General features: G+C 34.3%; 9 protein-coding genes, 1 long non-coding RNA gene, 2 other non-coding genes and 2 pseudogenes across 14 annotated transcripts; 7 read left to right on the forward strand and 7 right to left on the reverse strand.

Moving 5' to 3' along the window:
* Nucleotides 1–5989: 5989 nt before the first annotated feature.
* Nucleotides 5990–7812, reverse strand: LOC131174640 (proline-rich receptor-like protein kinase PERK2). The gene is made up of 3 exons (XM_058138397.1): nucleotides 7124–7812; nucleotides 6267–6375; nucleotides 5990–6040 (listed from the first exon to the last, which is right to left on the reverse strand). Exons 1-3 carry the CDS (start codon nucleotides 7810–7812, stop codon nucleotides 5990–5992), a joined length of 849 nt encoding a protein of 282 aa, XP_057994380.1.
* Nucleotides 7813–18246: 10434 nt separating this feature from the next.
* On the reverse strand, nucleotides 18247–19358 carry LOC110671527 (uncharacterized). The gene is made up of 2 exons (XM_058138398.1): nucleotides 18295–19358; nucleotides 18247–18250 (listed from the first exon to the last, which is right to left on the reverse strand). Exons 1-2 carry the CDS (start codon nucleotides 19356–19358, stop codon nucleotides 18247–18249), a joined length of 1068 nt encoding a protein of 355 aa, XP_057994381.1.
* A 738-nt stretch (nucleotides 19359–20096) lies between these two features.
* On the forward strand, nucleotides 20097–20203 carry LOC131175048 (small nucleolar RNA R71). Its single transcript, XR_009145208.1, has one exon. It is a non-coding gene; the product is annotated as a small nucleolar RNA R71 (small nucleolar RNA).
* Nucleotides 20204–22603: 2400 nt separating this feature from the next.
* On the forward strand, nucleotides 22604–26686 carry LOC110635987 (dof zinc finger protein DOF1.2). Its single transcript, XM_021785492.2, has 2 exons — nucleotides 22604–22664; nucleotides 25527–26686. The coding sequence occupies exons 1-2, from the start codon at nucleotides 22604–22606 to the stop codon at nucleotides 26597–26599; spliced, it is 1134 nt and encodes a 377-aa protein (XP_021641184.2). The 3' UTR covers nucleotides 26600–26686.
* Nucleotides 26687–48092: 21406 nt separating this feature from the next.
* LOC110635985 (LRR receptor-like serine/threonine-protein kinase RGI2) lies at nucleotides 48093–51876 on the forward strand. Its single transcript, XM_021785489.2, has 2 exons — nucleotides 48093–51202; nucleotides 51353–51876. The coding sequence occupies exons 1-2, from the start codon at nucleotides 48394–48396 to the stop codon at nucleotides 51796–51798; spliced, it is 3255 nt and encodes a 1084-aa protein (XP_021641181.1). The 5' UTR covers nucleotides 48093–48393; the 3' UTR covers nucleotides 51799–51876.
* On the reverse strand, nucleotides 51249–62191 carry LOC110635992 (uncharacterized). The gene is made up of 2 exons (XR_002491266.2): nucleotides 59597–62191; nucleotides 51249–51800 (listed from the first exon to the last, which is right to left on the reverse strand). It is a non-coding gene; the product is annotated as an uncharacterized LOC110635992 (long non-coding RNA).
* Nucleotides 62192–68054: 5863 nt separating this feature from the next.
* LOC110636011 (glycolipid transfer protein 3) lies at nucleotides 68055–70118 on the forward strand. Of its 2 annotated transcripts, none has more exons than XM_021785514.2 (6): nucleotides 68055–68467; nucleotides 68566–68621; nucleotides 68958–69025; nucleotides 69325–69460; nucleotides 69632–69775; nucleotides 69873–70118. In XM_021785514.2, exons 1-6 carry the CDS (start codon nucleotides 68308–68310, stop codon nucleotides 69906–69908), a joined length of 600 nt encoding a protein of 199 aa, XP_021641206.2. In that variant the 5' UTR covers nucleotides 68055–68307; the 3' UTR covers nucleotides 69909–70118. The 2 variants fall into 2 exon arrangements, with proteins under 2 accessions (XP_021641206.2, XP_021641205.2); XM_021785513.2 differs by having other exon boundaries at nucleotides 68056–68467; nucleotides 68895–69025.
* Nucleotides 70119–71327: 1209 nt separating this feature from the next.
* LOC110636010 (uncharacterized protein C57A10.07) lies at nucleotides 71328–75401 on the forward strand. Its single transcript, XM_021785512.2, has 3 exons — nucleotides 71328–72138; nucleotides 74424–74548; nucleotides 74898–75401. Exons 1-3 carry the CDS (start codon nucleotides 71535–71537, stop codon nucleotides 75216–75218), a joined length of 1050 nt encoding a protein of 349 aa, XP_021641204.2. The 5' UTR covers nucleotides 71328–71534; the 3' UTR covers nucleotides 75219–75401.
* Nucleotides 75402–77492: 2091 nt separating this feature from the next.
* Nucleotides 77493–78648, reverse strand: LOC110636021 (pathogen-related protein). The gene is made up of 3 exons (XM_021785533.2): nucleotides 78290–78648; nucleotides 77898–78199; nucleotides 77493–77824 (listed from the first exon to the last, which is right to left on the reverse strand). The coding sequence occupies exons 1-3, from the start codon at nucleotides 78561–78563 to the stop codon at nucleotides 77681–77683; spliced, it is 720 nt and encodes a 239-aa protein (XP_021641225.2). The 5' UTR covers nucleotides 78564–78648; the 3' UTR covers nucleotides 77493–77680.
* An 11764-nt stretch (nucleotides 78649–90412) lies between these two features.
* Nucleotides 90413–90499, reverse strand: LOC131175211 (small nucleolar RNA Z221/R21b). Its single transcript, XR_009145374.1, has one exon. It is a non-coding gene; the product is annotated as a small nucleolar RNA Z221/R21b (small nucleolar RNA).
* A 12793-nt stretch (nucleotides 90500–103292) lies between these two features.
* On the reverse strand, nucleotides 103293–109563 carry LOC110636008 (protein LAZ1 homolog 1). Of its 2 annotated transcripts, none has more exons than XM_021785510.2 (9): nucleotides 109213–109563; nucleotides 107960–108427; nucleotides 107757–107813; nucleotides 106116–106224; nucleotides 105836–106020; nucleotides 105662–105750; nucleotides 105148–105403; nucleotides 104173–104418; nucleotides 103293–104011 (listed from the first exon to the last, which is right to left on the reverse strand). In XM_021785510.2, exons 2-9 carry the CDS (start codon nucleotides 108173–108175, stop codon nucleotides 103715–103717), a joined length of 1455 nt encoding a protein of 484 aa, XP_021641202.2. In that variant the 5' UTR covers nucleotides 108176–108427; nucleotides 109213–109563; the 3' UTR covers nucleotides 103293–103714. The 2 variants fall into 2 exon arrangements, with proteins under 2 accessions (XP_021641202.2, XP_021641203.2); XM_021785511.2 differs by having other exon boundaries at nucleotides 107960–108439.
* A 2157-nt stretch (nucleotides 109564–111720) lies between these two features.
* LOC110636020 (uncharacterized) lies at nucleotides 111721–112949 on the forward strand. The gene is made up of 3 exons (XM_021785532.2): nucleotides 111721–111949; nucleotides 112051–112231; nucleotides 112335–112949. Exons 1-3 carry the CDS (start codon nucleotides 111821–111823, stop codon nucleotides 112769–112771), a joined length of 747 nt encoding a protein of 248 aa, XP_021641224.1. The 5' UTR covers nucleotides 111721–111820; the 3' UTR covers nucleotides 112772–112949.
* A 3279-nt stretch (nucleotides 112950–116228) lies between these two features.
* On the reverse strand, nucleotides 116229–126379 carry LOC110642574 (vacuolar protein sorting-associated protein 45 homolog; annotated as a pseudogene).
* Nucleotides 126380–143708: 17329 nt separating this feature from the next.
* The window catches only part of LOC131174641 (putative UDP-glucuronate:xylan alpha-glucuronosyltransferase 3), a 2424-nt pseudogene continuing 1953 nt past the window's right edge, over nucleotides 143709–144179 (forward strand).

Consider the following 144179-nt stretch of genomic DNA (forward strand, 5'->3'; position numbering starts at 1 on the left):
GTATTGAGTTAAAATACCAATTATTGCCGAGTGATAACCATGTGGTTACAGTTGAGGGGAAGTTTTTGAGAATTTCGTGTTGAAAAATATGAAATAAAAAAACAATATATAAATGATTGAGTTACAATATTAAATTGACTAGTCATCTTGATATGTAAAATAATTTAATCACTTATATAAATTTAAATTAAAATAAATTAATAAATAATTTATTCAATATTCTCTCTAAATTTAATAAGTTTTTTTTTTTAGGAAGACTCACAAATGCAATAATAATGGTTCCCATAATGAGTACGATCACATTGAACACGATTTTGGTGCTTAATTATGTCAATGGAGATTAGAGTAAAGCTAAACAACACAGGAAAGCTGAGGGCTTAAAGTAGTGTGCAGAAGGGTAAGCAAAACTCAGAAGAAAAGGAGCCGTGGAAAGAAGCCAAACCAGCCAACAATTCTCATCCTCATCATCATCCATGAAAGAGACACGAAACTCCCACATGATTGCAGTGTTTCTTGAACACAAAATCCTACGGCAGATTAATTGCAAAGTGAAAGCTGCCCATGCCATACCTCATAATTAAAGATACGAATGAATCACATACATTCATTTGGTTTCTGTAAATGTTGAGTTACGTGGTCACACCGACAAATGGGTCGTGTGTGTGTATATATATATATATAGTTGTTTAATTTTGTTTATAAGGAAAAATATTACTGTGCCTTGATTTGTGAATTTGAATGTGATGGTAAGTAATGTTATTGAAAACTTTACTTGAGAGGCTTAATTAATTTGTTATCGATTTGTTTTTTTTATAAAAAATAAGCTTATCGTTATCTCATATTGATTTGAGATAAGGTGTTAGTGCAATATATAAGATTAGGACAAATTTTATTTTTTTAAATTAATTTTTCAATAGAGTTAGAATCGGTCTATTTTCTTTTGACTATCTGCAGATGTATTTACCTATTCTATATTAATTTAAAATAAATTATTTATTCTATATATAAAACTTGAATAAACCTTCTACTTTATCATAATATTAAGTAAGAAAAATTATAAATTGCTAATCGATTTTACAATCAAACAATTTTTTATTTGTTTATGCCAGTTGGATCACTGAACAATGGTTGCTTCAACTTAATTAATTAGGCAGAATTACATGAATAAATAATTTCTTCACTTTTATAATAGATAAATATTTTTATTTCAATGTGTATATTTATATCTTCGGACGGACTGTTCACATGAAACCTAATTTAAAAAATATTTTGACCATGAAATTTAGGGATTATTAACGAAATTCAAGAATGACGAGTGGCCATTATCATCCGCAATATGAGATCCTCATTCTGTGGATGCTCAATTCAGAGTTTTGCTAATCAATCACCGTTTCATAAAGGGATCGAATGCATGCCACGTAAGACTTTTATGCACGTGAAGTGCAACATGCACGCCACGCTCTCTTGAGAATATTGACCTTGCATGTTTTTGGATGATATCCGGAAGTAAGGTACACTATATCATCATTGTCCAGTGTACAGTGCCCATGTCTTAAATCTTAATTGATTTAATTAAAGGGTATTTAATCTCTTAATCACATAGGGATCCAATTAAAGTGCTAAATTGTTGGATGGATTTATCGTATTTTGATGCCTCTAATGGCTTTTCTTAGCGAAGCATGCTTCAATTCAAAAATAAACTAGTCATTCTCTTATCAATCTTACTGTGAATCAGGCTCGTAATTTTGCAATTGTTGGTTAGCAAATAGAATAAGAATAGTCATAACACTCATATTATCACATTCAATAATTAAATTGGAAATACTTATCTCCTTTACTATTTTCAAACTAAGACTGCCTAAAGTCCAGCTTTGACAATAGTGAATTTGCCTAGATTAATTACGAAATCATTAATCAATCGCCCATAATAGTCTCGAATTAAACCACCTCCAAAGGCTTGGCCTGAATCAACAAGAAAAGAGCCATATGTATTTAACTTAAAATAATAGATTGGAAGGAGCTTTCAACGCATCATAATAGAAGCTTCATGAAGAACAAATACAAATGAACTCAAAGTTTGAGATGCACCACCAAAGCCTAAGCAATAGAGACCACTTCTTCAAACAAACCTCCCTCATCGACAGACTTATGCTTTAAAATCATCTCATTGAGCCATTTCCACAAACATCAATAGCCAACTCTGAACAACAAACCCTAAGAGCAATTATGAGCGGCCATCAATGAACTATCCAAGTTCAAAAGCATCCAATCTCCAATAGAAAAGTTAGCACCAAAGAAAATAGCCCAGCACGAAGGTAGACAGATAAATTTCCACAAACTTATAGCAATAGGGCATTCTCACAAGACATGTGCAAAAATCTCAACACCAGATAAATAGATAAAATAGAAAAGTGAAGAGCCAAAATGTCTCCTACATTTATCAAATTAGTTTAAGCACCAACCAAAGGAACATGCGAACCCTTTTTGGTCCCCACCAGTGCCAAACTTTCCCCAAAATAGGATTAGCCTCATTCCATTCTTATTTCTTTAAAATGGAATAGGTAGACTTAAAGAGAAATGACCTAAAGAAATGGCAATCCCAAAAATGAGGTCATCTTCTCGGTTGCTACTTGGAGGCAAAATTGCTGCTATTGAGGCACCAAATGACTAAACTTATTCCAGTCCTAAACACCAATTGGGTTCAAGTAATCCGCCACAACCAAATCTTTATCCGCAATGGAGGATACACAGTGGGGGCACTTGCCCCCACTGGCTCACTAAAATCTCTATAGATCTATATTGTATTTTTATTATTTCTCCCACTAAAATAAGAAGGCTTGCCCCATTATCCATTATCAGCTCATTAATATCATGGCCCATTGAAATGTGATGTGTAAGTTTGCCCCCCTAAATTATATCATGGATCTGCTGTTGTTTATCCGCAACTGGTACATTCACCCCCACAAGCTTTTGAAGACTTGGCAAGCCTGGAATCCAAACATCTGATCAAAACTTGACAATCAACCAATTTCGCAATGCCTAGAAAACATTACTTCGACCTTCTATCCAATTAGCACAAATATTGTGCCATAATAAATAGCATGACTTTGGCGTGGAAAGACCGAGAACTTTATTGTCAACTACTTTATATTTAGATTTAAGAATCCTTACCTAGAAAGTTGTCGGACCTCAATCATTATCCATCCCATTTTAAAAAATAAGCTCTATTATTTAAGTGCCAATAGATCTCGAAAACATGGCCCTCTATGCAACTTGGGTTGTTGAACAATGCTCCAGGGAACAAAGGCAAGTTTTCTTATAACACTCCACCCTAGTGGAATAAAGTTTTTAAGAGTGGAAGGGGAGGATAAAGGAAGAAAAGTAAAAGGAGTGGACTTCGGCACCTTCTACTGCCGAAATCCCTTTGTCTAGAGAGGTATAAATAAAACCTCTAGTTGATGAAAGGAGGGAGAAATCGATAAGTTTCTCTTCCCCCACCTCAGTTTCAGGCTTTTCTTTCATTTTCTAAGCCTCCTAACTTTACTAATCAAGATTTTTGTTCGTGTTGAACATGCACGAGGAAAAATTTAAAAATGTCCTTTGATACATGGCTTTGAACAAAGTTGAAAAAGACATAAGTCTTGGATACTATGAGAGTTTCTTAAAGTTTTGTGTGTTAGATGTTCAAGATCAGAGGTAATTTTACTGTTTTGTTTTAAAAGATTTAGTTTTTTTTTCCCTTATCTTGCATGAATGTTTTGGTAATCTTGACTCTTGCATGTCAGGGTTTAGGTTTGAATTTGGGGATTTTGAAATTCTATATCTAAACTTTAATGTTTGAATTGAAATTTGCACATGCAAATGTTTTAGCTATTTTAATGCTCTTCGAACAAGTTATTTGGTCTTGGATGATTTGGGCTTAGCTTTTGAACTAATTTTATGTGGATTGAGAAATTGATTTAGAAATGGTTCTTTAATAATGATTTTGGGTTTTGACAAATCCTTGATGCATGTTGAGGTTTGAGGCTGTCTCATGTTATTGTGACCTATCTATGTGTGTCTATATGCTTGGTTAATGTTTTGAAGCTATATGGTTTGAGTTTGATTGTTTGTTTTGAGTTGGGTTACTACAGAATCGAGATTAGGAATTCTAAATAGACTATAGGGTAATCCATAAACTAAAGTGTCTCAAATAATGATGGAAGTAAATAAATGGATTAATGATATCCCAATCCCATAGGTAATTCTCCTATTCCAATCTCCACTAATGTAACAAAATACCATCAAAAGATCAAAAGGACTTTCAAGGGTTGTAATGGGGCCAAGGGGGTGATAATGTGGCTAACAAGAAAAGGATAAAGGTAACAAAATATGAAAATAATCAAATTATTAAAAGATCAAGACACACAATTTTTTTTTTTTAAGAAGGATTTGGGAGAAGGAACTTTACAACTATTCACCAATGCTAGCATATAATTTTGAAGCTTTTGGAGGGACTATATAAATAATATTGACTTTGAATTACAATTGTCCCTTTCAATTCACCCCCAAACTCATTTCTTTGTGTACTTGGGTGGTGAATTACTTTACATACCATAATTGAATTTGCTAGCTTTTTTTTTTTTTAATCATTTTGAAAGTGTATCTATCACTCAAAGAATTATTCTCATGGAGGGTAGGTAAGTGTTTGGGTTTATGGCTAGGTAGTAATATGGGTTCCAAAGGAATAAGAGGGATAAATGTAGGCTCAAATTGGTTCCAAAGGGAAATTTTTAAGTGAGGTTGGCTAAGGCTAAAATATGGGTTTAAAATTCAAAGAATGCCTAGATCATTTCTTTTTCAAGTGCATGCTATGATTTCGCCTTGAAAGGTTTAGGAAGATTGTTCTAGGATTGGTGAGACATCAATTAGCTACTTCTCACCTTAGAGTTTTCTCTAGGCACTCAAAGTCAATGCAATTGATTGGGTGGCCCTTGGCTAAGAAGATATAAACTAAAGCAAGAATCTAATAACTTTGCACCTATCTAGAACTTTCAATCCATCAAACCCTTCTAAAAGTAAGCTTAATTGCTCTTCAAAGCAACTCTCAATCCTTTAAGGATAAGGTAAAAATTTATTTTTATGATATGCATGATCCTAAAATGAATGCATAAATCGAATTAAAACTAAGTGTAATCTATATGAAAACTATATGCAAATGTATGTATATAAGTATAGACATGTGTGTGGTATATGTATAAGTGTATGAATTATCTATATATGAATGAGTGAAATGCAATAAATGAATGAATGAAAATTTTAAAAATTTTGCAAAAATTTTGCCCTCACCCCCAAACTCAAATGAAACATTGTCCTCAATGTTTAAAATGAATGCAAAGATGGGCAAAATTGTGTGAACTAATCAATTAATGAGATATATACAATTGGGGATTAAATCAACATAAGCTCAAGCATTCCAAAATTAGCTCAAAATGATATTAACAATGAAGCTTTAGAGAGAAAAATGTGAAAAAGTATCCAAAATGTATGAATTTACATTGCTTAAGATGTTGCTTAACCTGTTGCGTAGGGTAAAGCGAAAGCATAAGCATTGGCAACATACCATAAGCATAAATGGTAAAAGGGTAAGTTGTTACCTCTAAATGATGTGAAACAGATGCGGCTCAAAGAAAATTTGTGCAACTCATCAATGTCAACAAAATTAGGATTGAAGAAAAAGATAAAGTGCAAAAATAATGTGCAAGGAAATGAAAAAGTGTAAAGAAATAAAATCTAACAGTTAAATCAAAAATTAAACCAAAAAGCATTCACAGAGTAACTATGTCCATAGCAGAAAATAAAATAAAATAAAGTAAACTAAAGGAAAGAAGTGCAAGTATAATCATAAAAACTAATTACCAAAGTATTACAACTATTTCTAAAGTTTGAAAATTAAAATAAACAGATTACAAAATAAACCTAGAATAGAAATTAAAATTATTGCTACTGATCAAGCTTTGCTGTCAAGGCTTTGTTGCTGCACCAGGGTCTGCTTCAAGCCCTGCAGTAGGTTCATTGTGATCTGAAGCTTCAGAAGCAGTTTCCAAATTTTCTGTGATGTCTTTCATTTCTTGAAACATGTCTTGGCCCCAATGATATAAATTGTTATAAGATTGGGCCAATTTGTTGTAGAGCTCCAACATTTGAAGTTGATGCTGCTTCTATTTCTTTTTAAGAGATAAAAATCTTTTTTTAAGTTTCTTTTCTAGCTTCTTCTTTTGGTTAACCTGCTGCTGACCCATGGTATCAATTTTGACTTCTAAGCTCTTCAAGGTAGCAAGGATTTCTGTGGTGTCAGGTGAGGCAACAGATGGTTGGATAGTGAAACTTGCTATTCTGGATTCCAAGGATCTTAAGAGGGATAAAATGTCTGCTGAAAACTGTGGGGTAGTGGTTGGTTGGGGTTCTGCTGGTGCAAAGGTAGTGGGGTCTACAGGACCAGTGGCTTCAGGATGCTACTGTAACACAGTATAGGTATGGCCTACTTTCTCATAAACATCCATGTGCAGCAACATTGTGCTGTCTATATATGATTCACTGTAAACCGGCAAAGAACTTATATAGACTAGCATCAAAGCTAAATGAGTTTGCTATAGCAGTTATATACCCCCCAAAAACTATACTACCTTTGGTATGCTTTGTGACAATTTGGTGCCAATGAGTAGCTATGAAATGGGCTGTGCTTACTGGTTTTCTCTCCTTCATGCACCACAAGAAAAATAAGTCTCCAAAGACCCACAATATCATTCGTGTCCCCTTCCTAAAACAAAGGTAAGAAATGAACCTATGGAGGTATTTCAACACATGATCAACTATCCTAGAGGCTTTTGCAGTCCTCTGTCTATAATAACCCCCAAAAGGTGCAATATCTTTCCAGAATTGAACAGGGTCATAAACAGTTTGCTGCCACTCAATATTTTTATACCCCGAATCCTGAAAACCAAAAATTGCATTCATAGCATCCATGTCTAACTCCCTATCAATTCCAGCACATCAAAAATATATCACATCCTTATGCTCAGGTACTGTTGGTTTGAAATTCAGCCTTAAAGAACTCAAAAATTCCAGGGTCAAATCCTTGTACACTGGTTCCCTAATCCTAGCAAATTTAGTCCAGCTGATAGCATCCAAATAGGCAAATACAGAGTCATAAATGCCTAATTCCTTTAAAATATGCTCATCCATATATTTGTTTGCCAAAATAGGTTTAGAAGCTAATTTCTCATAAGCATTTTTTATATCCATATCCTTAAAAGCCCAAGGTAATAGAGAGAGTACCTCCTCTATATTATCGGCAGATGACACAGGTGCTGCTGGAGAGCTTAAGGGCGACTGAGATACAGGTGTTTGGACCGCTGGTGGTGGAATTTGCGAGGAGGACCTAGTCCTTTTGCTGACTGGTTCAGAGGAAGGTTGAGGTGGAGAGTTTAGGTCGAAAGGAACAGAGGGTACTCTTTTCCATTTTCTGACAGGGGTTTTCTTGGGTCTACCTGCAGCCTTTTTAGTTTTACCTTTAGACTTCGTTTGAGTAGGCTCAGGTTCAGGCATTGGTTTTGGGAACTGAGTGTCGAAAATAGGTGTTTCATTTTGCGGTTCAGTTTGCGACGAGAGGGGAGTCGGCAGAATGAGAGTTGGTGTTTGGCTTGGGGGTAGTGGTGGTGACTGAGGCGGTGGTGACTGAGGTAGCGGCGGCGTTTGCAGTGGTAGCGACTGAGAGAGCGGCGGACTGGGGCTGGGGTTAGGGTTTGTGGGTAGGGAGGATGGAATACCCATTTTCGATTTGATAGAATGTCGTAATCTGCTGGGTTTGGGTTTGTGGGTAGACCACATTTTAGTTCTCACCATTTAATGAAAAGAAAGAAACTTTTCAGCTTCCCGTAAAAATTGCCGGAAAAAATGGTGTGGGAAGGGAGTTGGCGAGGCTTATCGGGAGTGAGGGCGAGGCTTTTATAAAAATGGTGAAAGTTTTAGGCTTTTTAAAATGTGGGGCAGACATTTGGTAATTTGGGCCATGCTTTGGGTTAAGCATAAGGTTCAGCAGAATTTGCTTAGGACTCTGCTTGACAAGCAACATCATCAGCAAGTTTCGGCAGGTTTTGGGAAAAATTGTAGTTTTACTTACCAAAAGCAGTCCAAATGCTATGGAATGCTATCATGACCCTCATCAATTACCAAATACATACAAACACCATAAAATTAAAGAATTTTAGCTCATCATCTCTCATAAACTTAGTAAGCATAGCACATGTTCATTTAGCTTTTTGCAATCATTGTTCATTTTAAGCACCCATTGTGACTACCTTTTTGCACACTTAATGAAATGGTCTCCTTTCTAAACTTATACCAAAAGCACATTTTTAGCAGCATTTGAGACAAGTTCCAAACATTCAAAAATTGCAGAAAAGACATAAGAATTGACTTCTTAAGAAGCATGAACAGTAGCATGAACAGTAACAAAAATCTGCAGACTGTAAAAACTAGCAGCAATTCAAATAAAAACATGTAAATTCCTAACATATTACAGAAATATATATACACTAAAAGGTAAAACTTAACAAACACTAATTTTTGCACCTCAATAAAGCTCACATCAGTCCCAAATATCAAAATTGATCCTCATTCAAGTTGCATTTCACAGAATTTACACAAGACACAAAATTAAACACGTGCTATCAAATAGATTGCAATATAAGCAATTTAGCACAAGTTTAAAGGTGTTATTGTTCACAGGTACTGGATAAAGTTCAGAATTTTGCTTATACTTGCTCTCTTTCAATTCTTTGTTTTTTTTGCTACAATTGTCAATTTGCCCAATCTTCATGAACGACCTACAAAAGATAAACAAATGTCACTTTTGAGTTTAATGAGGGTAAAAACTGAAAATGAAATGAAATGAAAAATTAATAAACTATAAAAGGATACGCTTGGGTTGCCTCCCAAGGAGCGCTTGTTTAAGGTCTTAAGTTTGACCTTCCACTTCAAAGCTCATGGTGGTTGGAATTGGAAAATATTACCTCCCTTCACAACAGGTGCTGAAATGAATTTATACTTCATGTTTTTCCCATTATATGTGAAAATACCTGTTGCTTTGTTCAGAATCCCAACTATATCTTGAAGAATATTCTTACAAACTTTAGATGAATCTCCTCTTTTGAGTGATTTTGATTGTAACAACCCTTAAAAAAAAAAAAAAAAAAAAAAAAAAAAAAATTTGATTGATGGGAATTGACGTGTGACAGTGGGTTTTCCCACTGTCACAGCAGCCATTTTTATAAAAAAAAAAAAATGTTTCAAAAATCGGGAGGAGGAAAACCCCCCCCCCCCATTTCTCTTCTTTCCCTCTCCTTCCCTTTCTTCTTCTTCTTCCTTTCTCCGGTGACCGGCCGGCGACGTCCCAAGCAGCTCCCCACCGGCCGGCGACCCTCCGGCGACCACCAGGACCACCAGAAACGGCGGCAAGAGAGGGAGAGGAGAGAGAAAACGCGCGCACAGTGGGCAGCAGCTTTCCGGCGCGATTCTGGCTTCGTCCGACGTCCGATCGAGGCGATTCCGGTGGCGTTGGAAAGCTTGTTCCGAGAGCTTTCTTTTGACACCAATTTTGAAGCAAATGGAGGTCGGATGAGTGAGATATGGAGGAGAGAAGTTTCGAATTTTTCAAGTTTTTTCGTCAGATCTACGACGATCCGACCGTTGGATCGACGATCCGAGACCACATATGGATTGAGGAAGAGGAGAGGAACATGGTGGTATGATCAGATTCGGCAAATGTCGCGTGGGCGGCGTCTTGTGATGGTGCCGTGATGGTCGGCGAGCTATGAAGATGGTTCAACTTCCAGAAGCTTCCTCATAAATTTTTGGAATTTTTGAGACACAGATAAACTTCGGGTAAGACAATTTTTATTATTTCTCTGTCTGTGGAGCATAAATACAGTGTTTCTTAAACAGGAAAAATTGGAGAAAAATTCTAAGAAAAATATATGATGAAAGTAAAATTATTTGGAGATATTCTATAGTGTTAGTTGAATTTTTGGGTGATCGTAGAATATTTTTGAGAAATATGGATGGATTTTAGTTATATTTTTAGCATGTGGGCATATAAGATTAATTGAAATTAAGATAATTAAATTTTATATAATTGGTTGAAGCTTGAGGATGGAGGTTTAAATATGTGAATATTTAATTGGGTTGAATTAGGAATATGTTAGCTGTTGGAAACTTATGGAATCGAGTAAAATTCTTGAATAAAATATTCATGGGTGATTAGAAAATTACAATTCATTTTGCAATAGCCTTATAATATTATTAAGGACCACGGGGCAAAATTTTAGAATTTTTAGAGCTTGTTTGAGTTAATTTTTGAAAAATGTCAATTATAGGGACTAAAACGTAATTTTTAAGATTTTGAGTATTATCTGATTTGGAGGGCCCAGAAGGGGCCATGTGACATTGATGAGATGTGATTGTGAAAATTGAGAATTTAGAAGTGTTATTTGAGCCTTTTTGCAGGTTGGGTAGGTCCCAGGTATAGGGGAAACTCTGCCGGATTTCCGGCATGAATTAGGCTGTCTATTGCCTCTTTAGAGTTTTATTTTGAGTTAGTACTAATAAATTTATAATTTAATTATTAGGTGATCGAGATCAACTATTTTCCTGCATCCAGCAGCCACAATAGTCGACGATTGTCTTCGTGAGTAAAATATTAATTTTAATTGTAATTTCGATATTATTATATGTTCAGCATGCCCATGCATCACTTATATGTATATATTTATGTAGTTAAACTCTAGGCATGATTTATGATGCATTGATAATTGTTAAAGTGCCATGATGTTGTTGTGGTAATTTGGAGCAGTGTGCGTGCGTTGGCGTGCGTGTGATGTGGTGTGGACTATGGATAGGACGGGGTAGTCACGGCAGGTAATTATTTGGGACCCGATCCTTCGAGGGGTAGTCACGGCTTGAGTAATTCTCTGGGACCCTCGATTTGGTTATTAAGTGGAAGTCCGAGCTTGAGTAATTCGCTGGCACCAGGTTGGATTTAAGAGAGCTGTATAGGGGATCAGCTCCCATATGTTATGATTGATACTACAGGGTGTGTGAGTGCTCCAAATTACCTTTTTGATGCTATGATGTGAATATGATGTTGATGTTGCATTTCACTCTACAGGGTGCATTAGTTTCAGATAGTTATAGAGATTATGGTTAAAATTGATATTTTACTCTCTGAGTCGAACGCTCACTCCTGTTCAATATTTTTCCAGGCCATAGGAGGAGTTATTTTACAGAACAACCTGTTTTCTTCCTCGCAGGTTTAACGTCAATTATTTAATTGTTTTACTATCTTTTTCTAAATTTAAAATCTAGAACTCCGCATGTGTTAGAAATAGTGTGGACCTTGGTAGAGGTTGTGTAAATTTAAATTTTTAAGATTAATAAATGAAGATTTGTATTGTATTTAAACAGTTTGTAAGTGAGGTACTTGAGGTTGAGCTGGCTCCACGATTTTAGTTTCTGAAAATTTGTGGGCTAAGTTGGCCCGAAATGAAATTATAACAGTTTGATTTAAATTATTTTATATGCATATTGGGCCTAAATTGTGGGCCTGGTTGTGGATTTGAGGAATAGTTAGGCTTACTACGGGCCTCGGGGGCTTTAAGCTGGCCTGTGTCCTAGTCTTGGTCCTACCATAGGTTGGGTCGTGACAAATGTGGTATCAGAGCTTAGGCTCTAGATTCATGGGAAATAATATAATTAGGAGTGTAAAAGGAGTCTTGTTAGGATGTTACATGCGGAGTATAGGATTCTGTTTCGTCTTTTCCTGTGATTCCTTGTTTCTAGATTCTACGTTATACCTCGGGAAATATAAGATTACCTCAGTTAGTGTCTTGATTTTCGTGGAGTACACAGAAATGTGAAATAGAGTTAGTAGACATGGGAGGTCTATCATGAGGATACGTACTCCAAGAAATGTTATATTTTTGTTAGTATGGGTTTAAATGGTGTGCCCATTTCGTGTAAGGCACGAGTACATAAAAGTGAGTCTTAAAAGTACAGTTGCCCTAGATAAGGATGAGGATACCACTGCTGGCAGTCATCAGTAGATGACCCAGTCAGAATAAGTTTGTGATAATAAAAGATTCAGGAGAGATAAGAAATTGGGAGACCTAGTTTGTCAGGACGTATCGTAGTAACTATACAATGTTCTCGATGTCTGCTCTGTAAGCTGCAGATTACAGTACCGACATGAGATTATTGTGTAGAGCTGCGTACTTCCCTGTAGTGCTTATGATGAGGATGTTTGCAGGCAGTCTCTGTTTTGGTACAGTAATACCAGAACAGAGTTCTATATCTGCAGAGGAGTTGGGAACTCCTGGTTAAGAGTCTAGAGCTAGAATATCGAAAGGTTACAGTTAGGTGGTAACTAGAGTCAATGACTCGGTTACCCTAGCATGAGCTAAAGTTGCATTAAGAGTTGCCATCAGACCAGAGGTTTCGGACTAGTTGCAAAGTAAAAGTGACACCTATAGAGTGAGACTATCTAGTCTTCGGTATGGAATTTTGGATGATTTTTGCAGAATGACAGACGTTTTGCTTAGAACTTAGTGAGAATAGGATACCTTGTGTGTATTAGCAAGGTGTAAAGTGCAACCCTACTACCTAGGGACGGTCAAAACTATGAATTGATGATTCACAGAGATATGATATGATAGGAGAGTCATTAATTTGACATGGTTTGGGCAAGGTGGTAAATGTAGTACCTTTGTTGCAGCAAGTTAGGGTGTAGTCCTATCTTTTCAGAAGGGATCGAAAGTTATTACTAATGATGGTGACCAACCAAATAGTGCCCCAGATGGGACTGTAGAGTGTGGTAGAGAGTAGTTGGCTCGGGTATCCCGCAGAGGATACAAGTTTCATTATAGGAATCATATATAATCAGATCACGATGGATGTAAATCCTTTGAATTGGATGACGGGTTTGGGTGCCCGGAATCTTAAGTTTTGGCAAATTGAGTAAACATGGAAAATAATAATAATAATAATAATAATAATAATAATAATAATAATAATAATAATAATAATAATAATAATAATAATAACAAATAAATAAAATTACTGCAGAATCAGTTCTCGAGGTAGTAAGGGTATTATGTAAGCTAAAGGATAAGAATAGAGATCATACAATAAAAGTATGACTATAATTTGCTGAGTTCCTTTCTAATTTCAAATTATTCAAAACAATAGTATAATCTAATTATAATAGTGTTAAGAGTAATAAATTAGCGAAAATAAATCACAGAAGGCCAATGGATAAAGAAAGTGCAGAATGAAAGTTTGGGCAATTGATTGCAGATGCAATATAATCTAAATGCTAGTGGAAGTACTAGCTAGAGTGGTCAAAGGACCAAATCTGAGTAGCACAGACATATGATAACGCGATAGAGACTCTGAAAGATATAGTTAGCAAGTACAGCTATTATGTTAGGAAGAAGAATGGAACCAGGGATAGAATAGTCAAGTTCTATTTTGGGTAAGACAAAGGAAATAAATGAAAGGACAACCTAAAGAGCGCATAATAAAAGGAACAAAGTTAAGATATAGGATAGGCTAAGTGTTATTCTTGGCAAGGAGAATGACAAGGATGGAAAACCCAAAATGGGACCACATTAGTGAGAAAAGTGATGGTGGTAAGGAATAACATAATAATGAGTAAATGCTAGAAGGTGTGCGATGGTATTGCGGACTACCTAATTAGGTAGAGAAAAAGAAGTTAGTAAATAGTAAGTTGAATAAAAGTCAGTCTACGGGATCAAATAGGTATGATGAGTGGAAAGAATTATAGATAATGACACATAAGTTTTAGGTTAGACTTTTGAGATAGTGAGAAGGTAGTTAGAGGTTCGTTATGAATGATAGGCAAACATTTTTAGTGTGATCAACAGAATCACTTTGCAGTGAAGTAATAACGATAGAACAACAGTAGGGGTAGAATGAAAAGTGACAAGTATGGAAGGTTATATAAGGAACAGAGACTGAGTCAAGGAGACCTAGTTATTTGAGAGTTTAGTAGGCACCAATTCATATACAATTTCGTGATATGAGAATGACAGTAAGTACGTACCTAGTGTTAAATATGAAATGACAATCAGAATAGTGACAGGAGTCAAAAGGAGTTAGCTACCAAGGCTTGCCACCGTTTTGAATTATGAGCTGGAGAGAATACTAATTGTGAATGAGTTACAGCGAATGAGATTGTTGCTAATAGGAAAAGATGAAGCTGAAGTTTGGAAAGCTATGGGCAGTATATGTGATTTTATTAAGGAGAATGAACATGTGAAGTATTTTGTTTAGGATTAAGGCATGGCACACATTTCTCACAGCCGTGTTAGTTCAGATGGAACTTATAGTTTCAAGGGCTCATATCCATCTAGGATGTGTAATTTCCTACTAAGAGAGGTAGGGAATGATAATGTTCTGATAGTTAAGTTGGTAAAAGGGGATGCAAAAAGAATTTTCTATGGTTAATTATAAGTGTTACAAAAGGTGAAGAATGTGCTGGTAAGAGAAAATCGTAAGGTTAGAATTCCCGAAGTAATAGAACTAGTAACTAAGAAATAAAATGAAAGTTAAAGTTGATGATAGGATGGACATCCTTGAAGGAAAAAGGTGTAAGGGTGAAATAGGGCTAAAATTAAGGAATAAGTACAGCAGGTTGAAAAGATATCAACAATACCAAAAAAATAGGAAAAGGAAAGTGGATAAGATGCAAAGGACAGAAAAAGAGCTCGATAGAGCCAGTTATAATGATGAGGATAAGGAGGAATAGGTATGCTAGGAACACACTAAGAGACGTTTAAAACAAGTTATTATGAGATGATAGATTAAAGGAGTAGTAGAGCCTCGATCTGAGTGCTAATGTGTCAGAAGTAGGCCACATACTAAGAAGCTATAGGAAGAAGTCTAGATATTTATATTCCAGAGAAGGAGTGAGAATTGATAAGTCGCATGGGTTGAGTTGTCAGAGAATATAAACACTTTTGTTACCTAGAAGGAGAGACCCAGTTTACTTTCCAATATTGATAAATGATACACTTGGCCCTTGGAGGAGACTCTACCTGACTAGTTACATAAGATGGATAGAGGATTGGTCTAAGTACCTTAGTAATGACACAAAAGAGATTAAGAATTTGAAGTAGCATGGGAGTGAGAAGATTTATAGGTGTTGACCACTGAGATCATAAGAAGAGTGAAGATCTCGAACAAGATGCCTAGATTAGGTGCTACAGGAAAGCTACTCATAGGATACCATGGAACAAGGAACATAAGTTATGTCATTGGGGAAAACAGAAATTATTAAAACAAAGGAATGATGACTGAAGTCACCAAGAGACATGTTGAGGCGTAATAAAAGTGAGGTAAGCACCAAAGTCGATTGAAGTTATGAGACATCAAGTCAAGAACAGTTAAGTGTAGCAAATACTTGAAATGTCAGAAAAATGGTCAATGAATAGTAGAATCAGAGAGCGGTAAATGTCATATATAATATACGAAGAGTTCGAAGAATAAATGTTTTACCAATATCTACATAGCTGGAGGAGTAATGATTGCACTTATTTCGATAATATTCTTTTCCATATCTCTTGTTTATTCGAAAATTCGAGGACGAATTTTTCTTAAGGGGGGAAGAATGTAACAACCCTTAAAAAAAAAAAAAAAAAAAAAATTGATTGATGGGAATTGGCGTGTGACAGTGGGTTTTCCCACTGTCACAGCAGCCATTTTTATAAAAAATAATAAAAAAAAAAAAGTTTCAAAAATTGGGAGGAGGAAAACCCCCCCCCCCCATTTCTCTTCTTTCCCTCTCCTTCCCTTTCTTCTTCTTCTTCCTTTCTCCGGTGACCGGCGACGTCCCAAGCAGCTCCCCACCGGCCGGCGACCCTCCGGCGACCACGGGACCACCGAAACGGCGGCAAGAGAGGGAGAGGAGAGAAAATGCGCGCCAATGGCGCGGCTTTCCGGCGCGATTCCGGCTTCGTCCGACGTCCGATCGAGGCGATTCCGGTGGCGTTGAAAAGCTTGTTCCGAGAGCTTTCTTTTGACACCAATTTTGAAGCAAATGGAGGTCGGATGAGTGAGATATGGAGGAGAGAAGTTTCGAATTTTTCAAGCTTTTTCGTCAGATCTACGACGATCCGACCGTTGGATCGACGATCCGAGACCACATATGGATTGAGGAAGAGGAGAGGAACATGGTGGTATGATCAGATTCGGCAAATGTCGCCGGCGACCGGCCGCCACCGTCTTGCGGTGGTGCCGGTGGTCCGCGAGCTATGAAGATGGTTCAACTTCCGAGCTTCCTCATAAATTTTTGGAATTTTGAGACACAGATAAACTTCGTAAGACAATTTTTATTATTTCTCATGCATGGAGCATAAATACAGTGTTTCTTAAACAGGAAAAATTGGAGAAAAATTCTAAGAAAAATATATGATGAAAGTAAAATTATTTGGAGATATTCTATGGTGTTAGTTGAATTTTTGGGTGATCGTAGAATTTTTGAGAAATATGGATGGATTTTAGTTATATTTTTAGCATGTGGGCATATAAGATTAATTGAAATTAAGATAATTAAATTTTATATAATTGGTTGAAGCTTGAGGATGGAGGTTTAAATATGTGAATATTTAATTGGGTTGAATTAGGAATATGTTAGCTGTTGGAAACTTATGGAATCGAGTAAAATTCTTGAATAAAATATTCATGGGTGATTAGAAAATTACAATTCATTTTGCAATAGCCTTATAATATTATTAAGGACCACGGGGCAAAATTTTAGAATTTTTAGAGCTTGTTTGAGTTGATTTTTGAAAAATGTCAATTATAGGGACTAAAACGTAATTTTTAAGATTTTGAGTATTATCTGATTTGGAGGGCCCAGGAGGGGCCATGTGACATTGATGAGATGTGATTGTGAAAATTGAGAATTTAGAAGTGTTATTTGAGCCTTTTTGCAGGTTGGGTAGGTCCCAGGTATAGGGAAACTCACGATTTCCGCATGAATTAAGTATCTATTGCCTCTTTAGAGTTTTATTTTGAGTTAGTACTAATAAATTTATAATTTAATTATTAGGTGATCGAGATCAACTATTTTCGACAATAGTCGACGGTGTACTGTGAGTAAAATATTAATTTTAATTGTAATTTCGATATTATTATATGTTCAGCATGCCCATGCATCACTTATATGTATATATTTATGTAGTTAAACTCTAGGCATGATTTATGATGCATTGATAATTGTTAAAGTGCCATGATGTTGTTGTGGTAATTTGGAGCAGTGTGCGTGCGTTGGCGTGCGTGTGATGTGGTGTGGACTATGGATAGGACGGGGTAGTCACGGCTTGAGTAATTCGCTGGGACCCGATCCTTCGAGGGGTAGTCACGGCTTGAGTAATTCGCTGGGACCCTCGATTTGGTTATTAAGTGGAAGTCCGAGCTTGAGTAATTCGCTGGCACCAGGTTGGATTTAAGAGAGTCAGATAGGATCAGCTCCCATATGTTATGATTGATACTACAGGGTGTGTGAGTGCTCCAAATTACCTTTTTGATGCTATGATGTGAATATGATGTTGATGTTGCATTTCACTCTACAGGGTGCATTAGTTTCAGATAGTTATAGAGATTATGGTTAAAATTGATATTTTACTCTCTGAGTCGAACGCTCACTCCTGTTCAATATTTTTCCAGGCCACAGGAGGAGTTATTTTACAGAACAACCTGTTTTCTTCCTCGCAGGTTTAACGTCAATTATTTAATTGTTTTACTATCTTTTTCTAAATTTAAAATCTAGAACTCCGCATGTGTTAGAAATAGTGTGGACCTTGGTAGAGGTTGTGTAAATTTAAATTTTTAAGATTAATAAATGAAGATTTGTATTGTATTTAAACAGTTTGTAAGTGAGGTAACAGGGTTGAGCGGGGCTCCCCTGATTTTAGTTTCTGAAAATTTGTGGGCTAAGTTGGCCCGAAATGAAATTATAACAGTTTGATTTAAATTATTTTATATGCATATTGGGCCTAAATTGTGGGCCTGGTTGTGGATTTGAGGAATAGTTAGGCTTACTATGGGCCTCGGGGGCTTTAAGCTGGCCCAGGTCCTAGTGCCGGTCCGGCCCATAGGTTGGGTCGTGACATTGATGGAGGCTTGAGCTTAACTTTTGAAACTTCATTGTTAATCAAATGAGATGGTGAAGCTGACTTTTTCTTTCGCACTTTATGTTGATTGCATTGCATTGGAATAGCTTGATTTTTCTCTAGTTTAGTAACTTCAGTTTCAGCATCATGCTCTATAACATCTACCCTATAACAAGAATTCATCACAGCTGGTTCCTTGGAATGTTGGAATAAATTAAACTCTATTTCCTCCTCCCCCACTGTCAACTTCAATTTCCCATTCTTTACATCTATATTAGCTCCTGCAGTGGCTAAAAATGGCCTTCCAAGTATGATGGGTGTTCTTACATCCTCCTCTATCTCTAGTACAATAAAATCCACTAGAATGAAAAACTTCCCAACTTTTAATGGTACATTCTCTAAAATCCCAACTGGATACTTTATAGATAAGTCAGCTAACTGTAAAGAAATAGTTGTGGGCTTTAGATCTCCAACCTTTAACTTCTCACATATGAAAAGTGGCATCAAGCTAACACTAGCCCCTAAGTCACATAATGCTCTCTCAATACTTGTTTCTCCAATGTGACATGGTATGGAAAAACTTCCAAGATCTTTCAGCTTAGGTGGGAGCTTGTTCTGCAATATAGCACTGCACTCCTCAGTAAGTGCAACAGTTTCATAATCTTCCAACCTTCTTTTATTTGATAAAATCTCCCTCAAAAACTTAGCATAAGAAGGCATTTGAGAAATGACATCGGTGAATGGAATGTTGATATATAACTTCTTCAAAACTTCAAGGAATTTCCCAAACTGCTTATCTAATTGTGCTTTATGAAACCTCTGAGGAAAGGGCAATGGTGGCTTGTACGGTGCAGGAGGCACATATTTCTCTTCTATTTTCTTTTTATCTTCTTTCTCTTTATTTGCTTCCTTACTAGCTTTAGCTTTAGTTGAAGTGGATTCACTCTCACACTCATCTTTCTTTTCTTTCAACTTTACTTCAATTTCGTGTTCTTCCCCCATTACCTTTTCACTTCTTAAAGTAACAGCATTGCACTGCTCCCTTGGATTCTCAGGTTGGCTAGGAAGCTTCCCAAAAGCTTTACTATTTGAAGTGCTAGCCTGTTGAGCTATTTGATTCTCTAACATCTTGTTATGTGTTGCCATTTGATCTAATTTAGATGCTAATTGAGAAATCATTTCTTGTTGACTCTAATGGCTCACTAATAAAGTCTCAATCATGGCTTCTAATCTAGCTGTCTTGTCTGGTTGTGCTTGTTGTGGTAGAGGTGGAGCAGGTGCATTTTGAGGTTTAGGAATTCCAGGAGGAGGACCTCTATTCTGCTGAAAATTCTGATTTTGTTGATATCTAGAAGGTTGCTGAAAATTCTGATTTTGCCCCTGTCTACCTCCCCAAGAGAATTGGGGTGGTTTCTCCATGCTGGATCATAAGTTGCAGAAAATGAGTTACCACTTGGTCTTTGATTGTAGTTCCCCACATAATCCACTTGCTCACTTGAAAAATCTTGATTAAGTGCAGAAAAATCTGCTGCACAATTGATATTTGCAGCTCCAACTTCTACTGAATTACTAGAACCTCCAGCTGAAGAATCTACTTTCATGCTTAGCTTGTCCAGTTTCCTTGTCAAAGCATCAAACTTAGCATTAATCATATTCATGGCATCAAGCTCGAACATACCAGCTGGTTTCTTGATCTCATTCCTCTCACAACTCCATTGGTAGTTGTTATAAGCAATTTTATCAAGAGCAGAAAAAGCTTCATCTTCAGATTTCTCCATAAGATCACCTCCAGAAGATGTATCAATTATACTTCTAATAGCTGGTGAAACTCCATTGTAAAAGTGTTGAACAAGCATCCACTTAGGAATCCCATGATGTGGACATCTCCTTTGCAAATCCTTGTACCTCTCCCATGCTTCATACAAGCTCTCATCATCTCTAGGTTTGAAAGAAGTCAGCTCATTTCTTAGCTTAGTTGTCTTGCTTGGTGGAAAATATTGAGCTAAAAATGCTTGAGAAAGTTCATCCCATGTTGTGATAGAACCCGGTGGCAAAGAATGTAACCACTCTCTAGCTCGGTCCTTCAGAGAAAAAGGAAATAATCTGAGTTGAATTGCATCATCAGAAACTCCATTTATCTTCAACATATCACTGATCTGAAGAAAGTGTGCTAGATGCACATGTGGACTTTCACTTGGATTTCCTCCAAATTGTGATTGTTGTACCATTTGACAAAGTGCAGGCTTCAGTTCAAAATTATTAGCTTCTACCCTTGGTCTTGTGATACTTGGCATGAAATCTCCAATGTTAGTATAGGCATGATCCTTCACAGAGCGGTTGTTATTGTTGTTGGCCATTTCTTCTTGTAATTCCTCTTGCTCTTGTGCTCTTTCTTGTTGTTGTTGAGCTTTAATTTCAGCTTTTCTCCTCTTAGATTCTGCTCTTAAAGCTTTTGCTGTCTTTTCTATTTCTGGGTCAAAGAATAGATTGATTTCTTCACTTTTTGTCCTTCTCATAAAATAAAGCACCTGAAAAACAGAATAAACAAATTCTCAAAGTAAAATGGTAAAAAGAAAATAAATAAAATGCCCAAATTAACCAAACAAACAATTGTTCAATATCAAACAAAAATCAAATCCCCGGCAACGGCGCCAAAAACTTGATGTGACTTATCCGCAAGTATACGGGTCGTCTCAAGTAATAAAGTGATGAATCAAGTATCGTTCCCACGAGGATTTGCTGTTTGATTACCAAACTATGAATGAAGCGATTATGGGCTAATGATTAATGAATAAATGGTAAATGTAAATGAGCAAGGTAAATTGATTAATCTAATTGAAATGGGTAAGGAGAAAACAAATAAATTCTAATTCTAGTTCGCAATTAAACTAAATTAACAATGGGTAATTTAAATGAAAGTCTAATTATGGTAAAAGTGATTCCAGAGTTGGGGTTTATGCATAAATTAATTGGGATTTGTCTTGGGCATTCCAATTTTAGGGAAAAATAGAGTTTGAAGGAAATTGATTCTAAATTCCCTTGATATCTTTTTCAAGCAAACCAAAGTGTGTTCTAAAATAACCAAACCTACTTTCGTATGTTATTTGATTACTTTAAAACCCATTAAGTTTTGTAACCAATAATTAATTCCTCTTAAAATCCTAGTTTATTTCTAAATCTAGGTTATTTTAAGTTCCAATCCTTGATTATCTATCAATGACTTTCACCTTTCGGTCCTTCAATCAAAGATTAATACAATACCCGATGGGTACCAACATTAGGCAAGTAAATCAAGCACATAAGGAAGGAATCAAAACTCATATTTATGTAAAATAAGGAAATACCCAGTCCAAATCCACAAATTAATCTAAAACATATTTCTCAACTCTGAAATCTAAAGAGTTTACTCACTCATAATGGTATTTACAAGAAATATTGATGGAAGAGTAAAAAAAAAACATGATAAGAGGACTGAAATAGAAAAACCCAGGTGAAAGAACCAAAGTCTCTGGTTTCTGGAGCTCCAAAACTGATGCAGCAGCTCCTCCTCCAAGAGAAAATGGCGTCTCCTCTCTCTCTATTAAATTTTCTTTCCTTTTTTTTTTCTTTTCTTCCTTTCCTCTTATGGCAAAAATAAGGAAATGATGAATTTATATCGTCCCAAAAGGTTGCCCTAAAAGTAAATAAGAGCCAAGGAGTGGGTAGGAAATGAGGTGTAAAATTATCCAAGTCAGCAGCATCTTTCACGTTCTGGGCAGTCTGCTTAGGGTTCGGCTTAACCCTAAGCAGCTTCTTAGCAAATTTCAGCTTCTAGTCGCACTGTCTACTTAAGGTTAAGCAGACCTTCAGCAAATCTCGGCAGACTTAGAGTGAAATGGACTTTTCTGCTCATGCTTGACTTGTGCTGCACCTTAAGCACTACCACTTTACCCTAAGCATGATCTTAAGCAAAGTCTCAAGCAAATTTCGGCTGGTTTGCTCTTTCAAGGCTTGATTTCTTTAACTTTCCTCTATACTTAAAGAACTCCAAATCTCTTCAAATCACTTCCTATTGCACTCATTGATCTTCGATTTGCCACAAAATCCTATCAAAAACAACAAAATTACAAAAATCAAATATAAAGTATCTAAAGTTAACAAATAAGCTAAAATAAAGCTAAAAACATAAAATATACTAAAATATAAGAGCAAAATGGATGCAAAACTATCCTAAAATGCCTATAAGGCCCCTAGTACATGACACATGTCATGTTTAAATAGGATGTCCTAAGGAGTATGTAAATAAGTCAAGCACATTGGTTATAGCAAGAGCAAATCATGAGGAACATCTACATGAGTTGGGCATATTGGTTTAAAAGGGAGTCACTGGTGAAATGATTGCCATATTTGCAAATGCTGAGATTTGCTGCATTCATGTGATTGATACATTCATGGGTATGTGATAAAAGGAAATTATAATTGTTTAAAGTAGTTTATGCTTACTGAGCCTCCCAGCTCACCCCCCCAATCCAACAGGTTTTGCAGGTAGCAGATGCACAAGAACCTGAGAGAACTTTGGCATGTTAAAAAGATAACTCAAGTAATAATGGTAGATTCATAAAGCTATGTTTATGTCATGTTTTGTAATTATGTAATGTCAAAGTATGAGATAGCTTAGTGGATGTTCGTTTTTATATAAGGTTAGTGTGGGCATGTATATCTAATGTATGTTCAAATGTGAATGTGCTTACTAGTAGGATTAGGTTACATGAGTAAGTAGGTTTTTTCCTTTAGAAATAAATGGAAGAGCATAATGTACTTTGAAAGCATAATTTTATAAGTATAGAAGGGGAATGCAGAGTTCCCTAATTATAAGTAGAAGTTATAGAGAAATGATAAAGTCAAAAGAGAAAAACAAACTTGTTAAGTTATCTCATTAAATAATTGAATTATGTTACATAAATGATATGACTTATGAGAGGAAATAGTGTCCTACTAATCACACTAAACATGTAATATATGTAATGGAAGTCTATTGGGGTTAGCAAAGGCCCTCTTATGTATTTCAATACTAAGGGTAGACTTAATGATGAAATAAAAGTAACGTTGAGTGTGATTAATAGGATGTAGTTAAAGTTAGGGGTGAGCAGATTTCGGTTCAAATCGAAAAACTGAACCGAATCAATTCGGTTTTAAAATTCAATCGGTTCGATTCGTTTTATATTATAAAAATTTTGGTTATTTTGGTTCGGTTCATTTTGGTTTTGAAAGGAAAAAAATCAATTAAACCGAACCGAATAGTAATTTTATATATTCGAATCGAATTGAATCAAATCGAATTGATTTTTAAATTGATTTATTTTTATCGAAAATTTATGAATTATATTTAATTTTTTATATTTAATTGTTTAATTTTATTGATTAATGGTTATTAGGTTCAAATCAAAATTAAAATTAGACCAAATAACTTGAAAATTAAGTCTAAATTAAAAAATCAATTAAAAATCAAAACCGATCCGTTTGAATGAAATTGAACAGAAATAGAGCGATTCGGTTTGATTTGATTTTTCATCTATTTTGGTTCGGTTCGATTTCTAAAATATGTAATTTGGTTTTTATAAATTAATTCGGTTTGGTTCAGTTCGGTTCGAACTGAATGCTCACCCCTAGTTAAAGTTAAGATGCTATAGTTATGTAAAAGAGATTCCTTAAGAGAACGCTTCTAAAGTTAATGTATGAAATGCCTTGAACAAGTGTAAAAGAAATAAGAAAGTAAAAGATAGTGAGTATGCTTTTCCTATGGAAACAATACTAAGTAATCCTTTGTTTGACAAAAGAAAGTTATGTGGCTCTTAGTAGTCTTACAAAGGGTGCAGAAAGAGTTTAACTTTGTTCAACTAAAGTAGAGTACAGAAGAAAATAATAAAGTAAAACAAGAACAAAAAATGAAATTTTAACATAATGTACTTTAAACGTTAAGCTCTTTCTGTTGAGTTGAGTCTTCGTAGAGGAAAGACTATTTCTTTGACTTTAGAAAAAGTTTCAAATCTTTTAAGTGGGCCCTTAGAAGGTTAAAGTCTACAGTTTTAGGCTTGTTATGGTTTCTAGCAGCCTTAAGCTGACTTATTCCCTAGCGCCAGTTACGATCTCCTGATTGAGTCATGACATTTCTCTTCAGATAAGCCCCAAGAAACTGCCTAATCATTTTCTCAAGATCATTGCAAACAAAAATGGGCATTTATCAGGTCTGTATTGCATAAATAATAATTAATACAATTTCATTCAAGCCAAGCCAGCATAAATAATAAAATAATAATTCAAGCCAAGCCTTTTGAGGTGATACAATGATTAATACAATTTCATTCTATTAAGATTGTTTTTCTTACATTCTCTTTCAATTTCAGTTCTTAACCAATTAAGCCTTATAGGGTATTTAGCACAAGGTCAATAAAAGTATTTGTTACCTTTATAACTTTAAGCTTCTTATTAATATTATTTGAATGCTTAATAGACTAAGTTAATATTTAATCTAATTATTTACTTTCTCTTTAGAAGTTAACTTTGAGAGAACTAGGTTAACAATTATCCTTTTTAGAGGTTAAAACTTACAGGAGTTTAGTATTTAATTTTTTAACTTTGTACTAAACGCATCTTTAATCAAAATAATTATCAGCAGTGGATGACTTTTATGTTTCTAATAATATTTTGAATACCATTAAGTAAAAAGTCTATTAATATATTTAAACTTTTTTAATTAGTTTAATTATATAGAAAAGTAATTTATTAACCACAGTAAACAAATCGAACAAGCTTTTTATCAAGCCAGTTTCATTATTATGCATGTGTTTTATTTTAGTAATTTTAAAAGTATTTATTTTTTAATATGATAAAGTATCAAATTTTAATTTCGATTTAAATTAATCAAAAAAAAATTATAACAAATTTTAATTCAATCTTCAATAAGTTGAATTAAAAAATGGTGAAAAAAAAACATTCATTTTGTAGTCCTAGATTTAACATACTATCAAATACCTCAAATCTAACGCTACCACGCAAAGGAAAATAACACAATGACAACTACGAAGCTTTGACTTACAAACCTCAAATCACGCTCATGAAACACCCAATGATGAAATGCCACGTGAGGCAAAAAGACCACGCTCAATCCAGCTGTTAAACACTAGAATTTTCTTATACTGTTTATTAGACAATTTGTCTCTTTTAATTATGCAGAATTTACTCATTATATTATAAAAATATATTTTTTTTTTTTATAAAAAGGAACACTATTTAATACTCAGCGTCTCTAATAATTAGCCGCTCGCAATTGCGTTCACACTTTCAAGCGCATAAAATCCTCCCACGTCCCACCACCTTTGGCTTTCTTGGTCCAGACGGCTCGCAACCGCCCACGTTATTTCAAACACCTTCCAGCCTCACACATTTCTACTCGCACACACACATGCTCATCTTCTTCCACTATATCTCTATTCCCTTTCTCTTTTTCAGAATCTCACGAAGCCATAATTAATATGTATATTAGTGACCAAATGCTGTTGCAGTGTCCTCCTAGGCCCTTGCCCATGGAGAGAAAATGGAAACCTCAGGTCGAAGTTGCTCCCAATTGTCCTCGTTGTGCCTCTTCCAACACCAAATTCTGTTATTACAATAACTACAGCTTGTCTCAGCCTAGGTACTTTTGTAAAGGTTGTCGACGGTATTGGACTAAAGGTGGCTCTCTAAGGAATGTTCCTGTCGGTGGTGGTTGTCGGAAAACTCGCAGAGCTAAGCCCGTTAGAGTCTCGCAGAATGATGGTAGAATTAATGGGTCGAGTGAAAAATCAATGGTTCAAGAAAGTGGAACCACTGGGTCGTCTTCTGAAATAGATCTTGCTGTTGTTTTCGCTAAGTTCTTGAATCAAGACTCGAGTTTTCATCCTGAATTTAAAGCTCAAGAATTGCCTAATGAGACCAGTACTGTAAAAAATTCTTCAACACCTGATAGTGCTGCGATTGAATGCGATGACAAGTTCACAGATCTGATACAAGAATCTGATTTATTACTTGAAGAGCTACCTCCAGTTCTTGTAAGAGATCACAAGCAACAAGAAGGTCAAGAAAGAATTCAGGAACTCATAGAAAGTCAAGATATGGATGCATTTGGATTGCAAACTTTGCTTGGAGAAGAAGTAGTGCAAGATGCTTTGTGGTCTGAAGCTGCGACCTTGCCAAACGTTACGTGGGAAACTGCACAACCACAACAGGAATTTTGGTCATTCTCAGTGGATGATCAGCTAAAGTTTTCTGCCAATCTTATGAGCGATAATGCTTGGAGTTCTTTTGATTTCTCTGGGTTTGAGGTTCCTTCAAGACCTTCACGTATACTATAAATTTACAGGATTTTTGTTATTGTCCTTCTTAAAGGAATTGAGCTTGATGTTTTACTGTTAATTTCCCAAGAAAAAAATTAAAAAGAATCATGGTGTAGATCATACATATAAAAAGCATAGTGCAATAAAATGATGTATACTGGAGAAGTTTTAAATAAATAAGATTAAATGGAGTGTGTGAAATAAATAATTGATTAAAAAATGTGTATTTTTTTAAAAAATGAGTTGCAATAAAAAGAATAAATAATTTAAAATTGAAATAGAAAACTTTTTTCATTAGGGTTGCAATAAAAAAAATATAACCTACATGAAAATAAAAAAATAATATATATATATATATATATATATATATATATAATGATAATTACAAAATGGACTTTTTTAATTATAAATAAAAAAAATTAATTGAATTTGATTTTAATTTTTTATAATTAGAATGATACGCATCCTCTTAGAGTTAAAGAAATTAAAACCCGCAAAATTTTTTTTTACCTTTTAAAATCGCTTACTTACCTTAATTCATATTTATAATTATATAGTTAAAGATGGAACTAGAAATTTATTTTTAAAGTTAAAAATAAATATTAAAAAGATTAAATAAAATTTTATTAAAAATATAAAATTAAATATAAAATATAAAATATTAAGAAATTAAAATTAAATAATATAAAAATACAAATATAATTTACATACAGATAACAAAAAATTAAAGGGATAAATAATAATAATAATAATAAAAACTAAAATTTTGGTAAATTTTAATTTTTAAAATTATAGGTAAATCGGGTCTCATCAAATATTTTTCTGGTCACCATATATATATATATATCAACGATCACATGACTATATCGCTTAGCGCACACCTATTATTATTTTTTTAAATTGGTGGATTAGTTTTAATCAAACCGCTGAACCGAATCATTGATTTTAATTCTTGATCTAAATTAAACTCTTAAATTGCCGACTGATTTTGATTTCAAATTTAATTGAGCCAATTTTGATCCGGTTTCAGACCCAACCCGAGCGGCTTTGATATCAACAGAGAGAGAGAGAGAGAGAGAGAGAGAGAGAATTGCTTTTATGGGCTTGTTTGGTAACCCTTAAGCCCGGATAAAGAAGACAACCGCAAATTGGATCTCATTAAACATTTTTAGAATATTATATCTACCATTAATTAAGAAGAACATAAAACAAGAAATCGATCAATAGCTCTCTCTCTCTCTCTCTCCAACATGGATGAGCTCAGTTAGTGGGGAATAGTTGAAATTTAAAAAGCACATCATTAGATGGTGCAGCGGAATGAAATGAGATTATTATTAAAGATTGCGGTACATGTTTAATTGGGATAAGAGTTGGAACAAGTCTAATCAGTGATGTTAAACTCATCACATGCTTTTGCTTATCGTTTCAAGTGTCCAATTCCAACCTAGTCCATCACTTATGTCACATTGACTGCCCACTTGCAACAAGTAATCTACATATATCTTTAAAATAAATTACTCAAATTGCTCAGAAGAGTTGAATATGAGTCTCTCCTGTATATCATATATATGTAGTTATGGCTGGGTTATGTCCACTGTTGTAAGTTTAGCTTAATTTTTAACTGGTATATATGTCTCCAAAAATATTTCCATTTGATGGTGGAAAGAGTCATTTATTTGTTTAATGCTTATGACCGGGCTTTTCACCAAAATTGAGTAGGCCTTGAATTCCAGTTGCAAGACTCAGGTTCAGGAATTGCAATCCGCTAGAAAGCAAACTAAAATTGGTGAATTTCACTAGGTGAAGTGTTGCTTTCTTTCCAACAAAATCTTGTTCCCTTCAACCCTCCAGCTGATAAAAAAAAAGGCAAATAGAAGACTTTTAATGGGTTCTGATCTTTTTTGAAATTTTAGTTGCCTTTTAGGTGGATTGGGCTATCAGATGGAAAGATTAGATTTGGGCTTGATCCCAATCAACTCCACTAAAATGTTGGTGATCCTTTGTTAGATTTGGTAGGTGCCACATCCAATCTGAATTTTGTGGGTTTTTCCCACCCAGAAGTCTAAATTCCAAGAGAGCAATAACTGTGCAAACACACTAGAAACACATTAACTCCCATGATCTGAATTTTAGACCAGAAGATGATGAAAACTCTAATCCAATTTGTACTTTGACAACAATTCTTTCCATGTTCTATAACTGTTGTATGTCTAGTCTTTTGACGTCATGGCAGAAGGTGGAGGTCACTAACTAGTTGCAACACCAACATCACCATTATGGTTTTGTTTGGGAAAGGAAAGATTTGGGGGGAAAAAATTACCAAAATGTTTGCAATTGCCTAATGATTTGAGACCCCATCCTTTCCCCTCAATAGAAGCAGATAACTGGCCCCTATTACTGTAGAAAAGTTTGATTCACAGTTTTAACTCTTAGTTCTAAACTCAATTATTGACCCATATAATTTCAAAGCTTTTATTTTGTAAGCTACTTCTCTTTATACATTATTATTATTATTATTATATACTCTTGATTCTTTTTCTTATTCATTTCAAAATAGATAGTCACTTAACTCATTAAATTAGTAACATAGTGTAGATTGCCAAAAAGCCTTCTCTCTTTAATTTTCTTAAGAGAGTTTTTCCTTTTAAAAAGCTTTCATTTCGTTGAGTACTCAAACTTGTCTTTCTCGGCTAACTTGACCGGTCCCTTGCCCTTTAGCCAGGGGGTTTTTTTTCTCCTCCCTCGGCTATACTTCCCTCCTCATATTTGAGTGAGACTGTGTACAATTTGTGTTTTATTTTGTTAGATTGCAGGTGGAGTGAACTATAGAGGGATATGGAGACTCGATACATATAGGTTTGTCACGATGAAGGAACCATGTTTCATGGCTTCGTTTCTTCTTGGCGCCACTCGTGTTCCGTTTCGAAGGTTTGAGCAGGGAAGCAGCTTGGAAGGTGGTTCCAAGAAAGGCGTCTCCAAGGACTTAGAGCTAGGGTTCACAAATCTTTTCTTGTTTTCTCGTGGCTAGAGGATATTGAGATGCCATGGTCGTTGCCCTTCTCTCTCCTTTATTGTTAGTGGCTATTTGAGCTTGGTGATTTTGCTAGAGATGGTGGTTCGACCTTGGGTTATGGGTTTCAGTGGTGTCCTTGGAGGATTTTGCTCGAAGCTTGCAAAGTTTTGACAGAAAAATCCCTATTCATTTGGTCTACGGCAACCCCTCCCAGTTGTTTCAGATGATGGTAACGCTATATCGTTCTAGGGAGGCTCTGTTTGAATCTCTTAAGATTAGGGTTAGGGTTGACTAGTTTAGTTTTAGGCTCTTTGGATTGGGCCTTAGACCTTTATTTAATGTATTTACTCTGGACTTCTGCATATAAAAAAAAAAGAAGTTATTGTACTATTCTAGATGGTCCTCAGCCCATTAGTTTGATGAATTTATTCCTTGTAATTATTTGAAAGGATTGTAAACTTTTTCCATATAATCTGATAGACAAAAAATAATAAAGTTATGGCTCTAAATTTAATTATTTTTATATTTATTTTTATTTTTCTAATACTTATTATTTTTCTTTTCAAGTATGAACATAAATAATATAACAATAATAATTTAAAAAAAAGAAAAAGAAAAAATAGTTTGTCCACTAGCCAAGTTCACCCAAATGAATCATTTGCTTGCTTCTTTTTCATTTGTTTCTCCTCATTATTTCTAACATTCTTTTCCTGCCTTCTTGTGTAGGGTCATCTCTAGATTTGGGGCTAAATTATGTGTGCCACACATATCTTACAAAGATTTAGTGGGTGAATGCATATTGGTGAAGCTGTTTTTGTTGTATTTCATTTACTGCTCATAATTTTATTATCACTAAATTAAAATTCTATAAATAAATTTCAATTTTTTTATTTTTTAAAAAATAAATATAAATTTATAATTTGCCAGTCCTCCTTTACTCAAATCTCAAGTCAATTGAATTTAATTATTATATTAATAAATAAATAAATATATAAGTTTGATGAGTGAAATTATGATGAGAATAATTGAGGCATCTTCCCCATTGATTCTCTCTCCATCAGTAGCATTCCCTCATATAGAGTGAAAATGAAGGGAAAATAAATGTTTAGAATTTGAATTTAGTTAATTAGCTAAATCTGATCTAATGTTTTTGGTTACCTTATAGCCTTTTCAATGCCTAAAAGAATGTTGTGGGGAATTAGTAAAGACAGTGACTTAACAAGCTCAGAAAATTACACCTTAACAGGCCAATTTCTCTAGCTTCCAACTTGTGGGTCCTAAATCAAGATAATAATGAGTATGATATCGACAAAAATCATATATCTAAACTTAAATTCAACTATTCGAATCTATCTCAAAATCTAATTAAAACTTATCATAAATTATCTCAACCTATTTAACTTTATTTTTTTTTAATAATTTACATAGAATATATTTTTTTATTAATAATTTATATTTTAAGATTTGATAATTCTATAATATATTTAAATTCTATTATTCAAAAGTTGAAATATAAAAATTTATAAATATTATAATATATATATTTTATAATTATTGATATAAATGATTCAGACAACGAATACTCAACGTACAAAATCAAAATCTAATGATATAGAAAGTCTGAATCAATTCCAAACCTAATTATGTATGATCTAAACACATCTCAATAGTTTGATACTCAAAATATTCAATCCGTTCTCATCCATAATTCAGAATGAGTACTGCTTCTTTTTTTTTTATTATTATTATTATTATTTAATTACATATAATATATTTATTTTGTAGAAAAAGTAAATTTGTCATTAATAAATTTTTATATAAAGAATTAGTCCAAAATTAATAAAAATTAAAATGATGAAAAAAACCCTCCTTATTGTGAATGGGATTTACAACTTAATTAAAACAGAGTATTTCACAAGCATCAAAGAGATAGAAAATATATAAGAAATTGAAAAGTGAAGTGATAAGCCAAGATATCTTCATAGTTACAGTATGTTAAACATGTATATGTGCACCATCATCATATATCTTTCATCTAGAATCACATGATTATGATGAGATAATCAATAATTAGATTGATCAACTTCAACTTGCACACCTTAATAGCAACTCTAGTGATTGAAGCCCTGAAATGATTTCACTAAGCCATTCATATATTTTTATATCATCTATACAAAACTCCTCGAACTTAATAACATATAAAGATAAATGATGGATCAATAGGCTTTCCCTATATGTGGCATAGCTTTTTTTTCAAGGTTATTATTATTATTATTATTTTTTATGATGAGAGCAAGATCATTTGATTTACTTCCATGATAAGGACTTTTCCCCCTCCTGAAAAACTTGAGTCTGAAAGCTTACCACAATTATAGTGTTGAAGAAAAAGGTTGTTGTGTCCACCTCCTTTTTGGTGTAGCATTGTCCCTTTCACAATTTGGATTGTAGTGCATCTTAACACCAAAGATGAACAATCATTGTATCAGAACCACTGAAAAAAAGATAAATTGTTATCAGAAATTTATTCTGTAGAAATATAGAAATATTAACGGTAACAGACATTAAAATATAATATTTTTTCCAAAACTAAAAGAGAAAATTATGAACTTTAATTAATGAATCATAATATGCATTGTTTTTAATACATTAAACATTTTTGTTATTTATGTGGCTTGAATTTTGAATATTTGTTTATGAATTTGAATTGTAACCCAACTTGAGTAGTTTTCCATTATTGGCCTATATTCGTAGTCCATCATTGATCTTGTTGGAGGTACGACGGGGCAATGCTCATAGTACGAACCAATATAAATATTGTATTTTCTACCTATTGTGGTGATATTGTAAGAAATTTGAAAAATACAATGGAATTAGGATTTGAGAATTTTATGTGTTATTTTTGTGGCTTGATTTTGGGTATGTGTTTATGGACTCGAATTGTAACTCAACTCGAAAAGTTTCACATTATCAGCTCGTGTCCAAAGCCCACCATTAATCTCGTTGGAGGTGCAAATGGGCAATACCCCAATAAGGACCCGTATAAATATTGTATTTTCTAATTATTGGTATTGTAAGAAATTCTAAAAACATAATAGGGTTAGGACTTAAGAGTTTTGTGTAATTATATCTTACTATTTTCATCATTTGAAACCTTTTTCTTGAGTATTATCTGTAATATAGACCTTACAATTGAACTATTTAATCTTGTCACGACTCATTTTCTGAGTTGGACTGGCATTAGAACTTGGGTCAGCATAAGGCCCCCAAAACTCGTAGTAAACTTAACTATTCCTAGCCCAACCATAAAGCTCATAACTGTAGTCCAAATTCAAAAAATCAAATGAATAGAGTCGACCATAAATTGGAATACCCACCGGGAAGTATTAACTCACCCAACCTGTAAACATAAAAATAACTCATTTTGGGAAGCTCAACTCACCCTCACAATCCTCAAAACAATAAATAATCAAATGGAAGCTCAGCTCCCTAATCGCTCCCTAATCAAAAGTGAATACTCATCTCATACATTCCAACATATCTATATAATAGGTTTACAATTTCAAAAGAAATAGATTACTATAATCCCAACAAGATTAGAACACTACTAGCACATACGAAGTTCTAGATTAGAAATCAAAGAAATAAAATACAAATAAGCTGCTGCTATGTAAACCTGCGAGAAAGGAAGCAGGTTATTCATAAAAAGAGTCCACCTGTCACCTGAGGAAAAATGGTTGAACAGGGGTGAGCGTTCGACTCATAGAGTAAGATATTAATTTAAAATACAATTTTTACAACTATTTAAAACTAATGCATTACCTAGATATGAAATGCAGCATAATCATATAGTATCAAACAGTTCAAGCAATATTCGCACAAAAGATAATTTGAAGCACGTACACACCCGTGTGTCTCAATAACATATATACATATGGGAGCTGATCCCATATGCAACTCTCTTAATTCAATACCTGCTAGTGAGATCAACTCAAGCTGGACTTTCTCTTAATAATCTAAGTGCGAGGGTCAGCGAGATCAACTCAAAGCTATACTCACCTCGACTTATCCACATATAAGGATATAGTCCCAGAGAGTCAAGCTCCAGCTGCAACTACTTGTCCTATCCATATCCATAAACACAGCACACGCACGCCGACACACGCTCACAACTTCAAATTACCTTAAGGCGATATCCATAACAGTTTTATCAAATAAAAATACAATACAAGGCGTGCCTAGTATTTAACTACATAAATATATTTATAAGTGAATGCATGTATATGCCTTGAATATATAATAATATTGAAATTATAAATAAAATCAATATCTACCTATAAATCTATCATAAATGATTTTATGAATTTATCTGTATTGACACAAAACAATAATTTAAAGAATAAAACATATCCTAATTTATACGGAAAATCCAACAGAGTTTCCCCTATATCTAAGACAAAGTCATTCAAACAACACTTCTAATGTAACACCCCCTTTTGCATAGCCTGGTAGATTTCATTGTTCCGGTGACCGGTGTCGGTCCGGACAATTAAGGAGATTAGAGCCACACTTAAGACAACTTGAGAAGCCATAAACACAAATAATTAGTAATGTTTAATTAGTTAACTATAAATAAGAAAAACATAACATAAGAAGTTAAACGAGCCGAGAGTCACAGCGATGAGTGACCTCCTTGGGAACGACTGCGAAGTCATTTTAAACTCAAATTTCGAACCGTAAAAAGTGACGCTGCGGTCCTTAGGACCCTTATGAACACAGTGGAAAAGAGAAAATCATGAAAAAGAACTGTTAAGCCAGTCAAATAATTAGGTCAGGGAGCCGAAAGAAATATGAAATTAATTGCAAACCGGGATGAACCGGCGAGGGGCAATTTGGTCAATTGACCCCGAGAGCTGACTTCAGACTTAACTGTGAAATAAAATCGAAGAAAAGAAAATTTCAGAGTCGAGAATTAAATTAAAAAAGTAATAGAAAAATAAATAGAAAAAAAAAATGGAAAAGTCAAAAGGTGATGACATCATGCATGACCTCATACATGATGCCATAAAAAAAATACTTAAAATATTTATTTAATTGGAATTTTTGAGTCTTCCATAAGGATAAATAAAAGAAAAGAAAAGAAAAAAAAATAATAATCAAAAGTCCTTCTTCTTCTCAAAGGACGTCTCCCATTTCTCTCTCCCTCTCCATTGTTAAAACTCCATGGAAGCTTATTCTCAAGCTTCATACACCACAATTTAACCATAAATTCCCCTAAAGTCCTTAACTAAATCTTACCCCTAGACCTAGATAAACACTTTGGGAGCAAGAAGGAACAGAAAACTTGGAGAATTGAAGAATTAGGAAATCTACAAATTGAGGTAAGTGCAATTTCAAGTTTAGATTTTTATTGAATTCATGAATTTAAGTTTATGTGTGATGAAATTGCATTAGAAATAAAGGAAATCATGCTTTAATAAGGGAAGAGAGAATGAGGCAACCATGGAACCTTAAGGTTTTGATGGTATTTAGTTAGGTTAAACATGAAATCTTGGTGAGTAGATGTTAGATATGTGAATTGTATAATTAGATTACATGAATTGTGAAGATTTGACAAACATAGGGTTTTGGACATTAGGGTTTGGAGACCAAAAATGTGAGAAACTTGTAAATGGTGTTTTTGACCTAATGTAAAGTGAGAAATGGTCATTTGTGACCTAATTAAATGTGTTAGAAGTGTTGGAATCAAAAGCCAATTTGGATTGGCTATGAAGCATGACAGAAAATCAACTTTGAGGGACCAAATATGAAATTTTACAAGTCCAATTGGTATGGGACCAATTGGGACTGAAAATAGGCACTAAATGACACAATTTTCATTTAGAAAGCATGCTCAAAAAGTGACCAAAACCTAGTGAATAAACTGCCCAAACTTGAAAATCTGCAGTATGAACAGTACACATGAACAGTAATCGTGTTTGGGTCATAACTCGAGCTAGGCAAGTCAAAATGACCTGAAATTTTACCAGTAGTTAGTTGAGATATAGACCTAAAACTTTCATGAAGAACACAAACCCAAATTATGCCATTTACCCATTCAAATTATTGAGCAAAGTTGAGTTATTGAATCTGCAAAACTGCAGAATTGCATATGAGCAGTAAAGTTTCAATGGCTATAACTCTCTCTAGAAAACTCCGATTTAGGTGATTTTTGAACCGATGGAAACCTAAGATTTAGTAGAACATTTCATATGAAGAAAGTCAGACCAAATTATGGACTTAACTTAATCAAATTGCTGAACGAAATTGGGATCAATAATCTGCCAGAACAAAACTCTGCAGCATGAACAGTAACCATAATTTGGGCATAACTTGAGCTACAAAACTCCAATTGGAGTGATTCAAAAAGGAGAATAAACTTAAGACAATAAGGAACATTTTCTATGAAGAAAGTTTTGCCAAATTCCAACAGTAAACTGACCAATGAAACAGTACAATTAGGGATACCAAAACTGAAAATTTGATAATTTTGCCTAAAAGACCTAAGTTTTGAGAAAATGACCAAAACCAACAAGTTTAATGGCCAAAATATGGTGTGTGGGTGAAGTTGGAGTTCCCATACCTATTAAGCCTTAAAAAGTCAACAATTTGACTTGAATAGTGTAGTGAATAGTAACCCGAAACACAAAAATTTCAAGAACGTCGAAATTAGCACGTTAGAGCTAGGTATAAGTGAAGTTAAATTTATTTTTGGATTTATGCTAAGTTATGGTACTGAAACACTGTGAAAACACTGTGAAATTGTGTGTTTCATTGGAAAGGAATACCGGGACAGAACTCGAGGAGTCGAGTCAAGGCCAACAGGCGACTCGTTTGAGGTTTGTGCACAACATATACTTTTTGTAATCATCTTTTGCATACTGTTTTGAATAATGTGAAATATTGGATTATGGCATTCTTATGATGTTTTGATTTAAATTGTTGAAAGTTATTATGTATATTGAAATGACAATGTTTAGCAAATTGTTAAGATAAGTTTTGAAACCACAGTGTCATGACCATATATTTGAACATCTCACTAGCACGACTAGTGGAGGTAATTAGTTTCGAGTTTTGATTCCTTCTCTGGAGAAGTGTTGATGTGTGCCAGTAGAAGAGGATGTGAATGGATATCCATATATTTGACCTAGCTATCCTTGTGATGTGATTTCTCTTTAGCCTCTGGCTATTGAGATTCTATTTGTTTCGAATGGCATGATCTAACTGTGGGATTTATGAAACGTGTTTTGATACTTCGAAATCAACTTGGTTTGCATTAAAATTTCATAATTCATGTTTTGTGTTTAATGCTCATGTTTAATCAAATTTTTGAATAAGTGTGATTTATATTTTGCATAAAGATTATTTTAGTATGTTGTGTACCACTGAGTCCTAGTACTCAGCGATAGCTTCTATTGCTGTCGCAGATACAGAGACTAGAGGAGCAGCAGATCGAGTCGAGGTGTGAGGAGTCATCAGCTTGAAGTCTTCGAGTATAATTTATACCCTAACTGTAAATATTTCTTTTGATGTATATATTGCACATAAATGTATGGACATGTAAATGGGTTTTGAGCAGCTCGTACAAAAATTTATATGAAATTTGTAATAAAGTTTAGTTGTATTTCTTTTGATGTAAAGTTTGTAAGAATGTATATAAATTATTTTGTCTCTAATGAAATATGAGTACAACTATTTTATTTAATTTGAATGAAATGGATTGCTAATATTTTGATGATCATTGGATAGTGGATTTGAAATTTGAAAGTTGATAAAATGTGTTGAGAAATTGATTGGGATTGAGTATGAAATTGAAGTAGTGGTTGAGAAAAATTTTTAGAAGTGCTTTTTACAGGTATTTGAAGAACGATTTTCTCAAAATACAGAGGAAACTCTGTCAAAATTTTTATAGAATTTGCGGAAAACTAAAATGGACCAAAAATATTAACTAGTTTTAATTTTAACTAAATGTTTTAAGTACTTACTAGAAAATACTCACCACTTGTCAAAAATAAGAAAATTATTTTAAAATCCCTTGTAGGGTACCTAATGAGTTATCGGTAGGTGAAGTTCGGTAGTTCATTAGGTATTCTACGGGATCACATTATGCCTTACAGAGGGGTAAGGTGTAACATGTTTTAGTGGTATCAGAGCAAATTTTTGAAGTATGTTTTAACTTGTGAATTTGTGTTTTTCTTTGTTAAGTACAACTGCTCAATGTCCATAATTGTTACATACAGTGCATTACATCATGAATATGAACTAACGGGGGGGGGGGAATCTCCATGTGTTATTTATTCAGGAGATACCCTAACTTCAGATTGAAATGGAAGAAGGGGATCGCTCAGTTGAGCAGTCTATTGAAGCTGAGGCACAAGGGGAAGCCCCAGCTTTACCGAATGTTAGTGGGTCAGTAGCACCAGCCCCGCAAATGCCGCAGTTCCCTGCACAGTTTGCACAGCAGATGGCGGCAATGTTTCAACAAATGGCTGGGGGTATGCCTGTTCAAGCTCCACCCCAACCACCTGTGGCACAACCACTGCCTCCAGCCAGACAGTATGATAAGTTATTGAAGTATGGGGCTGCAGAATTTAAGGGTACAGTGGACCCTTTGGAGGCAGAGCAATGGCTTGAAAGAATGGACAGAGTATTTAAGAAGCTGCACTGCCAAGATGAACTGAAGTTTGAATACTCTGTGTCGCTGCTGCAATGGGATGCGTATGATTGGTGGAAGACCATCCCCCACAGCTTGGTTGAACCACCAGTGCTGACCTGGGATGACTTCATCAGAGAGTTCAGACAGAAATACATCCCAGATGCATATGTTGATCAGAAACTACAAGAATTTTTGAGTTTGAAACAAGGAAATCGATCAGTGGCAAAGTATGAGAGGGAGTTCTCTCGCCTGAGTCACTATGCGGGGAGTCTCCTTACTAACAGCAAGGCAAGGTGCAAGAGATTTGAGACGGGTTTGAAGCCCAGCATAAGAATGTAAGTTGTGGGATTTCGCCACAGCAACTTCTCAGAGCTTATGTCTCAAGTACTTGAACTGGAGAGAATTGAATCAGAAGCAACCCCAGTGAAAGAAAAATCAGAAAAGCTGAGAAATCAGAAAAAGACAAGGGGGAAAAATCAGTTGAACAGAGTTCTGGTGCTACCTCTGGAAAGAGAAAGAAGTTTAGTGGACCCAGTAGGGGTCGAGGTGGAAGATTTGGTAGGGGCAGATTTTCCGGACAGAGACCCCCTAGGTCTGGTCAGCAGTCGAGCAGGGGTTCACATTCTGCCCGCCCCTGTGAGACTTGTGGCAAGATTCATGGGGGGGAGTGTTATTGGACCACTGGAGCCTGCTTTAACTGTGGTGGCAAGGGCCATATAGCTAAAGACTGTACTAGTGCTCCGAGATATAGTCCAGCTCCTACTACTGTCGAGGGATCTATTCAGAGTCCCGCCTCGTGAGGTTCACAATCGCCAAGGTGAGGAAGAGGTAGAGGTAGAGGCACAACTTCAGGCAGTCAGGGCACAGTTGGTCAGTCAGGACAAGGAAGTGCTTCAACCAGAATCTACACAATGAGACAGCGAGAAGAGGCTGAGACTTCTGATGTGGTAGCTGGTACATTCTCTATCTCTGATCAAGAAGTATTTGTGTTGTTTGATCCGGGTTCAACCCATTCATATGTTAGTACTAGCATAGTTAGTTCACTTGTTGTTCCATGTGTGCAAATGGATTTTAAAGTGCTAGTAACTAGTCCGTGAGGACAAGAGGTCCGGGTCAACAGAATTTATAGAGACTGTCCTTTGGTGATCCAAGGACATATTTTCCTGTCAGACTTGATTGAAATGCCCTTCAGAGAGTATGATATTATCTTGGGCATGGATTGGTTAGCCAGGCATCACGCCATGATTAATCAGAGATCAAGATCACTTTTGGTCTCCCTCTATACGGTGATGTGGTAATACACGGGGAGAGGCATTTACTGCTATCAAACATCATTTCGGCTACACTAGCCAGAATAATGATCAAAAAGGGGTGTGAAGCATACTTGGCACATGTGATAGACACCCAAGTGGGGAGCCCAGCGCTAAGGGACATCCCTACTGTATGTGACTTTCTGGATGTATTTCCTGATGAATTGCCAGGATTACCTCCAGAAAGAGAGGTGCAGTTTGAGATTGATGTTATGCCTGGTGTGGACCCAATCTCCATAACGCCATATAGAATGGCACCTGCAGAATTAAAAGAGTTGAAAGTACAATTGTAAGAGTTGCTTGACAAGGGCTTTATTCGCCCTAGTGTGTCACCTTGGGGAGCGCTAGTATTGTTTGTAAAGAAGAAGGATGGCACTCTCCGGTTATGCATTGATTATCGGCAGTTGAATAAGGTGACAATAAAGAACAGATATCCATTGCCCCGCATTGATGACTTGTTTGATCAGCTGAGGGGTGCAGCTGTGTTCTCCAAAATTGACTTGAGATCAGGTTATTATCAGCTGAAAGTACAAGAGCAGAGTATTGCCAAAACTGCCTTCAGAACCCGTTATGGCCATTATGAGTTTTTGGTTATGCCATTCGGGTTAACTAATGCTCCGGCTGCTTTTATGGATCTGATGAACACTATCTTCATACCATACTTCGACCAGTTTGTTGTGGTATTTATAGATGATATATTGGTCTATTCGAGGAATGCAGAAGAGCATGATAGACATCTGTGGATTGTACTGCAGACTTTGAGAGAGAAACAACTATATGCCAAATTGTCGAAGTGTGAATTTTAGCTGAAAGAAATATCTTTCTTGGGGCATGTAGTATCAGAAGAGGGCATCAAGGTAGATCCAAGTAAGATTGAAGCTGTCCTTAATTGGAGGCCACCCAGAAATGTCACAGAAATTCGTAGTTTTCTGGGTTTAGCCGTATACTACCGTCGATTTGTGAAGGGATTCTCCATGTTGGCATCTCCATTGACCAAGCTGCTTAGAAAAGATGTGAAATTTCAGTGGACGGACAAATGCCAGCAGAGTTTTGATGAATTGAAGAGATGTTTGACTGAAGCTCCAGTCTTGACTTTACCTACTCCGGGTAAAGAATATACAGTATATAGTGATGCTTCTCATAATGGGTTAGGCTATGTATTGATGCAAGATCGAAATGTCATTGCCTATGCATCATACCAGCTAAAATCGCATGAGAGAAATTATCCAACACATGATTTGGAGCTTGCAGCTATTGTGTTTGCTCTTAAAATCTAGAGACATTATTTGTATAGAGAGAAGTGTTACATTTACACAGATCATAAGAGTTTGAAGTATTTGGGCATCCAGAAAGAGCTGAATTTGAGACAGAGGAAATGGTTAGAGTTGATAAAAGACTATGATTGTCTGATAGACTATCAACCAGGAAAAGCTAATGTTGTGGCTGACGCCTTAAGTCGCAAGACTATGACAAGTCTACGAGTTACTCCTTTGTCCTTGGTACACGAGTTGAGATCATTGCATGCCAGCTTAGAGATTAATGATGATGGGCAGACAGCAGTTGCATGGCATGTACAGCCAGTGTTGATTGATCAGATCAGAAGGGCTACTCAGAATGATCAGAAATATCAGAAGCTGATGGAAGAAGTCCGACAGGGTAAGAAACCAGAATTCTCAATCAGAGATGATGGTTTACTGCTACACCAGGGCAGAATGTGTGTTCCTAATGATGTTGATTTGAGGCAGATCATTTTGAAGGAAGCACATGAGTCTCCTGTTGCCATGCACCATGGTGGCACAAAAATGTATAGAGGGCTAAAGGAGCATTACTGGTGGATGGGTATGAAAAGAGATGTGGCAGAGTTTATTTCTAAATGCCTAACTTGTCAGCAAGTGAAGACAGAGTATCAAGTATCCACTGGGTTGTTACATCCACTACCAGTACCAGAATGGAAATGGGAAAGAATAACGATGGATTTTATGATGGGACTTCCGAGGACACAGAAGAGTTATGATGCAGTATGGGTCATTGTCGACAGACTAACTAAGTCTGCTCATTTTCTGCCAGTCCGGATGGATTATAGTTTGGAAAGATTGGCCAAGTTATACATCGATGAGATTGTGAGACTGCATGGAGTGCCAGTATCCATCGTGTCAGACAGAGATCCTAGGTTCACTTCTAGATTCTGGGGTAGTCTTCAGAGAGCCCTAGGAACTAGATTGAACTTCAGTACTGCATTCCATCCACAAACAGATGGCCAGTCTGAGAGGGTAATTCAGATCTTGGAGGACATGCTACGGGCTTGTGTGATTGAGTTTGAGGGCAGTTGGGATACACACTTGCCTTTGATTGAGTTTGCTTACAACAACAGCTACCAATCAAGCATTGGGATGCCTCCATATGAAGCTTTGTATGGCAGGAAATGTAGAACCCCGTTATGTTGGGATGACGTGGGTGAAAGAAAGATGATTGGACCCGAAATTGTTCAACAAACTGAAGAGAAAATCAGGGTGATCAGAGACCGACTTAAGACTGTATCAGACCATCAGAAGTCCTACATTGATTTGAAAAGAAGGGATATTGAGTATGTAGTGAGAGAGAAAGTATTCCTCAAGGTTTCTCCTTGGAAGAGAATTATGAGATTCCGCAGAAAGGGGAAACTGAGTCCTCGTTTCATTGGGCCATATGAGGTTCTGGAAAGAGTAGGTCCTTTGGCATATCGGTTGGCACTACCTCCAGAGTTGGAGAAGATACATAATGTCTTCCATGTGTCTATGTTGAGTAGGTATCGATCAGACCCATCTCATGTACTACCAGTAGAGGAAATTGAAGTGAATCCAGACCTCACATATGAAAAAGAACCCATAGAGATTCTGGCTTATGAGGTGAAGTAGCTACGAAACAAGCAGATACCGTTGGTAAAAGTGCTGTGGAACCATCATTCGGGCCAGGAGGCTACTTGGGAACGAGAAGAGGACATGAGGAGACAGCACCCATAGCTATTCAGAGATTGATACCAGGTAAAATTTCGAGACGAAATTTATTTAAGGGGGGGAGAATTGTAATACCCCCGTTTGCATAGCTTGGTAGATTTCACTGTTCCGGTGACCGGTGTCGGTCCGGATAATTAAGGAGATTAGAGCCACACTTAAGACAACTTGAGAAACCATAAACACAAATAATTAGTAATGTTTAATTAGTTAACTATAAATAAGAAAAACAGAACATAAGAAGTTAAACGAGCAGAGAGTCACAGCGATGAGTGACCTCCTTGGGAATGACTGCGAAGTCGTTTTAAACTCAAATTTCGAACCGTAAAAAGTGACGCTGCGGTACTTAAGACCCTTATGAACACAGTGAAAAAGAGAAAATAATGAAAAAGAACTGTTAAGCCAGTTAAATAATTAGGTCAGCGAGCCGAAAGAAATATGGAATTAATTGCAAACCGGGATGAACCGGCGAAGGGCAATTTGGTCAATTGACCCCGAGAGCTAACTCCTGACTTAACTGTGAAATAAAATCGAAGAAAAGAAAATTTCAGAGTCGAGAATTAAATTAAAGAAGTAATAGAAAAATAAATAGAAAAAAAAAAAGAAAATGGAAAAGTCAAAAGGTGATGACATCATGCATGACCTCATACATGATGCCATAAAAAAAAATACTTAAAATATTTATTTAATTGGAATTTTTGAGTCTTCCATAAGGATAAATAAAAGAAAAGAAAAGAAAAAATAATAATAATCAAAAGTCCTTCTTCTTCTCAAAGGACGTCTCCCATTTCTCTCTCCCTCTCCATTGTTAAAACTCCATGGAAGCTTATTCTCAAGCTTCATACACCACAATTTAACCATAAATTCCCCTAAAGTCCTTAACTAAATCTTACCCTTAGACCTAGATAAACACTTTGGGAGCAAGAAGGAACAGAAAACTTGGAGAATTGAAGAATTAGGAAATCTACAAATTGAGGTAAGTGCAATTTCAAGTTTAGATTTTTATTGAATTCATGAATTTAAGTTTATGTGTGATGAAATTGCATTAGAAATAAAGGAAATCATGCTTAAATAAGGGAAGAGAGAATGAGGCAACCATGGAACCTTAAGGTTTTGATGGTATTTAGTTAGGTTAAACATGAAATCTTGGTGAGTAGATGTTAGATATGTGAATTGTATAATTAGATTACATGAATTGTGAAGATTGGACAAACTTAGGGTTTTGGACATTAGGGTTTGGAGACCAAAAATGTGAGAAACTTGTAAATGGTGTTTTTGACCTAATGTAAAGTGAGAAATGATTATTTGTGACCTAATTAAATGTGTTAGAAGTGTTGGAATCAAAAGCTAATTCGGATTGGCTATGAAGCATGACAGAAAATCAACTTTGAGGGACCAAATATGAAATTTTACAAGTCCAATTGGTATGGGACCAATTGGGACTGAAAATAGGCACTAAATGACACAATTTCATTTAGGAAGCATGCCCAAAAAGTGACCAAAACCTAGTGAATAAACTGACCAAACTTGAAAATCTGCAGTATGAACAGTACACATAAACAGTAATCGTGTTTGGGTCATAACTCGAGCTAGGCAAGTCAAAATGACCTGAAATTTTACCAGTAGTTAGTTGAGATATGGAACTAAAACTTTCATGAAGAATATAAACCCAAATTATGCCATTTACCCAATCAAATTATTGAGCAAAGTTGAGTTATTGAATCTGCAAAACTGCAGAATTGCATATGAGCAGTAAAGTTTCAATGGCTATAACTCTCTCTAGAAAACTCCGATTTAGGTGATTCTTGAACCGATGGAAACCTAAGGTATAGTAGAACATTTCATATGAAGAAAGTCAGACCAAATTATGGACTTAACTTAATCAAATTTCTGAACGAAGTTGGGATCAATAATCTGCCAGAACAAAACTCTGCAGCATGAACAGTAACCGTAATTTGGGCATAACTTGAGCTACAAAACTCCAATTGGAGTGATTCAAAAAGGAGAATAAACTTAAGACAATAAGGAACATTTTCTATGAAGAAAGTTTTGCCAAATTCCAACAGTAAACTGACCAATGAAACAGTACAAGTAGGGATACCAAAACTGAAAATTTGATAATTTTGCCTAAAAGACCTAAGTTTTGAGAAAATGACTAAAACCAACAAGTTTAATGGCCAAAATGTGGTATGTGGGTGAAGTTGGAGTTCCCATACCTATTAAGCCTTAAAAAGTCAACAATTTGACTTGAATAGTATAGTGAATAGTAACCCGAAACACAAAAATTTCAAGAACTTCGAATTAGCACGTTAGAGCTAGGTATAAGTGAAGTTAAATTTATTTTTGGATTTATGCTAAGTTATGGTACTGAAACACTGTGAAATTGTGTGTTTCAGTGGAAAGGAATACCGGGACAGAACTCGAGGAGTCGAGTCAAGGCCAACAGGCGACTCGTTTGAGGTTTGTGCACAACGTATACTTTTTGTAATCATCTTTTGCATACTGTTTTGAATAATGTGAAATATTGGATTATGGCATTCTTATGATGTTTTGATTTAAATTGTTGAAAGTTATTATGTATATTGAAATGACAATGTTTAGCAAATTATTAGGATAAGTTTTGAAACCACAGTGTCATGACCATATATTTGAACATCTCACTAGCACGACTAGTGGGGGTAATTAGTTTCGAATTTTGATTCCTTCTCTGGAGAAGTGTTGAGGTGTGCCAGTAGAAGAGGATGTGAATGGATATCCATATATTTGAGCTAGCTAGCCTTGTGATGTGATTTCTCTTTAACCTCTGGCTATTGAGATTCTATTTGTTTCGAATGGCATGATCTAACTGTGGGATTTATGAAACGTGTTTTGATACTTCGAAATGAACTTGGTTTGCATTAAAACCTCATAATTCATGTTTTGTGTTTAATGCTCATGTTTAATCAAATTTTTGAATAAGTGTGATTTATATTTTGCATAAAGATTATTTTAGTATGTTGTGTACCACTGAGTCCTAGTACTCAGCGATAGCTTCTATTGCTGTCGCAGATACAGAGACTAGAGGAGCAGCAGATTGAGCTGCTGAGGTGTGAGGAGTCATCAGCATGAAGTCTTCGGGTATAATTTATACCCTAACTGTAAATATTTCTTTTGATGTATATATTGCACATAAATGTATGGACATGTAAATGGGTTTTGAGCAGCTCGTACAAAAATTTATATGAAATTTGTAATAAAATTTAGTTGTATTTCTTTTGATATAAAGTTTGTAAGAATGTATATAAATTATTTTGTCTCTAATGAAATATGAGTACAACTATTTTATTTAATTTGAATGAAATGGATTGCTAATATTTTGATGATCATTGGATAGTGGATTTGAAATTTGAAAGTTGATAAAATGTGTTGAGAAATTGATTGGGATTGAGTATGAAATTGAAGTAGTGGTTGAGAAAAATTTTTAGAAGTGCTTTTTACAGGTATTTGAAGAACGATTTTCTCAAAATACAGAGGAAACTCTATCAAAATTTTTATAGAATTTGCGAAAAACTAAAATGGACCAAAAATATTAACTAGTTTTAATTTTAACTAAATGTTTTAAGTACTTACTAGAAAATACTCACCACTTATCAAAAATAAGAAAATTGTTTTAAAATCCCTTGTAGGGTACCTAATAAGTTATCGGTAGGTGAAGTTCGGTAGTTCATTAGATATTCTACGGGATCATGTTATGCCTTACAGAGGGGTAAGGTGTGACATCTAAAACCAAAGTCCTCCTACCCACATTCCAACTACATCATATAGCCCTTCCTGGGCCCACCAATCCAGATAATTCTCAAGTAACTACACAATTCAACTATAAGGCTTAAAACTAATATTTTTCAAGAATTATCCAAATCAACTTTAAAAATTCTATAAACATGCTCTGCAGTCCTTAACGATGCTATTAAACTATTACAAAAGGAATTATAATTTTTTAGCTGCCTACGAATATTTTATAAATTTTTATCCTAAACCCGAGATTAAGTAAATAGGGCAATTTAGAGTTCGGGATTACCTACGCTAATTTTGACACTTGAAACACATCCAGAGTGCCTAAAAATAGTAGGAAGCACTGTAATATTGACTCAATTCTGAAGTGGGTTCGGCAGGTCCCTTGTCCGGCTTGAAAATGCCATGCCAATCACTGGTGAAAATTTCACAAAACAAGAACACCTATGCAAAGTCCACAATACCAGGAGTTAGAATATAATTTTTATTTAATTAAACAAACTCATTAAAGGCTCAAAAAAACAATGTAAATCTCATGGGATCCACTGGAGTTTCGGTGTCAGAAAAATTTAAAATTTATGTCATTGCGAAGCTCTTACCGAGTGGAGCGTGCTGGTGGTCTTGGAATCTCCGTAGAGTTTATGGTTTGTGAGAAATCTAGCCTAAAAAATGAAATGAGCTAAAACTTTACATGCTTGATTCGCAAAAATCACTCAACGAAAATTAGTGTTATAGGTGTCTATGGAAAGCTCTCGGAGAGTAGAATGCAAAGGGGATTGGACCTGGTCCAATTAGTGGCCGTATCGGCCGGTTTGGTCTAGGTAGGTGAAGAGGCATGCGGCAAAAAGGAAGGGTGTATTGAGCTTTTTCAGGCCAGCTGGAGGGGCGACCAGCAGTGGAAAGGATGGCCAGGGGTGCATCGGCATGTGAGGGAGGGAGGGAGGGGGATGGTCGGCCGGCAGTGGGGGAGAGATGAGAGAGAGAAAAATGAAGAGAGAAGGAAGGTGGTCGGGTTGCGTGAAGGGGGAGGGAAAAAGAAAAAGAAGACCGATCCGATTTCACTAGTCCGATTCAACTCTGTTAGTTCGATTCAACGTACCTGAAAATCAATTTTTACTCTGCTCTTGGACTCAAAACGAGACCCGAAAATTTCAAAAAAATTATAAAAAACTCAAAAAAATTTATGGAGTCTAAATATATTTTTAAGCTTGTCACGTGGTCTTTAAATTAATTTTTAAAAATTAATAAATTAATTATCTCGAAAAATAAAAATTCGATGTTGAAAATTCAGAAAATTCAAATTAATTACCATAATATTTAATACATTAAAATATTATAATTTACACATATAATAATTATTTAAAAATTCAGAGTGCTATAAATCTTATGTCCTTTTTTTTTTCTTCTCTCCATACTGTAATTGTGTGACTATTTGTTTTACATCTGTGTGCCTATTATGACAATATTGGTGAGTATAAGATAAATAATTTACCACTTCCACATAGTCTTATCTACACAGAAATGTCTTGTTCAAGTTACACGATATTTTTGCAATTGCTTTCCAGCGAAAAATTCCAAACACGATTACATGATACAATAACATCATTTTCAGAAATGATACTCTTCTGTTTGGAATGTTTTCATAATATTTTAGTTTAGCATCTTATCCAAATCCAGCACCATAGAACCAAATTTAACATTTTTGTATAATACTATGGCATAAGTACTTCACTCAAGAAACTGCACTCTGTAAAACTCGTATACAGAACAGGAGGTAATAGAATAGAATTTTGGGATAAATTAGAGGAAGATAACTTTTCACATCCCCAATTACCCGTTAAAAAAAAAAAAGTCATGGTATGCACGAGAAAAGGGGAAGGATTTCATGTTTACAGAAAGTATTCTGTCAGTAAATATGGATTAAACCAAGGGTATTTCAGTATCTGAATCTCATAAAAAGAAAACTAATAGAAATTTGGGAGGCTGGATGTGCTATAATTAAATGAGATAGCACAGTAGCAGACAGTACCAACCTCATGATGTCAAGCAATGCAATCACTATTTTTCTCTTGTTTCTCAACATATCTCTTTTTCCGGCCATCTCTGCACTGAACCAAGAAGGTCATTCTCTACTTTCATGGCTTTCAACCTTCAATTCTTCTTCTTCATATACTTTTTTCTCTTCATGGGATCCAAGCCACCAAAATCCATGCAAATGGAAGTATGTCAAATGTTCTAGGAATGGGTTTGTCACAGACATAACAATCACCTCCATCAAACTTCCCACCGGCTTCCCTACCCAGCTCCTCTCCTTTAACCATCTCGTTACTCTTGTCCTTTCCCACGGAAACCTAACAGGAGAAATTCCACCTTCCATAGGAAACCTGTCCTCACTGATCACATTGGACCTCAGTTTCAATGCTTTATCAGGAAAAATCCCAGTAGAAATTGGAAAACTGTCTCAATTGCAGTCACTTTCATTGGATTCGAATTTGCTTCATGGTGAGATTCCAGGGGAAATAGGAAACTGTTCAGCGCTTAGACAGCTTGAACTGTTTGATAACCAGCTCTCTGGAAAGCTTCCTGCAGAAATAGGCCAGTTGTTAGCCCTGGAGATTTTTCGCGCTGGTGGGAACCCAGGAATTCATGGTGAAATACCAATGCAGATATCAAACTGCAAAGTGCTACTCTATTTGGGTCTTGCAGACACGGGGATTTCAGGACAGATTCCGAGTAGCATAGGGCAAATGAAGTATCTCAAGACTCTATCAGTTTATACAGCTAATCTCACTGGTAACATCCCACCAGAAATTGGTAATTGCTCAGCCTTAGAAGATCTCTTCCTTTATGAAAACCAACTCTCAGACAACATTCCCGATGAACTGGCTTCATTACAAAATCTCAAGAGGCTGTTGTTGTGGCAGAACAATCTAACTGGGAGCATTCCAGCAGCTCTGGGAAACTGCTCAGTTTTGAAAATCATTGATCTCTCGATGAATTCTCTAACCGGTGGGGTTCCTGTGTCTCTGGTCACGATAGTAGCATTGGAGGAGCTTCTTTTGTCTTATAATTATATTTCGGGAGAAATCCCAGCTTTTGTTGGGAATTTTTCTGCTCTGAAGCAGCTTGAACTGGATAATAACAAATTCTCTGGTGAGATTCCAGCTGCCATTGGTCAACTAAAGGAGCTTTCGTTGTTCTATGCCTGGCAGAACCAGCTCCATGGAAGCATACCCTCTGAGCTAGCCAACTGTGAGAAACTTCAAGCACTAGATCTTTCTCACAACATCCTCAATGGGTCAGTTCCACATTCTCTCTTTCATCTCAACAACTTAACCCAATTGCTGCTGTTATCAAATGGACTTTCAGGTGAAATTCCATCTGATATTGGCAACTGCATTGGTTTGATCCGTTTGCGACTGGGATCAAACAACTTTACTGGTCAAATTCCACCAGAAATAGGGTTCTTACATAACTTGAGCTTCCTCGAATTATCTGATAATCATTTTATTGGAGAAATTCCTCTTGAAATTGGAAATTGCACTCAGCTAGAAATGGTTGACTTGCATGGAAATAGGCTTCAAGGAATCATTCCGAGAACTCTTGAATTCCTTGTTAATCTAAATGTTTTAGACCTTTCAATGAACAGTATATCAGGCACCATCCCTGAAAACTTGGGCAAGCTTACATCTTTAAACAAACTGGTAATCAGTGAAAACTACATCACTGGTTTGATTCCCAAGTCACTTGGCCTCTGTCGGGATCTGCAGTTGCTAGATATGAGCAGGAACAGACTATCTGGTTCAATCCCAGGACAGATTGGTCACTTGCAGGGGCTAGACATCCTCTTGAATTTGAGTAGGAACTATCTAACGGGTCCGATTCCAGACAGCTTTGCAAACCTCTCAAAACTTGCCAACTTAGATCTCTCTCACAACAAGCTCACAGGAACACTCACAGTACTTGGTAGTCTTGACAATCTCGTCTCTCTGGATGTCTCATACAACAAATTTTCAGGTTTCCTTCCTGATACTAAGTTCTTCCATGATATCCCTGCCATTGCATATGCCGGAAATCCAGAGCTCTGCATTAACAGAAACAAGTGCCCCTTAAGTGGAAATCGCCATGTCAAGAACACCCGACATCTAGTCATGTGTACTCTTCTCAGTTTAACAGTAACGTTGTTGGTTGTGCTCGTGGGACTGCTTCTCTTTACCAGAATTCGCCGAGCTGCATTTGCAAGGAATAATGAAGAAAATATATTGGAATGGGATTTCACCCCATTTCAAAAGCTTAACTTCTCTGTCAACGATATAGTAACCAGACTCTCAGATTCAAACGTCATTGGAAAAGGCTGTTCAGGGATTGTTTATCGTGTTGAGACTCCATTGAAACAGGTTATTGCAGTCAAAAAGCTCTGGCCAGTGAAGAATGGTGAATTTCCAGAGAGGGACTGGTTTTCTGCTGAAGTTAGAACTCTTGGATCAATAAGACATAAAAATATAGTAAGGCTCCTAGGATGTTGTAACAATGGAAAAACCAGATTGCTTTTGTTTGACTATATCAGCAATGGAAGTTTGGCTGGATTACTCCACGAGAAGAAGCTGTTCTTGGATTGGGATGCAAGATACAAGATCATACTAGGGGCAGCTCATGGTCTGGCTTATCTTCACCATGATTGTACTCCTCCAATTGTACATCGTGATATCAAGGCAAATAATATCTTGGTAGGGCCACAGTTTGAAGCTTTTCTAGCAGATTTTGGACTTGCGAAGCTTGTTGATGCTGCAGAGTGTTCTATAGCTTCTAACACCATTGCCGGTTCTTATGGATACATTGCTCCGGGTAAGTACAAGCACTTCAGTACTTTCAAAATACAACTGAACACAACTTTCACAAATTTTAAGTTCAAAATTTTCAAAATTGTCAAATCCCAAAACACAACATACTTATAATAATGTGATGTAGAGAGCTAACTTCATTTGCAAATTGCAGAATATGGATACAGTTTCAGAATCACAGAGAAGAGTGATGTGTTCAGCTATGGTGTAGTTCTTCTGGAAGTGTTAACAGGGAAAGAACCAACTGACAACAGGATTCCTGAAGGTGCCCACATTTTAGCTTGGGTCAACAAAGAACTCCGGGAAAGAAAAAGAGAATTCACAACAATTCTAGACCAGCAGCTACTTCTTCGATCAGGCACTCAGCTTCAAGAAATGCTTCAGGTGCTTGGGGTGGCGCTACTCTGTGTGAACCCTTCCCCAGGGGAACGACCCACAATGAAAGATGTAACAGCAATGCTGAAGGAGATCAGACACCAAAATGAGGATTACGAAAAACAGCATTGCAACAGCAAAGCAGGATCCACCAATCCAAAAGCAGCAGTTCACTCTTCTAGTTTCTCCAGATCATCTGAACCCCTAATTAGATCACCTTCTTGAATCTAAAATTCCACAAAATATTGCACATCAGTTCATTGATTATTTTTCAAGCAACAAAATAATTTGCATAGATTGATATACGTCGTCGTCGTAGTAGTAGTAGTAGTAGTAGTAGTAGTAGGACTTAAGATTCTGTTTTTTCTACACTAATTCAAGTTTGGTTCATCTAGCTTGGGGATGCGCTCCAAGGATCTAACTGTGATTTGCATTCAAAGCAGAGAAAAGGTGCAGCATGCATATATTCTCACATGCCAGTTCTGCCAAAGTTAAATCCTATAGTTTAAAAATAATGGAAAATGAAAATGTGCTGCATCCTTATAAGAAGTTCAAAATGTAAGACAAGGTACTGTATACTCGCATAAATTCTTTATCCCCTTTCCTACAGTTCAGAACATTCGCAACTGCTAAGATTTGCATATGCCCCACAAAAAATGAGACCAAAATGCCATCTACCTGCTAGCCTGTATTCTACATGATACATATATAAACCTAAGCAAACCCGCCTGTCAAAATAACTATTATCGACTAAAATTCATAAGATAGGCCTTACTCCTACATAAATAGGCTCCTCTACCATAATCCTCTAGCATCGTTGTATCTCATTCCTAACTATATCAAGATAGTGCATAAGCTTGTTTCTAAGAAACTAAAATGTCTAACAACTGTCATTTTAGCAATCCAGCAAGCTGCTTCCATCAATAGTGCTGGATACAGAAAGTCAACAATAATTAAAAGTGCTACAGTACAAACATATCAATGAACAGGGCCTGTTATCAAACGCAGTTGTCAAACTGGGGACCAGGAGAAAAAGACGTTTAGCTTTTGAGCCTATTGTTTGTCCATAGGGAGCTGGGCCAATGAAAAGCCATTGTAGTGACACCAATATTTTTTTGGGATAAGCCAAAATAAATCATGAAATTATGGAGATGCAGAAGGACCATCATTCCCTACAAGAACACCCAACATCAATCTTAGTAAACATAAAGAAATCTCATGCTCCATGTTCTTGAAAGGATACCTTGCTTCTGGTCACATGATATCAAACCATCTCAGGCCCACAGATAGTTTTAGGAATCCTATCAACCTCTAATGGCCAAGAACACAAGCAACCATCAATACAAGATATCAGTTTTATGGAACTTCTCACTCAAGAAATTTGAACCTCAACAATTAAGCGTAACATGAAGTTAATAATATCTATATATCCTCCTAAATTCTAGTAATATTCAAGGAAAAGCTCAACAAACATGGTTGGCAGTTGGCACTACCCTTTTTCCTGTTTCTGATGTTCAAATCACGGCTTTCATAATGCAGTTATTTCATAATTAATTACTTAGAAAAAGGGCTTGCTACTATTAGAGATATAGTGGCCCTATTCCTTTATTACGCTACAGCATATTTGGGTCATAAATTATTCTTTCAATCAAAATATATTTTTGACGTCTAAAAGCGTAAAAAAGTTGGCATCTGACTTTCAACCTTTGTTCCATCATAATAGAGTCTTGATAAGCAGCTTTCTTTTCCCTTCTTTTTTTTTTCTCCTTTTGTTTGGCATGCCAATGCTATAATAGTTTATGAAACTTTTTTTTCCACATTCAGAAGCTTAAATCCCCAAGAAAATAATATTTATTGACACATCAGAGGCAAAGCCACCCCACCAATATCAAATAGAAGAGCCATAATACCCAAAGAAGGATGAGTCAAAACAAGAGTTCTACTAGGCAACCCCACTTCATAATTTGATATCCAGTTTGCACACTAATCTCCATCCCCGTAATAATAGTTTAAAGAAACCAAACTTCCACGAAGAACTGATTAAACAATATTATTCACCTGATTCAAATGTAGTTGAAGAAATTCATATTGCATCAAAACAATTTCCAAAGAGTTAGAGAAAACAAAATAGAATTTTGTCCGTCAACAAGCAACAGTGCACGGAAATAGGAATGCTATATGCTGTGCACAACGTGATTTACACAAAATGACAGTATTGATCAAATTAACCTTTTACTGTGAAAGAGTTCAAAATCAAGAATATGGAGATGCTATTTCAGAGGTTCAATAAAATGAGAAAGTTAAATAACATACAATTTATGGAACCCTCAAATACTCAAACCCCAGAACTAAAACAAACCAACCTGATCAAGAGAATCAAGTTGAGGGCAAGCACAATTTAGGGCCCCATTGATAAATCACCAAAAGTTACGCGCGACTTAAAAAACTGCAGTATCCATACCTCATCAATTTGATTGCTCAAACCCTAGTTAAAGCACCCTCTGAAAGCAACACTGGCACATATGACCACGTGTATGTACATGTACAATTTTTACATTTGACATCATTCTTCATGACACAAGTACTAATACCAACTCCTTAACCTCTTATCCACATAAACTATTAATACTGTAAAATTATTTGGCATTTTCTAGTGTAGCACAGGGGAAAAAAGCTATGTAATCTCCTCATGTTTTCTTGTGTGTGTTACCTTGTTCAACATTTATATCGATGGAGGACTCAGTTAAAAATATATTTTCAATTTGTTCAGAATTGTAAGAGTATTCATGGAAAGGAAATTGAAAAGCAATTTTCACATTAATGGCATCTTCTGAAACATACCATGCAATCCACTATTGGCTTTACCTTCGGCCTAATGAGGCTTTGGCACTCGGTAATAATGAATACATAAAGTGCTCTTAATTTTTTTTTTTTTTATTTATTCTAGTTGATTTTGTAAGTACTCTAAAAGTATAACTGCAAAAATCTCACATCAATTTCTCTCTTACAGATAATTTCATCTATTAATGTGGCTCTGCAGAAAGTACATGGTATCATTACAACACAACATCATGCAACAAAAAAACTAAAAGAATGGAGAAAAGGTTACACTTTCCATTTTCTTAATTGAATTATTTACATAGCCAAAAGAACACTTTTTTCTCCTCTGTTAATCTTTTTTTTGTTTGGAAAATATGATGCAGATAGCACAAATTTGTAAAAAATTACATTCACATGAATATTATATTTTCAAAGAATATGGTACATATGTATACAAACAAAACATTTCCTCTAAAAGAGAAAAAAAAAATACATGATAAATTACCCCATTCTCCTGTTCCTGGAGAATCCCAAGTAATTAACATAACACCTCTGAGATAACAAGTGATGAATCAGAACAATAGAACACATGAAAAATAAATTAGGAATAAAATTCACATTTCAGGAATATCAAAATGGTTATCAACTATTGCAAGTACATCTGGTAAATCTCAAAACAAAATTCAGAGTTTACAGTTTAGACTAGAACACTATCATCTTGAGATCAAGCACTGAAGATTATAGCCCTGCTCACAATAGAATAAAATTTAGATATGTCAATGCCATAGTCATTTGCTAAGTTATGGAGTTTAGACTAGAACACTATCATCTTGAGATCAAGCACCGAAGATTATAGCCCTGCTCACGATAGAATAAAATTTAGATATGTCAATGCCATAGTCATTGGCTAAGTTATGCATGTCCCCACAGGATAATGAAGCAAACCCATGAGAAAGAAATGGATTTAGATACGTCCATGTAGAAATTTGAAAGCTTCACTATATCCCTCTTCAAGTGCTTAATAAACGGACAGTGATTGCAGATAAACATAACCTGCACCTCCACATCCTCATAAGTAAAAATTGCTTGAATTTTTTATGTGATGAAACGATATAGAAATTTCTTGTTTGGAAGAAGCCAAATAGAGAAATTGCCTAACCAGAACTGAAATGGCTGCCATAGAAGTCATGCAAGTCCCAGGCCCAGTTGTAATATGTCAGTCCTAAGTAACATGTTCTTCCAGATATGTATGGTCTTACAGAAGAGGATAATACACAAATCATGTGTATGCATGCTGTTTAATAAATGACTATAGGAAAATGAAAAAAAAAAAAAATCATTTCATTCTTACATAAGAGCATAGTATCTAAATATCTAATCATGAGTATGTATGTCATTTAACAATTCCCTAAAGAAAACCTATCCAAAAAAATAAAAATTGCAAAAATCATACTGTCTCCTCTATAACTCCGCCTGTAGTTTGCGCTTAGCCGGTCCCAAGCCCGGATAAAGGAGGAGGGTTGCGGTAGGTGACAACTAGCGTAAAAATTTCGTTACACCTATGATATGGATTCAAATGATATAAACGTTGGGGCGTATTGAGACATATGCAAGGGTATAGGGTGTTCACCGAAAGCGACGCGCCATGCTAGCGCCCGGGTGTAGTGTTAAGTGAGCAAAGATTCCCACATCATGGACGGGTATGGGTAAAGAAATTAGTTCATAGGATAGATAGTAGAACAGATAGTGGAACAAAACACAAGGTAGACATAGAAAACAATAGAAGATATCATAGAAGGAGACCAATTAGGAAGGAGCAGGATAGGAGGAGGATCAGGGTTGATACTTGGAATGTTAGATCACTTACAGGAAAATTAATGGAGCTTGTGGATACCTTGAAAAGGAGAAGGGTGAATATTGCTTGCATTCAGGAGACTAAATAGGTAGGAGAGAAAAGTAAAGAAGTGGGTAATTCAGGGTACAAACTGTGATTTACCGGAAAGGAAAGAAACAAGAACGGAGTGAGCATAATCATAGACAGGACATTGAAAGACACAGTAATAGCTGTGAAAAGAGTAGGAGATAGAATTATACTAGTAAAGCTAGTACTAGAAGGAGAAACAATAAATATAATTAGTGCTTATGCCCCACAAATAGGACTAGACAGTGAGAGTAAACAAAAGTTTTGGGAAGATATGGATGATTTAATGCAAAGCATACCAAATGAAGAGAATATTTTCATTGGTGAAGATTTGAATGGACATGTAGGAAGTGATAGACAAGGTTATGAGAATGTTCATGGAGGTTTTGGTTTTGGCAGTCGAAATGAGAAGGGAAAAAACATCTTGGATTTTGCTATGGCATACAACCTAATACTAGCAAATACCTACTTTATAAAAAGAGAGTCACACTTAGTGACTTTCAAAAGTGGGCAACATAGAAACCAAATCGACTTCCTCTTAACCAGGAAGACAAATAGAGCTCTATGCAAGGATTGCAAGGTCATTCTAGGAGAGGCTTTAACAAGTCAACATCGATTGGTGGTCTTAGATGTCAAGTTTAGGAACAATTCAAGTAAGGTCAGAAGAAATAATGTAACTCGAACAAAGTGGTGAGAGTTCAAAGGAGTAAAGCAAGTGAAGTTCAAAAATGAGCTTCTCGAGTCCGAAGTATGGAAGCTGGATATGGAGGCCAATGATATGTGGATACAAATGGCATCAAGGATTAGAGAAGTAGCTAGAAAAGTACTTGGAGAGTCTAAAGGACATAGACCACCCTCAAAAGAGAGATGGTGGTGGAATGAGGAAGTACAAAAGGCAGTGAAGAGAAAAAGGGAATGGTATAAGAAATTACCTAAATGTAATAATAATGAGGCATATGAACAGTACAAGATAGCAAAGAAAGAGGCAAAAAAGGCAGTTAGTCAAGCAAGAGCACAGGCCTTTAAAAAGTTATATGAGAAACTTGGAACTAAAAAATGGGAGAAAGATATTTATAGATTAACAAGGAGGAGAGAAAGAAAATGTCAAGATCTCAATCAAGTTAGGTGCATTAAGGATAAAGAAGGAAAAGTGTTAGTAAAAGATGAGAACATTAAAGAAAGATGGAGAAATTATTTTAATGATCTTTTTAATAATAGTCAAAATGGTAATAGCGTGAATATAGACTATAGAACAATAGAAAAGAATGTGAATTATACTAGAAGGATTAGATCTTTAGAAGTAAAGGAAGCACTTAAGAGAATGAAAGTGGGTAAAGCCTGTGGACCCGATGAAATACCTATTGAAGTGTGGAAGTGTTTGGGAGATATGGGAGTGGCATGGTTAACTAAATTATTTAATAAGATTCTAAACTCAAAGAAAATGCCTAATGAATGGAGGAATATTTTAGTACCTATTTTTAAAAATAAGGGAGATATACAGAGTTGCTCAAACTATAGGAGAATTAAACTCATGAGCCATACTATGAAGTTGTGGGATAGAGTTGTGGAGCATCGACTACGTCAGGATACTTCTACTCTCTCAATCAATTTGGTTTCATGCCCGGTCGTATGGAAGTGATCTTTCTCATTAGAAACTTGATGGAGAAATATAGAAATGTGAAAAAAGATCTACACATGATTTTTATTGATTTGTAGAAGGCTTATGATAGTGTTCCAAGAGATGTCTTATAGAATGTATTAGAACAAAAGAGGGTATCTATTAGGTACATACAAGTGTTGAAAGATATGTACGAAGGAGCAACTACTATTGTGTACACAGTGGGAGAGGACACAAGAGATTTTCCGATCTCAATTGGATTACACTAAGGATCGGCCATAAGCCCTTACCTTTTTGCATTAGTTTTAGATGAATTGACGAAACATATACAAGAGAGTATTCTTTTGTGCATGATGTTTGCGGATGATATTGTTCTAATAGATGAGACACGAGAAGGAGTCAATAGAAAGCTAGAACTTCGGAGAAATACTCTAGAGTCAAAGGGTTTTAAGTTAAGTAGAACGAAGACAGAATATATGCATTGCAAGTTCAGTGAAGGCCAAACTGGTGATAGGGAAGGAGTTAGTTTGAATGCAGTGGTACTGTCCCAAATCACTTTAAATATCTAGGCTCAGTCCTTCAAGTAGATGGGGGATGTAAGGAGGATGTTAGTCATAGGATTAAAGCCAGATGGTTGAAGTGAAGACATGCCACGGGAGTTTTATGTGATCGTAAGATTCCCAATTACCGTACAGCCATACGACCGGCTATGTTATATGATAGTGAGTGTTGGGCACTGAAAGAGTCGTATGCGTCTAAGATAAGAGTTGAAAAGATAAGAATGTTAAGGTGGATGAGTGGCCATACTAGACTAGATAAAGTCCATAATGAGAGTATTAGAGAAAAGATAGGAGTGGTGCCAATTGAAGATAAGTTAAGAGAAGGGAGATTGAGGTGGTTTGGTCATGTGAAGCGTAGACATACGTAGGCTCCAGTTAGACAAGTAGAGCACATTAGGTTAGAGGATAGAAAGAAAAGAAGGGATAGACCTAAATTGACTTGGAGAAGAGTAGTACAACATGATCTAGAAATATTACACATTTCTGAGGATTTAACCCAAAATCGTTTAGAGTGGAGAAAGCGAAATCCATATAGCCTACCCCAAATTTTTGAGATAAAGACTTAGTTGAGTTGAATTGAGTTGAGTTGAGATATTGTCTCCTCTATGAATGCGCTAAGATTGGAAGTGTCATACTTGAAAGTCACTATTAAACAAATCAGACATAAGGTTGTAGGAAAGAACAATAAAACTCAAAATAATCACAAGAAATCATTGAAAATGGATACCCCACAAGTGTTCTTGGTGATCAAAAAGTTTCCACGGAGTTGAAGGGAAAATTCTACAAGACCATGATTCAACAAGCTATAATGCAAGACAGTGAATGTATGGCTGTTAAAAAACAACATTTCCATAAAATGACCATCCAGCGATGAAGATGCTAATGGGAATGAGGCAGGAAAAAGAAAAGGAAACACCAAAAGCCAAACCCAAACCAATAAAACTGCACCAAAAATTCAATTAACCATCAAATTCACTTCAGTTTTAGTCATTCTACTAAAAATGGTTAATTGATCTAAACCAATACTATACATACACATATTAACTATATAAAAAATCTGGACTAACAATATTAAATTAATTATTGCAAATATTTAATTCTCACTTCATTTCAGAGTTATGAAAGGCGCGCCTAAGACAAGAGGTGATGGAAGCTAGCAGCAGAGCATCTGGATCACCAAAAGGCAGGCGACATGTGGATGTGCCTTATGCATGCAAACCCAATTAGCCCTAATAAAGCCATGAAGCAAGTTGGGAGAGCCAATGACTGCAAAGAAGAAGAAGCAGAAGAAGAAGAAGAAGAAGAAGAAGAAGAAGAAGAAGAAGAAATTGATCGAAAAGATTCATGTTGGCCAATAAGGGTAAGCCTCGACAGTAACCATTATTGGTCTCTTAGTATTGAACAAAGAAGAAGAAGAAGACTACTTGTAGAAAATGAAAAAAATATGAAAAATTTTATTGATTTAAGATTGAGATGACAAGAAAATCTAATAAATGAATTAAACGCCATACATGTAAATTTTGCATTTTAATAAATTAATTATTAAAATAGTGTTGGAATAATTTATTTTGCAAAATAAATATGTATTTCACCAAAAATGAAAAAAAAAATAATAATTTTTCTTAGTCATGACTCATGAAGCTAAAGTAATATTACATGTCAAAACAAAAGGGGGAAAAAAAAGTAAATGTGCATATCATATGATTTATTATTCCATATGAACAAATAATTCAGCAAGTGCATATATTTATTATTTTTCATTTTCTTATAATGCAATTTGTTATATAAATTATATATATCTATTTTTTTTTGGATAAATTTTCCATATTTTTATAAGAAATTTTTGTCTAGACCCAATCTATTATGGATTCAAAACATAAATATATGGAACTCATATATTTGATAGGTTTTTCCCCATATATTTTACATCATGAATTTATAATAGACCAGTCTAGATAAGAAAAATCTTATTTTTACACTTTATCTCACTCAAGCACGCATCTTGGGTCTTGCGTCTAGGGTCTTACGTCTAAGTTCCAGGACCCTCTAGTGCTTTAGTGCACCTTTAATAACTATGCCTCATCTAAAGAGGACCATCATTAGCTGATCAAATCTAACACCTCACCACATGCTTAAATAGGTAAGGAGACAAAACACCTTGTCATGTGTTCCTGATGTGGGACAAGAAAAAGAATATCTTAAGAAATACCAGCTTCAATTCAACTTTTCAAGAGATCTCATCATATACCATTCTTTTTAGGGTACTTTGCTTCACTCTGTACCTAGATTAGCTAATGAGTAATTACAAGTTAGAAAATGCTCAAGTATGAAAGAATAATCTAAATATATGTGAAATATTGTTGGTTTTCTATAGCATTTACTTGCGAACTCTTATGAGTGTAGGGCAGCAGGCACGTGTGAACTAATGCCTAGGAAGCTTAGAGTATATACCAGAAGGAGATTCAAGGAAGCTGTAACAGATGGGCCAGTGGAGTATTCTGGAAAGAGGAATGCTGCTGAGCTGGATAACAGAATGGGTGCTGTTACATTGGCTGAAGAATCTATAAACAACTGACCTAGAGAACTAGGAAGGCATGTTTGAGTATTCTCTTATGTAATTCGGCTTTTGCTGGGACTAAAGGATTCCGAGTATTCCCTGATTAAATACACTGGTTATTGTAATAGGATTGTGCTGTATTCCTGTTTCATTAATGAAAATTGCCTTCCTCTCTTCTTAATTCTTGTTTAATTCTTTGATTTAAGCTCTTTACTCTATCACAAGCTCTTCTAGGTTTGTGATGCAGTGCATCATTTGTTTTTTGTGCCTCCCTAAAATGATAATTGATGTGGGAAAATTAATCCCATATTGAAGGTGATAGAGCCTTAAAAGATTCAAAAGTTTTATAAGCCTTCTTAATGTTTAGTAGTGATTAATGGAAAATAATAATGTTAATAGAAGACATTAACAAATGGAGCTCCTAGAGATGGAGGATTGAAACACCTTGAATGTGTGTATTCCCCTTCAAGGGTAGGAAAAAGAAGGAACCCACAGGAAGTTTTGATACTCTTCCATCATCAATGTGGAGATAGACACAAAACTTCAGAAGTAAGCCTTTCTGCTTCATCAATTTCTATTATGATTGACCGGTTTCACTCTTAAATGCATGGCTTATGCCATAAAACCATCTCCGCTTGGTGTTTGACATATTTAATGGCATGACAAGTATGCCACCATGTTTGTTGAGCTTCCATTTTAAGTGATAATTCACAAGCATTAGCAATCAAAGAGTGTTAAGAAAACTCATATATTTCCATGTCATGCCCGTGAGTCTAGCCTAAACTAGTGATCCACAAACAAAATTAGCACGCACTCACTCACATGTAAAATAACTAACCCCCCAAAAAAAATTATGAATCTTGAACACTACAACATTTGAAACCCTTAAAACAATGAATTACACTAGACTTGTCCTAATTTCTAATAGCAGTTACTGGGATAAGCTCAGGTGAGTTTTTCACTGGAAACTGCAAATAGAAAGAAGCAAAAAAGTTTCCAAATTACAATATCCTTTCTTTTGCTCTATTTACTCAGCATTTCATATATCCTATAGCAATATGAACAATAAGCAATGTAAAAGAGAAACATGCAAATAGTTACATAGAAAGCCACAAAACAATCTATGATAATGCAAATATGGAGGGAACTCACCAGCAAAGTAGGATATGATTCAACATTTCCAGTATCCAATTCTCCCAATTAGAGGCTCTGGCAGCCATAATTCACAACATCATTACGCAATTAACCCCATAATCGCAAATGGCACTCAAATTTACCAAATTATGATTTAAAAAAAAAAAGTCTCGAATTCCCTTGACCACAATTCCACATAAGAATGCGTAAACACCTCAAAATGGGGCGCTCTGAAGCCTAAGGAGACACGTTGTCGTGACTCAGTCCTAGCAGCTCGAACTATGAGCTTCTTGTGCTTCCTGTACCAGAGCTGCAGAGAATTGAAACCCATCATCGAGTTCGAGGATGCCCGTATAGACACAAGCGTTGTACTGGGTATTGCTAACATGCACTGGAGAGGCAGTATTCGTGTGCCTCCTGCTATGGACGCCACACTCATCAGAGCAGTGGCAGCCTTGGTTGGGTCCCTACTGAAATTCTGAAGATGTCACGGGCTCGTTGCCCGTTGTCTCCCTTCTGGGCCGCTGGCTATGACAAGGGTAAAATAGTCCTTTCAACAAATGTAGAAGTTACAATTGCATTTTGGTTGATCGGTTGAGGATATTTTTGGAATTCCGGTCTAAAACGGGCCTCATTAGGTCATGGGCTTCACCGTCGAGAGTCTCCCAAATTTAAAAATAAAATTCTATAAAAAAAATTAAAAATAAAATTATACTTCTATAATCTATCTATCTATTCATCTATAATCTATTTATATCTATCTATTTATAATTTATACGTAGAAATATAAATAGAATAAAATACCCTCATAAATTTATATTATTTATAATATACATTAATTATTATGACATATATTGAAAATTATTTTTGTTGTTATTATGACATATATTGAAAATTATTTTCGTTATCTTCCTAACAAGAGATTTAAGTTAGAGTTATTATATAGTATTTATAAAATTATAAATAAAATAATCATGGGATACAATTGTGAACGAATTAAAATACTTTTATAAATTTAAATTTATTTTTGTAAATTAAAATTATTTTATAAATTCTCTTCACCACAATTTTTTCTCTAAGTGATTAATATAAATTAATAATTAATTATAATTAAATCTATCATATTTTAATTAAAGTTCAACTATTAATTTTAATTATATTTTAATTTTAATTTAAATAATATGGCTATGAACAATTTTTTTTTCCATTTTTTTTATAATTATCTTTATTGTCTTCAAGCAATCATAATATAAGAATTAAAGTTGATCAAAATACAATTGGATTTTAAATATTTTAATTTTAATTTATAGCGATATATGTAGTTAAAGTAAACATGTAATTTTTATTAGGAAAAAAAAATTGAAAGTTAGACATTAAAGGAGAGAGAACATAGTTATTCATGTAAAAAAAAGAAAATTATTATTGCTAAATCATAATAAGGTGATATAATTAATCACATTCACATAGAGTTTTATTTCATTATAAATAAAAATAATAAATTCAAAAAATATCTCATTTAAAATGATAAGACGCGCATGCAATATAAGTTAAGAGTGATATTTAGGTAAAATTCTTTTCAATAATGATAATTCTAAGATTCGAACTCTTAATCTTATAAGTAAAATTCATCTAAGGATTAGCTTCACGCAACTGTCCAACCACTTATTGTTAAAAGACTAATTCTTATTTAAATATATAAAAAAATATTTTAAACCTTTATGATAATATTTTAATTTGACAAACTTAAATTGTTTCAAAAATTATTATTGATTTATATATATATTACTTCATAATTATAAATCATAAATATGAAAATTAAAGTTATTTATATTTATTTATTTATCTATCAGAATGAGAGATTATAAAAATTATGTCTAAGCTGCTTAAATATATTTTTTTAAGTAAAATATAAAATTAGTTGTCATTAGGTGAAATTTACGTCTTATTAATTGAATATCTATTTTACAGTATAAGAGGTTCAAAATTAAAATTTTGATAATTTAAATAAAATATTTAAAAAAAATTATTGATCATAATATCACTATCTTGGGTAGAATAATTAGGGTGACAAAAAAATATCAAAACTAAAATTTGAATCGAATTGGTTAATCAAGTTTTTAGTTTTAGAAAACTTACTTTTAATTAAATTTAAAAAATTGAAATACATATTGTAATTTATTATATATAAATGTTATTGATAAATTAATATTTTATAACACTTTTTATTTTTTTAATTATATTTATTTTTATTTATAAATCACTATAAATTTATAATTATAATATTAATATTTTATATGATTAGTTCAAAAGTTAAAGTTAAAGTTAAAATTAAAATTAAAACTAAATATCATAAATAATAATTTATTTATTAAAAAAATATAAAAAACTAATTCAACTGAATCAATAAAATAATCAACCATTTTATAGTTGATCGATAAATCAATATTATAATTTAATTTAAAAATTAAGTAAAAAGCTCAAATTAAGTTAAAAGCTCTTACAAGCCTCTGATGACTACCGTTAAAGTTAAATAACTTCTTATTGATTTAATTAATTCTTTTAAATCTTGATAATTATTTTTAGAGTGAAATAAGTTCTTATCAATTTAGTTTATTATTTTAAGCATCTGACAATTACTTTTATAATTAAATAAGCCCCTATTAATTTAATTGATCTACTTAAGCCCTTATGAATCAAAAATTCATTTTTACAAAGTCTCACTTGATGTTATGTATGCTCGGTTAAACGGAGTTCAGCATGCATACAGCACCTAAAACTCCTCTTCTGCATCCAATACGGGACATTGCTGAAAAGCATAGAATTCAACATGAGGCATTGCCAACAATTACTAAATTCAACATGAGGCATTACTGAAAAGCACTGAATTCAATGTTGGACATGATGAATTACAATAATAGTGTACAATATTTATATTTCCAATTATTTATCTTCTATTGATAGGATTAAGTTAGAGAGAGAGAAAGTGAGAGAGCAATATAAAATTTAGCTCTTAAATTATGTAATAAAAATGAACGTCAACTAAACGTTCATCTATCATTTGTAAGTGATATGAAATACATTAGGCCTCTTTGACTCAAATTTTCATGTTTTGATTGCAAAAGTAATTATCAGTTGTATAAATAGATCAACTAAATTGATAAGAACTTATTTGACTGTAATAGTAATTGTTAATGAGCTTAAATGAATCAATTAAATTAATGAGAGCTTATTTGACTATAAGAGTAATTGTAAAGAGCTTGAAGAGCTCTGTTTGGATGGAAGTGAGGGAAGGGTAAATAAGAACAGTGAAGAGTAAGTAATTATTATACCCCTGTTTTGAAAGGGGTGAGCTAGTGAAGGGTAAGGGTATGGCTTACTCTCTCTTAGCCCTCAAATCCCAATTTTTCTTATATCCTAAATTGGGGTGTAAGCAGGGGAAGGTGAGAGATGCAAAATTATTTTATTTTTTATTTTTTTATTGTGTCCTTAATTTTTTATTAAAAATCAAATTATATATATTTATAAACATAAAGAATATACATTACCTCTCTTTACCTTTTCATTAATTCACCTCTTCTCAAATAAGAGATTTTTTCTATTGTAGCCTTACCCTCTCTTACCCTTCCATTAATTACCTTTCTCTCACTCCATCCAAACAAAGCGTAAATAGATCAACTAAATTGATAAAGACTTATTTAACTGTAGGAGTAATTGTAAAGGGCTTGAAGAGCCTTTTTATCTAAAAAATCTTCTATAAATTTTAGATTTTTTTTTAAAATAATTATTTTACCCTTTTAATATTTTAATTTTATATAAATTTTATTCATATTTTTTATATTATTTAATTTTAATTTATTAATATTTTATATTTTTCATTTTAATTTTTATATTTTTAATAAAATTTCATTTAATTTCTTTTTAATATTTATTTTTAGCTCTTCAAAATCTCTTTTCTACTGAGCTAAGCTAGACCATCAGATTTTGTATTTAATAAAAGCGAAAAGAGTATAACAATTTTCTACATTGAAAAGAGAAAAAGAGAGAAAGATAGCATGAAATATTTTTAAAAGAAAGTTTTGAAATTCTGGTGGAAGAGATTTTAGATTAAATTAAGATTAAAATGAGAGGAGTTAGAGAGAATAGGAGACTAATCTAATTAAATAAGTCTAATAATCTCATTTGGTTTTATTTAAATTATTTTATATATGTATATAAATTGTAATTATAATATATTATTATTTAATAATACTATTCAGTGCCCCAAATATTATTTAGTTTCGCTTTTTTTATTAAATTATACGAAATTAACAAATTTAAATTTAATTATTCATAAAATAATATACAAATTATATCACAAACTACACTAAATAGTTTTTAACTCCATTAATTATTCAACTCATTATTAAAAAAAAAAAAAAACTCATCACCCATCAAAATCAAATTCCATATTTTGAATGAATTTTCCTCTATTTTTTATAATGGAAATCAATGAGATATGAACTCATTTAAAAAAAAAAAAATTCAAATTAGATTAGATTATATTAATCAAGGCATCTCAAATGTAAGTATATGTACTTATCAAAGAGTGGTATGTTTCATCCCAGCATGGCATATGACTGCATATCTACCAAAGAATGTATATAAAGAATATATATTGCCACTATACATCTACTATAAAACCTCAGTTTTCTGACAATCATTGCTTTCTTACATTGCCAACTTCATAATCCAAGCACCCATCTCTATTTTATGAGGAAAATTTTTGTTATCTCAAAATTCTTGTTCAAATAATGAGCAAATAAATGTTAAAAATGACAGGGTAACAATTAAAACTGTTGAATACAACACCCTTACAATCCTTTTCTCTTACATGATTAATTACAAATAATTTTTGATGCGATTTAAAATTGTATTTAATAACCCTTTTTTTTTTAAAAAAAAAGTTTAGGGGTAGAAGGGTATTCATATTAGGAGAGTTTATAGATTACTAGATATTTATAGTAAAGTTTACGTATCACAAATTTATAAGCAACTCTAACAGCAATCAATGAAATTCGAACTTAAAATAAGTACATTAGTGTCTGAATTATTAACAGCTGAGTCCATCCTCGTGGATGATCACACTTAATAATTTTTTGAATAACAAAATAAAGGTAAACATATATCAATTTTTTCAAAAATATTATACATAGAATTTACATTAAAACTAATGACCTTAAGTAATCTTACAATATGATTCTGTTAATTAAGTAATCTTATGATATGATTCTGTAAGAGATCCCCTTTGAAAGTAAAAAGTGTTGGACAGCCAGCTAAGATTGCCCAAGTTAGAAATTCAATCCCAAATGTTGTTAATTAAGTGGTCATTTATAATTATTTTTTATTTAATTTTAATTCAAATTTAAATTCAAGATTTTATAATTTTGAATGATTTATTAAATTTTTTTTTTAATAAGGAATTGGGATGTGGAGATTCAAACCTGATTCTGAAAATATTGAACAATTATTATCATAATTATTATTGTTATTTTTAGAAATGAAGGATGATGTGTTGGTAGTAGGAAATTGATCTAGAAACAGACCAAAATTACAAGTTGCGAACAAGATATATAGGACTTCATTAAAGTATTAACAGCTATATAATCAAGTTTCTTTAACCTTATCTCCACGGCCAACATGATTAAAAATATTCCTCTGCAGTGAAAGGGAAATTAATTATTAATTATTATTATTGAAATGCAAGGACCCACAATTTACATCATAGAAACCCAAGCAATGATCTAAAATGGATGGCTGAGATCCTTCAGATGTATACATACAAATACAATATCAAACATTTGTTTAACAATTAGATGGATGGCTGTTAGATAACTCCCAGGTCAAATATAATGTCACAATCTATGCCTTACAGAAGAAATATGAATATAAAAAAATATCTGATGTCATGTATAAAAATTAAAACTGCAAGTTCAACCACAGAAGTTACCCAATCAGATTCTCATTTCTTAGTAGATGAGTGGGCTGCCAAATTTCTCTCAGGGGAGTGCAAGTATAATCTCCAAGCAATTAAAGAAACCCAGTTGGGAATATATATAGAAACTAAGAAGAACCAAGAATCTTGGAGATGAAGAGGAGGAGAGAAATGGAGAAAGGGTCAGAGATACAATCTGCCATTGAAGAGCTTTCCTTGCTGATCAAACTCAAAACTAGTGATAACCATGATGCTGCTCTCATACCCACAAGGCCTTTTTTATATGTCTGCAATTTGGTTATTCAAGTTCTTGGTCAGTTTAGTTCTTGTTCTTCCCTTTTTATCTCTATATCTTCTTCACTTTAAGAATATCAGCTTGACTTTCTGGGTTTTGTGCTTGTCCTTCTGAAGATAAGATAGGCCCAACAATGGCAGTTTTGAGACAAGACATCAACCAGAATGTTCAGGTAAGAATGAAGAAGAAGAAGAAAAACAGAATCCAAAGTTGTTTCTTCTCATTTATCTTCTTAAACTTTTGACTTTCTATCATGACAAGAACACTACCCATGACATTTCAACAACCTTAGCTCTCTTGTCTTCATTGTTTCAATCAGTCTGGTCATTTCTGTCATTGTTTGAAATTTGTCATTTTCTTGCTAATTAATAGAACATTGGCCCTTTTTTTTTTCCTTCCCCAACCCCCCCCCCACCCCTTCCCTTTTTTTTTGTCTTTTCCACAGAGAATAGAGATGCAATGTGATTCTGATCCTTCTTTATACTCAAACTTGGTTGAGATTTTGAAGAAAGAATCCGATGAAGCCAATGCAAGAAAGGGAGCAAGCTGTAGTAAAGCCTTCGTTTGGCTCACCAGGTAAGCACATTAGAACATGGGTTCAACTTAGTTTAGTCCGTCATTAACATTAATAGAAATTAAATAACCAAGTAATAGATTACCGCGTATGCTTATTTAATGGCCGACAATGATGTACTTGTGTGCTTGGCTTTTTTCAATTATTGGTTCTTACAATATTAATATTCTATCTGTTTCTGCTAAAGCATATTTAGGATGTCATTCTCTCCTGTTTAATAGTCTATCATCATCAGATTATGGAAATTTCAATAGTTGATCACTATTAATTCGAGAAAAACGAAACTCAATTCGCTCCCCAGATCCTTGGATTTTACAGTTGCTTTATTACAAAGATTAGTGAAGGATCCTGATCAGGAAATGGAGGAAGCTGTAAAAGATTCTTACAATATTACTCTGAAGCCATGGCATGGATGGATTTCATCTGCTGCTTATAGAGTAACTCTCCCTACTTCCTTCTATCTACTTCCGGCAATTCTTTTTTTCTCTGATGGTGTTAGTTTGAACTTGAATTAGGATTGAATTTAAGTTATTTAACTGGAATTTTCAAGTCTTGACCAGGTGAATCCTTAATTACTGAAATCTTGAACTAACAGATAGTGGTTGCAGGTAGCTCTTAAATTAATTCCTGATACGAAGGCCTTCATTAATCTCCTCAAGCGAAAAGATGAAAACAATGACACACTTGCAGAGGATATGGAAACCTTCATTTCACTACTAGTGCCTATTCTAGAAGAGATTCACTCCATTCTGGTGAGCTCAAGTTCATATCGCTGACGTTACATGGTCACTGTCTTTCTGTTTCTTGGTTGTCTGCTTAGATCTCTCAAATCTCATATCAATTTTGCAGATATTTTACAGGTTGGATAAGTTGAAGTCTACCTGAGGAGATAACACAGAATCAAAGCGCATGTACATAACCTATAATTTCCTCCAGTTCCTTTACTGTAAATATGAATTTTGTGAATAGCTACATGGAAAATTTGTTGTAACATGAACTAATTACGACAAATTTTCCATTTATCCGAACATCTTGCATGTATTCAAAAATCTGTAACCACATCCTCTGCTCTAAATAAATTGCATTTTCCTGAGACTTGGCAGGCTGATCAAGTAATAATGCCGCAAGTTATATTTGTTACAATGTTGTTCAGAGGCCTAATGAAGTGAAACCAGCCAATGGCACTCATTATTCTCAAGAAAAGAAAAATCTTGGAGTTCTTTCTAACGAGGACAAGAAAGGTTATATGGAGAAAATGCTATTTCTGTGTTTTATGTTACAGAAGTTGGTTTGCGAAAGGTTTAATGTACATGTCCAATTGTAGCAGCCTCATGTTAGAACACTCATGATACTTGGGCTAAAGAACATTTTCCTGAGATTCCCCCGTACTTTACTTGGAACATGCAATTGAAAGTACAAAAGTGAAGGCAGCTAAAAATTTATCCTCTTGATAAGTGTAACGTCGGGCCATCCTAATGGATTGATGCAGCCCTGTGGTGAACTTGGGTTGGCTATTGGTTCCCAAAGCCAACCATGTTGCTCATCTTCATAGGATTATCTCCTAGAATGTAATTTACCTGAAAAATAAGAATAGAGGAACAGTAAGACCATTTCCAGTGCTAGAACCTGCCATGCAACATTGTTTCACTTGATGTACTTGCCTGAGACATAGTGAAATTTCGCAACATTTCCAGGGAAATAATCATTACTGCTGTAAAAGAATTCAAATTTGAGTCATCATTGTTCAGAGGGGCTTTATTTTAATCCCATCTACATAAATGGGTAGGGACATCAAATGGTATAAACAATGAAATTTTAAGTATAACAATTGCAGGACTGTGGGCTTATTTGGGCTTTACATGGGCCCCTTGGACGAAGCAATCTGAGATCAACAGTGCTTCTACACAGGCAACGGAAAACTTCTGGTCGTCTTCTCCACCATCTCTCAAAGCCTAGAAAAACAAAACAATGTATATGCGATCATTTTCTGAAACAAATCTCTCAAGAATCTGAATCTTGTCAGCATTTCATGATCTGATTATTTCCAAGCACTGGAACTCTCTGCATTAAACACCCAACTATTTCATCAAACTTTCTGTGGTGAGCTTGTCTATCACTCTCTATTCGTGCTTGTTTTTTTCCAAATCCGTTCTGATTTTCCTACCATTGATTTCTCTGCTCGAATATGTTCCTGGCTTTGTATGATTCCCTTTACCAACCTATAAAATTTATCCGTTGATCAATTGAAATTAGGCTGTGTGTGTGTGTGTGTGTGTGTGTGTGTGTGTGTGTGTGTGTGTGTAGCAGTGCTTGGGTTAAGCAATTGAATCACAATTATATGATCCCCCTGCATAGTATCTTCAAATTCTCATATGGGTTTGTGTATAAATTGATTAAAGTTGGCTAGCTCTCTACGCTTTGCATCTGGTTATTTTCCTGATCTCATTGCGTTAGCCTTATCTGTCCAAATTCGTATCAGGGTTTTCTCGATTTCCTTAAATATCACAGCTCATGAGCTGGATTTGCTTTATGATGAACATATATGCAAATAGTCCTAAATCTTTCAATGCATATCCAAGAGGTGAATTCGATTTAGAATCAGGAACCATCAAAAGACTCAGAAAGTCAAAAAAATCCTCACTTCACCCCTTAAAAATGCTCAAATCTTTGGCTAACCGGCTTCACTATTATTACAAGCTGCACCCACTTCTTGTATTTATCATTTCCTTGTCTTTGGGGATCACTATTCTTGTTGTTTTGTCTCTGTATGAGAGCCGGTATCGAGCAATGAATAGTCACCCGAAATTGGTTATGAGTTCGAATGCTTATCCTTTCGCTAAGCTTAAAAATCTTATAATGGTTGCTGGGCATTCGGTGTATACCAGCAGTAAATGTGAGAAAGTTGATAGGGAGGACTCTTGGTTTTTGGAGTCCTATCAGAGAAATCCTGGACAGGCTGCTACTTTTGTGACTCATATACAAGAGGGAATTGAAATTGCAGCAAAGGATGATGGGGCTTTGCTTTTGTTTAGTGGTGGTGAGACTCGAAAAGATGCTGGTCCGCGTAGTGAAGCACAGAGTTATTGGACTGTTGCTGAATCAAAAGGATGGTTTGGTGAGTTTTATGCTTCTCTCGCCTGTTTTGTTGTTTTTATCATGTCTTACTTTGTGTAGAAATGATTTATAGAATTGGGACTACAAATCCACTTTTGATTCTTTTAAGATGAAAACTGATTAACAATGGAAAGGTTATCATATTTGTTGATTCCTTTTCCTTGGGATTATTTTTTACTCATTATACCTAAAGACAGTTCACAGTTGTTAGTTTTATTGTCTTGCAACTATGAATCTATTCGTCAGTGACATTGAAATTCTATCAAGATTTCTTTTTCATTTCTTAGTTTAGTTTACTGGTCAGTGATGCATTAGCATCTCATAAAGGAATTTAAGAAACCAATCTCCAAGTTGAAACATGCAGTTTTTCTTTTCCTAGCAGTAAATCAGGTTTCCAATTTTCATATGTTAGGCAATCGCTGAAAGGGATATGGAAAAAGGAAATTAAAGAAGATGTAATAAAACAAAAGGTAGCCCCCTATAGGTGATGCTTAATTAACCCCGGAATCATAATTGACAACTCTTTATCTATTGTATAATTTAATCAGTAATGCTTATCAGAAAAATATAAGAATATTCAATTGGATATGCATGTTAGTAGAAAGATAACATTGATTGAAGTGAATCCTGGGGAACAATGCTATGATGCTCTTTTGATGAAAAGGATTCTTCCGCTTCGCACCATATTTGCATCTGCTACTCTACTTTACATGCCAGTTGCCTAACTTTGAAACTTTGTCACTAGAACATATCTAATATGGTCAAACTTATTTAAGAGGTTGCAGGAACATTTAATTATATCAACTTACTTTTTCCCACATATTGTAGCTTATGAGAACTCCGCCTAAGTAATTTGTGCTTAGCTGGTCCCAAGCCCGGATAAAGGTCGCGGTAGGTGACAATCAACGTAAAAATTTTGTCACACCTCATGATATGGATTCAAATGATATTAGCTGTAAGCCCTTAACTTTTTACATTAGTTTTAGATGAATCGACGAAACATATACAAGAGAGTATCCTTTGGTGCATGATGTTTGTAGATGATATAGTTCTGATAGATGAGACGCGAGTAGGAGTCAATAGAAAGTTAAAGTTTTGAAGAAATACTTTAGAGTCAAAAGGTTTTAAGTTAAGTAGAACGAAGAAAGAATACATGCATTGTAAGTTCAGTGAAGGCCGAACTGGTGATAGGGAAGGAGTTAGTTTGGATGGAGTGGTATTGCCCCAAAGTAATCACTTTAAATATCTCGGCTCAAACCTTCAAGTAGATAGGGGATGTGAGGAGGATGTTGATCATAGGATTAAAGCCGGATGGTTGAAGTGGAGAAGTGCCACGAGAGTTTTATGTGATCGCAAGATTCCCAATAAGTTGAAAGGAAAATTTCACCGTACAGTCATACGACCGGCCATGTTATATGGTAGTGAGTGTTGGGTACTGAAAGAGTCGTATGTGTCTAAGATAAGAGTTGCGGAGACGAGAATGTTAAGGTGGATGAGTGGTCATACTAGACTAGATAAAGTCCATAATGAGAGTATTAGAAAAAAGGTAGGAGTGGTGCCAATTGAGGATAAGTTGAGAGAGGGAGATTGAGGTGGTTTAGTTATGTGAAGCATAACACACAGAGGCTCTAGCTAGACAAGTAGAGCATATTAGAGGGGATAAAAAGAAAAAAAGGGGTAGATCTAAATTGACTTGGAGGAGAGTAGTACAACATGATCTAAAAGCATTACACATTTTCGAGAATTTAACTCAAAATCGTTTAGAGTGGAAAAAGAGAATCCATATAGCCAACTCCATATTCTTGGGATAAAGGTTGAGTTGAGTTAAGTTGAGTATTGTAGCTTATGAGAGTCTATGCTGTTATTCATTATCAGCTAACATTTTCTTACTAAGAATTTCACTAGACTTCTAATTGTGCAACAATTACGGTAAATTACAATACATATCTATTTAGAATGGTTTTTAAGTCATTGAAAGCTTAAATCTGTTATCACTGTCTTATAAGTTAATTCACTACTCTTAAGAAAATTGACCAGGTACTTGGACTATATTATTTTACATTGTTGCAAGTGTGTGAATTTTTTTTTTCTCAATATTTCATTTTATGTACCTCTAATGAGAAATGTGGGACACTTCTAATCAAAGTTTGTTTATTATGTGAGTGGTTTTATGTACATCCCTGGAATTCACAGCTCTTAATATTATGAATGATACATGGTGTATATCTACAAGAAGGCTTTAAACCGCTCAATCGTGATTTTTCTGTCAAAATGTGTAATTGTTAGGCAATGAGGAAAGCGTGAGATGGAGGGCATTGACAGAAGAACATGCAAGAGATAGTTTTGAGAATCTTCTCTTTAGTGTATGCCGGTTCCGAGAGCTTACTGGCACATATCCTGAAAACATAACAGTAAGTCCATTATGTTTAAAGGTCTCTTTTTCTTTTTTTTGGAGTTATTAGTTGTACCAGTGGAAACCTTTTTTATGTGCTTTACAAGAGAAACGATTAAAGAAACCTCCAGTCTATTGTCTTACAACAACAGTAATAGTACCCATAGGAAAAAGAGGGGTCTTCAATTTGAATCCCCTTTCTGTACAACATGAAAAATAGTGCAAGCATTCTTTTATACCAAGTCTAGTATTTCCAGCTTCATCTTTTATGTAGTATCAAAAAAAGAATATAAAAATACCTTTAGCAGCTTGATTGCTCTTTTTGTTGTGTCAAATCTTGTTTCTAATTTCATTGCATTTGGAGCTAGGTTGTAAGTTATGACTTCAAGAAAGAAAGATTTTCACACTTGCATCGCTCTGCAATTCGCTTTCCGGATTTGAGATTCTTTTACAATGGCACCCCAGCAACATCAACTTCCAAAGAAGCAGCTTTGAAAGGTGAGGCATTGGTGAGGGCTCAATTTGAAGAAGATCCGTATGGATGTAGAGGTACACTTTGGCGTAAAAAACTTGGGCGTGATCCCTTTCATCGATCAATCCCTTATCCCAATGGTTGCCCTGAAATTGAAGGTTTATTCAGATATTGTGGAGCAGCTCCTTACCCAGGTTCCCTTCCTTGGGCTAATTAATATTAATCACAACTCATGTTTTGTTCCATATTCCATAGTATAGGTAAACCAGCTAGAAATCTTATAGAGCCAAAGCTTGAATACTTGTTAATATTTTTCCCTCTTTTGTTTCAGCTTAAAAATATACATTTTTCGTGCTATTAATACTTGTGGGGAGTAGATTATAGAAAGATTATTTCTTTATTTTTACTGAGAAATTTGATATCAAAATCAAGGCAATCATTACATTGAGCTGCCTAAAATTGCTTTGGCCGTGTCTCAAGGCATCCTGCTTTACCTTTCATGGTGTAAAATTTTGAACCTGTTGGTTGAAGAGATCCATCATCCAATGGAAACCATTAAAAAATTAGATACCATGTAACAATACACAAGTGTTGCAAGAGATGTCTTATGGAGAGTGTTAGAACAAAAGAGAGTATCTATTAGATACATATAAGTGTTGAAAGATATGTATGAAGGAGTAACTACTATTGTGCGCATAGTGAGAGGGGACACAAGAGATTTTCCTATCTCAGTTGGATTACACTAAGGTTCAGCTGTAAACCCTTACCTTTTTACATTAGTTTTAGATGAATTGATGAAATATATACAAGAGAGTATCCCTTGGTGCATGATGTTTGCGGATGATATAGTTCTAATAGATAAAACACGAGAAGGAGTTAATAGAAAGTTAGAGCTTTGGAGAAGTATTCTAAAGTCAAAGGGCTTTAAGTTAAGTAGAACGAAAACAGAATACATGCATTGCAAGTTCAGTGAAGGCCGAACTGGTGATAGGGAAGGAATTAGTTTGGATAGAGTGGTACTGTCCCAAAGTAATCACTTTAAATATCTGGTCTCAGTCTTTCAAGTAGATGGGGGATGTGAGGAGGATGTTAGTCATAGGATGAAAGCCGGATGGTTGAAGTGGAGATGTGCCACGAGAGTTTTATGTGATCGCCAGATTCTCAATAAATTGAAAGGAAAATTTTACCGTACAGCAATACGACTGGCCATATTATATGGTAGTAAGTGTTGGGCACTGAAGGAGTCGTATGTGTCTAAGATAAGAGTTGCGGAAATGAGAATGTTAAGGTGGATGAGTAACCATACTAGAGTAGATAAAGTCCGTAATGAGAGTATTAGAGAAAAGGTAGGAGTGTTGCCAATTGAGGATAAGTTGAGAGATGAGAGATTGAGGTGTTTTGTTCATGTGAAGCATAGATATACGGAAGTTCTAGTTAGACAAATAGAGCACATTAGGCTAGATGATAGAAAGAAAAGAAAGGGTAGACCTAAATTGACCTAGAAGAGAGTAGTACAACATGACCTAGAAGCATTACACATTTTCAAGGATTTAACCCAAAATCGTTTAGAGTAGAGACGGAGAATCCATATAGCCGACCCCAAATTTTTGGGATAAAACCTTAGTTGAGTTGAGTTGAGTTGAGTATAACAATGCACACACAAGTTGTTGGTGAGTGATGGCAAAGCCAATGCATTGAATTAGACCAGGTTCTGGATCAGAACTGGCGGTTTTGGTTTGTGGAATTGAGATTCAAACATGAACTGCAGGATTCTACAGTTTTAGTTTTGGTTTTTGATTTGATCCAGTTTAAATTAATTCCATGGTTTTTTTTGTTTGTAAAGAAAAAATACTGGTTGAACCGACCCGATTTAGGGGAGAAGAGAAACGGTATAATTTGGTGGTTTCTACACTGACATCGAAATCTCTCCTTTCTAGGTTTGGTTGGAGCTGAACCGCATATTTATCTTTTTAATGTATAATTTGAAATTATGTATTTATATGTCATTAAAAAAAATATGCAAGTAATGAATATTGGATGTATTGAGTATGAACAAATCAACGTGTACAATTTCAAAATTGATAATTGGTTTCATGATCAGAAAGGTGACCAGGTCCTGGAAAGCAAGTTCATATGTAAATTATGTAACCTGCCATGCATGTAGTTGGCTAAAATCCCAAAACCGCATTGTCCAATGTCTAGTTAGAAATTTTATTCTGAACCAAAATTTTCTTGGAAAACAATCAAGTTGTAGTTGACTCTTCCAAACGATATTGGGCCAAGGATATTGAAAAAGAAAGTGCTTCTCACAGTTCAAAAAGGATATGCTCTGGCTTCCACACGTAAATTATCCATCCAACAAGAGCATTTGGCTTGTATTATTCAATTTAGAGACCAAGTCGTATGCAATTTGCAGCTAGCAGCACTCTCATAGATGAGCTGATTCTCACCAGTATAGCATTCATATCAACTTGCAAGTAAGCTTCTGATATTAATAGTCCATAAATGTATATTTCATTAGCACAGAGGGGTACTGCTACAGCAATTGAAGCAGATACAGAAATTTTATTACAAGCAAGGGCAGCTAATATGCATATCCATATAAAAAAGTACATAAGCTTATATGCCTATCAGAAGCAAGCATTATTCATTCATGTTGCCTCAAGTGCAGTTCTTAAGCTACCCTGTGCCCTTCAAGAAAGGGCAGCTTGAAGCTGCATCTATGGTTGAATCATGCAAGGCAGCACCCTTCATAAGACCTCCGAGCAGTTCTCCACCATTGAAAAAGAACTCTACCTTCACAACTTTCATGAGTTCATCCACCTGGGTTTTGACAGATAACAGAGACTAAAGTCAATCTAAAAGGAGGAGGAGAAGAAGAAAGTTGGAGAGGTACCTCAAAAATAGACATCCCATAGAATTCTACCAATTCTCCAGTAGGAGCATAGCCCTTGAAAGGACCTTCCATGTAAGCCCAGTGCCTGAACTTGTACACAATTACTGGTGGCCCTGAATAAACTTGGAGAACTTCCAAAGCAAACCCTCTAGGAAATGCTGTTGTAAAAGCCATATGAGCTGAATCCACAGTTTCCTTTTCAGGGTCATAGGCCCGGAACTTCACTGGTAAGGAGGTCTGCATAAAGGCGTTGTAGCCTCCACCAAGCTTGAACGTTTCTTCCAAAGTTAAAGGTTTCCTTCCTGCAGCAGACCAGGCATATAACATACTAGCTTAGAAGCATGACTTTCAAAAAACACATAAAGAGAGCTTGTGAATTATTGGGATTCTACCATTTAGGCTGAAAGTATACTTCTTTGGATCGATTGATTTATAGTCATCAACGCAAGCCTTGTGGAAAAGCTCCATTTCCCATGTCTTCACTAGGTTCTGCACTTTCTCTTCAAGTGAACCGGGAGGCCATACCTTAGTTCTGCCATCTTCAAAGAGTTTGTTAACAGTATCATAGTTTGGAGGGCCTCCAAATCTCCATTTGGTGTTCTTCTCTTCTTCTCCGTGCAAGAAAGAACGATATTTGTCTCCCTCAACAGCAGAAGCTATTGCCATATTGATATCAGTAAAACTCAGTTAATGTTCAATCTTAATTTTCATGCAATATTTAAAGGTAAAAAGAGTTTGGACTGACAGCCCCTCGAGGCCAGATTTTTTTTTCTGGCAAAATGTTTAATTTAGCACTGTATTTATTAAAAAAGTTCAATTTAGTTCATTTTTAACTTTTTAATTAATTTAGCCCAAAAAATTCAATTTAAGCTCAATTTAGCCTAAAAATTAAATTTATGGACTAAATTTCTTGATTTCTTAATTTAAATAAAAAAATCAAGAAGTTTAATTTCTTAATTTAAATAAAAAAATCAAGAAGTTTAAGTTGTTTACAATTTTAGCCACGTTTATGCGACTCTCTTGCCCATGGCCATGTCTTGAAATGACGCCGTTTTAGTCTTTTGATATAATAAAATTTATGTTATCTTTGAAAGGTGTTTATAATTCAATTTAATTTTGGTGGATTTGTTGCTTAATAAAGAAGATCTCCATTATCAGAAAGACAGAGGGGATAGATGAGAGCGTGAGAAGCGGGGAGATCTGATCATTATTAGGGCATTGGTGAAGTGATAGAGGGGAGATTGTCGGTGTAGATGAGAAAGGAAGATTGGGAAGATAAGAGGGAAGGGAGGATTGCAGGTACCAACCGCACCACAAAGCGTGTGCATTCTACATACCTATGGAAACTCCTCCATAGTAGCAAACCTGTTGGACAATATCACTCTAGCCACCGACTCTGTCCCTGGCTACAATTTTGGTTGCATGCAAAAGCTGCAGGCAGCTTGCTACCTCTCATCTTATTTGCTTCATATCCAGAGACAAAGTAATGCTACTGCAGAAGAAAATAAGAAGAATAGAAGAAATGGTGTTCAATAGCTCAAGTATCAGTCGACGCATGGCGACAAATAGCTCGCATTCAACTCCAAGACCGTCTAAGTAGCCACCGCCTTGATTGCATGTGTTGCTTTCCCCTCTAGCAATTGATCGATTGATGATGGGTTTCCCTCTCCTATTTTAGTCCTTTGTGTACAACAACTCTCTTTCTTTCTCTTCGTCTTTGAACTTTGATTCCCTTTTCACTTTTTTATATTCATTTAATTTTTAAGTATTGCTACTCTTTAGTAAAGTCATTTAAAACTTTTTATTAAGTATTGCCTACTCTTTGAATATCTTGAACACCTGATTTTTTACCTTTTATTTTCTTTTTCATATATTGTTGATTATCATGTTTGAACTGTGTTTTGGATTCCATTAATTTTTTGGACAGTTGGAGTCCCTTGCTTATAGGAAGATATACTTTGAAGAGTCTTTTACAACTGCAAGCACATATCAATTAGAGGCACTTGAGGAGTGGGAGCAAATTGCCTCCACTGCATTTGAGCATTTTGAATGGGAGGCTAACAGAGTAATCTCTCTTGAAGAGCTGGCACGAGTATGTAATTATGGTTGTTGGGTTGTTTTATGCTTATTAGTTTATGAATATCATCTTAAATCTATCATTACTGCAGGAATTGAATGTTGGCCTTCACCTTATTTATTCATCAAAGATTGGATCAGAAACTCGGATGAAAAGCTTAGTTTACATGTATATACAAAATTTTTACATGGTGTCTCTTCTTAGCTCAAATACAAGACATCACTAATTTTTACTTTCTTTTTTTTACATATGTTTATATATATTGTTAGAAAGCATTAATTCTCAATTAAACAAGATCAACTTTAATTAAATATGAAATGGTGATAATTAATGTTTGTTTAGCAAATTACCTCAAACAGCTTGAGGAATTTTCTGACTATCAGGCCGAGTTGTAGCAAACCACCAGCTGTCCAGATGTCTGGCCTCTGATGGTATCCACACAGACCAGTTGTGAGGAAATTCTCCAAGACACTTTTAGAGAATATTGGGAGTTTTGAGTGCTAGCTCTTTTCTTTCTTCTCTCAATTGTCAAGAATGGAAGACAAGCTTCCCTATTTATAGGGAATAACCTTTTATAATTATAAATTTAACCCTTTAAATTTGTTAATTATAAATTGATCCCTATGGAAATTGTTATTCATATAATTAATTCCTATAATTCTAGAAACTTTAAATTAAGTCTACACTTAATTATTAGGATATTAAGTAGTCTAAATAAAATTTATACTTCAGTCCTTAAGTCTCTAGAATTATTTTTTATCAAGTCCAACTTGATAATTCAATTTAATTCCTCACTTAAAGTCTTTATGTGTGTGACCCATTAGGTTCCTAATATGTTGGCAACAAATATAATTAAATAAAATTAATACTTTAATTTTATCATCAATTCACAATTGATTAATTATATTTGTAGATCATTATTGACATCTAGCAATGTGTAATAACTACCCAAATATTAGAACTTGTCAAAGTGGTTTGACTAACTTTTCTGTCAGTATAATTAACATCCCTTCAACATAATATTTCGATTTATACATTGATGTATAAAATGTGTCTGCTATGTGTAAATCATTTATGTCCTCCCAGTATAATTGATTAATTAAATAAGATCTCAATCTTATTTTACCTTGCGCAAGGATTTAACAATCCATACTGGCCAAGAACAATTGAAATATTTTCCTTAATTACCTAAGGTGCTGAATTCTATCTTAACAATTAAATATCTCCACATAGTTCATACTATATCCAACAGCTGCCACATTCGTTATCCTTATATAGAATGACATGTGAGTAGTATCAAAATACAGTAATTCCTATATAAGATAACTTAATATCTCAAGTCTAAGGATCATTTACATGACTGTCACATGAGTTTTTCCATAGACACAGGTAAACTTCCATATGGAATCCTAGTGCGAGTCAGTTCAGTGAACTTGTCACCACAAGCACTTACAAGTTGGTTCTAGGTATCTCACATACCTCAGCTTAATGAGAATTGCTGCTTCTTTTCAAAAAGGAAAGAATGCAACGTGTACTAGTCTCATCAGTTATATCAATGTCCAATCTCGATATAACATTGACCAGGAATATTTTTGTAACAATGTTACAATGCAGTCAGAATCTCATAATTATAACAACATTATAATTTCCACTGCTATGCATATAAGTCTCATGGACTTTATCTTTATTAATTAATATTCATTAAAATTAAATTAAATATTAAAGATAAAGCAGCCTTTTATTAAGAATAAAGTATATACATGTATTAAGTGATCACACATGCAACTAATATATTGGCTGCACTGCACATACACTAACATATATATATATATATATATATATATATATATATATATATATATATATATATATATATAATTTTCCTCAAAATTATTGGCATTTGGAGGACTTTGGGAGGTTTGGTTTTTCCAGGGTTGGGGTACAAAAATGTGCATAAGTGAATATGTTGGTGAAGTCAACTGAACTTGAGATTGTTGAGGTGAAATTTTAAGTGGAGTTTTCCTTGTCACATGCCAATTGTTTGGAACTTATGTGTGAGGAATTGGGTTATTGCTTCATTTATCTTGGAAAGAAATGATCTGATGGCAAATGTTAAATAACAATTGGTTTAAAAATTAAATTCAGATTGATACCATCATATGAAGGCCTTTTTTTTTAAATCCAAATAGTTAGTGGTGTATAGGCATTGTTTGATTTCTGGAATTGTAGAGCTTTTCCAGCTTGACTAACAACTGTTGAATATCACAATTGACTTCCATTTAGAGCAATTCTTTCTAAATTTGAGACAGAGTATGGAAGAAGAAAAGAGGAAGATTTTGGTTTGCTTGGTGGCCAAAATCTGTTGGATTGTAATGAGGTGAAAACAATAAGGTTCTTCTGTGTAGCTAATGTTTTCTGATTTTAGGTGTTATGTTTTATCAAACTTTAATTATTATAAGAACAAGCAATGGATTATATAAGTTTCTAGATTCGGTCATATTTATGTTGGTTTTGGAATAACACTCAAATATTTTTAACAGGTAACAGGCCTTTGCTAGATCCTCATTAGGAGAAAGCGATGGTTCTTTTGTCCAGTGATGCAAAGATTCTTGAAAAAATTGAACATTTAGTACTCTGATGGAATTGTTATGTAAATTTTTACTGCAGATTATCTTACCAATGAATTATTACATATTCTTAAAGGGAAGTGTTTAATACCAGATGATAGAGTGTTTAGTGTAATAATCACCATTTTCCGATGTCGGAATTCCTGACATCAAAGGGAAGTTCCCATGAACTTGAGGTTTTATGGACAAGGAATGGTGGTAAGGTGTATATATATATATATATATATATATATATATATATATATAAGTGTCATGTGTTAAAAATGTTTTAAAAGGATTTTAATTAAGAAAAGTTTTTAAGTGCTACTTTGGGTAGAAGAAACTTCGGAAGCTGAAAAATAAACTTTCAGTGTATCACAACCTGATCCCATAGGCCAGATCGGCACTAGGACCTGGGCCAGCATAAAGCCCTTGAGGCCCGTCGTAAACTTTATTATTCCTAAATCCATAATCAGGGCCTAAAACTGAGCCCTATCATGTAATTAAAATAAAATAAAATATTAGATTATATTTTTATTCGGGTCAACCCAACAGATAACTATTAAAATCTAAAGTCAGGGGAGCTCAGCTCAACCCTGAATCAATCAATTATAAACTATATAAATATCATAAAAATTTTCATTTATTGATATCAAAAACTTAAATTAATATAGTCTCCAACAAGGCCCATGCTATTACTAATACATGCGGAGTTCTAGATTCAAACTTAGAAAATAATAAAACAAATAAATAACTGATGTTAAACCTGCGAGGAAGAGAGCAGGTTACTTTGAAAAAGAACTCATCCTGTAGACTGAAAAAATAGAGTGAACAAGAGCGAGTGTTCAACTAGAGTAAGATATTGATTTTAAAAACAATTTCTATAACTATCTAATTTTAATGCATCCCTAATGATGGAATACAACAACGATTAATAAATTTCACTAAATTCAAATAATACTCACACAAAGAATAATTTGAAACACTCACACATACATATATCACATCATGTGTAAATACATATGAGAGCTGATCCCCTATATAGTTCTCTTAGTCCAAAACCTACCAGTGAGATCAACTTGAGCCAGACTTTCACTTAATAATTCAAATGCGAGGGTCAGGGAGATCAATTCAAAGCCATACTCACCCAATTTCCTCAAAAAGGATTGGGCCCTAAGCGAAACTAGCTCAAGTTGATTTGCCCGTCCTACCCATATCTATCACATCACACCACACGCACGCTGACACACGCACACAGCTCTAAATTACCCTAAGGCGACACCACAAGCATATTTCAAATAAGAAAAATGTAACATAGAGTGTGCCTAATATTTAACTACATACATATATTTATATGTGATGTATGAGCATGCTTTGAATATGTAATAATATTAAAATTGCAAATAAAATCAATATCTACTCACTGATCATTGTAGATTATTGTGGCGACTGAGTGGGAAGAATGGCTGACCCTGATTACCTAAACAATCATATTATAAATTTATCAGTGTTAACCCAAATCAAGAATTTTAAAGAAAATAAGGACACCCTAATTTATACCGGAAATCTGGCAGAATCTCTCTTGTACCTAAGACCTATCTAACTTGTAAAGTAGTTCAAATCACACTTCTAAAATCACACATCCCATCTCCATATCTCATCAATAACACATGGCCTCTCCTGAGCCCTCCTCCAATCCAGGCAAAATCTCACAAAATAAAAAATTATGTTTTTGCCCCTAAAACTTATATTCTATAAAAATTACTCAAACGGGCTCTAAAAATTCTAAAATTTTTTCCCGCAGTCCTTAATAAGGTTATAAGACTAAGGCAAAAAGAATTATAATTTTCTAATCAATTAAGAATATTTTATGAATTTTTATCCTAAATCGGTATTAGACAAAAATAAACAACTTGGAGTTCAAATTTACCTATGCTAAATCTGACACGGGGAACACGTCCAGAATGTCTGAAAATGCTAGGATTGACTATAATATTGACTACGTTCCGAGACGGGCCGCCGGGCAGCCTGATCTAGCTAAATTTGTGATCTTAACGCCGATAAGCTATTGTCAATCCAATCGCACCTAAATTATGCCCAAAAATTGTTCATAATTATCATAACATTATTTTTATTTTTTGGAAATAAAAAAAGTTTGAAAATCTCACCTAGCGATCTAGACCGTTCGATGATCGCCTTTTTCAAACGGTGTTCGATTGGAGTAGGGCTAGTCCCATCTCAAAGATTTCATAGCCTTGAGTCTACCGGTAGTCTCGGATTTTCGATCCAACGATCGGATCGCTAGAAAAGTGGCCAGAAAGTGGTGAAACCCATTTGATTTATCCCCAACTTTTCCTCACCGGATTTTCTCTCTCCGACCACTATTGGAGGCGAGGCTGGTCAGAAATGAAAGCTGGCTATGTAAGGAAGCCATAGCCACCCATGGCGGGCAGTATGGTCACCAAAAATTGCCACCAAAGTGGGCATGCTGCGTGGCCCTCTCTCTCTCTCTCTCTCTCTCTCTCTCTCCTCGTTTCTCCTCTCTTGTCGCCCGTTGTTGCTGTTGGCCGATGCCTGGAGGTCATTTGTAGGTGGGGGAGGCTCGCCGGGGTCTCATCGACGCTAGTGTTGGTCAGTCAGAGGTGGGATGAGGGGGAGAAAGTGAGGGGGGGAGAGTGATGCGGGGAGAGAGAGGGGGGGGGGTTTGGGTTTTTTTTTTTTAATATTATATAATAATATAAACTTAAAATATCTCACCTATTTTTTTAACATTAAAATAAAATAATATAAAATTAACTAAAATAACTAATAATAAAATACAATTAAAATTTTCATTTAATATATTTAACTCAATGAAATAATCAAACTAAATTTAATTTAATATAATAACAAATAAAGCCTTTAAATTTAGTCTTGATATGAAATAATAATAATAATAATAATAATAATAATAATAATAATAATAATAATAATAATAATAATAATAATAATAATAATAATAATAATAATAATAATAATAATAATAATAATAATAATAATAATAATAATAATAATAATAATAATAATAATTATAATAATAATAATAATAATAATAATAATAATAATAATAATAATAATAATAATAATAATAATAATAATAATAATAATAATAATAATAATAATAATAATAATAATAATAATAATAATAATAATAATAATAATAATAATAATAATAATAATAATAATAATAATAATAATAATAATAATAATAATAATAATAATAATAATAATAATAATAATAATAATAATAATAATAATAATAATAATAATAATAATAATAATAATAATAATAATAATAATAATAATAATAATAATAATAATAATAATAATAATAATAATAATAATAATAATAATAATAATAATAATAATAATAATAATAATAATAATAATAATAGAAATCAAGTTAGTAACAATTTAAGATCAAGATTAAAAACAATGAAACAATATGGTTTGATAATTGATTTATAATAAATTTATAAAATCAACTATTTCAATTAAAAATTCGACTATTAAATAATTTATTAAATATCTTTAAAAGTAATATTAAAACATATAAATGGAATTTTTACAATAATAATAAAAAAAATTATAATTCAGTTAGATAATATTAAAATACTATATATAAAAAAATAAAATTTATATTTTAAAATTAGGGTTATTACACAGCAGCCGAAATCCATTTTTCTGTTCAAATATCCTTTTTAGACAAAATGAACTCTAGCAACCGAAAGTCCCCTCAATAGCAGGGGTATAAATAGCCATTTCAATTTAAATTTAAAAAGAAAAGTTATTTTTCTCTTCTCTTTCAACCTCTGGTGCATGCAAAGGGATTTTTCCTTTTTGAATTCCTTTGTTTTGATCTTTTAGAAGCTAGAAGTCTTAGTTTGTTTAGGAAGTTCAAGAATTCGAAGGATCTTTAAGATTTACTCCAATCTCTCTTTACCTAGTGCCATAGAAGAAAGGTAAATTTTCCTCTTTCAATTGAATTTTCTGCATGTTTTTTTATAGAATTCATGGCTAGGAGAGTATGGTTGGGATTGCATGTGATTTTTGAATGTGTAGTATGGTTTTAAGTTTCTAGGTTTTGGGAGAAAGAGTTACATGTAGGGGGATCTTAAAATGAATTTCAATGTTATGCTTTAAACTTGTTTTTGATGGGTTTAAAAAGTAGTTAAGCATGTTTTGGATAGAGTTTGAACAAGTTATGTTAAGTGAGTCCTTGGAAATGCTTTGTTTTTGGATGTTTTAAAGGGAAGTTTGGGAAATCTCCAATTACTCGCTTTGATTTTGATTGCATGTGGGTTTGTTAGAGTTGCTTAAGTTGTTAATTGTCTTAGAAATGTGCTATGATAGTTGGATTGTGTTTCTGAAAAATCTCTAGGTTCGGCAGCCAAAGTCTAAGACTTTGGTAGTAGCAATCATTTCTGGACAAAAGAGAAAATAAGGCTCAAGACTTTAGTAGCCACAGTAGCTACTGTCCAAAAGGGGCAGTTGATGTTCGAGGTTTCAGCGTCGAAGTCTAAGACTTCGGCAGCCGAACCTGGTTCTGCTAGCCTTATTTCTCCTTTAGTTCTAAGGCTCCAAAACATGATTTTGTTACCCAAAAGGACCTAGATGATGTACATTAAAGGTCCATTATATGTTTTTAGGAAGTCTAGGATATAGAATTGATATGTTTGTTGTTTCAGCAATTGATCAGAGTGGGTGATCAAGGTTCAAGGAAGTCAGGCCCTGAGTCAGTTTGATGTTAGAACATCCTAAGAAGCACACATGAAATCAAGTCTACCTGCCAGATCTAAGGGGTAAGAGTAAATGAATAAATACCATAAGAAGTAAGTATAAATTGCTTAAATTAATTTTAAATGCTTTTTAATTACTGTAATTTCTGCTTTAAGCATAATCATGCATCACGAAATGTATTGATATTAGAATGTAATGCATTAGAACCATACTTGATATAATTGCATATATGTATATGATGTGAGGTAGATTATGGATGATTCACTAACTCTTAGATGGTATATGGTATTATGTTATATATGTTATGGATTCAAAAATCCAAGTGAGGCCCCTGGTACATTGCACATCTCATGTTTTAAGCGAAAGTCCTAAAGAGCCTCTGTATGTGTATGAGCCAGACACATTAGATATATTAAGCGAAAGTCCTGAGGAAATTGGATTATAGGAAGTTACTGGTGACTTGACTACCATGTTTGCATATGTTTGATGATTGATGCATTCATGTGTTTGACAAACCATGTGTATGTAATTAAAAGTGTATGCAATTGCTTTAAGAAGTTTATGATTACTGAGCCTTCCAGCTTACCCCCCATCCCATCCAAAACAGTCTTTAAAGGTAGCAGGAGCATAAGAATCTACGAGTGTTTATAGCATATTAGAAGAGTAGATGTTGTGATAGTGTTAGCAGTCAGCACATTTTGTACAAATGTATTAATAGTATAGAAATATGTATTTATGTCATGTCATGGTGTCATGTAAGTATATGTATTTGATGTATTATGATTGCATGTTTCATGTTTGTGGTGTGGGCATGTATGTCTAATGTATGATGACATCATGAAAAATGTACTTGCCAATAGGTTGTTTAAATGTATATGTAATGAGTTGTTCTAATGGAAAAGCATGATAATATCTAAATGCATAATTATGTAATGAAGATAGAGTAAAGTACTATTCTATTAGTCACACTAAATTGGAGAAAGTTGGTAAAAGTCTATTGGGGTAATCAATAACCCTCTTGAGTATTTCAATACTAAGGGTAGACAGAATATTCATAAAGAAATAAAGATAGTGTGATTAATAGAATGCAGCTAAAGTAAATATGCTTTAACTAAGAAAAATATGTCCTTTAAGGGTAACATTTCAAAAGTTTATGTATGAAAATGATGAATAGCCATAATAGAGATAAGAAAATAAAGGTTTATAACTTGCTCTTCCAGGGGAACCAATTTAAAAAAAGTTATGTGGCCTATAACAGTCATGTAAAGGTTACAAAAAGAGCTTAATTTTGTACAAATGAAGTTTAGTATGATAATAATAATAATAATAATAATAATAATAATGAAAGACAAAAACAGAAAAAGAAATTTGCACATAATGCTTTAAAGTTTTAAATTCTTTCCGAGAAGTTTGAGTCTTAGGAAGGAAAGAACTTCTCTTATACTTTAAGAAAAGTTCCCAAGCAGTTATGTGGGCCCTTAGAAAATCAAAGTCTTTAGTCTTAAGCTTGTTAAGGATTCTGGCAGCCTTAAGTTGACCTATTTCTTAGCGCCGGTTACAACCCTTAACGAGTTGTGACATTTAGTTTGTTTTTATACAATTCTACAAGAAATTTTGGCGTTTTTCAATGCTCTGTGAATTCGACTATCATAAGAATATGAAATCATTGTTTATTGTTCTAAGTAGGCATACTGTGTGCAAGGTTTACTTTATAGTTCTGAGACCTAAATTATGTTTGTTTTATTTTTTACTTTTGGTTTGTTAAATTTATTAAGATTTATTCTTTAGTGCAAGCTAAACAAGATCCAATCTCACACTATGAGCCCAAATTGTTGTGAAAGGAAGGACAAAGAGCCCAATTGGTTCTTAGTATGATTAACGCTGGGTGTGTTGACATAGAGCCTACAATACCAAACAAATCAAAACCAAAGCCAGATGTTGGTTACCCAGGTGGGTTATGGTTTGGTCCCCTGATGTGGGGTACGAGGTCACCAGAGCGTGTAATATACAACACAAATTGCTCATCCGTTCAATGTAAAGAAGTGAAACTTTGTTGTGAGACTGAAAAATATTCTGATCATGGAATGACATCTTTTTTTTAAGATTCTCTAGAACTATTTTTAGTCAAGAGTCAAATAAGAGTCAACATTTCTATCAATGTTTTTAGTTATTATGATCCTTAAAATTGTTTCAAGAACATCTCATGAATTGGATTGTTGTTCTGATGATAGTTATTTCTAGGGATAGAAAGTTAAGTTAAAAGAGAGTTCTCTAGAGTTTCTTCCAGTCACTATTCTTTCTCCTAGGAGTAAATCTCTTAGCTCAAAAGTTTCGTCCCTTGATGGCTCGCACTTTTTTTTCAATGATCCTTATGTTTTACAATAAAAATAAATTAAAATAAAATTTTCTACTAAATTTATGTGCTTTAAGTTTTATATTAATATCTTTTTTATATCACTTAAATTTAATTTTTTTATATATTTTAATTTAATTTAATTTTTTAAATATGATAATCTGATTTTGATGATTTAAGTTTGATTTGAACCGTATGCACTGCAGCGTTTCTCATTGGAAAATAATCACAATGAACTTGAACTTTCCAACGATAATGTTTTCATTTCAAGCAGAATTGAAGACTAAAATTCCTTAAGAAATAAACCAATTGGATCATAAATTTGCAAATCCTTGAGATCCTAAAGCTGGATTTCATCTCTCTCCAAGAGGTTGGGTGATATAAAATTAGAGAATAATCAATTTCTTGTTAATCCAAATTCAATCAGATGAAAATGCTTGCACATATTTATTCATCCAATGTTAATTAAGAAAAAAAAAATGAAGTAAAACTAAGAAACAAATGCATAAATATAAGAATGGAAAGCAAAAGCCATTGAAGAATGAAGAAGGAACCATCAGAAACCAAAAGTTATCCCCAGAAGCAATGGAAGATTGCTGTACGGTCCGCATCATGGTTCAGGTCACACGACCCCATCACTTGGTTCCTTCTTTACAAAACACAAACCAACAACACACACAGATAAGGATCAAGGACGATTAGGCTCAGAAGTATATGGGTATGAGAGATTTATCAGCACAGGAAATCAGAGTGGTGCATGACTTTCTCCAAATCCTCATCACCGCCCATCAAATCAATATCCCTTGAGCCTATAATATCATATGATTTCACCAAATCAAATAAAACCCAAAAAACAAAAAAGGGAAAGAAATTGAAGGAGTGCAGAGGAGAGTGCTGTAAAGCATCGCAAACGAAGAGGTTTTGGTGCTGCCATTTTATAGTGATGATCAGTGAAAACCCTAGCCTTCTTCCTTTGAATTTTTCTGACATTTTCACCCTCAATTTTCCTCTTTTATTACCCCCAAGTCCTCACTTCTGCCGTTTTCGTATCAGGTGGTTCACCAGCCCAATGCCTCCGGCCTAAAAGCCCTACACACACACTCTTTACCCACATTTCCTAAACCAGCTGCAAAATAATTGAAAGCAAATTAATCAATCTGTACGTGCAAAATTATATTTTTTTTAATTTTTATTTTTATAAAAATATTTTATTTAGAAATGCGTTATTTCTAAATGGGATAACTAAAAAAAAAACTTTATATTTTTTAAATTTTTACAAATTTATCATATATTATAAAAATTACTAATTTAACCATAAATTTTTTAAATCTTACTAATTCTATCATACTATTAATAAAATTATTATTTTAATTTTATTTCACTAATGAAATTGTCATGTCAGATGCCACAAAGATACCACATTAGTTGCCACATGATGTCCACATGATGTCGTGGTAGGGTATAATTGATGAAAGTTAAAAAAATATAGAGTTTAATTGACAATTTCTATAATATAAGGTAGAATTATAAAAATTTGAAAAATATTTTTTTTGACAATTTTCTCAATTCATTTTAATTTATATAAAATTTCAAATTACTTTTAAAATTGATAGTTAATTAACAATTTGATTTTATTAATTTGATTGATCTAAAAATATTTCAACATAAAAATATGCTAAAATAATTGTTAAAGAAATGAGAATAAAAAATGAGATACCAAAAATTATATGAAAGAAAGTAATATTAAAAAAATTTATAACCTTTTTTAATATTAATACAAAAGTGATTCTAAACATAATCGAATAGCGAAAAATGATACGTATAACCAATTTTAATTAATTTTGAATACTTAATTGTTATTGTATATGTTTTAATTAATTATATATAACTTTTATAATAAATATTTAAGAAAAAAAATTAGTTTTTTAGTCTTTAAATTATACTAGAGATGATAATGTATAAAATATCCGTAAGAATTACTTACATAAAATATATTTATAATTAATAACTTATATTCCAAAATTTAATAATTTTAGAAGATATTAAAAAAAAACCTTGTTCATTCAATTTTTTTAATTATATTAAATTACCAATTAAATTTATATTTTGCAACTTCTATCAATTATACCATCTTATAAGCATGACATGACATCTGACATGGCAACTAACATTGTCAATGAAATAATTGATTTATTAACGGTAGGGTAGAATTAATGTCACGACCCAATCTATGGGCCGGACCGACACTAGGACCTGGGCCAGCCTAAAGGCCCCGAGACCCGTAGTAAGCCTAACTATTCATTAATCCAACTCTAAGGCCCATTTGGGTCCAATTTCAAGAAATCAACTGGACAGAGTCCAGCCATAAAATGGACTTTCAACGGGGAGTTTTTGACTCACCCGACCTGTAAACACAGTAAATACTCAATTGGGGAGCTCAGCTCACTCTCCACATACTCATATCATCATAAAAATATATGGGAGCTCAGCTCCCTCATCCAGTCCATCAAACATGCATATCATTATACGTTTACAGGTCCACATAACAATTTATATTACAAACCCGAATCAATTAAATATTTCTAACACATGCGGAAATTTCTAGAAGTTTATAGAATTACACAAACATGAGAAAACGACCTGCGATGGAGAAAAGCAGGTTAACTTCAAAAATATCTTCTTGTGGCCTGGAAAAATATTGAACAGGAGTGAGCGTTCGACTCAGAGAGTAAAATATCAATTTTAACCATAATCTCTATAACTATCTAAACTAATGCAACCTGCAAAATGCAACATCAGCAACAAATTCACATCATAACAGTAAAAAGGTAATTTGGAGTACTCACACACCCAATAATATCAATCATAATATATGGAAGCCGATCCCCTATACAGCTCTCTTAAATCCAACCTGGTGCCAGCGAAGAACTCAAGTCGGACTTTCGCTTAATAACCAAATTGGGGTCCCAGCGAAGAACTCAAGCCGTGACTACCCCGAAGGACCGGGTCCCAGCGAAGATCTCAAGTCGTGTCTACCCGTCCTATCCATAGTCCACACCACATCATACGCACGCTAACGCACGCACACTGCTCCAAATTACCACAATAACATCATGGCACTTTAACAGTTATGAATGCAACATAAATCGCGCCTAAATTTTAACTACATAGATATATACATATAAGTGATGCATAGGCATGCTTGAATATATAATAATATCGAAATTATAATTAAAATTAATATTTTACTCACAGACTTGACAACGGTCACTGTGGCGGCTGGGTGGAGGAAGAAGGCTGTCCCAGCTCACCTGACAATTAAATTACAATTATTTAATATAATTGACTCAATACAAATCAAGAAAAGACCAAATACGCCTTAAGTCGTACCGAAAATTCGGCAGAGTCTCTCCTATACCTAGGACCTACCCAACCTGTAAAAGGGCTCAAAAACACTTCTATATTCGCAACTCATATATCCAAAATTCAATCACATCACACAGCGCCTCCTAGGCCCATCAAATCATTCATCCATCACAATATGTAAAATTTCAATTTAGTCCTTATAATTGATTATTTTTGCAAAAACTACCCAAACAAGCTCTAAAAATTCTAAAACTTTGGCCCGCGGTCCTTAGCAATATTACTAGGCTATTGCAAAAAGAATCATAATTTTCTGGGCTACCACGAATATTTTATGGATTTTTAATCCTATTTAAGCATTAAAAAATTACGAAAAAGTAAGGTTCGGGTTTACCTTTGCCGATTCCGACTTCGGGGACGCGCTCGGGATATTTGACAATGGGGGGTTAGCTAAAACCTCGATCCAGTTCGGAGACTTTTCCGGTAGCGGTTCTGTCTGGCCGGAAATTCACAGACCTGGACAACTATCGAATTTCCGCGAATTGAGGATACCTACACAAAGCCCACAACACGGGGTTAGTACATAAATTTTTCAGAATTTTCTAAGCTCATTTAATGCTCGAAAAAATACTGCGAAGTTCCGTGGGACTCACCGAAAACAGTGTCAAAAAATTTTGAAATTTATATCCCCGCGAAACTCTCAATGAGTGGAGCGCTCTGGTACTCTCGGTATTCTCGTGGGGCTCACGGTTTGCGAGAAATCTAGCCCGAAATTCAAAATGGGCTAAAACTTCCCGGGCAAAAATTGGACAAACCGCTCAATGGATTTCGGTGTTCTTGGTGTCTATGGAAAGCTCTCGACGAGTAAATGAGTTTAGACACAAGACCCAGTTCGATTGGTGGCCGGATCGACCGGATTTCAGCCAGGAAGACGAAAAGTCGCGCACGCATAAAGGGGGCGTTCGAGCGCATTTTCCGGCAGCCTGGGACGTCAGCCGGCCATGGGGGAGGGGTGGGGCGGGGCGCCGGCGAGCTGGGATGGCAGGGGAGGCGGCGGCGCGGCAAGGGGAGGAGGGAGGAGAGAGAAAACGGGAGAGGAGGGGAGGGAGGTCGGGACGCGCGCGAGGAAGAGAAAGAAAAAGAAGAAGACCGGTCCGATTCGATCGGTCCGATCCGATCAGGTTCGATTCGGCCAGTTCGATTTAGGATACAAAATTTTAAATTTTTACTCTGCCTTGGGACCAAAAACGAGGTCTAAAAATTCCGAAAAAATTCTAGAAAACTCAGAAAAATTTGTAGACTCCAAATATATTTTTAGTTTTGCCACGTGGTCTTTAAATAAATTTTTAAAAATCATCAAAGTTTATATTTTCAAAAAATCGAACCCAATTTTTAAAATCCGAAAAATCTCAAATAATTTCTTAAAATTTAAATAAAATTAAAGTATCAATAATACTCATAAAATAATAAAATTTAAAATTTTGGGGTGTTACATTCTTCCTCCCTTACAGAAAATTCGTCCTCGAATTTTACACAAGGCAGAATAAAGTACATGATTACACATTGAACAGATAAGGGTACTTGCTACGCATGTCCCGTTCTGACTCCCAGGTGCACTCTTCCACTGACTGACTCCTCCACAAAACCTTAACCATAGGAATCTGTTTTGATCTTAGCTGTCTCACTTGGTAGTCCACTATGGCTACAGGTTGCTCCTCAAATGTCAAGTTCTCTTTTAGCTGTATTGCATCCGGTTGTAGTACATGAGAAGGATCTGGAATGTATTTCCTGAGCATGGAGATGTGAAACACAGGATGAACATGAGAAAGGTTGGGTGGTAGCTCCAACCGGTAGGCAACTGCTCCAACTCTATCAGTAACCTCAAAAGGTCCGATATACCGAGGTGCCAACTTGCCCTTCTTTCCAAATCTCATGACTCCCTTCATTGGAGAAACCTTCAGGAATACATAGTCGCCTATTGCAAACTCCACATCCCTCCATCTGGGGTCTGCATAACTCTTCTACCTACTGAAAACTGTTTTCAATCGTTCCCTGATTAAAGGAACTACCTCTGAAGTGTACTGCACTAGGTCTACATCATGCACCTTCGCTTCTCCCATTTCCGTTCAACACAGAGGAGACCTACACTTTCTTCCATATAGTGCCTCATAGGGTGCCATCCCTATGCTGGAATGGTAACTGTTGTTGTAAGAAAACTCCACCAAAGCTAGCTGATCATCCCATTGACCTCCAAAATCCAAAACACTCATGCGAAGCATGTCTTCCAGTGTTTGGATTGTCCTTTCGGATTGTCCGTCTGTCTGAGGGTAGAAAGCCGTACTAAAGTTCAACTGTGTGCCAAGTGCCTCCTGCAACTTTCTCCAAAACCGAGAAGTGAATCAGCCCTCTGGATATTATGGAAGCCAGAACTCCATGCAATCTGACTATTTCTCGAATGTAGAGTCGAGCGTACTGTGCCACAGAATATGTAGTCTTCACAGGCAAGAAGTGAGCTGATTTGGTTAGACGGTCTACAATTACCCATATCGAATCATACCCTCGCGTGGTACGAGGCAACCCAGTCACAAAATCTATAGTGATCATTTCCCACTTCCATTCTGGGATAGGGAGCTCTTGCAGCTTCCCTGACGATCTCTAGTGTTCAAACTTCACCTTCTGACAAGTCAAGCACTTGGACACGAAGTCTGCTATGTCTCTCTTCATGCCATTCCACCAATAGCTATCCTTCACATCATGGTACATCTTGGTGTAGCCTGGGTGGACATTTGTACAGTGTATAGTGTGCCTCTTGCATGATTTCATTTTTGAGAATGTCCACATCGGGCACACATATCCTAGAACCTTGCATAAGGGCGCCATCATTGGCAAACCCGAACTCACCACCTTCACCTTGCTGTACTCTTTCTATGATCTTCATCAATTGTTGGTCTCTGTGCTGGGAAACTCTAACTCTGTCCCGCAAGTCCGCCTCACCAAAAATGAGCCAACAATACCCCTCATCCGAAAGATCTAGGATTAAACCTTGATCCATTAACTCATGTACTTCCCGAATCAACGGTCTTTTCTCTCAGAAATGTGCGCCAAACCGCGTAAGATTTTCTGCTCAAAGCATCTGCTACTACATTGGCCTTCCCAGGGTGGTACTGGATAATGCAATCATAGTCTTTCAGAAGCTCCATCCATCTCCTCTGTCTCAAGTTTAAATCCCTCTGTTGGAAGATGTACTTCAAACTCTTGTGGTCAGTGTATATCTCTCGCACTTCACCATACAGGTAGTGTCTTCAGATTTTTAGTGCAAAGACTACAGCCGCCATTTTCAAATCATGGGTGGGGTAGTTCTGCTCATGCCTCTTCAGCTGTCTTGAAGCATAAGCCACTACTTTTCCATTCTGTATCAAAACACACCCTAGGCCAACTCTGGAGGCGTCACAGTACATGGTGTATCCTTCACCTCTCATAGGTAGTGTCAACACAGGGGCGGTGGTTAGACATTCCTTAAGCTTATGGAAGCTCTTCTCACAGTCATCTGTCCAAATGAATGGAACATTCTTTCGAGTTAACTTAGTTAGGGGAGCCGCTATCCTGGAAAAATCTTGCACAAAACGCCTATAGTAGCCAGCTAGACCCAGAAAACTTTGCACCTCAGTGACTGTTGTAGGCCTAAGCCAATCAGTTACAGCTTCAATTTTCTTGGAATCCACTTGAATGCCGTCACTAGAAACCACGTGTCCCAAGAATGAGATGCTTTCTAGCCAAAATTCACATTTTAAAAATTTGGCATATAGCTGGTGCTCCCTCAAAGTCTGCAACACCATTCTCAAGTGCCACACGTGTTCTTCCTTGGTCCGAGAGTATACCAAAATGTCATCTATGAATACGATGACAAAACGGTCCAAAAATGGCTTGAGCACCCTGTTCATCAAGTCCATGAAGGCTGCTGGTGCATTAGTGAGTCCAAAAGACATCACCAAGAACTCATAATGACCATATCTTGTCCTGAATGCCGTTTTGGACACGTCCTCATTCCTGATTCTCAACTGATGGTAGCCTGATCGTAGGTCTATCTTGGAAAAGAATCTAGCCCCTTGGAGCTGATCAAACAGGTCATCGATCCGAGGGAGTGGATACTTGTTCTTCATAGTTACCTTATTCAGCTGTCTATAGTCAATACACAACCTCAATGACCCATCTTTCTTTCTTACAAATAGCATAGGAGCACCCCAGGGTGAAGTGCTCGGACGTATGAAACCCTTGTCCAAAAGCTCCTGTAGTTGCTCCTTTAACTCTTTCAATTCTGCTGGTGCCATCCTGTAAGGCGGCATTGATATGGGGTTTGTACCAGGCACAACATCAATGCAAAACTCTATTTCTCTTCCTAGTGGTAACCCTGGAAGCTCCTCAGGGAAGACATCCATGAATTCTCTTATAACAGGAACATTTTCCATATTAACACCTTCTACAGATGTATCTCTCACCAATGCTAAATATCCTTGACATCCACGCCTCAACATTTTTCTAGCACTAATTGCTGACACCAAATTATATGGAGCCACGCTCCTGTCACCATCAAAGCTAAACTCTTCCACACTAGGTATGTGGAAATGCACCTTTTTGTTCCTGCAGTCTAAAGTGGCATAATGAGTTGCTAACCAGTCCATCCCCAAAATTACATCAAAATCTATTACTGGTAGAGGAACCAAGTCTGCTGGGAGGATCTTTCCATCCACTACTACTGGGCTACCCGGAAAAACCATATCTACATCTATGTTGTCACTAAGTGGGGTAGCTGCAGACAAAGGATATTCTAAAGTTGTAGGATTTCTACCCAATCTCATGGCAAACACAGGGGAGACAAATGAGTGCGTAGCACCCGGATCTATTAAAACACGAGCCTCATAGGAATAGACCAGAAGAATACCTGCCACAACTGCATTTGAAGCCTGGGCATCCTGATGGGTCAGGGTGAAAACCTGAGCTTGACCCCTACCCTGAGTGGCAGAACCCTGATACTGACTTCTACCTCCTGATCTGCCTCCAAATCCACATCTCCCTTGTCCTCAGCCCTGTTGGCCACTGAACTGGCTGCCTGCCATGCTGGAAGCACCCGGATACAAATGACGAGGAACATTTGCAACAGAACCTTGTGACCCCATCTGTGGCTCGCTGAACACGGGGCATTCCCTAGCAAAGTGACCTTGTTGGCCACACCTGAAGCATACTCCTGAACCCATCATACAAGGTCCTGAATATCCTCTTCCACACTGTGCACAAGGTGCCAAGGAGGATCCTGAACCAGACCCAGAACTGTTGTACCCTGAACTGTGACCACTGCTGGATCCGTACCCTTGTCTGAACCCTCGAGATTTGTGTCTAAAACCACTCTTCTTGTTCCTACTTCTTCCTCTGAAATTACTCTGGCCACTACTATCTGGAGTACCCATGTAGGGAACACCTGAAAAACCCTCTGCTCTGTTTTTCTTTGCCCTTCCGCTGTCATCCACAGCATAGCTAATCTCTATCTGTCTGGCTCGATCAACTACCACATCAAAAGACTGATCAGACATAATGGCCAGGTTTGCATACTTCCTGTCCAGCCCCTTTAGGAATCTCTTCACCTTCATAGTTTTTGTAGATACTGCTGTAGGGGCATACCGCCAATTCCGTAAATTGCAGAGCATACTCATCTACAGACCTGCCATTCTGTCTTAAGGCCTCAAAGGCCCACTGCTTTTGATCCCTGAAGCTTTCTGGCATAAATCGATTGATGAACAGTTCCACAAACTGAGTCCACGACAAACCCTCCATCTAAGGTAATATGTAGTCATTCATCCATTGTCTAGGCATAGGCCCCATGACATGCTGCATACACTCTATTAGTCTTCTATCACCAATCAGTAATTTCTGCTCGTCTGCAGAAATCCAAAAACCGATATGCATCATCTGACACATCATAAGTACCAGGCACCAACTTCTTGAAATTTATGATCTGTTTGTAAGGTTCCCCTCTTGGTGCGGTGGACTACTGCTGCTGTAGAGGGTGGACCATATACTGCGCCATCATGTCGATGGTTCTCTGCAACCCAGCTAAAGTAGCTGCCATGGGGTCCATTGGACCCTGTGCCATGAAAGATCGATCTCGAATCGTAGGCACCGCTTACTTGAGCAGCTCTTGGCCTCCTACCCTGCCTCCTCGGGGCAGGCGCCTCATCCTGTGCCGACACCTCGTCAGGCACATTTGGTTCTGGTGCAGTGGCAGCTCTCCTGCTTCTACGCATTTTCCTGAAATTCAACAGCGTTAGCCAACAAAATTCAAAACTGCACGTTACACCGCTCTATGACTCATATTTACACATAATATATAAAGCAGAAACTAGAAGCAAAGATAACAATGCAAGACGAATGTGGACCCTATTTTCCGCATGTGACTCCTAGTAGACTCTTCCCAACACTTAGACAACTTTTCTCTATGAATCTGGAGCCTAAACTCTGATACCACATTAGTCACGACCCAATCTATGGGCCAGACCGGCACTAGGACCTAGGCTAGCCTAAAGCCCCCGAGGCCCGTAGTAAGCCTAACTATTCATTAATCCAACTCTAAGGCCCATTTGAGCCCAATTTCAAGAAATCAACCGGACAGAGTCCGGCCATAAAATGGACCTTCCAATGGGGAGTTTTTGACTCACCCGACCTATAAACACAGTAAATACTCAATTGGGGAGCTCAGCTCACCCTCCACATACTCATATCATCATAAAAATATATGGGAGCTCAGCTCCCTCATCCAGTCCATCAAACATGCATATCATTATATGTTTACAGGTCCACATAACAATTTATATTACAAACCCGAATCAATTAAATATTTCTAACACATGCGAAAATTTCTAGAACTTTATAAAATTACACAAACATGAGAAAACGACCTGTGATGGAGCAGGTTAACTTCAAAAATATCCTCCTGTGGCCTAGAAAAATATTGAACAGGAGTGAAAGTTCGACTCAGAGAGTAAAATATCAATTTTAACCATAATCTCTATAACTATCTAAACTAATGCAACCTATAAAGTGAAATGCAACATCAGCAACAAATTCACATCATAACAGTAAAAAGGTAATTTGGAGCACTCACTCACCCAATAATATCAATCATAACATATGAGAGCTGATCCCCTATACAGCTCTCTTAAATCCAACCTGGTGCCAGCGAAGAACTCAAGCCGGACTTTCGCTTAATAACCAAATTGGGATCCCAGCGAAGAACTCAAGCCGTGACTATCCCGAAGGACCGGGTCCCAGCAAAGATCTCAAGCCGTGTCTACCCGTCCTATCCATAGTCCACACCACATCACACGCACGCTAACGCACGCACACTGCTCCAAATTACCACAACAACATCCATGGCACTTTAACAGTTATGAATGCAATATAAATCATGCCTAAATTTTAACTACATAAATATATACATATAAGTGATGCATGGGCATGCTTGAACATATAATAATATCGAAATTACAATTAAAATTAATATTTTACTCACAGACTTGACAACGGTCACTGTGGCGGCTGGGTGGAGGAAGAAGGCTGTCCCGGCACACCTGACAATTACATTACAATTATTTAATACAATTGACTCAATACAAATCAAGAAAAGACCAAATACGTCCTAAGTCGTGCCGAAAATCCGGCAGAGTCTCCCCTATACCTAGGACCTACCCAACCTGCAAAAGGGCTCAAAACACACTTCTATATTTGCAACTCATATATCCACAATTCAATCACATCACACAGCCCCTCCTGGGCCCATCAAATCAGTCATCCATCACAATATGTAAAATTTTAATTTAGTCCTTATAATTGATCATTTTTGCAAAAACTACCCAAACAAGCTCTAAAAATTCTAAAACTTTGCCCCGCGGTCCTTAGCAATATTACTAGGCTATTGCAAAAAGAATCATAATTTTCTGGGCTACCACGAATATTTTATGGATTTTTAATCCTATTTAAGCACTAGAAAATTACGAAAAAGCAAGGTTCGGGTTTACCTTTGCCGATTCTGACTCTGGGGACGCGCTCGGGACATCAAACAATGGGGGGGTATCCAAAAAGCAAGGTAGCGGGTCTGTCTGGCCAGAAATTCACAGACCCAGACAACTGTCGAATTTCCGCGAATTGAGGATACCTACACGAAGCCCACAACACGGGGGTTAGTACATAAATTTTTCAGAATTTTCTAAGCTCATTTAATGCTCGGAAAAACACTGCGAAGTTCCGTGGGACCCACCGAAAAACGGTGTCGGAAAATTTTGAAATTTATATTCCCGTGAAGCTCTCGACGAGTGGAGCGTTCTAGTACTCTCAGTTTTCTCGTGGGGTTCATGGTTTGCGAAAAATCTAGCCCGAAAGTCAAAATGGGCTAAAACTTCCCAGGCAAAAATTGGACAAACCGCTTGATGGATTTCGATGTTCTTGGTGTCTATGGAAAGCTCTCGACGAGTGAATGAGTTTAGATATAAGACCCGGTCCGATTGGTGGCCGGATCAACCGGATTTTCGCCGAGAAGACGAAAAGTCACGCGCGCATAAAGAGGGCGTTTGCGTGCGTTTTCTGGCAGCCTGGGACGTCGGCCGGACGTGGGGGAGAGGTGAGGCGGCGCGCCAGCGAGCTAGGGTGGCAGGGGACGCGGCTGCCCGACAAGGGAGAAGGGAGGAGAGAGAAAACGGGAGAGGAGGGGAGGGAGGTCGAGACGCGCACGGAGAGGAGGAAGAAAAAAAAGAAGACCGGTCTGATTTGATCGGTTTGATCCGGTCCGGTTCGATTCGGCCGGTTCGATTTAGGATACAAAATTTTAAATTTTTACTCTGCCTTGGGACCGAAAACGAGGTCCAAAAATTCCGAAAAAATTCTAGAAAACTCAGAAAAATTTGTAGACTCTAAATATATTTTTAGTTTTACCACATGGTCTTCAAATAAATTTTTAAAAATCATCAAAGTTTATATTTTTGGAAAATCGAACCCAATTTTTAAAATTTGAAAAATCTCAAATAATTTCTTAAAATTTAAATAAAATTAAAATATCAATAATACTCATAAAATAATAAAATTTAAAATTTTGGGGTGTTACAATTAATAACGGTTAAAAAGTTTAGGATTTAATTGATAATTTTTATAGTGCGAGTAGAATTATAAAAATTTAAAAAATATAATTTTTTTTACTATTTTTTCTTTTTAAATTAACTAAAATTCAATTTAATTAAAATTTATATTTATATAAATTAAATATTAGTTGAGTGTAAAATTAAGATGATTTATAAAATATTCATTTAAAATTTCCTCAAAATCATAAACAAAAGTAAAATCCAAATCTAGCATTAATAAATAAAATAAAATAATTTTATTTTATAATTAATTAATTAATTATAAAAATAAAAAAAATGAATGAAATAGTAATTTTTTATTTTAGATAGTGATAAAATAATAATTTTATATTTCTTTTATCTGTTAACTTCTTGTTATAGAGAATTTTTTGACTCAGGATCACTCAACTTGATAAAGATATCAGAATTCTTCCTCAACAGAAACTTCTTAATTTAACAATGATTAATGCAATTTAACCATATATTTGTACTGGATCCTTGTTGATATTCCAGATCACATTGACAGCGCATGGGTTCTGGTGGCTCATATTGAACTAAATCTGACATTTATTTGAACATTAAAAAAAAATTAAAAACACTTAAATTTCTCATTCCTTAATCCGAAATGGGAGGCATTAACGGATGTAAGATGAGAGCGTTGCCAATTATGGTGGAGATATTATGACCAGCCAGTCGATCAGCCTATCAGCTGAGTTGAAATTGAAATCAAATCAATTTAAATTTGAATTAAAATCAAATCAAAATCCATCACAACTAAATTAATTAAAATTAATGTTAAATTGGACTAAAACTGACCGATTTGATTTTAAAATATCAAGATCAATAGAACCCTTAAAAGCTGATTTTAGTCCCCTGAACCTTGAATTAAAATTGAAAGCTAAGGCCTAAGACCGACCCTCCTGTCTCCTGAACAACAACGAGCTATTCTACCTACTCTCCTGTCTCCTGAACAACAACGAGCTATTCTATCTTAAACAATAATAACTAAAGACAAATTGGCTATTCATCTTCTTCGACATTCTGCAAAAGATGTTGTCATAATTGCACAACACAAGGGGCAGACATGATGTTCATTTTATTTTCCTGTAAGGGCTAATGAAGCCATCATCCGTGCTACTTTTCAATTTACAAGAGAATGACTTTAAGCTTCATAGTCGACTATCTAAAGCCTAAATTTTTGTACCTTTTTTTTTTAAACTCCACAGAGAAAGTTAAATAAGCTTCCATGGATGATTGTAGCTGTAGTATCTTCTCTGTACATTCAGTTAGAAAATCAAGGTTTAGTGTCGATGAGGTCTTCACCGTCGAAACAAAACATCATGTGTGAGGAAGTGGACCAAGAAATTTGAATATTTTAACACTCACCAAGAACATTGATGATTTGATGTTGTTCAAAGGCAATGATGAATTCAAAAATGCCAACTGTTACTCCATATTCATATAATGCATCCCTTTCTTCATCATCTGTCAGTCCTTGCCCTTGATGCAGTGGCTTTGGAATGATGAGGGGGTCTCTTGCTATTAGGCAAACTACTGTCACTGACACTGCCTTCAAGGAGGTTGTCATGAGCTTCAGAAAATTCCTTCATCCATGAATTCAAGGGGACGAGGTAATTGTCATCCTTAGAGCTCCTCTTTCGCTCCTCATGACGTTTCACATTTTCAGAAATCTGATGGAAGGTCCTATTTATTTTTGCAATTCCCCTTTCAACCGGCTCCACAACATGTGAAACTGTATACTTCATGTCATCAACAATCTGAAAATATGTAAAGGAAGAGTCACCATATAGGAAGAAAGTAGAGAAAAAAAAGTAAATAAAAATGTTAAAGACTAATGATCTCATAATGTCATCAACGTAAAAAGGTATAACTTCAGCAATGCATCTAAATCCATAAAGGAAAGGCACAAGCATCTCACAATTTCACCACTACCAACAACCACGTCACGAACACTCTGGGGAAAATTCAACCGCTTTTCTCTTTCATCATGCCGAGCTAGGCATATCCTGCTGTACCTCTCACAATCTTGGACCTCTTCTGGATCTGGAGGTGATCCTACAGATGCATAGTCAGTCATCACAGACACATTACGAACACATCTCTCTCCACGCTTGTATGGCACAGCAGGGAAGACATACAGATGTACTACTGCTGCAATACCCATCTGCTTCACAAATGTGCTATCAGATAGCTCCTTCAACTTTCAGAAAATCAGATGCAACAATTTATCCTAATATGATTCAATCAGAAATGGTACTGCAAATGAAAAGAAGCATTATCCTGAGAATACTTGATGCAGCAATGGTTTTTTTGTCAATATGTACAGATATACGAGGCAGGATTCCTCTTATATGATAGTTTTATCGGTAGTTTCAGATTCACCTAAAAGAAGGCCAATCAAATGGGCAGTCATCAATGGACTAGAGATCTCCATTTCAGTGACACAATTACTCACATCGCTGAAGTGCTTACTTGACATATTAATCAATAAATTGTCATATCCAGTGTCAGGATAACACAACTTATCATCCTTCACATGTTTGAAACAGTTATTTGGTTCAAGATGGCATGCTAAAATCAAGTAAAAGAGTTAATACAACATTATTATCAGGTTTCACATTCCTTTCCCAACCATGTAAATATCATTCTCCTGTCTCAGCTATGGCCAAGGAAAACAATTAGAAACACTTACCTCACCTGCAACTTAAAAAAAATTCAATAAGTAAACAAAAAGTAGGATAAGCATTTCTATGGGTGTTAACATAAATGAACCATTAAAGCTAAATATCATTGAATATCTATGCAAATGAAAGTATGCTCAGCCACTAGATAATGAAAAGTCTCCCTGTGTCACAAATGTTATCTATAATTAAAGCATTTTTCAATTACACACCTCAATACAGATGATGTAGTCTTGTATACGTGTTTTCAGCTCCTGAGCTAGAGATCCTCTGAAGGCTCCCATGGAGAAAAGAAATGCAACAACAACACCTTGCCACCACGTCAGGAAAACAATTGACTTGAATGTCAGAAACTTGGCCAGCGGTTTAATTGGTGCTAATTGGTCTTTAATGACAGAATAAAACTGCACAAGGCAATATAGGGCCCAGCTTTGACTGAAATTAAGAACAACTGCCATGTATGGATAGCTGCAAATTAATCCCATTCATTCCGGTTATGAGTTGATCATAATGATGAACAATATTGGCTTTTTTTATAACGATAACATATTACATAAGTGCGGGGGGGAAAAACCATAGATAATAAGTAAAACACAATAAACTTAAAATTGAAATACTATTCTGATTACCCACATTGTTAGGGGAAAAACAAATTAACAGAAAACTGTCACAATATACCTACCAGCTTCAAGATGCAGGCAGTAACATAGAATAAAGATATCTTACCCATATCTCCACTCAAATTTGCCTTCTCCATAAACCCCAAAAGCCTCAAAAATCATTGCTAAGAGTGCACAGATCATCTTCAATATCATCTGGATAGCAAATGTGTCTTGAGCAATTTAAATTGTTGATTTTATAACAAAGAGAAATGATTTAGTCCAACAAACAACCACATACATATTGCACAATGCCCACTTTCACAGCATGATAGAAGTCAGGACCAAGTTGCCAATTCCTCAGAAAGCAGTTCAGTGGAAAGGGATGCTCTACAAATCCACATGCATAAGACTCCTCTAAAAGAGGCATACTAGAAGTGATTAGGGTCTTACTTTCCATGAACTGAACAGTACTTTCCTCACCACCTTAAAGCAGCAAAATGTGGTCAAATAAAATAAAGGTTTGCAAAAATTTATGAAGATTGGAGGATATCAGACTATAAAGTTACAAATGGCAATACCTAAGCAGGCTATCAGATATCTCTCAAAGCAATACAATGCAAAAGCTTCGTAACAGTCCCTAATTGCTTCGCAGTTGAACGCAGCACTTGAATCCAACAAAGATAAAAACTGTCCACCAAAAATTGAAAACAAAATGTTCACAATTAGTCCAAAGGTAGCAAATAAATACTTCATAATCTGTAGGACTTTAAGCAATCACTAGCCCAACAACTTGGATGAAATGGGCCCAACATATTGCCTGCCTAAAAGCTTTTATAATAAACCACTCAAGTGTTCACTTGAAAGGCAACATCAACTAATTTTTGGATTTGGTAGCAGGGTAATACAATCCCTCCACTTTAATAAATGAAATCCTCCTCATGCAATGTCCTAACTAATGCTATTATCATTCTCTAATAGACAGCTAATATGGACACAGAAAACCTAAAACACAGCCAAATGCACACCGATATGCCCCTAAGACAAGAGTATAACACACCAAAATTTCATTTAGCTATATTATGGAGCAATCTACCAGCCAACAACTTGGATGGACAAACCTACATATGGAGCAAAACTAAAACCTCAAGTATCGTTAACAATACACAAGTCAAGTGCTCATAAACAAGGCCATCCATGACCTTTCTTATGCAAAATTGGAGTTAGCATAACCACTACAAATCCTACAAACTTGATTTTCCAGAAAGTCTGAGCAAACAGTTTCCACTACATGAAAGCTTTCACAACACCATGGAATTTTATATTGGGTAACTAATCCACACACTGATTCTAACATTCCAAACTGAAGTATAATTAGCGCTAGTAATTGTGATAGACAAAGTAAACTTGAATGTTAAAGCTCCTTCAAGCTATAAGCATCCACTTACACAATATTTTTGAAGCAGTCATATCATATGTTACATTGTGTTACAATAACCTTTCCAGCATGCAAAAATTAGTAGCTCTATGCAAAATAACAATACATGATGACCATAAAACATATCTCTAAATAGGATTACAGAAAGCTTCAAAGAGTTCAGAAATAATTTCAAAAAGTGTGCAGCAATTGAGTCCCCATCTAACATTCAGAACCAGACATGTACAACTAGTGCAAAAAAAATTTACTAACTAGAACTAGATACCATATGAGGTTAGTTTTGCAGGGTAAGTAGATCACACTCCCCAGGTCTTGTCCAATTATCTATAGTAGTCTTGAGGATTAAGAATATGCTACATTTCCAAATTACCAGAGTTTCTTTAAGTTCCTAATTACTAGTATGGCACCACCCTACAACATTACATTGCCAAATTTACATTCCACAAATTCTCGTGTTAGTTGTTCACTTCTCACTATAATAGTTTGACATTTATATACATATTATGCAATTATCCCAAAATTAAATAATCACTCCCATTGGTCTATACCTATCTTGATCAATTAATACCACTACACTACCATTCCTGCATAGGAAAATCAAAGTTGTTACATCCAAACAAGAACTATGCCCATCTACAAAATTGATTCCATCAAAGTCACTTAAATATTAGGTGTTTTGTTGTGGGGGGGGGGGGGGGGGGGTGTGTTTGGTTTGGGTGGTCGGTGTTGGGTTGTGGGGGGTGTTGGGAGAGAGAGAGAGATGATAGTTTTTTTTTAATCATACCGATTCAAGAGAATAGACGGGAACCATCAGAATGAGTCCAATAAGAAACTTTTGCTCCTGAAATTAGAAATCATACTCAATGCTATCAAGTCAAGCCACAAAAATATTACAAAGAAACAAACAACCAAATATAAAGTGTAGCACCAAAACATAATGTGAAAGGAAATTGCAAATATAAGAAGTGAAGAGAAATATGGACAAACCTCTGGCAGATTGTAAGCAGCTAAATGCTCAAAAATAAGGTACATGGACAGGACAAGAGCAACAAGCACAAATATGCTAGCACTGAAGATTGGCCAGCTGACATTTACAAGAGAATTTGTGCCCAGATATAAGGTCCAAACTTTCCCTGAACTACTTGTAGATTCGACCAAGGTGAAAAGGAAAAACAAAGAACAGAAAGCTCCCCTCCATCCCATGGAGCAGGATCATACAATAATGCTATTGAACAAGTCAATATATATAGCTCACTTGATAAAAGAAAGAATTCAGCTTCAGTAAAATCTTTATAATGTCAATGAAGCATATTCTATGCTCCCAAATACTTGGTTTCTATCACTCTTCAACCATGTTCACTTGATCTTCTATAGCAGTCAACTGCATTGATCTACCATCTGCTGGGCAGGTACAGGAACCATTGAAGGCAGTGATACCTAGAAGGGCAATAGCACCTGTAAAAGTCTCTAAGTAAGACAAGGATTATCAGTAGGCTGGTGAAACACTAGATAAATATCTATCATGTGAACCCTTCAAGTAATTGAAAAGCAGCAGATTAAGCTAGTTAAAAAGAATAGTAGAAATATAAAGTATTTCATTCTAATATGAAAAAGCACAAGGATCAAATTGTCCTGTTGAAAGGCTTTATGAGAACTATCAACTCCATAAATTTATCTCGTTTTATAACATAATTAGAATATCCAATTAATGTTCAAACTGCAATACTGCTTGGCTTAATAACCAGTATTTTACAGATTAATTTTTTGGAATAAGAAGTAAGAATTTCAAAGCTCTGGATGTAGCCAATGACTAAAATTTCAATAAAGCGCATAGCAAATGCTTGAATACTACATCAATTACATTTGACTTCAATGAAGCAGACAAAACAAAGCCCAGTAACTAAGATTTAAAAAATAATAATAATAATAATAATAAAGAAAGGAGAGGTGAGTCATCGTGAAGCTATTTTCTTAAGATTCTAAACATAACTCAATTAAGACGGAACTTCCCATATTCCAACCATCATTAAACTCAATATCTGAAATCAAACAAAAAACATTTGGCAGAACAAACCTCAATATCAAAACAAAATCGAAAAGCAAAAGCATACAAAACCCTAGAATACATTCCCCAAACCTACATTCACATAAATATGAGCGCAAAACCAAGAAACAGTCACCAAGTTGTGCTATCGAGAAAAGAAGTAGAATAAAATTAACATATAATTTAGGGTTCAAACCTGGTAGCCAAAACTTTCCCAAAAAATCAGAGACTTTGAACAAAATTCTCCTTCGGGAAATTTTGGCAAATGAAAGAAAAAAAAATGAAAAAGAAAAAGAAGAAGCGAACTGATTTTTGCTTAGGCGTTTGGCAGCGGAGGTTTTTGTTTGTTGTAGAATTGGGAAACGACTAATGTCACGATAAAGTGCAGGATTGACAATCACAGGCGAGACAAAAGCCGTCGATTTCTAATTGAATTTCGGGCCCCACGGCCGTGACCTTATAGAATGAGATGTGATTTGGGTAAAGCCATAGAATGTTAACTGGAGTTTTGGTCTGAATTTGCATCCAGGAACGACTGTTGAGTGACTAGTAGGTTAAAAGGTTGTTGAGAATGGGAAATAAAAATACCGAATACCTGCCAGCCAGTGCAAAGCCGGGTCCTGACTCATCGGGTCACCTTAGATCCATAAAAAAGGGAAGATGGGGGATATACGGTAAAAGGTCGGGTTTTATTCGGATACCCAATTCAAGTAATATACAAAGAGCTTCGAATGAGTTAAGAGTTTAATAAACAGTAGCTGTGTTGTATCTGAATTTTTTATCTTGAATTTATTCATATAAATAATTAATTAAATATAAAATATATATTTTTATAATAGTATTAATAAATTTTTATATAATATATTTTAAATAAATAAAATTTAAATATTATAAAATTTTAAAATAAATATTTTTTTTTGAATTATATAAATTTAAATGAGTTTAAATGTTATTTAAATAATAATAATAATTAGAATTGAAATGAATTCTAAAAATTTAAAATAAATTTTAATTAAATTTGCTGTAAATTCAGGTGTTATAACTATCAATCCAATTTGGATTTAAATACTTATTCATTTGTCATTCCTACATAACATCTTACTTTTATTTTTTATACTTTAATTTTAAATAATTTGAATAATTATTGAATATAAAAAAATAAATTTTAATCAAATTTATAATAAATTCAATTATAGAATATAAATTTTATGATGAGCAATATATGAAAAAAATATTTATTTTATTAATTGTATTACAAAGAGTTATTTATTTATTTATTTATTTCGTTTGAGTGAGCTAAACTGGACCTTTTTTGCGGACGGGACTAGTGAGCCAAGCAGGCCCTCTACTCCCTTCCCCCACCCCTTTCTTCCTTCTTTCTGTCCCCCAATACGGATAGAGCTTATTTTCATTCTATGAAAATTAATGTCAGAAGCAATTTCAATAATCAAGACATTTTACAATTATTTTAGTATAATATTAAAATAATAATTGTAAAATTAAAAATACTTTTTCTTTTTATCTATGTTACCTAATAAAATTTAAACATAAAATTCTTTTATGTATATCTCCAACTTTCATTTAAATTATTAAAAAAAAATTATATAATCATGTTCAGAAAAATAAATTACATAGTTACTTGAACACCTTTCACATATACTAATTCAAAATATAAAATTGTTCACATTATATTTTTTAATTAATTTCAAAAAAAATATATCAAAAATTTTTAAAATTATTTTATATATTTTTAAAATGTTTTTATAGAGTTGATTGAATCAACTGACCACATGGAAGAACTTGTAGTTGTTTTATTGCATTGGCCTCTCAAAAATATTTTCTAGGTCCCCCCTTATTTATAAATATTTTAATTAAATAGATAATTACTCAAAATTTTAAATGCTCATAAACTTATACAAGTGCTTATTAATAGTAAAACTAATTTTCATAAGTTAAATTAAATATCTCTAAATTAAACAATGTTTAATATATGTATTATTTACACATTATTTTAATATAATTAACTACTATTATGACTCGATACTTCCTAATTGTCTAATACTATTTAACGAAAACTCATTAGTATTTATACGTACAATAATTATATATAACAATGGAAACAATTTATTGGTAGCAGTGTTGATAATAGAGATGGTGATGGTAAAAAAAGTGATAGATAAAGGTGGTAGGATGTTCTAAATTGTTATTTTTTATAAGAAAAACAATTTGGCTAATCCATTAATGCTGATATATATCCATTTTGCAACAGATTTTCTCACTGAAAAGGCAGTTGAGTTTTGAGAGCCTCAATGCAAACTCCAACCTGCTTTAATTTACTATTTCAAATGCAATGATAGAGGATCGACCCCCAGAGAAGCTACCTAATGATAAAGACCAAACCAGACAAATCAGGGCCCAGAAGGAAATTATACGATACTATGATGACAGTGATATATATATATATATATATATATATATCGAAGGCCATGCATGGGCATGACCATGTAAAATATCTCATGGGAACTTCCAAATCTCTCTCTTTCGCCCTATACACACAGATGGATGAAAATTGATGATGATCATGAAATGAAAACATCTGCTTTCCTTTTCCATATTAGAATACTATTGGTTGCTTTAACCAAAATAGTACAACATGTAACTCTCTTTATAATTCCATACAAGTTCTGTGTGCCTTTCAAGCTTGTTGACTTTAACCAGGGTCTCGGTCTTAATACTGTACTTCTTCCTTTTCTCGAAAGAAATAAAGAAAGAAAGGAAAAAAAAAAAAAAAAAAGAATCTTAATATGGGTAGCATTGGTGAGGAAGAACACTTTGATCAAATGATTCGAGACTACTATGAATCAGAATCAAACACACCCAATAATATTCCACCCATCATGATGATTTCTTCTAGACCTCAATCCATTTTGCAGGTTCTAACTAATTTCTTCAAATCCTATGGTTCTCTTCTACTTGTTCATATATTATTGGTCTGATTCTTGTTATTTTTCTTTTGTGCTGAGGGCTATTTTAGGATATTCTTTTGGAGGCTACTGATTTTGAGAAACAGGTTCGTGAAAGAGTTTTGATGTACATTAGAAATATGGGAGAACCCAATGTTCTCAAGAAATGGGTGGTGATGAGATTGCAAATGGATGGCTATAAAGCTTCTCTTTGTAAAACTTCTTGGGTTTCCACTTTTGGTAGCTCTAAAGGTTCTCTCTTAAATTTCTCTCTCACATGGTTATTATCTTTCATGAATCAGCTAGCCATGATTGATTTACTTTGATTTTTGGCTCTTCTTTTGGATCTTATTAGTATTTCAGTATGTGGGAGATTACGAGTACATAGAAGTGATGATGAACAATAAAAGTGGCAAGCCAACAAGAATTATAGTAGATATGGAATTCAGGTCTCAGTTTGAGGTGGCAAGGCCTACACAGACCTATAAAGAACTCATCACAACTCTTCCTTCAATCTTTGTTGCCACTGAAGTTACACTTAACAAGATAATCTCTCTCGTATGTTCAGCTGCAAAAGAATCACTTAAAGAAAAGGGTCTCCATATTCCTCCATGGAGAAAAGCTAAGTACATGCAATTAAAATGGTTCTCCAAGAACTGCAAAAAAGTCTCTGTCTCCCCCAACACTGAAATGGGTTTGCAGGAAAGTTTAGAGAAAGGTACCATTACTACTTCTACTGCTACTACTACATGTTGTCCTTCCATATTTCAGCTGAGGGGCAACTGCAATTAGAGAACAGAGATAGAGAAAGAGATTACGGGTTCTGGGCAGTCCAAGGCCAATTTTGGTATGATAAATTTTTATGTATATGTTTGGAGTTTTTGTTTGTTTAGATACAATTTTCCTCCTTTTTTGTTCCCTTTAATGCTCTTTTGATTTAATAATCTCTCTCTTAATTCTGTGTCTTTAATCCCTCTTTTTATTTCATCCATTTTAGTTTTTAAGCAAAATAATAGTTAATTTTCTGAATATAAGTTTCTTCTTTTCGAAGAAGAATACAATTAAAATCTCTTATTTCAATTGGCTCTCCACTTCCTGATCACAAGGTATGATCATAAAGAGGTAATTTTTCATCTTTAATATTAACTTATCATAATAAAAGAAACATCTAAATCATCTTATAAGATAATATAACTAAAATGTGATGACTAAATCAAATGATTATAGTATTGGCATAAAGAAAGAGACAAAATATTATGACAGGTGGAAGGAAACTACACCAAGTACTACTTACTATATGCATTTAGCAAAGTAATCAAAAGATAAGAATTCCAACAAGTAATTACAGACGGAGAGTGACTTTGAGGGTTAAATATAATAGTGTCCACGTAGAGAGAGAAAAAGAGAGAGAGACTGCATATGACTTGGATTCCAAGTCATCATTAGAATTTACCTATTTTATCTTCACATTCATGAGTTATATATATATATATATAATTTAAATTTCAAATAAAAAGACTTTTTAGTCATAACCCCATCAGGTTCAAAGTTCGAGATCACTGGTTGATGTTCTTGGATTAACTCAATCTCACAGGAATAGATCTACTATTAGATAACCTGTCGCCTATTCATCATTCTAATAGAGACAATATTTAGTCATCAATACTAGTGTGGAGAATCAAAATCATGGTATTTACCAGGTTAACCATCCGGCTACCACACTTGGTGATTCATGAGTTATATATATATATATATATATATTAATTTAAATAAAATATAAAATTTTATTATTATTATTATTATTATTAGAGGATGTTGCATTAAATAAACAGAGCAATGTATTTATTATCAAAATTGAATTTTCCCTTTGATTCTTCAATTGTTGAAGTATTTATGAGTGATATTACTAATATTATCTAATATTTATAAAGGATTAATTCTACTGCAGTTTAAAAGCAATTTTAAAAATGAAAATATTTAAACCCCACATTTTCAAATCATTTTATAATGATGATAAGATGGTAAGACCATATCGTGGCCTTAATGCACCATAGCTTGAAGATGCTCCTGTACCCTGGACAATGCATATGTTGACAAACCTCACAAATAGTAGAAGAAATTTCTGGTCTTGTGATGTGAATCATTTGGATTTGCCACATTTTCAAAAATATATTCTCTATATGTTTGAATCGAATTAATAAGTAGAGATGATTTTAAAGGGAATTTGTGGATTCAATATTCTGATTAGATTTAGTTTTGATAATTAAATTATAAATACAGTGTTTATGCCAAGTGTCTTGAATAGGATACTCATTGAATTGAAAATTTCTCATGGTTGAAATACTGAAAATTAGACTTCCCCATGGCCTGATTTCAGTTCAATTTTGGGTCGAAATTATCAATTCAGTTGATCTTACAGTTTGGATCCATTTCAATTTGAAACAGTTTTGATTCGGTAAGGTTCTATTTCGGTACATGGTATTATCAAATTATAATAAATTTCTAGACATCATTTATTTAGTTTCTATAGCTTTCTAACCTAAAATAATTATAAATGCTTGAAGAAAATGTAAAATAATTAAAGGAATCCAAATACAAATCTAATATAATTTTTTTAAAAAAAAAAGAAAAAGAAAATATTTTTTGAATCGAACTGGTTCTGATTCAAAATTGCTAGTTCAAATTGGGTAAATCCAGACTGATTTCGATTCAGGTTTAAGGAAGGGGAATAGTAACCAGCCCTCTGTACCCTAATTCCGAGTCAATTCATGAACCAAAACCATTGAATTGATCTCGAGTTGATTCACAGTTCGTACCGGCCCGTCATCAGGTCTACTCAACTGATGAGCTATTTATCAAAAAATAATTTAATGTATTCTTATACAAACGTGTAATCATAATTCCTCTTCAAAGATTCAACAGACATCTATAATTAATAATGACATCTATACAGATATAGGTGCTATCACTTGTTCTACACACACAGAATAGAATCTAGCAATCAGTCTATACAATACTGCAGCAGCTGTTGCTCAGTTCCCTTGTTCCAGTTGGAAAACATAAGAGTACAGTACAAGATCCTCAAGCAAATCAAACCACTTAGAAGGGAATGAATTAAGAAACCAAGTTGGTCTGGTAGTGTGGATTTTTGGGGGCTAAAGAGGGGAGAAGTTGAAGTTGCCATTAATGGAGTGGGGAATGGATTTTGGATCAGTAGTTAGGTAGAAAATCTGCAGAAACCGTTGCCTGCGGAAATCAAGCAAGTGGTTAGGAATTTTCATCCTTGGAAATTGCACAGCCCCGCCAACCTGTACCTGATAGGTTTTTTGCTTGGCCAAATATAGCCAGCTACCTGATCATATCAATGATCCATCAAGTTTAGCTGCGCAGATCTTCTGTTTTTGATAACTGCGCTCTACCTTTCATCGTCCTATTATTTTACACAAACGAATCTTGTGCATACGCACAAATGAACCCACACCTCTTTATACATACATAATATATCTGTATATATATTTATTTTTTATTTATTTAATTCTTATAACATATATACTCAAAATTTATGTTTAATTTAACCAATTTTCTCTCAATTTTAAAAGTTGTTTCGTCGCTGTCTCTTAAATTTATTTATACTAAAGAAATACTTAAATTTTAATTTAATATCATTTAAAATCTTTCCGATAAGAGAATTCATTGTGTACTCCAACTTAAAGCAAAAAAAAAAAGAAAAAAAAAAGAAAAAAAAAACGAGTTGTCAGTAATAGTGTGATCACAATTAGAAAAACTATTCTTTTCACTTGAGAGAGAGATTATTTAATAGAATCTGACCAATGGGACTTTAGTGTTAAATTAAATTTTTTTTTTTAAACAAATTGAAATGGAAAAATGATAATAAAACTATCTCAAAATTAAATGACAGTGAATGAAATTAAGCCAATAATAAACTTAAACATATGTAAGTTTAATAAAAATAATTACGCTAATGGTTCATAATTTTGTAAGAACTAGTTGATAATTTTTATTACCCCAATTCACTTGAATTTTGACGTAACTTGTACAATCAAAACAGTAAATTTATCAGAATTTTCAAAAATATAAGTCACACAAAATTATAAAATCGTGTAAAAATATTCTTTTAACTTGTGTAAGTCAAACAACTTATCATTGCTTGCACAAGCAAAGTCAATAACCGCTTATGTGGCATGCTGAAATTTCCACTAAAATGTCAGCATCAAACATAAAGCCAAAGTTTAAACAAAAGTCAAAGGTTAAAGACTTTGATCATAAATGTATTTTGTCTTTTTTGTTCTTTTCACAAACTCAAGATCTACGTGGCCGTACAAAATTGCCATAGTTTTGTCAAAGAGTGTGTCTTCCTTGTCCTGTGTGTGCGCACATATTCAAGAAAAAAAAAAAGCTACAAGGAAGTATGCATGAATGATGAATGAAGAGAAATGTAGGTTCCTTCTCGTGTGTGAAATTATATTTCTTTCTATTTTAACACCACAGTAGAAACATACAAAATTTTGTCAAGTCACCATAGACCTCTGGCAATTGCATGCTTGTCCAAAATTGGCATAAAAGTTGCAGATTGAGCTTCTTCTTGTGGGAGAATTGGGAAGATATGAAGGTGGTAGGACTTCGTCCTTCACCTTGAATTTGAAGGGTTTTAGGCCTTCAAATTCTGTTCACTTTGCAACTCTCATGCGAGCGGGTGAAGATTATACCTGCAGCAATAACGGGTTGACATCTCTCATCCTCTATTGCAGCAATCTACGCCACAGTTCTTCAACTGCTAGTCATCTAAGCATTGTCTCATGTAAAGCCGCAAAAAAATATCTACATGGCTCTCCAAAAGCTACCTATGGTGGATGCATTAACTTCAAACAATACTGTTGCTGGATCGAGCTACCCTCTGAGCTTCTCCAAGGTCCTTCAGAAACCTGCATTTCCAACCAAAATTACCAATTAATCAAAAGAGATGTCTCAGTTGGGTAAACAATACCATTAGACGTATTACGAGACAACAAAGATAAACAAAGTGGAAGATAAGGTATCCTCTAATCAATTTTGCACCCTTATATCCATAAATAAATAATCAAATTATTTCCTAACTTATCTTAAATTCTTGCCCCTTGGATCAACATGACAAAGCCTGTACCAAGTTGACTAAACTTATGATTCTAAATTAAGCGTGCCATGCATAAAACATAGGTAGCACTGCAATAATTTAACTTCTGTTCAGCTTCTAACACATTACTATCAATTCAAATACCACAATGATGACAAACACCACAGAACCACCAAGTATGAAACGAATTCCAGAATTGCTGGCATTTTGCAAAGCAATAGAACGAGACTCCTCATAAGTTGTACCACCAACAATGAAAATAAACACGTCTTGTGGCCTGTACAAAAGATATTGCTTATGTCATTTGACATATGAAAGCTGAGTAGCTGACATCGTGTGATGCACAGCCGATTGTATTTTACCTGACTTCAATGGTTTATTCACAATTCTAGATGCCCCCTTTCAACTAGTGTCCCAGGTCAGTGACATTGAATATGATCATCTACAATTTTCCCCCCTCATGTTTTTCTTTGAGATTCTAGTGATTAGGAATAAAGTATTAAACACAATAGCTTGCGATCTCTCTTTTGATCTGATTGAGGTTAAAAAAAATATAACTAAGATGATGGGTTAACTAGGTCTACTGTCAGTTTAAAAATAACAAAAGTGCAGGCAGAAAAGTACATATATATTAACCATGTTTTGTGTATCATTTCAAGTCACTAATCAATCATCAGCTTGTGTTTGACTTTAAAATGTAAACATAATTGCTAAATGGATCTGCAGTTTGGTGCATCAATTTGTAGAACCAACCTCATATGACAGACTCAAGCAGTCAATACAAATTGCTGCCCCACATATCTATTTCAAAAAGTACAACAGAACAATAACCATGACTTTTCCATTCTTCATATTACCTACCTTCCCAGTTGAAAGTGATTCCCAACAAAAGGGTAGTCCACATCTCTCATCCGCCCTTTAATTATACTTTCCATGGTTTGGAACAGGTGAGGCTGGTGCTGGGTGTACACATTTTCAACCCCCTAAACAAAGGTAGAGTAATGTCTATAAGTAACTAAATATGGATTCTGATGAAGAGGAATAAGCATGTGCGGTTTTTCAGCTCAAACCTTTAAGCCACGGGCCATATTACGAGCAATATTCAAAAGATCCCGGTTCCTGTAAAGATCCCCAGTTCGCTTATCCACACCTGCTTGCTTCAGGAGAAACTGGACAAGCAGCCATTTCATGATGATCAATATTTCAAAACCAGTTAATGGTCAATATATCAAAAAGATTCTGTGTTTGATCTAGCCATTTGATGCAGTAAAGAAAAACAAGAATTAAGAATTATTGTTTTTAATATTTAATTGGACAATTAAGATCTTTCATTCAGATTTTATATTGTAATGTGGAAGTTTAGATTTCTATTATTTAGGAAATTTAATTAGGAAGCACCATTTTACTTTTTTAGAATTTCTTAGTGTTGGTTTTATATTCATGGTTAGATTGGTATAATATTTCTTATTTTGAGATTCCTAATCCTAGTAATAGTAAGAGTAGTTATTATACTATAAATATCTATGTCATCTAGGTATTTTAGAAGAGCTTATTATTATTGATATTGACAATTGAGAATTAATAGAATGAAGTTTATTCCTTTTTCCTCTTTGATTGTTCTATTGGTTCTACATCAATTTGGCATATGAGCTTTTGATCTGTGTGCTTGTGGAAATTACCCAGAGAATACATTTGAATTCTTTTTCTTTTCTTCTCAGAACTTTTCTTCCTAGCTACTGTTCCCCTTTTCTTTATTTTCCCTAAGCCCTCACTACTGCCTAAAAACAAACCACGACCATCCGAACACCAAATTACCGCACCACCACCCTCAAACAAATGTCCATGAGAAGCTGCACATAAACCCATTTGAGATCATGCTTGCTGTTTGCATCTGATTAAACCTGATTTTGTGCCTTCTCTCTGCCACATCAAACGCCACACCACCTGCTAATATACTGGCACATCACTTGATTGATACATGCATTTTGCATAGTCATTTAGGTTAGATTTCATGGCCATTTCATTTATTTGTTAGTCACTTTTAGCTAATTTTAGTACTTATTTAGATAGTTTTCCATAATTGTCAATTTTTAGATTAATTTGTAATTTTGCTTTGTTTTGTAGGTAAAATGGTATTTTTGAAGGACTAAAAAGAAATTATGCCAATGAGGAGTGATTCCTATAGCCAAAGATATCAAAAACAAAGCTTGAAAGTTGAAGAATGCAAAATGGCCAAAATGTGCATAACCTGCTGCACAAGTTGTGCAGTTCTGCATGGGAAGAAGAAGCAAATTCTTAAACCTGCCGAAATCTGCATGACTTACCTGCATGACTTATGCAAGTTCACGCCCTGCTTATGCAGCTTCACGGAAAACTGCATAAATTATGTAGTGTCGCACTCTGCTTATGCAACTTCACGGAGGAGACAATCACCTTAGTCGAAACTTGCATAAACTACTGCATAACTTATGCAGATCCATCCCTTGCTTATGCAGCTTCACGAAGAGAGCCCCTAAACCTGCCGAAAACTGCATAAGCTACTGCATAACTTATGCAGTCAACTTATGCAGTTCCATATAAGACTTCAAAACTTGAAAAAACTGTACAACCAACCTGCATAGCTTATGCAATATCACGGGAAACACCTGAAAACACCAATTTTGTATGGAACCTGCATAAGAAGGTTGCACAACTTGTGCAACTCTTCATAATGAGCTGGCAAAAAAATTCTCTCACGTGAACTTCATCTCAAACACACCATTTTAGGGCTACTTGTCAGAAGAATATAAATATGTCCTTATCTCATTTTGGAGGGGGAAAAAAGAAAGGAAGAAAAGAGCAACAGCAGAGGAAGAGTAAAAAAAACAGAGCAGTGGAGGCGTCACTTCTCCATTTCTAAACCAGATTTAGAGTTTTCTTCTTTTCTTCCCTATTTTTTACCTTTCTTGTATTGGGTTTCTTAGTTTTTAGCATAGATTCAAGTTTGATTTCCATATTTACTCAGAATTTCTTGTAAATATTATGGATAGTGAGTAGTTTTCATAGATTCTGGAGTTGGGATGCAATATTTGAGATATTTTGTGGATTTTGATTGGGTAATCCATGTTTTATGGTTTTAATGAGGTTTTATCCATTTCTTGTGTGCTTAATGACATGCTTAGTGTAGGATCCCATTAAATATTGTTTTTAATCCATGGTTGAAGCACCGAAAGGAGAAAATCTTGTGATAGATAATCAAGAAATTGGACTTAATTAACTTAGATCTAGAAATAGACTAGGGATTAAGAGGATTTACAGATTAATTAAGGAACTTAATGGGTCTTGATTAATTTTAACTCCACGAAAATAGGATTAGATTGATTAAGGCACTCTTTGTCTCACTCAAAAGAGTATTCAAAGGATTTAAGAATTAATCTCTTTAAAACTCATAATTTCCATAAGATTGGATAACCAATTTAAAAATCCCAAAATAGCTTGAATATGAATTCTCAAAATCCGGAATCGCCCTTTTATCATTGTTAATTTCTAATCAAATTTAATTGCTTATCATTTTAATTCTTGCCATATTTTAATTTGCTTATTTTAATTTACCATGAATTTAGTTGAATCTTCATATTGGTAATTAGATTATTAATTTTGCATATATAGATTTTACACCTCAATTTCTATCAATCTATTGCTTGAATTTCAAAAATAGTTCAAATTAGTCAATTTTTATATAAAAAATTCAATCATTAACACAACTCTTCGTGGGAATGCTATTTTTTCTATACTACTTGTACGATCCATACACTTGCGGTTAGGCCACATCACTGATGCCTGTGACATCAGCAATTTTGGCAGAACCCTCTACCATTAATTTCCTAATCCCATTTTTGACATCCATTGTGAGGAGAAAAAAAATATTTGAAGCATAATCACAGACCCAGTATTTTTTTTTTTATTGAGATTTTATGTGGGCTGAAATTCAAAGCCTACAAGCTGAAATTGATGACTATAAGGTGTTCACTAGGATATGAAGGAAAGAATAGAGTTCTTAGCTTCAATCTTATTGCTATCATCCAAGAAGATAGAGTTGCTTATTCTTCGAACTCAGTTCTTGATTCTTCAACACTATAAAACTTGAGGTCAGATTTTCTCCTTCCAAGGAAGAATGATGCAATTAAGGAAAACTAGATTTAGGAATTATTGTTATTTAATTTTAATTGTAAAATTAAAATCTTTCATTCAGATTTTATATTATAATTAGGAAGTTTAGATTTCTATTATTTAGGAAATTTAATTAGGAAGTAATATATTTTTTTTTTTTAGGAATGCTATAGTTTAGAAATTAGAATTTCCTAGTTAGTGTTGGTTTTATATTCCCAGTTAGATTGGTTTAGTATTTTCTTATTTTGAAATTCCTAATCTAGTCCTAGTAAGAGTATTTATTATACTATAAATACCTATGTCATCTAGGTATTTTAGAAGAGCTTATTATTGTTATTGATATTGACAATTGAGAATTAACAGATTTTGAGAGTTTATTAATTTTCCCCTTTAAATGTCCTATCAGAACAACTTCTCAACATGATTATAGCATAAGATGCATAAAGGATAGAGGACCAACAACAATCAAAAGAAAATTAAAGCAGCCTAAATTCAATAAGACAATCAAATTCAACTCTATAAATTGTACTCCCCAAACCTACAAATCAATTAAGACTATTAAAATACCTGACAGAGGTAAATTTGACCAATGATCTGACCTAATCTTCCTTTTCTCATTCATGAATAATAGATCTAATCATTGATGCATAGCCATAAGTACACGCGTTACTGATATCATACCCCAAGGCTTGCAGTTTGCAAGGAGAATATAGAAACAATTCAAACTTTGCAGCAAGGTTATCCTAGATTGATAGTTACCCCAGGCTTGTATTTGGGAGATCGAGAAGCCAGCTTGTTGAAAAGCTGCATCAATTGAACAGGAGTCTCCTTCTCATACCACAATGCATATAACATCACCAGGTGCAGACAGTCAATGTCAGATACACTTTCATAGTTTAAAAGATCTGTCACAGCCTGCAAAGAAATATATTAAGAAAGGAGGTCATTATTCATCATTCGCAATCATATATTTCTAATTGTAAATTCAGATTCATCTCGATTTTATTTTATATGTACAAACTTCTGATAGATATTGATTTCTTATAAATACTGCAATTATTTCCTTCAGAAATACTAATGTTTAAAACAGTTTATTATATCATCACCAATGCAGCTATGCAACCCCACCCCCACTACTGGCTCTCTTTAACAATTTCATAGCATTTGGCTCTCTTTGTAAATATGGTGTGCCTATTATAATTATATATCAGTGAACTTTACTTGAAAATATCACGCAAAAGGAAACAAAGACAAAACCTAAAATATATAACTCATGTACACTACCTCAAAAGCAGCGACTTGCCCACCATTGCAAGCCAACTCCTGTTCTGTTTCTGAAACTAACATAAGCTTTCGTTCTTCAACTGTCTTGCGCATTTCTGTTACTAATGTCACATGTTTTGAAACATTGCCATGCATTTTTTGGTACTCAGGGTAATTATCAACAAATTTGGCCATGTCCTCTGCAGGAACTCAAAGCATTTACTATTATATTAGTAAATCAAGTGATGGGTGATGGTTGAAACTAACAAATTGTCAACAATTCTCAATGTTGCCAAATACAAACTTATTGTCTGGATGTTTTGGTTACTTTTTGCGACTTGCAGAAAATCATCCACCATCCGCTTGATGTTCATTCCAATATCTCCAAAATTCTCATACATAGCTTTGAAAAAAGCATCTTGCTCTGATGACAGCACAATCTCCTGTGAAAGCAAGTGTAAGAGCAAACACAACATGAAGATGATACCTAACATGAATTACTAAAATTTAGAATATTTGTGGCAAGGGGAAAGCAAATCAACTGCCTGATCTTTTGGAAACTTGCCAAGACTTCTCAAATCTACTTTGTTGTCCTGAATGCCTATTGATTCATGAACCATAGCCTGCAAAACGAAAGAAAATAATCATGGAACTGCATTATCAGTGTGACACCAAAATTATCTGAGAAGTATTATCCCATTTATGAAGACCATAAAAATCAAATGTCATAGTCACAGTAACATGTACCTGATAGGTCCACTGATTCAGCAAAGGTGTCACAGGATCATCCCTTCGATCAACTATCAGCAGTAATGGAGATACTTCTGTCCGCCTGAAATCAAAGAGGCCACTTTCCTGCTGGTACATCAACTTCTGTCATACCATAAAAATTAAAGAAATCAGTTTTCTAAGTTATCAAAATTCATGGTAAATTCACAGTGCCTTCATCCCAGGGAAAAAATTGCATTAATATGTTACAACTATACACAATAAATTTATATGTTTACAAATTTGGATTAACTTAACATACAGTGCAGAAAAGCAGCCTTAACAAAACTTGATGCAATGTAGAATAAAGCACAGTCAAACTAATGTGCCTGTGCATATATCCTTGACCCGATTCTAAGAAATGAAATTGGATAAAATTAAAAAATAAATAAACAAAAAGTGAAAACTTGTAATATCAACATAGAAAAATGGTTTTCATAGCAATTCAAGAAATGCTTATATGCAGATTAAGTATTTGCTATATTTCACTGTGAAATTTTACTCACTGCCGTCTCTTCTCCTATCCTTTTTGCAATGTCAGAGGTTCTTTAATATCAAATAATAGGCCTCTGTTTCATTGCCAAGAAAACTGCTGCAATACCATCAACAACTCTGTCAGAGAACTGCTGCAAACCTGAAGGATCTACAACCGCGGGAAGCATATAAATGTGATTTGATGGAATATTCAATGTGAAATGATAAGGATCAACAGCAACAAAGTCTGCATAAAATTCCCGCAAAATCAATAGAGCAATTAAAACTAATTTCAGACCAAGGACTCAACAAATAAGATGACATTATGAAACTGTCTAATTAATATGAAGAACAAAATTTTGCAGGCAATAATATAGTTTTTAACATGTATAAAATGACTGCCACATTAAAGGCAATGAACATATTCAAGTATTAAAATGAAGTTGCTCGATAAGCATAAATTCAGTCACTAGATTTCCTCATGCATGTGAAGCTTGATAGCCCAAATATCAGGTAAGATGGCTTGCAGGGAAGAGTGAAGACCATGCTTAGGCAGTCCGAATTCACTAAGATATAAACAAAACTAGACTCAGTGCATCCCAGCAGCCACTTCTCTCTGTAGCATTTCAAAAGGCTCATAATTTTTTAGGGCTAATTTCCACTAGTCATTGCAAATACAATCACTAAAAATAGTCTATGAATACACAATTCAAAGGGTCTATTCCCCTTTACTCTGTTGAAGGCTCCAAATTATCTGAACTTGGTGAATTACTGCCATCCTCAAATACCTTTCCCAAAGGATTGCCTCTCCTCAACCACTCAGCACTACATGCCACATTGTTGACTTAGTACAAGACACCTCATCTTAAACAGAAAGAAGCGTAAACAGAATCTTATCTCTTTATGGATACAATTTCAGCATTTCACACCAAAATAGCCTGCCTATATTTTTCATAAGATAAAAAAAAATACACAATGCTATCACCCAAGTACTTCTACTAAAGCATCACCGTGGGAGGGGCAATCGAGATATAACTATCACTCAGCTTTAACCATAAAGTGGCTCAAACCTACAAAGTTGTGCTTGGCAACTAAAGTTTGCAGTATGACCATTACACAACTCAGAGATTTCTTTCTCGGGACATACCATAATTTACCCACATGAAATAGATTTGAATGTTAAAAAGTTAATATTTTAATTAATTCAAGCGTGCAAAAATTCATAGACCTACTATTGAAAACATATTATCTACATAAACTGTAGATGAGAAAGAATGAAAGGAAAAGAATATATTTATTTAAACACACACAAAAAAAAGGATGCAAAAATAGAAATATGAATCCGGTTATCCTTCAACATGTTACCTGAACTTGCTGAGCTGTACAACTTCATGCTCATCTGAATCGGCTAAAATATGAATCTGGGTATCCTTCAACATGTTGGAGAAAACTGTAAATATAGAATAGCGAAAAAAGAAATTTAACTTAGCATCAAATAGTCTTATGAATAAAACTTCGGATATTAAGAGATTAATTTAAACTCCTCATAAGAGCTTACAAAGGTGATACTCCGCAAATCTAGTATTAGCTAATTGCCTGCGCAAATGCTGAATATTATCTGATGTAGGTCGTACGAACGAAGTAAACTGCTTTCAGATGTGACATAGATTCTTTTGACTTAGAAATGGAATCTACCAATTCTACCAAGAATACTTCCTTCTGAAGAAGCTCTGATTATGAATAGACAACCCTTACAATACCAACCTGAAACTCATAAAAATAATAATAATAATAATAATAATAACAAAATGCCATCCTGTTAATGCTTTCCACATGACTTTGGTTAACCAAATTAAAAAGACAAAAAAAAAAAAAATCAAGTAATCATTCCCGAATGTTAAATACCACCATAGAAATGAATGACACAAACTCATCATTTGTTAAGCTGCACATCCAACAAGCGAACCCTTTATTCGTCCAAATTCAACCCAGAAGCATGGATGCAGGGTTTTATGGTTGAAGTCATGTAGATAGGTACTTGATACTTGATACCAGAACAGTATAAGTGTTGGTAAATATTCACATTGTTGAGGAAACAGGAAAATTGACTTGAGATGCCCAATGCCACTCACCTAAAATTGAGGAAATATCGATCTGGGGAACGCCATTCACAATTCTAAACCATTTGTGCCTCTTTCCACATAGTGAATTATGCTAATTAATGAAATAAACCAAGAAAAGCAAGCATTAAACAGAATCTAGTGAGAAATTATTGTAGACGAGCAAGAGATTACCGTTTGGGGGTCGAGGACGAGAACCTTCATGCCGGAAATGTCCTGGAGCATCCGGTTTATGTAATCCCGAACCGCCGATACCAACACCATTTTAGCGGGCCCAATGGGAGATTGACCGTTCAGATTTAGGGTTGTGATCTTCCTGGTGATGACTGCAATTGAGAAGAACTTGTTGTTGTTTAATTCAAAGTGCAGCAGAAACTCTTTCAGATCGGCATGGAGCCGCAGAGGGAGAACCGAGGCGGGGAGAAGAGGAGAACCAGAAGGACCAAAACGCACCGGTTTGCTTTCTCCCTTAAAAGCGGCCTTTTCGACGGTCCCGTTTGATATTAATACAATTTATAGACGCAATTAATTAGGCCTAAGCAGCCCAGCTTGGTGCTCTATTCATGATTTTTTTTTTTTTTTTAAATATTCGATCATTAACCCACCCATGTTACAAGTGTTTCTATCAATGTTGAGAAATTTTTTTTATCTTTATAATAAAAGTTGCTCTAAAAATTTATTTTTTTATTATTAATTTATTAATTATTATTTTATAAATAAAAATTATAATTTTAATATAATTATTTAATTATATCTCAAATTTGAGACTCATGAAATAATTTTAATATTATTAAATTAAAGTTCATTAGTAATAAAATTAATTTTAATTGAAGGTTTCTCTCGTTATAAGTCAATAACTCTCCACAATTTTTATTTTGTTGAGTGATTTATATAAAAAAAAATTAATTTTAGACAAATTTCAACATATACAATGATCTATATAAAATTGGATAATATTTCTCTATGAATTGAGAAATAACTACACATGAATTTCAAACACAACCACCATCATCTTAAAACAATTAAAATAGTAAGGTCGAAACACAACAACAATCATGTATGTAATACAAAACTTAAACCCTAATTTCAGAATGGCTTTAATTAATACCAAAATTAACAAGAATTATACATTTAGCATTTTACTAATTAAATTTGTACTATAAACAAACACAAATACATTATTAGCTGCAAAATTTGGGAACTGCAATTTATAACCATATTTGATAAAAAAAAAATAATTATATTTATATATTTTATGGAGATATATTCATAAACTGATGGAGATAAAAAAAATTTTATTTAAATTTAATTTATGGAGATAGATTCATAAACTGATGGAGATAAAAAAAATTTTATTTAAATTTAATTTATTATAAATTTAAAATATAAATATATAAAATTTATTATTTAAAAATATTATATATTATATATTTTAATTCATGATAAATTGTATTTAAACGAGAAAAATCCCTTGTCACTGAACAGTTCAATAAACGCACAAGATTATACACCCAAACTAACCGCCACTCTTTGTCTTAACTCTTAAAAATACAATTAATCAATTTCCAAATCAGCCCCGTGGATTCTTCTCTGTCTTTCTCGCAATCTCTCTTTGGATGAAATTGCGGTTTCTCTTCCAGAAAAACAGTTTCTATAACAATGAAGTACTCAGATGCTACTTCCTCAAGTCGCTACTGATTGTCCAAAGAACATGAGAGGATCCTCACCTGGTATCGTTGAGCCCCGGCACCGACTCTCTGCTTCAGCGTCAGTCTTTCTCTCTCTCTCTCGCAAACAAACAAACACACACACACTTGTTTTTCCTTATCTGTTCTGTGATCTGATTGACTATAGAATGAGCTATAAGTACCTGATTTCTGCTCTGCTAGTTATTGTTTCACTTAAAAATTTGCTTTGTTGATTATGTAGTGAGATTCAAACACTCCATTTCAATGAGATCTACTTTTTTTTTTTTTTCCTATTTTCTTTTGATTCAAACAATTTAGTGGAAGTTTGATCGTATATTAATGACAATTATAATAAATTAAATTGCATAAATATATATATATATATATATATATATATATATATATATATATATATATATATATATATGTGGAAAGCAGTCAAAAGAGATTGGTCCACTATACAAGTTAGCCTCTACAGAACTAAATTTATGAACCTAGTATCTCTAAGAATTGCTAGGATTGAGTTATTAAACTCTTCTTTTGTATGAGGTTTAATTTCAATTTAGACTAAACCTATGTGGATGTATTTGTATTATTTTTCACGATATTTTTGTAAAGATTTTTAAGATAGAAGATAAATTGTCTCAAAAGGTTTTGAAATCTGAAGATGTAACAACCTAAAATTTTTAAATTATAAATAAAATAAAAAAGGAAATATTATGTTATTAATATCATAGGATTTATTTGAATTGATTTTAAAATAAAGGAAGATAATAATAATAAATAAATAAATAATAAATAAATTAATTAAAGTTAATTTAGTAAATGAGAATAAAATAATTAAATTTTCCTAGATTATATTTATTTTTATCATTACTAGAGTTTTGTTAAACTTTAACATAATAAAATAATTTTGGACCTAATAATAAACCTCTAAGAAGTTGAGATAATGTAATTAGAAGTTTAAAAAAAAAAAAGGAAACCCAAAAGGCAGTGCATAGCGCCCCCCCCCCCCCCCTCCTCACTCTCCTTTCTCCCCAACTCTCTCTCCTCCTCCCTCTTGTTTTTCTTCTTGCCGGCAAGAGATTTGCTGTCGATGACCACCGTAGCGGCTTCAGCGTGACAGGGCGACCACCAGTGAACAGAAAATGGTGACAGAAGAAGGCGACGATGACGAGAATTGAAGAGAGAGAGAAAGCGACGACGAGGACTTCCAAGGCCATTTTCGGCCGTTTTCGGTTGCCTACCGGCATGGGAGGGGTGGCGCTCGACTCCTGGGACCACGGGCTTCCCATCCCGACCGGCGGTGCTCCGTTCCATGGAGGTTTCCGGCGAGTTTCGAAGAGAGAGAAAGAGGAGAGAGAAAAATTTGGGCAGTGGCTTTTCGGCTTCTTTTTCGGCGATTCGATCGTTGGATCGAAAATCCGAGGCCACCGATGGACTCAGGATGATGAAATCTTTGAGATAGGACTGGCCCCGCTCTGATCGGATACCGTTGGAAAAAGGCGATAATCGAACGGTCTAGATTGCTTGGTGAGATTTTCGAACTTTTTCTATTCTCAAAATTTAAAAATAATTTTATGATAATTATTAATAATTTTTAGGCATAATTTAGGTGCAATCGGATCGAAAATAGCTCATTGGTGTCGGGACCGTATTTTCAACCAGATCTGGCTGCCCGGTAGCCCGTCTCAGAACGTGGTCGATATTATAGTCAATCCTAACATTTTCAGACGTTCTGGATACGTTCTAGGCGTCATAATTGATATAGGTAAACCCGAACTCCAAGTTGTTCATTTCCGGCTAATACCGATTTAGAATAAAATTCATAAAATATTCATGGATGATCAAAAAATTGCAATTCCTTTTACATTAGCTTAGTAATATTGCTAAGGATCGCGGAACAAAGTTTTAGAATTTTTAGAGCTCATTTGGGTAGTTTTTGCAAAAGGGTTAATTATAAGGACTAAACTGTAATTTTTCATATTGTGATTGTTGACTATTTGGATGAGCCCAAGAGGGGCTATGTGATGTGATTGAGTTATGGGTGTGTGGTTTGTGGATATAGAAGTGCGTTTTAATTCCTTTTGCAGGTTGGGTAGGTCCTAAGTATATGGAAGACTTTATCGGATTTTCGGCACGACTTAGGACATATTTGGTCTTTTCTTAGTTTGTATTGAGTCAAATGTATTAAATAATTATAATAAAATTGTCAGGTGAGTCGGGACAACCTTCCTCCTCCGCCCAGCCATCACAGTGACTTCGGTTAAGTCTGTGAGTAAAATATTATTTTTAATTGTAATTTCGATATTATTATATGTTCAAGCATGTCCATGCATCACTTATAAATATGTATCTATGTAGTTAAACACTAAGCATGTTTTATATTACATTCATAATTGTTGAAGTGCCATGGATGTTGTTTGCGGTAATTTGGAGCAGTGTGTGTGCGTGGCATGCATGTGGTATGGTATTAGATATGGACAGGATGGGTAGACACGGCTTGAGAGACATTCGCTGGGATCCGGTCCTTTATGGATAAGTCAAGGTAGACACGGCTTGAGAGACACTCACTGGGACCCCGCATTTGGTTTATTAAGCGAAAGTCTGGCTTGAGAGACATTCGCTGGCAGAGGTTGGATTAAGAGGGTTGTATGGGGATCAACTCTCATATATGTATTGCTTGACATTGTTGGATGTGTGAGTGCTCCAAATTGCCTTTTTACTGATATGATGTGATGTGTATGAAAATTTTAATAGTGTTGCATTCTACTCTTTAGGATGCATTAGCTTTAGATAGCTATAGAAATTATACTTAAAATTGGTATTTTACTCTCTAAGTCGAACGCTCACTCCTGTTCATCATATTTTTCTAGGCTACAGGAGGAGACCTTTTTCATAATAACCTGTTCCTTTCCTCGCAGGTTATAAAAAAAATTACTTAACTGTATTATTATTATCTAATCTTGTCAGGGACTGCATGAATTTAAGTTTTTATGAGTTTTAAATAGTTTATAAATAATGTAACGGGGTTGAGTTGGGCTCCCCTAATTTTAGTTTTTGATAATTACTGGGTTAAGTTGGTCCGAAATAAAATTATAACAGTTTAATTTAAATTATTTTATATGCATATTGGCCCTAAATTGTGGGCCTGGTCATGAGTTTGAGAACAGTAAGGCTTACTACGGGTCTCGGGGGCTTTATGCCGGCTCAGGTCCTAGTGCTGGTTTGGCCCATAGGTTGGGTTGTGACAGAAGATCTCTTTTTTCAGTTTTGATTGTGAAATTGGTTTTAAAGAAGTTGAGTTTTGTTTTTGTACTTTTAGAATTTCCCCATTTTCTATACATTTTTCAAAATCTTTGATTATAATTTATTCACTATTAACTATCTTTCTCGACTCGGAGAACAAGGTAGAAGAGTTTGAAGAAGAAACAGTCCTACAGAAAATAAGATTCATACTTAAAAAATTTCTAAGGTTGATTTTCTGAGTTAAGCGTGTAACGCCAAAGGAATCACTGCCCTAACACTCGCCTTTCACATGGATTCAAAAAGTGAGACTTACAACTCAGGCCTGTTGACACCCTGAAGAGAACCCTCTGTGGGACTCACCTTAAGATCATAAATCAGCTGGGACCGACAAGGGGATAAGCTAACAGGGAAGAAACTACTCTCTAAATCTTGAAAAATAAATAAATAATTAAAAAAAATAAACAAAATATACAAGAAAGATAGGAAATCTTCGGAAATAAAATTTAACTATGAAATATATATATATATATATATATATATATATATATATATATATATATATATATATATATATATATATACACACATACTCAATAGGCGGTAGAGCCAGTCTGTTATGAATATATATACATATATATATGCAGATTAATTGGTTAAGCCAGCTATATGCATGCAAAATTTGTAATTTTGTAAAGAGATTAAAGAACTAACTTCAAAATTTTATAGATTTTTGTAAGTTTTGTACAAGATTTTGCAGATGTAATTCCTGGTAGGTTTTACAAAGGTTGCTTAACACATGAATTTCCTAGGATTTATTACAAGGAAGTTATAAGAGGTTTTGTAAGTTTTGTAACTAAGGCAGAGGTAGGGCAGGGATGGATGACCTTCTTCCTTCCTTCGATGCCTTCTGGGTTTTGTAAGAAGAAAGGCTTTGGATGCTTTCTTCGGATTCTTCATAGGATGCCTTGAGGGATCCTTCAAGAATTTCTATGCCAAAAAGATCTTTTCAAGAATGCCTTCTATTTGAATGAGAGGCTCCTTAAATAGAAGTAGCCAAGGGCATGTTTTGTACAAGAGATTTTGTACCTGCGAAGAGTTACCACAATCTTCTTCATTATTATCTCCCAAATCGATTATGGGTTCTGAATCAGAATTGGCTGTAGAGGAATTGGTTTTGTTCTGTAATAACTATTCCATTATTATAAAATATTTTTCATCATTTTTAGCTCTCGCCAATCTAGCCATGGCATGTGATCATTGGGCCAAAAACAACTAATTTTGTGACAAGAGATTTTTCCCCTGAAGCCACTCTTTTATTCCATAGTTTGTAATTGCTTCGGGAACATTGAGTAAGTCCCACCATTTTACCTTGAATCTTCTGGTAATGGAATTCAGTCCATCTTGGGATCGAAATTCTAAAAACCAGATGAGAACCCAGGGTAAAAAGAATTTTGAAGAAAACAAGAGAATATGCGGAAACCTTTTCTCTTTAGGTGAGGGTTTGTAATGGGTTTTGAAGAGGTTTAAACTCTCTGAGACTTCTAGTGTAAGAATTTCAGATAAATCACCAAAATACTTCCACCATTGAGCAAACCATGAAGGGGTTTTGGAAGGGTCAAATGATTTTTGAAAATAGAAAAGCTAAGAATGACTAGTCTTATGGTTTTGTATTAGAAAGATATTATACCATGCATGTTGGTAATCCCAGTAGTTGAAATGTTAGCAATAGTCAATCCTGTTTTGGAATGATAAAGGAAAAATTTTTGGTTTTGTAAGTTCTTGCTCCCAATCAGAAGGATTAAGGACGTTTTGGATGTGATAAGTTGAATAAACCGGATCAGCATAATTTTCTTTTAAGTAAAAATGTTTGAATTTTGCCGAGCCAATGAATTCAATGATTGCCTGATAATAGGATTGGGTCTTGGTAAGATCCTATGGTTTGTAATGCCATCATTTTGGAAAAGCTTTTGAAATTGCTATAGAGGCGTCTTGGTGTAAAAATTTGTCCTCTATAATCAGAATATTTTGAAAATGTGTTTTTGTAATCCATTGTAAAGACTTCTTTTTTAATTTAGTTTGGGATAATTATTTGAGAAGAATTTGGTTTGGAAATACTGTTTTGGAAATCGATTTGTAAAATCTCATTTGCTTGAGAAATATTTTGAGAAAGGGTTTTTTAAGAGGAAGATTCTCCTTTCTCAAGAATTTTGGAAATGGGTTTTGTAGATTTAACTTTTTGGGTAATATTTTGTAAGGCCTGAAGAACTTCAGGAAATTTGAATAGTGATTCTATCCATTTTTTAATTTGGCTATCAGTCTCTAGAGCCTGAGACTAAAGACACTCATAGATTAGTAATTAATTACAAACTTTTGAATAAAGCTTTAAAATGGATCATGTATCCAATTCCAAACAAAAGGGATCTTTTACAAAAACTTCATTCTGCATTTGTATTTTCCAAATTTGATATGAAATCAGGATTTTGGTAAATACAAATTGATTCAAAAGATAGATACAATACTACATTCACAATTCCCTTTAAATAGTATGAGTAGAAAGTCATGCCTTTTAGCTTGAAAAATGCCCAATCAGAGTTCCTGAGAATTATGAATGAAATTTTTAATCCAGTTTTAAAATTCTACATAGTCTATATAGATGATGTTCTTGTTTTCTTAGAGTCAATTGAACAACACTTCAAACATTTAAGAATATTCTTCTATATTAAAAAAACAAAATGGCCTTGCCATATCAAAATTAAAGATTTCTCTCTTCCAGACTAGGGTTAGGTTTCTAGGACATTATATTTTCCAAGGAACCATTACTCCAATACAGAGGAGTCTAGAATTTTCAAATAAATTCCCTGACAAAATCTTGGATAAATCTCAGCTCTAAAGATTCCTAGGCAGTCTGAACTATGTCTTAAATTTTTATCCAAATATTAACCATCTAGCAAAACTCTTGCATGATAGATTAAGAAAAACCTTGTTTCGTGGACAGATTATCGCACTGAAGTGATCTGTCACATTAAACAACAGGTCCAAACCAATCCTTGTTTGCATTTAGTGGATCCATTAGCCCCTAAAGTAGTCGGAACAGAAGCCTCAAAGTTAGGTTATGGAGGAATTTTAAAACAATTTCAAAACGGAAAAGAATAAATAGTTCAATTCCATTCCGCACATTGAAATGATTGTCAAAAGAAGTACTCTATAATAAAAAAAGAGATTATTGTAATTGTCATGTGCATACAAAATTTTCAAAGTGATTTATTAAATTAAAAATTTTTGCTTAGAATTGATTGCAAATCAGCCAAAGAAGTTTTACAAAAAGATGTTCAAAATCTTGCATTAAAAAGATTTTTGCACGATGGCAAGCAATTTTAAGTATTTTTTATTTTGAAATTGAATTTATAAAATAAGATACAAATTTCATCCTAGACTTTCTAACCAGAGTTTTTCTTTAAAATCGGCCAATGTCCAGAAAGAAAAATATCAAGACTGAAGCCTCAACCTCTACAAAATCAAACCCTACAAAACCAGTCATTTCTTCTGCAAAGCCTATACAAACTTGGGCAGACATAGCCGAAGCAGAAGGAGAAGATCATACAAAATATATTGAGTCTCAGGCTCCAAAGATTGATAGCCAGATTAAAAAATGGATAGAATCACTATCCAAATCTCTTGAAGTTCTTCAGGTCTTATAAAATATTACCCAAAAAGGTAAATCTATAAAACTCATTTTCAAAACTCTTGAGAAAGGAGAATCTTCCTTTCAAAACCCTTTCTTAAAATATTTCTGAAGCAAATGAGATTTTACAAATCGATTTTCAAAACAGTCTTTCCCAACCGAATTTTTCTCAAATAATGTTATCCCAAACTAAATTAAAAAAGAAGTCTTCACAATAGATTACAAAAACGAACTTTCAAAATGTTCTGATTATAGAGGATGCATTTTTGCACCAAGACGCCTCTATAGCAATCTCAAAAGCTTTTCCAAAAGGATAGCATTACAAACCATGGGATCTTATCAAGACCCAATTCTATTATCAGGCAATCCTTGAATTCATTGGCTCAGCAAAATTCAAATATTTTTACTTAAAAGAAAACCATGCTGATTCGGCATATTCAACTTGTCACATCCAAAACGTCCTTAATCCTTCTGATTGAGGGCAAGAATTTACGAAACCAAAAATTTTCCCTTTATCATTCCAAAACAGGATTGATCATTACCAATATTTCAACTACTGAGATTACCAACAGACATGGTATAATACCTTTCTCATACAAAACCATAAGAATCGTCATTCTTGGCTTTTCTATTTTCGAAAATCATTTGACCCTTCCAAAACCCCTTCATGGTTTGCTCAATTGTGGAAGTATTTTGATGCTTTACCTGAAATTCTTACACCAGAAGTCTCAGAGAGTTTAAACCTCTTTAAAACCCATTATAAACCCTCATCCGAAAAGAAAAGGGTTTCACCTCTTCTCTTGTTTTCTTTACAATTCTTTTTACCCTGAGTTCTCATCTAGTTTTTAAAGTTTCGATCCCAAGATGGACTGAATTCCATCCAGAAGATTCAAGGTAAAATGGTGGGACTCACTCAATGTCTCCGAAGCAATTACAAATCAAAAAATAAAAGTGGCTTAAAGGGAAAAATCTCTTGTCACAAAATTCAGTACAAAACTAGTTATTTTTTGCCTAACGATCACATGCCATGACTAGATTAGCGGGAGCTAAAAATGATGAAGAATATTTAGCAATAATGGAACAGTTATTGCAGAACAGAACTAATTCCTCTACAGCCGATTCTGATTCAGAACCCATAATCGATTTGGGAGATAATAATAAAGAAGGTTGTGGTATCTCTTCGCAGGTACAAAATCTCTTGTAAAAAAAAAAAATTAAGACTGGCAAAAGAAATTTATGGCGGCAACAAATCTCCCTTTTTCTTTTCCTTGTTTGAATTTTTCACTTTACTTTTGCTTTTACTTTTTACTTTTACTTTTGTATTATTCATTTACTTTTCTGCTTTTGTACTTTTATACTTTTTCTTTAATTTAAAATTCGACAAGACATTGTTCATCTGTCATCTTTTTGTACTGTTCACTTTTTTACTATTCACATGTGAAGGAGACAAAAAGCACTGTTCATACGTGAAGGCATCAAGTGGCAGACACTGTTCAAAACCTATAAAAGTACAAAGCATGCCCTTGGCTACTTCTATTTAATGAGCCTCTCATCCAGATAGAAGGCATTCTTGAAAAGTTCTTTTTGGCATTCAAAATTCTTGAAGTATCCCTCAAAGCATCCTTTAAAGAATCCAAAGAAAGCATCCAAAGCCTTTCTTCTTACAAAACCCAGAAGGCATTGAAGGAAGGAAGAAGGTCATCCATCCCTGCCCTACCTCTGCCTTAGTTACAAAACTTACAAAATCTTTTGTAACTTCCTTGTAGTAGATCCTAGGAAGCTCATATATTGCACAACCTTTATAAAACCTACCTAGAATTACATCTTCAAAACCTTGTACAAAACTTATAAAATCTATAAAATTTTGAAGTTCTTTAATCTCTTTACAAAATTATAAATTTTGCATAGATATGGCTGGTTTTACCGCCTACTGTATATATATATGTATATATATTCATAACGGACTGGCTCCGCCAGCTATTAAGTATATATACATGTAATATATATATATATATATTTCATATTTAAATTTCATTTCTGAAAATTTCCTATCTTTCTTATATATTTTGTTTATTTTTTTAATTAATTATTTATTTTTCAAGATTTAGAGAGTAGTTTCTTCCCTGTTAGCTTATCCCCCTGTCGATCTTAGTGCGTCTTTGTTATCAGTCTCTGGAGCTTGAGACTCAATATATTTTGTATGATATTCTTCTTCTTCTGCTTCGGCTATGTCTGCCCAAGTTTGTATAGGCTTTGCAAAAGAGATGACTGGTTTTGTAGGGTTTGGTTTTGTAGAGGTTGAGGCTTCAGTCTTAGTATTTTTCTTTCTAGGCATTGGCCTGTTTTGAAGAAACTCTCGGGTTAGAAAGTCTGAGATGGAATTTGTATCTCCTTTTATAAATTCAATTTTGAAAAAAATACACTTAAAATTGCTTGTCATCGTGCAAAAATCTATTTTGATGCAATATTTTGAACATTTTTTGCGAAACTTCTTTGGCTGATTTGCAATCAATTCTAAGTAAAAATTTTTAATTTAATAAATCACTTTGAAATTTTTGTATGCACATGACAATTGCAAGAATCTCTTTTTTTATTGTAGAGTACTTCTTTTGACAATCATTCTAATGTGCGAAATAAGATTGAACTATTTGTTCTTTTCCGTTTTGAAACTGTTTTAAAATTGCTCCATAACCTAACTCTGAGTTGTCCGTTTCGACTATCTTAGGGCCTAATGGATCCGCTAAATGCAGACAAGGAATGATTTGGACCTGTTGTTTAATGTGACAGATCACTTAAGTGTGATGATCTGTCCACAGAACAAGGTTTTTCTTTAACCTATCATGCAAGGATTTTGCCAAACAGTTAATATTTGTACAAAAATCTAAGACATAGTTCAGATTGTCTAGGAATCTTTGGAGCTGAGTTTTATCGAAGATTTTGTCAGAGAATTTATTTGCAAATGTTAGACTCCTCTCTATTGGAGTAATGGTTCCTTGGAAAATATAATGTCCTAAAAACCTAACCCTGGTCTAGAAGAGAGAAATCTTTGATTTTGATATGGCAAGGCCATTTTGTTTTGTAACATAGAAGAATGTTCTTAAATATTTGAAGTGTTGTTCAGTTGAATATGAGAACACAAGAATATCATCTATATAGACTATGCAGAATTTTGAAAATGGATTAAAAATTTCATTCATAATTCTCTGGAACTCTGATGGGGCTTTTTTCAAGCAAAAAAGTATGACTTTCCACTCATACTGTCTAAAGGGAATTGTGAATGCGGTTTTGTATCTATCTTTTAGATCAATTTGTATTTGCCAAAATCCTGATTTCATATCAAATTTGAAAAATACAAATGCAAAATGAAGTTTTTGTAAAAGATCTCTTTTGTCTGGAATTGGATACCTCATCCATTTTAAAGCTTTATTCAAAGGTTTGTAATTAATTACTAATCTAGGAGTGTCTCTTTCTATTTTTGAATTTTTATTTACATAAAAAGCTGCACAACTCCAGAGAGACCTAGATTCTGTAATTAATTATTTTGTCTTCAAATCCAAAATTTCTGAATGGCAATGTTGTTTCAGTTCAACATTCATTTGGATCAGTTTGGCTTTTGTAGGTATTTATTTTTCATCGAAATCATTTTCATATGATAAATCTACCATATGTTTTCGATTCCAGAAAGCATTTGGTAAATCAGAGTAAATTTCTTTTTCAATTTGAGTTTTAAAATCAGAAATTTTCTTTTTTACCAAATCATTTTATAATTGCTTTTCAATTCTTTTTAAAGAAACATCTTGCTGTAAATGCAGTAAGTGTTGCTTTTTTTCTATCAAAACATTAATCTCATTATCATAAATGGAACAGGCCTTTATAATTTTGAGATTTCTTGTTTTTAATTTTGTAACAAAAGGGAAAACAAGAGTTTGTTTTGTAGTTTTGAAAGAGATATTTTCATTGTTAACCTTGTAGGGAGTTATCAAACTAATAAAAGGAGTCCCTAAGATTGTTTTGAAAAGAAAATCACCATTAGCTATGGAAGCTTCTGTCTTATAGCTAAAAGCTATTTTCGAATTATTTGCTGCTAAAAGTTTTTTCAGTGGTTTTTCCATAAAATTTCTTTGGAACAATTCCCTCTTTAATACAATTCAAATCTTCTCCTGTATCAAATAAGGCAATTGTATCAATTTTGAAATCTTTTGAAAAAACAATGATAATTTGTATTAAATATTTTTTAGAGGTAATTTGATTGAGAATAAAAAGGAAATCTTCTAGAAGTTTTTGAGTTTCCAAGCTATTTTCTTCAAATTCCTTTTGAGATTTTGAAAGCAAAATTTGGATTGCTTTTGAGTCTTGTACCTGTTTTTCTTTAAGCTGTTTAAGCTCAATTTTAGTGATTTTTATTTCTTTTTGGAGGCACTGGACTGGAGCTTTAGATTGTTTTGGAGGTTTCTTTCTACCTATTATGGTTGTAAGGCTATATGTGGGTTTTTCAACAGAAGGTAGAATAGAAGGGTTTTGTAATTCTTTTTTAACTTCAGAATTTTTTTCATGCTTTAAAACATCTAAAATTAATTCTTGATTTTTTAAAAGCATGTTGACATTTTTTGTATTTTCTTCAGATTCATTTTTAGAGTCTGAATTGGATGAATTAATGATCAATCCATCTTTTTGTAAAGGCATATTCTCTTCGAACTCCTGGTTGGAGTTTGAAGAATTAGAAGAATTAGTACTTAAATTTTGAATAACTAGTTCTTCTTTTTGTAATAGTTTATCATTGTTAATGAATTCAGAAACTTTAAACTCACTTTCTGTTTGTAATTCTGGGATTATTTTTGGAAGAGGTTCTTTTTGTAATTCTAAGGTTTCCTGAGGATTCTGATGTTCTGGAGTGTTGTTTTTATGAGGAGTTTCAAGTTCTTTATTTGGAACTGGATTAGAAGTTGAAGCTTCTAGTCTAGCTTTTAAATCTTTTAGTGCTTGTATAAACTCAACTTGATTATCTAATGACTCCTGTTGATTTGGTTTTGAAGGTTTTGAAACAGGAATAGTTGATTTTGTAGATTTTTTGGATTTTTTGGAAAATGAATATGAAATGTCATGATAGTGAGCATACATTTCAAACCAGTCAAAGAAAAGAATATGGACTTTATGTTCGTATATTAAGTCATAATATTCCTTTTGAATTTCTTTTCTTTGATCATAGAATTTTTTGAAAAACCATATTTGCTTTTTATGATTTTTAAGAAAATAAAAATCATTATACAAATATTGTTTATCTATTTTAAATTCTTTTTCAAGTGCATTAAGTTCATGGTTTACATTTTCTATAATGGCCGAAAAAGTAAGAGAAGTGGGTTCTGATTCTGTTTGGGTTTCAATCTGAACAGACTCGTTTTTTAAGTTTGTATAACTATATGAGGAATATTTGTAGAGTGATTTATGTTTTGTAAAGTGAAACTACGTATTTTTGAGGTAGAAAACCTAGAAGAGTTAGGTAAATCTGAGGTAGAGTACCTAGGCTGGATATTTTATATTTTAATTGGTTTTGTAACAGGCAAACTTATGACATAAGGTATACAAGATACTCTTCCTATATCTACCATACTGAAAGTTGAAGAATCATTTGAGAACCTAAGGCTTCTGTTAAAGCTAAGATTGACTCTTCCATCTTCATACTGGTTATTTGTCTTAATTGAACATTTGGTTCAACTATTTTTGAAGATTCTGATTGTACTGCGCTTCTAAGACCCATTCTTCTGGCGGGGTTATATCTTTCCATTGGATAGATCTAGGGATTACAGTGTTGGATTTTGTAAGATCAGTTTGTAAAAGCAATGTTTAACTTTTTTTGCTTTGAAACTTATGTTTTGTAGCAAAAGCAGAAACCATAGCTTTGTAATGAATTTTGTAAATCAAAGCGAGAGGAATAGATCCATCAAATATTTTATAATTATGAGTTTTGATTTGTAAGACAAGGGATTTTATAATGTTACTGTCATTTAACGAAACAGTAAAATTTGGATAGCAATCAAAAGAGATTGGTCCACTACACAAACTAGATTGTACTGAACTGAGCAATGAGTCTTAGAAGTTTATGAACCTAGTGTCTCTAAGGACTGCTAGGATTGAAGTATCCAACCTTTCTTTTGTAAGAGGTTTAATTTCGACTTGGACTAAACCTATGTGGATGTATTTGTATTGTTTATCACGGTGTTTTTGTAAAGATTTTTGAGATAGAAGTGAAACAGTCTCAAAATAGTCTCAAAAGGTTTTCAAATTTGAAGATCTCTTTCTTCAGTTCTAATTGTAAATCGGTTTTAAAGAAGTTGAGTTTTGTAGTCTGATTGATCTGATCTTTTTGTACTTTTGGAATTTTCCAATTATCTATACATTTTTCAAAATTTTTTATTATAATTTCTTCACTATTAACTATCTTTCTCAACTTGGAGGACGAGGTAGAAGAGTTTGAAGAAGAAATAGTCCTATAGAAAATAGGATTCATACTTAAAATAATTCTAAGGTTGATTTTATGAGTTAAGCAAGTAACGCCAAAGGAATCACTGACCTAACACTCACCTTTCACACGGCTTTAAAAAACGGGACTTACAACGCAGGCCTGTTGACACCCCGAAGAGAATCCTCCGTGGAACTCACCTTAAGATCATAGATCAACCCTCAAAATGTTTTAAACGTGAATACTACCTGTCATTACAAAAAATGTAAACCATGAACTTAATGTACTTGAAAAAGAGTTTGAAATAGATAAATAATATTTGCATGATGATTTTTATTCCCGTAAAAATAATAAAAAAATATGGTTTTTCATAAATTTTATGATCAAAGGAAAGAAATTTAAAAGAAATATTATGACTTTATATACGAACATAAAATCCATATTCTTTTTTTTTAACTGGTTTGAAATGTATGCTGAATATCATGACATTTCATTCCCATTTTCCAAAAAATCCAAAAAGTCCAAAAAATCTACAAAATCAATAACTCCAGTTTCAAAACTTTCAAAATCAAATCAATAGGAGTCATTAGATAATCAAGCTGAGTTTATACAAGCACTAAAAGATTTGAAAGCTAGACTAGAAGCTTCAAATTCTAATCTAGTTTCAAATAAAAAACTTGAAACTTCTCATAAAAAAAACACCCCAGAACATCAGAATCCTCAAGAAACCTTAAAATTACAAAAAGAACCTCTTCCAAAAACAATCACAGAATTACAAACAGAAAGTGAGTTTAAAGTTTCTGAGTTCACTAATAATGATAAACTATTACAAAAAGAAAAACTAGTCATTCAAAATTTAAGTACTAATTCTTCTAATTCTTCAAACTCCAACTAGGAGTTCGAAGAGAATATGCCTTTACAAAAAGAAGGATTAGTCACTAATTTATTCAATTCAGACTCTAAAATGAATCTGAAGAAAATATAAAAAATGTCAACATGCTTTTAAAAAATCAAGAATTAGTCTTAGATGTTAAGCATGAAGAAAATTCTGAAGTTCAAAAAGAATTACAAAACCCTTCCTTCTATTCTACCTTCTGTTAAAAAACCCATATATAGCCTTACAACCATAACAGGTAGAAAGAAACCTTTAAAACAATCCAAAGCCTCGGTCCAGTGCCTCTAAAAAGAAATAAAAATTACTAAAATTTAGCTTAAACAGCTTAAAGAAAAATAGGCATAGGACTCAAAAGCAATTCAGCTTTTGCTTTCAAATAAGGCAATTATATCAGAGCCTGATACAATAATTGTATCAGGCCTGTTGACACCCTAAATGCAACACTTGCTACATTTACAGCAAGATGTTTCTTTAAAAAGAATTGAAAAATAATTACAAAATGATTTGGTAAGAAAGAAAATTTCTGATTTCAAAATCCAAATTGAAAAAGAAATTTGCTCTGATTTACCAAATGTTTTCTGGAATCGAAGACAACATATGGTAGATTTACCATATGAAAATAATTTTGATGAAAAATAAATACCTACAAAAGCCAACCGATCCAAATGAATGCTGAATTGGAACAACATTGTCATTAAGAAATTTTGGATTTGAAGAAAAAATGATTAATTACAGAATCTAGGTCTCTTTAGAGTTGTGCAGCTTTTTATGTAAATAAAAATTCAGAAATAGAAAGAGGCACTCATAGATTAGTAATTAATTACAAATCTTTGAATAAAGCTTGGGTTAGTTTGTAATAAGCAGTAATCAAAAAATTGATTTTTGAAAATAAGTTTGTTTTGTAAAGAAATATCTTTTTGTAAATGTTGTCTTGTTTTCTGTTCTAAAACATTTATTTGATTATAAAAAATAGAATAAACCTTTATGATATTCAAATTCTTTATTTTGGGTTTTTTAACAAAAGGGAAAGCAAGTTCTTGATTCTTGGTTTTAAAAGAAATACTATCATAATTTACTCTGTAGGGAGTAATCAAATTGATGAATGGAGTCCTTAAGATAACACTATGACTGATTACTCCTGAATGAGAAATTTTATATAATAGAAAAGTACAGTTTGAACATCCTCATCTTAGAAAGATAAATTTTCCTCATTTAAACCAATCTGTAGATGCAGCCCCTTACAAAATTGTAAATGAAGACGATTCTGTGAACATAAAAAATATTGTTGTACAGAATAATTTTACAAATGCCCATTTGCATACCATAGGTAAGCAATTACAAAAAATAGAACAGAACCAATAGGCTATAATTTCCTAGGTTGAAACTAAGCTAGATACAAAACTAAAAAAACCCATTCTTCAAACTATTCTAAATCTCCAAAAATAGTCAGAAGGATTTGCAAAACAATAACCGATCTGAATTTATCAAAGCTTTGAGAGACATGAATGCTAGGCAAGAAGCTTCGACTTTTACTCCAGTAGCACCTGAAACACCTTAAACTTCCCAAAGAAGTGTCAATATCATAGAGGAAGATTCAGATGCTCAAAGCCAAGAAACCCAGTCTGTGCAAGCTGAAGAAATTCAGTCTACAAAACCTTTACAAATCAATAGACTTTATTGGTCGAGGGTAGCAACGCCCCTTCCAATAACAGCTCCAGACTTAGGCATAGAAAATAGACCTAAAATTTTAACCCAGTCTAAATTCAATGCCTCTACTGTCTATGAATGGAACATAGATGGTATGTCTGAATACAACATTTTGAATTTGCTCCAGCAAATGATCATGTCAGCAAATGCTTTCAAAACCCAAACTGGAACCCCAGATAGAGCTATTGCTGAACTTCTCATTGCAGGATTCTCAGGACAGCTCAAAGGATTGTGAGATTATTATCTCTCGAACCTACAAAAATCAGAGATTCTAGAATCCATACAAACCCAAGAAGATGGTGTATCAATTCTTGATGAGTTAGGCCAACCAATTCTAGATGCAGTAACTACCTTGATTGTAATAATTTGTTTATATTTCGTAGGTGATCCATCTCATCTCAAGGATAAGAATGCCAAAATTCCTTTCAAATTTTAGATGCAAAAAACTGAGTGGTTTTCAGTATTACAAAAACATTTTCCTTACTAGGGAAATGCTTAGAGAAGATTCTACTCAACCATTTTGTAAAGAAAAATTCCTTGCAGGACTTCCGATCCTTTTGGGAGAAAATGTTAGGAATAAAATCAAGGAAGCATTTGAATATTAAATTTCATATAAT

The sequence above is a fragment of the Hevea brasiliensis genome, chromosome 16 (genome assembly GCF_030052815.1).
Source record: "Hevea brasiliensis isolate MT/VB/25A 57/8 chromosome 16, ASM3005281v1, whole genome shotgun sequence".
In the NCBI taxonomy this organism is placed as follows: Eukaryota; Viridiplantae; Streptophyta; class Magnoliopsida; order Malpighiales; family Euphorbiaceae; genus Hevea; species Hevea brasiliensis.

What these genes read in the sequence shown, in the direction of transcription:
- LOC110636020 (XM_021785532.2), top strand. Translation starts at nt 111,821, where the DNA reads ATGGGTAGCATTGGTGAGGAAGAACACTTTGATCAAATGATTCGAGAC. An exon ending in GACCTCAATCCATTTTGCAG is followed by an intron (nt 111,950 to 112,050) that starts GTTCTAACTAAT and finishes GGGCTATTTTAG; the next exon opens with GATATTCTTTTGGAGGCTAC. An exon ending in CACTTTTGGTAGCTCTAAAG is followed by an intron (nt 112,232 to 112,334) that starts GTTCTCTCTTAA and finishes GGATCTTATTAG; the next exon opens with TATTTCAGTATGTGGGAGAT.
- LOC110636008 (XM_021785510.2), bottom strand. Translation starts at nt 108,175, where the DNA reads ATGGGATGGAGGGGAGCTTTCTGTTCTTTGTTTTTCCTTTTCACCTTG. An exon ending in AAGTGGGCATTGTGCAATAT is followed by an intron (nt 105,751 to 105,835) that starts GTATGTGGTTGT and finishes TTTGCTATCCAG; the next exon opens with ATGATATTGAAGATGATCTG. An exon ending in TTGTTGGTAGTGGTGAAATT is followed by an intron (nt 104,012 to 104,172) that starts GTGAGATGCTTG and finishes ACATATTTTCAG; the next exon opens with ATTGTTGATGACATGAAGTA.
- LOC110671527 (XM_058138398.1), bottom strand. Translation starts at nt 19,358, where the DNA reads ATGTTAGAGAATCAAATAGCTCAACAGGCTAGCACTTCAAATAGTAAA.
- LOC110635985 (XM_021785489.2), top strand. Translation starts at nt 48,394, where the DNA reads ATGATGTCAAGCAATGCAATCACTATTTTTCTCTTGTTTCTCAACATA. An exon ending in TTATGGATACATTGCTCCGG is followed by an intron (nt 51,203 to 51,352) that starts GTAAGTACAAGC and finishes TGCAAATTGCAG; the next exon opens with AATATGGATACAGTTTCAGA.
- LOC110636010 (XM_021785512.2), top strand. Translation starts at nt 71,535, where the DNA reads ATGAGCTGGATTTGCTTTATGATGAACATATATGCAAATAGTCCTAAA. An exon ending in TGAATCAAAAGGATGGTTTG is followed by an intron (nt 72,139 to 74,423) that starts GTGAGTTTTATG and finishes TGTAATTGTTAG; the next exon opens with GCAATGAGGAAAGCGTGAGA. An exon ending in CATATCCTGAAAACATAACA is followed by an intron (nt 74,549 to 74,897) that starts GTAAGTCCATTA and finishes ATTTGGAGCTAG; the next exon opens with GTTGTAAGTTATGACTTCAA.
- LOC131174640 (XM_058138397.1), bottom strand. Translation starts at nt 7,812, where the DNA reads ATGGGTATTCCATCCTCCCTACCCACAAACCCTAACCCCAGCCCCAGT. An exon ending in GCTAGGATTAGGGAACCAGT is followed by an intron (nt 6,376 to 7,123) that starts GTACAAGGATTT and finishes CTTGGAATCCAG; the next exon opens with AATAGCAAGTTTCACTATCC. An exon ending in ATACCATGGGTCAGCAGCAG is followed by an intron (nt 6,041 to 6,266) that starts GTTAACCAAAAG and finishes AACCTACTGCAG; the next exon opens with GGCTTGAAGCAGACCCTGGT.
- LOC110635987 (XM_021785492.2), top strand. Translation starts at nt 22,604, where the DNA reads ATGATTGCCATATTTGCAAATGCTGAGATTTGCTGCATTCATGTGATT. An exon ending in TGTGATTGATACATTCATGG is followed by an intron (nt 22,665 to 25,526) that starts GTATGTGATAAA and finishes TCTAATAATTAG; the next exon opens with CCGCTCGCAATTGCGTTCAC.
- LOC110636021 (XM_021785533.2), bottom strand. Translation starts at nt 78,563, where the DNA reads ATGGCAATAGCTTCTGCTGTTGAGGGAGACAAATATCGTTCTTTCTTG. An exon ending in GTATACTTTCAGCCTAAATG is followed by an intron (nt 78,200 to 78,289) that starts GTAGAATCCCAA and finishes GGTCTGCTGCAG; the next exon opens with GAAGGAAACCTTTAACTTTG. An exon ending in ATGGGATGTCTATTTTTGAG is followed by an intron (nt 77,825 to 77,897) that starts GTACCTCTCCAA and finishes GTCAAAACCCAG; the next exon opens with GTGGATGAACTCATGAAAGT.
- LOC110636011 (XM_021785513.2), top strand. Translation starts at nt 68,308, where the DNA reads ATGAAGAGGAGGAGAGAAATGGAGAAAGGGTCAGAGATACAATCTGCC. An exon ending in TTTCATCTGCTGCTTATAGA is followed by an intron (nt 69,461 to 69,631) that starts GTAACTCTCCCT and finishes TAGTGGTTGCAG; the next exon opens with GTAGCTCTTAAATTAATTCC. An exon ending in AAGAGATTCACTCCATTCTG is followed by an intron (nt 69,776 to 69,872) that starts GTGAGCTCAAGT and finishes TCAATTTTGCAG; the next exon opens with ATATTTTACAGGTTGGATAA.